The 121,896-nt window shown below is 35.9% G+C and overlaps 1 protein-coding gene across 1 annotated transcript; it reads left to right on the plus strand.

The window, feature by feature from the left end:
• Positions 1–31,639: 31,639 nt before the first annotated feature.
• GLDN (gliomedin) lies at positions 31,640–113,277 on the plus strand. The gene is made up of 10 exons (XM_003755935.3): positions 31,640–32,142; positions 68,185–68,236; positions 77,692–77,709; positions 78,074–78,181; positions 93,493–93,648; positions 96,908–97,045; positions 99,946–100,029; positions 100,123–100,248; positions 104,785–104,935; positions 112,781–113,277. The coding sequence occupies exons 1-10, from the start codon at positions 31,771–31,773 to the stop codon at positions 113,238–113,240; spliced, it is 1,665 nt and encodes a 554-aa protein (XP_003755983.2). The 5' UTR covers positions 31,640–31,770; the 3' UTR covers positions 113,241–113,277.
• The last annotated feature ends 8,619 nt before the right edge of the window (positions 113,278–121,896 follow it).

Below are 121,896 nucleotides of genomic sequence, written 5' to 3' on the forward strand. Positions count from 1 at the left end.
ACTGTCAATATCTAGCCCAGGCTGCAGAAGAAATACCAGGCCAGGAGTCTACTCTTACTCAGACACAAACCCAGATCAAGAAAATGTGGAACTCAGGCCAGGGTGCAAAAATTAGACTTTGTCCTGGATCAGACAGGCTGATCCCCAGCCTGTCCCTGAGATTTTGAAATAATATAATACTCATTACCCCAAGCAAGCAATTACAGGACCAGTCTAGACATTCCTTCCAGAAGCAATACAGAACTCATCCCTAACAAGAAGTCTGATGTCAGGAAATAAGCTGGAAAAATAGGCAAAGAGAAAAAAAGAACCTCACCACAATGAGCTCTTATGGTAACAGGGATGCTCAATACACAAATACAGAAGAGGATGACTTCAAAATGTTTACAAGTATTGCCTCAGAGAAAAAGAGCTTGGGCACAAACTCAGCTAAAATTCCTGGAAGAGATGAAGGAAAAGTTTTTTAATACAATCAAAAATTTTTTTATAAATGGAATGAGACCATTTGAGGAAGAAAACTAGAAAAGGCATGAAAAGAATAAAGAATTGGAGAGAAAATTAATGACTTGGCACAAGAGGTACAGATCTTGCCCAAATAACAAACTCACGGATAATTTGAATGGATCACATAGAAACCAATGAGTTCATAAGTCAAGAAAAGATTTTTAAAAGTCAAAAGATAAAAAAGAAGAAAGTTTAATGTATCTCATAGCAAAAACAACTAACCCAGAAAACAGATTGAAGAGAGAAAAATTAAGGCTACCTGAAAGCCATAAACAAAATGGGCCTGGATCATCTTTTAAGATATCTTAAAAAACAATGCTAAAGGTTTCCTAGAACCAGAAAACAAAGTAGAAATAGAAGTAATCCACCATTAACCTCTTGAAGCAAGATCAAATTAAAATTCCCAGGAACCTCATAAGTAAAATTCAGAGCTTCTGGGTGAAAGAAAAAGAACTGCAAGTAACCAGAAGTAAAGAATTCAAGTACTGAGGAACTACAATCAAGACCATTCATGAATGGCACTCACTATAGCAATCACTATAAAGGAGAAGAGAAATTATAATATGACATTCCAGAATGCAGAAGATAGAGGCATGTAACCAGAGGTAACTTACTCAGCAAAGCAGAGCATAATGGCACAGGGGGAAGCATCATTTAATGAAACAGAGGACTTCCAAACATTCCTGATAAAAAAAAAAAAAAGACCAGAACTACAAGGAAACTTTGAAATAGAAACACAGGAATGAAGAGAAATATCAAAAGGTAAACATGAATGAACAAATGATAAAGACTAAACACTGATAAACTGCTTCCATACAATATGGGAACATGATATTAATGTCCCTTCTGATCCTTATCACCATCAGAGTTCATAGAAGGCATCCAATTAGATGCCAGAGCCTAGAATTAATTGGGTTAACTGATAATCTTAAGAAAAAATTACGAAAAGAGAGGAATACCCTAGGAAATGTAAGGAAAAGAAAGCTTGGGAAAATTTTTCTCATATAATGAAGATACAAAATAGACATCTATTTAAAAAAGAAAGAAAAAGTGAACAGATACATATAGCGGACTCTTAAATGTCACTCTAAACTGGCCAAAAGAAGGAAGGATACATACATACACATACAGTTGTGTACAAAAAATACATTTCATTTGATAGTGAAATAGGAAGGATAAAAGGAGGGAAGGGAGAATTAGAGAGAAGGAAGGTTTAAAAAAGTATTAGTTCTAAGAAAAATAAATTCTAAGGATGCACAAAAATATTTATGGCTCTTTTTGAGACAGCAAAGAATGAGAATCAGAGGTATTCCCCATGAACTGAGGAATCAATGAACAAGTTATAGTATATAAATATAATATTGTGCCAAATTAGTGTATCTTATTAGTGTAATGAGAAGCCAGAATTCCTGAGGATTAATGATGAAGTATGATATCCATTTTCTGAGAGAGAGATTTAGGACTTAGAATGAAAAGGGAGATAAATATTTTTAGGACATGATCAGTGTGGAAATCTGTTTTGATTAGCTATATATATATGTAATGGATTTTATTTTTCTTGTGCTATTGGTGGAGAAGGGGGAGAGCAAAGTTAGGGGTGAGAGAATGAAAAAGCAGATCTTGGCAGATTAAAACAAATTATACTTTTAAATAATGGCATGTTAAGGAATTGAAATTAATATTACTGTAATAGGTAGTAGATGAGTTTCACTTAACCATTTACATGTCTATCATATTAAAAACAATAAAAGGGTCAATTGGTACCATTAAAGAAAAACAACACTTCAAAAATAAGCTCACTCATGTGGATACCACCATGATACAATAGTGGTCTTTGTGAGTGAACTTGTTTTCTTCATCATTTTAACAATTATATTTCAATATAATTAGTTTTCTTTGTAACCCTATATATTTTATTTTATGCACTTTAAAACATTATTCTGAGAAGGGATCAATAAGCCGCACCAGACTACCAAAGGAATCCTAGACTTACAAAAAAAGGTTAAGAACCTCTATTCTAAAGAAACTAAAAGAGGACCATTTGTACAATAGGTGTTTGATAACTATTTTGATTATATGGTTTTGACCCAGGTCTTGCTTTCTTTGCTTGCATAGCAGGGACTATTTTCTAATATTTTGATTTTATTTTATTTTTTGCTTTAGGATTTATTGCTCTTTGAATTATATTCATAGAGACCCAAATAAATAAGACCTGGACCAAGTATTGACTTATCATTGATTTAATAACATAAGAAGACCCAGGTCCCTCCCTCACATGTGAATGTCATGTAGCTATTAATTAAAATGAGGTAGGGCAATAACACAGATTACAAGGGGACTAGTTAGTTATGGGAAGCCTTGTTGTCTTGGAAGATTCCTATTTCTTCCAAATAACCAGTTATATGACAATTTGCTAAAGATCCTAGGAAGGATCACAAAGCTAAAAGAACACTAGATTGGTAATGGATAGAAATGGGCTCACAAATTCTATGTGAACAGTGCAATATAGTGGAAAGACACTTGTACTAGACTACAAGAGGCCAAGATTCAATGCCCTATGTTGGGTAAATTACTTAACTTTACTGAGTCTTGTTTTCTTCATCTATAAAATGTATTAAATTCATATATCTAAATAAGTTTCTCTAAGATTTTACTGTCATCTTTAAATTTAGAAGGCTAGACTAGATAAGGGGTTCTTAACCTGTAATCTGCAGCTCTGGAAAACAGATCAAGAGAAAAAAATAATAATAATTAGACTATCTGAAAACTGTAACCAAAAAAAAGAATCTTAACACAATATTATAAGAAATAATTAAAGAAAATTGTCCTGAGGTGATAAAGTACAGGAGGAAAGTAGAAATAGAAAAAAAAAAAAAAAAAACATTGATCTCCACTTCAAAGAGATCCTACAAGGAGAATACATAGGAATGTTACTGTTAAATTTCTAAATCCTCAGATCAAAGAAAAAGTTTTACAAGATACCAAAAACATTTAAATATGCTGGAGCTACAATTAGAATTGTATAGGATTTATCAGTAACTAGAAATAAAAGACCACAAGTCCTGGAATATTATATATCACCAATCAAAATAATTAGGCTTGCAGCCAAAAATATCATATCCAGCAAAACTAACCATAATATTGAATGGAAAAAAAAAAGTTCAGTCAACAAACTTGCAGATTTTCAAGATTTTGTCTCAACCAAATCTGAACTCAATAGAAAATTTAAAATATAAGAGCCAACATCAAAGATTAATTTTAACAAGGACAAATTGTTTATATTTTTTACATGGAAATGTATGCCATATGAATAAGATTAACATCAGTAATTGGGTAACTCAAAAGAAAGATTGGGACAGAGTTGAGCATGATCTGACTCTAAAAAGCAAAGCTGTCTAGGAAAAGGAAAAACAGTAATTATACAACATGAATGAAGTGCAGAGAAAAGAACCATCACATAGACATTAAAGGGGAGTAGAGGGCTGGTAGTTCTGAAAACTTTCATTAGAGTTGGCTTAAATAGGGAACAAGACACACACACACACACACACACACACACACACACCATGAAGGGTATAACACTTTCCAAAATCTATAAAGAAATAAGTGGGAAAGGAATAGGATAAGGTAGGATATAGAAAGAAGGGTATGTAGATTTATGATAGTGGAATTAAGTGTATAGATTAATGGGGAAGGTACAAAAAGGGAGGGAATGGGTGGCAAAGGATAAGGGGGTTACAGAGTGTTTAGATTAATCAGAATGGAATAAACTGTATAGATTGGATGGCAATGGGATAAAGAGGGAGGGGGAAAGGGTAGGGGGAGAAGATAAGGGAGGGATCCATGGGTGTGGGGGAAAGTTAAATAATAGCAAGACAAGTCAAGAAATAGAACTAAAGTAGAAAAGTTAGCTAGGATAGAAAATAAAATATATACACAAACACAATAACAAGGATTAGGAATAGAATTTATTAGGGAGGAAAAAGCAGGAGTGGTAATCAATGCTCCTTAGACAAAGAAACTAACAGATTCAATCAGGAGGGAAATCTATATTATATGTCAACCATATTAATAATACCATAATAATATTGTTTTAGATGTATGTCTATGTGTGTATAAAGCCATGTGCCTATATATATGCATGTGTATGCATGTGTGCAGATGTATGCATGTGTGTCTATATATGTGGAGGAGTGAATATATGTGTTTGTGCATGTATATGTATAAATACATTCCTGCTTAAATATAACCTGCTTGGGGGAGGTAGGAGGGAAAAGAATAAAGTAAAAAGTGCACATCAGAGAACAAAAGAATAACCTACAAGGAAACAAAGAAAAGATAGACAGTCATGAATATAATGTCTTCTATTATTTCATATGCTTTCTTGAAATGGAAATTCATCATTATATATTTTGAATGGACCCTAATGATCTGCTGGGCACATAACAATATTCTATTTTTTTTTGTTTTGTTTTCCTTTATTTTTCTTTTTGTTTTTTTCTTATTTTGTATTTAGTTTTAAGTAAATATGTTTAAAAGAAAGTAATGGAGAAATGTTAATAATGCAGATTAAACTTAAAGATATGTTGTGGATACATGTATCAGCACATCACTAGTCCTTCGTTAGACTTCAGGGCAGCCCTGAAATTGAATGAATTAAAAGAAAAATCTTGATTTTCACTCATCTTTAACTGAAATTTAATATTTCTTTTGATTATGAATTTAGGCAATAAACATTATTCTCAGAAGGGGTCTGTACGTCTGCCAAAGGAAAAGATTAACACATAAAAAGTTCAGAACATTCAAACTAGATGAGCTCTAAAGTACACTCTAGTTTTGAGATTCTGTAGTTTATTCTTCTCTATGATAAAATCTTGCTTTTGAACTGCTAAATCTCCATCAAGCCAAAAATCAGGATGCTTGTATCTTATGCCATAGAGTAAATGTGTGTGTGTGTGTGTGTGTGTGTGTGTGTATTTTAGCCAGGGTCCAAAAAGGAAGGAATGTTGTGTTGGATTGGTTATTTAATACTTTGACAGGATGTGGCATAGGAACTGTTGAGTAGCTTAGAAAAATATTGAGGCAGTTGTCAAAAGCTTCCAGGTTTGCACATCTTCACTCTATCCCAAGAGTGGTTACCCATAACAACAATCTGCAGCCTAAAGACCTTTAATGCAAACCTAGAAAACCTCTAATATCAGCAGCCAATCTAAAGTCTCCAAAACCTGTTAGAAAATAAAGCACCCTCCTTCTCCATAACTTCATTTAAAGTACTATAGGTGCTGGTGATTTCCTTCCTTTTACATTAGCATCTATTTAGGTTCTGCTTACATTCTCCACCACTCTTCAAAATTGTTTGTTTTTTTTTCTTATAAATATTGATATTAAAATATAAATTGATCTCCTGGTTCTGCACACTTCATATTTCATCAGTTCATACATGTCTTTCCACAAGTCTTTTAAATCATCTATTTCCTCATTTCTTATTGTTCAATTGTATTCCATTATTCTATCACAATAGTATTTCATCTATGATTCTAATACATATCATAATTTGTTCATCAGGGTATCTCCTTAGTTTCCAGGTATTTTTTCACTATAAGAACTTATAAATAATTATAAATACTCATGTACTTATGTATGTATTTACATATGGTATCTTTTCCTCTTTCTTTGATCTTTTTAGGGCAAGGCTTAGCAGTGCTATGATTAACTCAAAGAGCATGTAGTATTTATAATTTTTTTTATATACAGTTCCGAATTTCTTTCCAGAATGTATTCATACAGAACTTCACCAACTGTGCAACAATGGCCCATTTTCCAAAACAACATTTTTCATTTTCTTTTTTAGTCATCTTTGCCATTCTTATGGGTGTGAGGTAAAACCTCAGAATTAATTTAATTTGCATTCTCTAATTATTAGTAATCTGTTAAATTAGTAATTTATATAATTATTGAAAATTTGTGCTTTTTCTCCTTGAGAAATTACTATTAATATTTTTGGACCATGTAGCAATTGGAAAATGGCTCTTATTCTTAGAACTTTAAATCTATTTCTCACTTATCTCGGAAATGAGACCTTTATGGATGAAACTTACTATAAAGATTTTCCCCATTACTCGTTTCTCTTTTAATTTTAGCTTTGTTGGATTTGTGTGTGCAAAAACTTTTACATTTTATGTAGCCAAATTTATCCACAATTTAATGGAATAACATTGTACAGACAATTTTGAAAGTATAAGAATTCATCAATAAAATAACTATCTATGACTCTGGAGGATTAATGATGAAACATAGTGTCTACCTCCTGACAGAGAGGTGAAAAATTCAGGGTATAGAATGATACATACACACACACACACACACACACAGTCTTTTATATATATATATATATACGTATATTATATATATAATGTATATACACACATATGCTATATATAAGGATATACATAGACATATATAATATATAATATACATATTTACATATATAATGTATATATAAATACACACATATATAATTTGTTATGATACTTTATATTATTTGTTCACACAAATAATTTGTTATGATATCTTATATATTATATTTTTTCTGGACATGGTCAATGAATTTGTTTTGATTGATTATACATATTTGCTATGAGATATTCAGTTTTCTTCTTCCCCCAATAGCATGAGGTATTGAGGAAGAAAATAGATCTATTAATTTTAAATTAATAAATTAATTTGGTATAAGTAATAAAGCTTTGATATTTCAATTGAGGTAGCAGCTTCCTATCTGAAGAATTTGCTACACATTACTCCCCTGCACATGGTATGAAATCAATGGCCTTCCAAAGAGGAATGGATTCCAATTTTTAGCATGTACATGTCACTATGACTACTTTAGCTGAAGCATTCTGATGGATATGTTCTTTGGGTAATTTGGGGGCATCCTATTGGGTTTGAAGTTTTCTAGTGTTCCCAAAGTTAGATTTAGAGTTCACTGACTCCAGAAGTTTCATGGATTGGGGACACTCTTTTCTTTGTTTTCTTCCCATTTTTGAAGTGGTTGGAATGCATTTATTATGTCTCTAATGCACATTCTTTGAACAAATTAATTCCTTATTGTTGCCAATGATAGGAATGTAGTGTTCTAATATGTGGTTCATCCAAAATAAGCTTTTTTCTACTAAAGTAATGAGTTCTCTGAGAACTCCATATCCCTTTAAATTGCCCACAACAATTTCATTTCTCTCATTTTCATGGGAGAAAGAGAGACACAGACAAGAGAGACAGAGAGAAAAACAGAGACAAACACAGAGGCAGAGAGAGACAGAGACAGACAGAGAAAAAGTGAGAGAGAGACAGAGAGACAGAGACAGAGACAGAGAGGGAGAGAAGGAGAGAGAGAAAGAGAGAAAGAGAGAGAGAGAGAGAGAGAGAGAGAGAGAGAGAGAGAGAGAAAGTGTGTGAGAGAGACACAGACAGACAGAGACACAGAGTGAGAGTGAGAGAGAAAGAGAAAGAGACAGAGACAGAGAGAGACAAAAAGAGAGAGAGAGACAGAGACAAAGACAGAGAGACAGAGACACAGAAACATAGAGACAGAGAGAGGGAGAGGGAGAAGGAGGGAGAGAGGGGATGAGGAAGAGAGGGGAAAGAAAGAGAAAGGAAGGGAGAGAGAGGGAATACCATAGCATCTAGTTGGTAAAGTTTGTTTTTCCGAAGCTCAAAGGCCACCTAATCTAAATCTCTCATTTAATAGATAAGCAAAATGAAGCCTATGGAAGTTATTATTTGCTTAAGTTCACTCAACTATGAAATATCAGAAGTGGCCTTTGAACCCAAGTCAATTGGAAAGATAGATGTCCTCTCCATTGGCCAAACTCTTCCATTTTCAAAATTTAGTTTCAAGTTTATTATAATACTGGGAAAGGGATTCCAAGAGGAGAAATGCTTTGCAAAAGTCCAAAAATGAGATTTTAAAAATAATTTTCAAAGAAGTGAGGGTATGGAAGTTTTTTTATTGTTGTTGTTGAGTCATGTCTGACTTTTCATGACCTCAGGGTTTTCTTGGCAATAATACTACAATGATTTGCCATTTCCTCCAGCTCATTTTACAGGTGAGGAAACTGTGTACACACACATAAAGCAACATGCATATATAACTATATATATTCAGACACACACACATATAAATACACACACACACACATTTACCCATATGTAAACATGCATCTAAAACATTATTACTATGGGGGCCACAATCTTTAAATGCTATTGAGAGTGGTGTAGGGAAAAATGGAGATGTCTGAAAGGGTCAATCTGTTCTTAGATTTCTTTTTGAAGCAGCTGGATGCTGTAGTAGAGAGTCCACTGGACTTGGGCTCCAGAAGACTGGAATTCCAGTTAGGAGAGGGTAGACTTCAAAGGCCTCTAAAGTGTCTTCCAGCTCTAAATCTATGATACTAATTTGGTAAGGCTGGTTCTTCTTATCTTCCCAGTTAAAGAATCTTCTTTAATCTATTTTGGTGGCAAGAGACTTTCTTGTTTTTTTCTCTCTGACAATGGAAGTCTTAGAACTTAAAGTTGGGAGTGTAGGTGAGGATGTGTTGGCAGTATTGAAAAAAGAACACATTCCTGGAGCATGTTAACATTCAAATAATCCCTGGGCATAGAAGGCAGGAGGAAAGGGGGTTACAGCATTTCATTGTGGCTTCCTGAGGTCATCCATCTGCACAAGTCCCACATTAAATCTTCTTGGACTAGGAATAAAAAAGTGCTTGTCCCCACTTGTCTTAAGCACATCAGAGCCTACTACCACCCTTACTCACAACAGTAGTTTGTACCTCAATAGCATCAAATAATTTAATCCTTTACTTCCACTTGGTCATTCATTTCCCCCTTCCTGTGAATCTGCACTGAGTCACCTCAGAGAGGGTAAACACCACTGAGGCTTTTACTGATTAGAAGGTGACTGAGTCAGCCTAACTGAAGTCAATTCATCAGTTAACAAAATCATCCTTGTTCATCAGGAGTTTACAGAGAAGAATGAGATAGTCTCTTGCCTTGAGGAGGATCTATTTGAGAAGACAAGATAAACACAATATTTGGGGAAGGAAAATCCACATTGGATTTCTTGTCATCTAGGGGAGGGGGTGGGAGGAAGGAGAGGGAAAATCTGAAACATAAAGCTATGCAAGGTTCACTGTTGAAAAATTATCCTTGCATATATTTTGAAAATAAAAAGCTTTTTTTTAAAAAAAGAAGCATTTATCAAGCATTATCCGTTGTGACATGTCCAGGGTTTTGCACTTCTTACATCTCTGAGGGGGAGCTTGAACACACCCTTTTTGCTCAGAGGAGATGGAACATGTAGATAGAAATAGCCAACCAATTGATAAGACAACAAATCTGTGATTACATTCCCTGACATCAAAGAAGTTCTGGCAAGAAAAGTTCCAAAAGGATAAATTACATGGATATAAAAGGTTAAATCATTTTAAAAATTGGTACAACTAGAAAGAGATTTCCTTTCATATCTATAAATAGAGGAAGAATCCATGACCAAACAAGGAATAGAGAGGCTCATAGTAAACAAAATGGACAATTTTTGCTATATAAAATTAAAAGGTTTTTTTGTATAAATACAATGAACCTCATTAAAATTATAAGGGGAAATAGATTTTTAAAAAAATTTATTTGTTAGAGAAAAAATTCTTTGTATCAAATTTCTGTGATAAAAGTTTAATTTCTCACAAGCAGAAGGAATTTACTCAAATTTATAAAAGTGATAGCTATTTCTCAATTGATAAATGGTTAAAGAATTTGAACATGCAATTTTCAAAGGAAGAAATCCAATCAACAACTATACAAAAAAGTGCTCCAAATAATTAATAGAGAAACGCAAATTAAAGCAGCTTTAGGATTACAAAATCATTCTCATAAAAATTGGTAAAGAAAACAAAAAAGAGAAATGATAAATATTGGAGAGGTTGTGGAGAAAAGGCACATTGATCAACTGTTGGTAGAACTTTGAATTGATCCAGTCATTCTGGAAAGTTTGGAACTCTGCTTCAAAACTCATTACCCTTTGAGCCAGCAATACTACTACTCACTTTGTACCTAGTAAAGATCAAGAGATAAAAGAAAGAGGAAAGGCATATTGTTACAAAATATTTATAGGAATTTTTTTTGAAGTGGAAAAGAACTTGATAAAAAAGGGGGAGGAGATGTTCATCAATTGGGAAATGGTTGAACAAATTATGGCACATGATTGAAATAGAATACAATATTGCCATTCAAAAAATGAAAGCAATAGTTTTGGAGAAAGCTGGTAAGACTCATATGAACTAATACAGAATAAAGCGAGCAGAAACAGGAAAACAATTCATACAGTAGCAGTAACAGTGTAAAGACAACTTTAAAACACTCTGATCAATGCCATGATCAAGTATGATCACAGAAGAATGATAATGAAGCATGCTACTTACTCACCTACTGAGAAAAAAGGCTATAGACCCAAGATGAAGAAAGGAAAATATATTTTTGAATGTGATAATTGTGAGAATTTGTTTTACTTGACTATGCAGATTTGTTAGGAAGGCTTTCTTTTTTTTTAAGGGAAAGATTAGAGGAGAAAATGTTTGATAATTTAAAAATCAGAGAGAGGAATAAAGGAGCAAGGGAGAGAGTGTACATCCAAAGGCCTAAGAAGAGAACTCAGAGGAAGATTGACTTAATCACAGCTTTGTGGAAAGCTCCATAGTCGAGAGCAGTTAATAAGCTTTTATTAAGTGTTCACTTTGTGCCCTGCACTGTGCAAAGCACTAGGAATAAAAATACAAGCAAAAAGACAATCTCTGACCTCAAGGAGCTTAAATTCTAATGGGGAAATATAACACATAAAAAGAAGCTAAAAAGGGAAACAAGGAAAATGCCTTTTTTATACCCAGCACAGGCATGATGGAGAAGTCCAGACAGCAGTTCAGAATGAAAAATAAAGAAATGGTGGGCTTAAATACCTTTCTTTCTTTCTTCCTTTTTTTAAAATAGTATTTTATTTTTCCAAATAAAAGCAAAGATGATTTTCAAAGTTCACCTCTGCAAAACCTTGCGCTCCAAATTTTTCTCCTTCCTTCCTCAAGACAGCAAACAACTTCTAAATATATTTCCATATTTGTCATGCTAAGCAAGAAAATTCAGATCAAAAGGGGAAAACTGCAAAGAAAGGGGGAAAAAACAATCAAACAAACAACAACAACCAAAAAGTTGAAAACACTATGCTTTAATGCACACTCAGTCTCCTTAGTTCTCTCTCTAAATGCAGGTGCTGCTTTTCTTCCCACGTCTATTGGAATTGCCTTGAATCGCTTCACTTCAATGTCCATCACAATTGATCACTGGATACCTTTTTTTAAATGAAGGTATAGGGAGGAATCTGTCTAATCAATGAGAGAGGTATGGAGAGTACTTCTGGTGTGTGAATTCTAAGACCGAATGGGTTTTCCAAAATAAAAATGTTTTTGAAGCAAGATAGACCTGTTCAGAGTGCAGGTTGGTGAAAAATGATAGGACTTAAGGAGTCCCTTAGCTCCCTAAAGGGAGCAAAAGAAGGCAAAAGTTAGCAGGAAGAGCTACTATGGCTATGGTAAGTGAAAGTGGAACCCAGATTCATGAGTGAAATGTAATATTTCTTAGACTCTCAGCCGACAGCTCAGAAAGTTGAATTTCTAACCTATGAACCCATTTTCCCTCTGTCAAAGGGGCTTGGGGAAAATGCTTTACTCTGGTGTCCTGACCTCCTCAGAGTTACTTTGTGTGAGGTGTTATTATGTTCTTCTACAGTCTCCCACTTAAATGGATGATCAGAATAGCAAGTGGATAATTTTTTTCTACTCAACTGTGGGGCACCTTTACTTAAATTGAAAGCACAAAGAAAAATTAATAGATGGCCACTTTATGTAAATGCCTCTCTCTTTTATATCTTAATGTATTTCAAGGAAAGAAACAGCTTTGACATTTAGAGAATAGAGAGTTTTTCAAAGGAAATTTGTTAGAATCTGCTTGGAAGTAATGGTTTTCCTTTGTTAAGAGTTTTCTGGGATTCTGTGAGTGCGTGTGATTTTGAAGACCATCAACTCAGGGTTAAATGAATGAATCTTTGAGGAGCATGAGCCTGGAAGGGGACATTTGCCAGCCTTCAGGAACATCTGTTCCTAAATCATCATTTAAAAGGGGCTCCAAAAATGTGGTTTCCTGAAATTCTAATTATTCCCCCTCACTTAAAACTGGCTCCTGGATTACAAAATTAGGCATAATGCAAATGAATTTAGCTTAGTGTTTAGTAAAACAAGACTCCAGCTACCAGAATAAAAATATACTATTTGATGAAAACTATTGGGAAAATTAGAAAGTGGTTTGGAAGGAATTAGGTTTAGACCAAGACTTTACTATTAAATCTAACCACCTGCCTAAACACAACAGGTTCTAGATATATGGATATGCTGCAGCCAACTCCAATCACCTCAAGAGCCTACTACTGTTAAATTTTTAGTGTAAGCATTTTCACTTTATAAATTGGAAAATAGACAAGCACTACAAATCAGGGCTTGACTTATTGTTTTTGAACGTCTAGACTTAAGAAAATGATAGATAAAATGTAAATAATGTAGATTAAACTTAAAAGCATATCATATATACATATATTTGTGTATATATGTATGTAGGTTTCATGGTGAGTCAGAGTTCTCACTTTGTTTTTTAATTCTCCTCAAGCTGACTGTCTTCATACTCCCCCAGACCTATAATCTTCTGTGTACACACATATATGTATACATCTGCATACAATATAGATATAAATCTATGTTTATGTGTGTACATGTAATTTATATGTGTATATATGTATATACCCATATGCAACATTCTCCCTAAAACCGAGCTGTTTCCAGTTCTAACTTAGAAAAGAGATGATGAATTCATTTTTGGTACAGTTCTAATAGCTAGTGAGAAATTAAATAAACATCAAAGAAGTAATATTTTAAGACTAAATAACCCAAATGACTGCAACTCTATGGATAAAATACTTTGGGGCAGGGAATGTCTTCCCAGCATGTCACATGTTTTTTTGTCACTCATTTTTGAAGAGGACCAATGACTTCATGGGGTGATGTCTTAACTTGCAAATGAATTGCATATAAATGAGGCAGAATTGCACAGGCATTCTTTTTTCCAGAGTCATCAAAGTCCAGTGGCAAGGCAATTGGTCATGTCTTGGGATTCAATGAATGACCGCGGTGTCTCTGATGACTGACCAAATTCTAAGCATTCCACAGAGCCTGCTTCCATCTCCTTCATAGCTGTTGGAGTGCATTGTTTTTTTTCCGCCCAGTCTGGTGGGGAAAATCTATACCCATTTGGAGAATTCTCCTAACTCATCATGAGTTTGAAGTCTGTCACTTACCCTCAATCTGGTACAGCACATCTGCCAAGGTGGGCTGTGGTCACTGCATATGCTGTATAGCTTCCTGGAGCCACAGAGGAGAGTAGAATGACAGGTGGACATCAAAGGTGGATAATTAACCCTGAAACAGATCATTAAGTCCTCACACCAGAGACCCTAGTCCTTGGAGACCTCAGTCAACTAGTTCAACCTCCTCATTTCACATCTTTCATTTTATAGAGAAGACAGAGAAAGAGAAGAAGCATTCATATAGTATCCATTGTGTACTATTGTGTTAAGCACTTTTTACAAATATCATATTTGATCTTCACAACTGAAGAGACTGAGGTAAACTGAGTTTAAGTGACTTGCCAAGGGTTATCTAGCTAATATCTAAGTTAGATCTGAATTCAAGTCTTCCTGACTACAGTGTCCACTCCACCATATAATTGCCTTGTTCAAGGAGTTTGAACAGCTTAAGCAGTCTCCCATCTATTAAGCATTAGAATGCACACGCTTTGATTCCCATGTCAGTGTTCTTGCCACTAACTTGTGCAGCCTTACTACCCTGTCCCCTTTCTCTCTTTCTCTCTCCTTCCTTTCTTTTTCTTTTCCCTTTGTTTCTTTTCTTTATTTATTTAAGACAAATACAAAAGAAAAAAGAAGAAAAAAATTTCTATATGCACAGCAGATCCATGAGAGAATTCAAAAAATAAAACAACAAATTTCAAGAAAGCATATATAATAAATACTACACCTTGTGTTCAGAGCTATCCACCTTTTTGTTTCCTTGTAGGGTTTTTTTTAATTTTCTATTATTCATTTTTTACTTTATTCTTTTTTTCTCCCTTCCTTGCCACTCCAAGGGTACAATTAAGTATTGATATATTTATATATACATACATACACATAGATAACTATTGTATATGCATATATAACATAAATTCATATACATCTATATAAGACCATAGCATGCTTATTTGTCCTCTGTTTCTCTGAAGATGGATATCGTCCTTTCTAAGTTCAATTCCTTATATTATTTTTAACTATACCAATTTGTCATTTCCTGTATCATAGCAATATTCCAACCTTATTCTGTCTAGTTATTTTAAAGTCTAAAATAATATTAATAGTGTTGATATATAGTATAGTTTCCCAATTTTTATTTTTTTGATTAAATCTATTTTAGCTTTAACTTTGTCTGTGATCATGATTACTACTCTTGCTTATTTTATCTAATAATTTATACTCCTGATCTTTAGTTATGTTTATGTGCATTCCACTGAGAAGTTTTCCAGAACTACCTTCTTCCCCCATCTAATTCCTCAATATCAGTTCTTCCTCTTGTACCTCATTTATGTTAAGTTAATTACTCTTAACCTTTTCCTTCATGGTTTTCTTTTTCTAGAATCACATCATATTCAACTCTAACCTAATCTTTCTTTTGAATTACCCAATTACTAATGACAGTCTTAGACATACAGTTTACATTTCCACTTTAAAATAGTAAACATTTTCTTATTAAGTCCTTTGTAATTAATCTTTGATGTTTACTTTATGTTTCTCTTTGTTCTTGAATGTAAAAATTTCTATTCAGTTTGTATCTTTTTGCAACAAAATCCTGAAAGTCTGGCAACATCCATTTCCATATCCATTCAGGATTATGCTTAACTTTGCCAGGTATGATATTTTCATCTGAACGGGGTCACAAACCCCATTCTTTTGCTCTTCAATATGTAGTGTCCCAAGACCTGTGGTCTTTTAGTATGGCCACTGGTAGATTTTGTGTGATTCTAATTGTGGCTCTGCCATATGGGAATGATTTTTTTCTTGTGCTTGTAATATTTTCTCCTTGTGCTGTGGGTTTGGAAATTTGGCTATGATATCCCTCTAGGAAAATTGGCTATGATTTTCCTCATAGGATCTCTTTCAGGTGGCAATCAATGGATTTTTTTCTATCCCTACTTCCCCCCTTGTGCTAATATTTCAGGATAATTTTCTTTAATTATTTCCTGTGTTATTGTATAAAGATCCTCTTTTTATCATAACTTTCAGGTTCAATTGTTCTTATGTTTTCTCTTTTTTTTTTTTTGTTCTCCTGATCAGTTGTTTTTCTTTTTGTGTATTTGTTTGTTTATTTGTTCATTTTAACACACATTGCTTTATGAGTCATGTTGGGATAGAAAAACCATAACAAAAAGGAAAAACCATAGGGGAGACAAAAAAAAAAAAAGAAAGAAGAAATCAACATAGATTTGTTATAGATTTATATTCAGTTTCCTTAGTTCTTTTTTTCAATGCAGATGGCATTGATGGGATTGCTTTGAATCACTGAACTACTAAGAAGAATCAACTATTTCATAATTGATCATTGCACATTCTTGTGTTATACTGTACAGTGTATTCCTGATTCTCTTTGTTTCACTCAACATCAGTTCATGTAAATCTTTCCAGCCTTTCTAAAATCAGCTTGTTCACTCCTTTTCTATAGAACAATAACATTCCATTACCTTCATATAACACAACTTATTCACCCATTCCCCAATTGATGGACATCTACTCATTTTTCAATTCTTTGCTACCACAGAAAAGAGCTGCTACAAACATTTTTGCACATATGGGTCCTTTCCCTTCCTTTATGATTTCCTTGGGATACAAACCTAGTAAAGGCACTGTTGGATCAAAGGGTATGTACAGTTTGATAGCCCTTTGGGCATAGTTTCAGATTGCTTTCCAGAACGATTGGATCATTTCACAACTCCACCAACAATGCATTAGTGTTCCAGTTTTCCAACAGCTCCTCTAACACCTATCATTATCTTTTTTTGTCATCTTAGCCAAAATGAGGGGTATGAGGTGGTATCTTAATTTGCATTTCTGCAATCAATAGTGATTTAGAGCATTTTTCATATAACTATAGATGGCTTTAATTTCATCATCTGAAAATTGTCTGTTCATATCCTTTGACCACTTATCAATTGGGGAATGACTTGTAGTCTTATAAATTTGACACAGTTCCTAATATATTTTAGAAATGAGACCTTTATCAGAAACACTAGCTGTAAAGATTTTTTCCCAGCTTTGCACTTTCCCTTTAATCTTGTTTCTGTTGGTCTTATTTGTGCAAAAACTTTTTAATCTAATGTAATCAAAGTTGTCCATTTTGCCTTTTATAATGTTCTCTAATTCTTCTTTGATCATAAAGTCCTCCCTTCTCCAAAGATCTGATAGGTAAATTATCCCTTGTTCTTCTAATTTGTTTATGGTATTATCCTTTATGCCTAAATAATGTACCAGTTTTGACCTTATTTTGGTGTGGAGTATGAGATGTAGGTCTATGCTGAGTTTTCTGACATATTATTTTCCAATTTTCCAACAATTTTTGTCAAATAGTGAGTTCAGTTGTTTTTCTTATGAGATATTTCTTCTTCCATTTTTAAATTCTTTATATTGTATTATTTCTGTGTGTGTTATAACTTCACTGATTTTTCCTTGCCCAATCTGATTTTCAAGGAACCATTTTCTTCCTTAAGATTCTGGATCTCTTTCTCCAACTGGTTGACTTTTTTTTCATAACTTTTGTTTTTCTTAGATTGTCCTCCCCCAATCTCTCTCACTTGATTTTTTTTTTTGACTGAGACAGTTGGGTCAAGTGACTTGCCCAGGGTCACACAGCTAGGAAGAGTTAAGTGTCTGAGGTCAAATTTGAACTCGGGTCCTTCTGACTTCAAGGCTGGTGCTCCATACACTATGCCACCTAGCTGCTTCTCTCATTTGATTTTTAAAGTTCTTCTGTGACTTCTTTTTGGCAAGTGACCATTTGACATTTACTCTTTCAGGTAAGGGAGGCTTTTTTTAAAAATTTCAATATCCTCTGAAGATGAACCCTAGTCTTGTCTATTGTCATAGTAACTTTCTATTGTTGAGTTCTTTCTTTTTCCTGCTTATTTTTTTAAAAGGAGTTTATTATTGTAATACCCTCTAGTCCTGGGATGTGGGGATTGGGGCCTTTGGCCTCAAGTTTTCCTTCAGTTCTCCTCTCTGGCCTGGAACCAAAACTAAGAACTCTGCCCTACTATAATAGTGCCCAAAGCTAGCAGCACTTGCTCCACTTTGTGCTGTTTTCTACTTGTCCGGAAGCATTTCTCAACAGCACATCTATGCCTGGCTTTTCTTATCAGCAGAAGTTTCTTCAATCTTCCCTGCTCAGACCTTCTCTCCCATCTTCCCCAAACTTCCTAAGAGGTGAAAATTCCTGGGACTGGGCCTGGGCCTGGGGCTGGAGCTACCTCCAAACCCGGCTAACTCCTGGGCTCACTGGTTGCTGTTTCAGTGGAACTAGCCTGGAGTTGTTTACACTTCACGTGGGCCAAACCTCTGTCTTGAGATTTTTCTTCAGATAGTCTCCAATTGTCCCAGGAGGACCACTATTCTACTCTAAGTTTTGTTTTGCTCAACATTTGCTCTGAGGCACTATTTTGTCTTGTTTGTGGGGGAAAGCTGGAGAATTTGGAATTTTCTGACCCCTCCCACCATCTTCCCAGATTTGTTTCGTTTCTTTCTTGCTTGCTTTCTTCCTTCCTTCCTTTCTTCCTTCCTTCCTTCCTTCCTTTCTTCCTTTCTTCCTCCCTTCCTCCCTTCCTCCCTCCCTTTCTCCCTTCCTCCCTTCCTCCCTTCCTCCCTTCCTTCTTTCCTTCCTTTCTTTCTTTCTTTCTTTCTTTCTTTCTTTCTTTCTTTCTTTCTTTCTTTCTTTCTCTCTTTCTTTCTTTCTCTTTCTTTCTTTTTTCTTTCTCTCTTTCTCTCTTTCTTTCTTTCTTTCTTTCTCTTTTTCTTTCTTACTTTCTTTCTTTCTCCTCTGTGTGTTTGTCTCTATCTTTCTTGCTTTTTTACATTCAATATTGTTGAAAAAGAGAAGATACAGGAAAAAAATAGATGTTCTATTCTTCTTTCCAATCTTCATCTCTTTCCCTCTGTCCCTTTTCCTCCACCCCCACCTCACCACAGGCGATCTGGATGTTTTTAGCTGAATGTTTATTCAGCATCTCTTAAAAATCCCATGCTGAACTTTAAGTCACAGTTTTGATGTACTCCTGGTATCTGGTGGAAGCAGCTTCCAACAGATGGAAAACTATCACTTCATAGCTTTCAAGAGAAGACTAATCTACATAAAATTTTGTTAATGATTAAAATAAAGAAACAGAATCTTTGATAGTAGATATTCAAGCTTTGATTTTAATACAGAGACAAATATCCTATCATTCCTAGCCAAATCTCAAGAGCAATCAAATAATCAATAATCATTTAAGTGCCTATTATATTCTAGGAGCTGTGCTAGGTACTTGGTAGACAAAGAAAAAAATAAACAGTTCCTGTTCTCAAAGAGTTTACAATTTATTGGGGCAAATATGTCATATCCTCTCAGTCCCTTTAAAAAGTACTGCAGCAAATTGTAGATTCTGCGTATTTTATGCAAAAGCAAGATGCTTATTCTCTTATAGTTAACAGGAAGGGTTTCTTTAGTGAGATTTAGGTGGGAATCAGAGAACCTGGGTTCAAATTCTCCTGATACTTACATTTTACATAATAATCACTTAATCCCCCTGGATCTCAGTTTCCTCTTCTTAAAAATGGGAGAGGTTGTACTAGATAAGTCTGTGAGACATCTTCTAGCTATAAAGTCAGAATCCTCTAAACTTCTAATAGTTTAAAACTGTCAGAAAAAAAGGAATGGATTGCCTTCATGATTGGTGAGGAAGTGACTTCTCCTCCAAGAGAAATAGGTATTCAAAAAGAGAGTAGTTGATAATCTGATGATGATACTGTACTGAGTATGTGACTCATATTTCAAGTATTGATAGGACTAAATGATCTTTAAGTGATTTATATCTCTAATTTTGTGACTGACTTTATGAAACAAAGTCATATGATCTTTCCAGCTCTACACTCTATAGTTCACCCTCTGAAAACAGCATTCATATCAGAAGTGAAAGTCAAATTCATGGCTAGAGCCACTGCATAGAAAAAACTAAGGACAGGGTTGAAATAATAGCAGCCAATTTTTAATTGTAAATATGAAGGAGAGTTGCTATCCCATAATCACCAATTCACATTGCCAAAAAAAGAAACCAAACAATCCAATTACATTTTAAATGAGTATAGATACATGAAGCACTTTAGGAAATTGCTGAACCCAAATCATGTTTCTAATTGTGATGGAAAAGCAGATGACCACAGAAGTTTGCTAGGGAAAATTCTTAAAAATCTTTGCTGTTATGAAAATCAGACTGAATACAGTCTCTGAATCCAATACAACAAGCATTCAATAAAAAGCTACTATGTTCCAAGCATTGATGATATAAAGACAAAGAAACCCACTTCTCAAAAAAAAAAAAAAAAAGTTACCACCCTGAAGTTACTGCAGAATTTTATGTTCTACTGGAAGAATGTAATAGGTACCTCTGTGAGTGTATAACCCATTCTTTGAGGAGGGAGCACTAACAATTAGGAAGATCAGAATAAGTTTCCCATAGAAAGTACTATATGAATTGAATCTTGAAGGAAATCAGGGATTCTAAGAAGTGTTGGTGATAAATACTGTGTTTGGGGAACAGTGAAAGAACATAGGGTGCATGTAAGAATACAAGCCAAATAAGCATGCAAGAATACAGACTCTGAAGAGCTTTAAATGCTAAGAAGAGAGATTTGTATTTTATTCTGAAAACAGCAGAGAGGCATTGAAATTTTTTGAGCAAGGGAGTGATAAGGCATTCAGTGACTGAATGGAGTAGATAGAGTAGAGGGGAGACATTACTGGACATCCTTCAGCTGCTCTGCCTGATTTCAACTCCAGGGAATAAGATGCACCTCCAGGTTAAACTTAACCCATCTAATTTTATCACTATGTTGCTAACTGAACCCTTAATTGACACTACCTCCCTCAGTTTCATGTCCCTTCTGACTAGAGGGGTGGAAGTGCTCTCTTTTTGAATACCTATTTCTACATAGAATTCTACATAGAATAGTACATAGTCCTTAGAAAATTACAAATTAATATTATATCAAGTGGCAGAACTGGAATCCCAATCTAAGGTCCTTGACTCTAAATCTAGTGCTTTCCCTTTTCTTAAAAACTGCATCACAGTAGATCATTTAAAGATTTAGATCATCAATCACCCTTTGCCTGGACTATTGTCATTCTTATTTTATAGATGAGGAAACTGAAACTCAGAATTCAAAAGTAATGGAATAGATCAGAAATGTCAAATTCACTGTCCAAAATACTCTCTGATGGGACTATAACAAGATCAAAACATATTTAGGAAATTAATACAACATCATCAGCATTTTTATATATTACCAAGAAAGTCTAGTAGCAAGAGATACAAAGAGAAATCCCATAAAAATAACTGAAGATAACATAAAATATTTAGGAGTCTACCTGCCAAGGCAAAGTCAGGAACTATATGAGCACAATTACAAAATGCTTTCCATACCAATAAAGTCAGATTTAAGCAATTAGAAAAATATCAAGTGCTCATGGGTAGGCTGAGTGAATATAATGAAAATGACAATGCTACCTAAATTAATGTATTTATTCAGTGCCATACCAATCAAACTCTCAAGAAATTATTTTATAGATCTAAAAAAATAATAACAAAGTTAATCTGGAAGAATAAAAGGGTGAGAATTTTAAGAGAATAATTTTTAAAATACAAATTAAGGTGACCAGCTATATCAGACCTAAAATTATATTATAAAGCAGCAGTCATCAGAACCATTTGGTACTTGCTAAGAAATAAGAGTAGTCAATTAGTGAGATAGGTCAGGTTCACAGACAAAATAGTCAATGACTATAGTAATCTAGTGTTTGACAAACCCAAAGACGCCAGTTTTGGAGATAAGAACTCATTATTTGACAAAAACTATTTGGAAAAGTGGAAATTAGTATGGCAGAAACTAGGCATTGAATCACACTCTATACCAATATGAGATCGAAATGGGTTCATGATTTAGACATAAAGAGTGATATAAGCAAATTAGAAGAACAAGGGATAGTTCTCAGATCTGTGGAGAAGGAAGGAATTTGTGGTCAAAGAAGAACTGGATTACATTATTGAAAACAAAATAGATAACTTTGATTATATTAAGCTAAAATATAAAAGTTTTCTATAAGCAAAACCAATGTAGACAAGATTAGAAGAAAAGCAATAAACTGATCAAATATGAGTCTTCCTGATTCCAAGCTCTATCCACTATGCCACCAACATGTCCCTGAATATTGACTTAGAAAATCACAAATTAACATTATTTATGTTGCATTTATTTCTTTTTTTAATTAAAGCTTTTTATTTTCAAAACATATGCATGGATAATTTTTCAACATTGACCCTTCCAAAACCTTGTGTTCCAAATTTCCCCTCCCTTCTCCATACCTCTTCCCCTAGAAGGCAAGTAATCCAAGAATGGTATAGTGGATGGAATTTGGAATCAGGAAGACTCATGTTCATGAGTTCAAATTCAAATAGAAGGTGCTCTAAATCATTATTGATCAGAGAAATGCAAATTAAGACAACTCTGATGTACCACTATACACCTGTCAGATTGGCTTTTTTGGTTTTTTTAGTTTGACCCCCCTGGACCAGACAACTCCCAACATTTCTTTCAGTACCAACTCTATCATTTTAATATCTCAGTAAAATCCTCCCTCCAGAACTTTTAACACTCCATGAATGCCACGGTAGCATTTTGGCCATATGCCTATTACAAAACAATTACAAGATTCTTTTCCAATCATACATTTCCTTGATTGATATGCTTTATACAATTTGCTATATGCTGAAATCATAGTTGGTGATATGCTACAGATTATTTAAATCCACTATTAACCTCTTCATGACCATTTTTAATAACATGCAATTTTAATTCTTTGCAGATTAATAGGTTTCCATGACTCATATTTCCACCTAGCATCACTAGAGGAATAATGATGTTAAAGATATATTATTATCTCATCAAAAGAAGGTTAGCTCTATTATATTTTAACCAATATAATAGTTCTGAGGGAGGCTTGAATTTCAGTATTGTAGGCACAGTCCCCTGTCCTCCCAGGTCCCTTCAAAATGGAACTTAGTATAACTGTGAAATATATAAGCCTCCCTGAGAAAGCTTTTTAAAAGCTTAAGAACAACAAATCAGGAAGTAACAAAGAGATGTTTTTAAGACACCTTAAAACCAGAGCCAGGAAATCAAGTCATATTGTCTAGTTGATGAAGTCTTCAATGTTAGGTGTAATTAGCAGAGGAATTGAGAAAAATTAATCTCTTTAGTTAAACAGGAAAAGGTTCTGATAATGGAAATCAGTTTAGTTCCTTGGTTCCATCCTCTGAAGATAATCCAGTCAGAAATCCAAATTATGTCAAGACCCTGAGGCTAAATTTTCTCTATAAAACAATGTATAGCCCATGGTTTTGCTGTTACTTTCCTTTGGGTCAGCCCACCATGATACCTTGTGATATCTTTCCCTTCTCCCTTTTCCTATGCCATGTGGTATCTCCCCAATGTTTCCCAATCCCATTTCTCTTCCTTACAGCTAACTAACTCTTATAAGTGTGTTAAGTCCCTTTCAGGATTTAACCTGCAAGTCAAAGGCATGGCCTTTGGCTTCATGGGATGCTCCCTTTCTACTAGGTAATTGTGAATTCCACTGTGAGAAACTTGTCTTTCATATGTCCTCCCACTCTGTTCCATATACACCACTCCTAGTGTCTATTGTATCCCTTCATTTTGGCTGTAGCTTATTCCCTTAAATCTACCTTTTGCCAAAAGAGAATAACCATTGTTAATTCTTCACATGACTGAACCCCAACTTTTGATGTCTGCCATCAATTGGTGATCACATCATAGTGAACCACTACTCCTATTTCACAAGCAAATAGATTGAGTTTCAGGAAGACTTAGCATTTCCCCGACAGATACAAAGTCATCAGGTAGAAGACCTGAACCTAGAATCCCTTTCTCTTAACTCCATCATTTGCTGTCTCAAGTTCAGCTCTGTCTACTTACAAAATTGCAAAGCTTCATCCATAGTGACAACAAAAATCACTAGTATTTGAATTTTACCTTCATTGTTGTTGTTTGGTGGTTTTTAAATCATGTCTGACTCTTCATGATCCCATTTGGGGTTTTCTTGGTAAAGATACTAGAATGGTTTGTCTTTTCCCTCTCCAGCTCATTTAATAGATGAGGATATTGAAGCAGAGTTAAGTGATTTGTCCAGGGTCATGCAGCTAGTAAGTTTGAATGGGAAGATTAATTTTCCTGACTTCAGCACCTGCACTCTATTCACTGCCCAACTAAGCTGCTCCTGACTCAAATATTAATCATTAAGGAAATGATTATTCAGGAAGTAGGGGCTCTTTCTGAGTTCAAATCTGGCTTCAGACATGTACTGGATGTGTGACCCTGGTCAAGTCACTTCACCCTGCTTGTCTCAGTTTCCTCATCTGTAAAATGAACTGGAGAAGAAAATGGCAAACCATTCCAGTATCTTTGCTAAGAAAACTCCAAAATCAGGTCACAAAAAGTAGGACACAACTGAAAAATGACTTAACAACAAGTATTCAGGGGAAGGCTACAGCTTCTTCAGTCTTAAAGGTGAAAGGAAACAGATCATAACAATGACTTTGATTTTGTAGCAATGGATATTGAAGGAAGAAAGGTTAGAAATTTAGGAGCTGTGGTAGAAGAAAAAATATTTTAGCAAATGACAGAGGGATTTTTCCACCCACCACTTAAAAAGAGGAATGAGTGACAGACAGATGCAAGGAGGCTATATTTCCAAGGCCCATAGCTATTCAACACTTGTTTGCTCATCTCAGAACAAAATACTGACCTTAAAGGGACCTTAAAGGGCCAGACCTTAAAGGGAATAAAAATTACTCAATTCACAAACAAATGAAAATGCTATGGGCTCAAAGCCAGAGAATGTTCTTGAATTGGACTTTTTTTTAATGTCCTAAATTTAACCAGCTGGATTTATTTTTAAGTAGCATTCTATTTAACCTTTTGAAATGAAGCATCTGCCTTTTAATGGGGAATCTACATTTCATTGTAAAGAAAGAACACAAAGTTTTTTTGCTTTATTACTTTAAAGAAAAGTAAATTCAGACACTTCCTCCTGCCTTCTTTGTATCTTGAAGCTACCATAACAGTGAATGGCAACCACTGTATAGGGAAGAAGGAAGAAAGAGAGAACAAGGATAGTTGATTCTGACAATTACCAGACCAGGTGACATGTATAGATATAGCTACTATCTACAATAGTTTCTACAAGACTCACAAGTCTAGAAACTGTATTGAGTAAACAATTTAAAGCCACAGTCATACAGTCTAGCTTCAGTCTGTCCTTATTCTATTCTTTAGGAGGTGGGTTGCAGTTTGGGGATGACTTCCAATTCAATGACTTTGTTGATTCATTTCTGAGTAATATTAGAAAATGAGGGGTAGAGAGAAGAGAGATAGGGGAGAAGAAGGAAAATGGAGAGGGAGAATGGAGAGAGGAAAATATTGGGAGAGGGAGACAGAGAGGTGGAGAGAGAAGGAGAAGAAGAGGGAAGGAAGGAGAGAGAGAGAGAGAGAGAGAGAGAGAGAGAGAGAGAAAGTTCCGACTTGGTACAAACTATAATATTCCTCATGAGGGAATAAGGTCCCTTTAAGGTTATTACATTCTAATTACATGATAATAACAACAATAATAATGATAACAGCATTTTCACCAGACTTTAAGGTTTTTAATAGCATTTTACATATATTAACTCATTAAGTCCTTACAATAACCTCTGAGATAGATTCTATTATTATCTCTATTTTATACATGAAGAAACTGAGACTAAGAGAGATTCCATGATTTGCCTAGGATCATACTACTAGGAAGTAACTGAGACAGGATTCAATCAGTCAATAAAGATCTATTAACTACCTTACAGGTTTCAGGTACTGTGCTAAGCCCTGGAAATACAGGAAAGGCAAAAGACAAACTCCTGCTCTTTAGGAGTTCACAACATATAAGCAATTATGTACAAACAAGCAATATACAGAATAAATTGAACATAATCAAGAGGGAAGACATTAGAACTAAAGGGGATAAGAAAAAGCTTCCTATAGAAAATAAAATTGTAGCTCAGACTTAAAGCCAGCCAGGGAAGACAGGAAGTGAATATGAGGAGGGAGAATATCCCAAGCATGAAGTACAGTTATTGAAAATCTCCAGGCAGGAGATGAAATTTCCTGTTTGGGGAATAGCAAGGAGGCCAATGCCATTGGAGGAGGCAGAGGTGAACCACAAGGTGCAAGAAGACTGGAAAGGTAAGGGAAGAGAAGGTTATAAAGGACTGTGAATGTCAAACAGAGGATTTTCTAGGGAGCCACTGGAATTTATTGATTAGATATATGACATGGTTAGCTCTATATTTTAAGAAGATGAATTTGACAGCTGAGTAGAAGATGGACTGAAAGAGACTTAAAGTAGGGAGACCAATCATCAGGCCATTATAATAGCTTAGGTATGAATGAGGACATGCACCAGGAGGGTGGCAATGTCAGAATGGAGGAGAGGTACATGCAAAAGATGTTATAGGAGTAACTGAGTAATTACTGAGTAATGGTATGTATGGTTATGGGGAGTGAAAAAGTATGAGGAGTTATAGATGACCCCTTGGTGGTGAGCCTGGGCAACTGGGAAGATGGTGGTACCCTCCAAGAAATATAAAGAAGTTAGGAATCTAACTCAGGCTTTCTTGATTCTAACACTCTACCTTCTATATGACTTTCCAAGGGAGCCTGCTAAAATGTCTGGTAGGCAAATGAGCCAACCTAAAGTAGCTTGGAAAAGACACTGGGCCTCCTGCATCTTTGACCTATAAAAATCCCCCTTTTCAACTCTCAACCCAATTCTGGCATACTGAAGCCTGCACCTTGCACATTATCCTCATGAATGGTCCTATGTGACTGATATCCTGAGTGTACTTCCTCCTTCTCCTTCCCCTCTGCTAATCCCATTTCACTTCTATACTTTTTGTTTATAGTGCCAAATAGTAATAAAGTGAGTTGCATTTGAATCCTGAAAAATGCATTTTTCTGGAATCCTTGAACCCCAAGTGGGCTTCTTCTTGAGCTCAAGACATGAAATCTTGGTCCCAGTGCTCTAACTTTGAGAACTCTTTGATTCATTTGCAATTCAGAAGGAGTTGTGATTTTAATAGAAGACAAAAGGAGGAACACACTCTAAGAATAGAGAAGAAGAATGGAGGGAAGCATAAAGGGAAACAGGCAAGTAGACTGTGAGATAGAAAATATGGAGAGTCTATAATCAAGAAAACCCAAGTTCAAATTGAGTTTCAAATACTTTGTGACCCTTGGAAATCATTTAACACTGTTGTCTTGGTTTCCTCATCTGTAAAATGAACTGAAGAATGAAATGCTCTCTAGTATCAAGGAAATACAAACCATTTGCATGTATCTAACATATTTGTCAAGAAAACCCCATTAAGAGTCATTAAGAGTCAGATGTAACTGACATGACTGAACAGCAATAAAGGAAAACAAGTAGAATGAATAGCAAAATGGAGAAGTGAAGAGAAAGGTAGAAATATAAAAAAAAAGAAGATAGATTATTATGTTCTCATTGGCTGCCCCCATAGTAATCCTAAAGAACCCCTCCTCTCTTGTCCTTCTTAACCTTGTATTCTCCCAAACTACCTTAGAGTCATCTATCCTATGTCCATTTCTAGGTCAGAGGCTTATTCAATGTGTTTTGGAGATCCATGACTCTCTGGTCCTTGTTAAGAATGTTGGACCCCCAAATCCTGAGACTGCTTGAATTTTTGCTCTAATGCATGCTAGGGAGATGGCAGAATCATTGAATTTCTTCTGCCACCATTCTTTCTCCTTTTGATGGATTCGAGAGTAAACTCCCTGAGGAAATGATCCTAAAGGAAGAAGAGTCAAAATCTATTTTACTTGACTATACCTGTCCCTTTATTCTGTTCTCCTGAATATGGGCCCCAGTCAGGGAATCACTGCTATACCTTTAGTTTGGGAATTCATGTACCAAGTTCGACACAAGGGTTTTCTTCTTAAAACATACTAACCAGGTATGTTGGGAGAGAGGCACACTCTCCCATATTTCCAGGCATGGCAAAACATCTTTGGGCAACCATCATATGTTCATGTTTGATGTGTATATGCTTAAAGTTAAAGGAGCTTACATAGGGAAAAATTTTAATAAATGTTGTTGATGATATTTTCAGATCAAATAATATGTTTTTGAAAAAGTATTCTTTTTTGTTCTGGGAGCCAAGTCAAGGTATAACTGAGATTATAGATGGGACATCATTAAATCAAGATACCACATTAGATCAATTTTATGTGTCCAAAACACCAAATAGCAACCAAATGACCATTCTAAATGTTTGCATAAAGAAAAACTCTCTTCCCTGAGAAATCAGCCCCCCCAAAAACATCTGTAACAATTATAACCCCCAAAATGATGAATTTTTTTCTCAGACCTATTCTCTGTGTCTCAAAGCAGCAGTCATGCAAATTAGTATGTATCCACTTAATAAGTGTGTCTAAAATTAGCCTCTGAGAAAGGAGACAAGGAAGAGCTTACCTCTGCCAAAGCTGGGACATTTTAGCCTAATTAAACTACAATGGTGGCCCAGAAATAAAACAGAAGAGTTATTGTCCTAGTCATTTTTTCTTTTCCTGTTATTCACATTGTAGCCCATTGGTAGAATGTAGCCACAGACATAATAGAATTATGATAATAGAATAGAATTATCACCTTCTATCCCAATAAAAATAAGTGTTAGCTCTGCCTTATATTCAATATTCTATCTCCTTCCTCTGTAATAGTCTCTCTCCTCTGGAGTGCACTCCCTCCTTGACTTGGTTTCATAGCACAGTTCTAGTACTGCCTTTTCCATGATGCCTTCCTAATCCTTCCAGTTGTTAGCTTTTACTTCTTCTTGACATTTCTTTTTATTTACTTTACTGCAGATATGCTCTACTGTTCTTTTCCCACCTCAACCCCAGTAGAATGCAAGCTACTTTTATGTAAAATAGTCTTTGTCTCTACCATATACAGCAAAAGTCCTTAACTCTAATAGATTCTTTGTTGTTGTTGTTGCTGCTGCTGCTGCTTGTGTTTTGTTTTCAAAGAGTTTTAATGATGTCACAGGGTGATGCCCTGACTTGCCTATGAACTAGATTTAAGTAAGGCAGAGTTGTTCAAAATTAGCATGTATCCACTTATTAAGAGTATCTTAAATTACCCCCTAGGAAAGAAGACAAGGTAGAGGTTATCTCTGCCAGAACTGGGACATTTTAGCTTAATTAAACTATCATGGTGGCCTCAGAAACAAAACAGAGCTATTGTCCTATTCATTTGCTTCTTTTCCTTTTAATCAAGTTGCACCCTTCTAGAGTCATCAAAGTCCAGTGGTAAAATAAATGTGGTGATGGCCAGGGATGCAATGGACATTCTTGGCATCTTTGATGTCTGACCAAGCTCTAGGCACTTCACAGCACCTGCTTCAGTCTTCTTCTTGGTCATTGGAACAAACTGTTCACCTCTGCCCATTCTCTGGGGAAAGTCTTCACATGCTTGAATTAGAAATCCCTCAAACTCATCAATGGATTTGAAGTCTTCAGTAACCCTCAGCCTGGTTTAGCTTATCTACTGAGACAGTTTTAACAGATTGTGCCTGTGCATGCTGTAGCTTCTTGGAGTCACAGATAAGATAATTGAAAGAATTTAATTTATGAGTCATCTAGTTCATTAAATACAGGAATGTATTCTATTTCATGATTTATCCTCTACTTGAAAATCTCCAATTGCAGTTAGCTTATTGCTTCATAGATTGATTTATGATTAGACAGCTCTGATTGTTAGAATAGTTTTCTATATATGTTTTAATTTTACTCTCTGGAACAAAAGGAGAGATGAGAGGGAAGGAGAGAGAAGAAAAAATAAGCATTTATTAAGTGCCTAATATGTATTAGGCATGGTTCAAAGAGCTTCACCACTTTTATCTAATTAGATCCTCACAACAACACTAGAAGATAGATATCATTAGAAGATAGATATCATTATTATCCCTATTTTACAGTTGAAGAAACTGAGCCAGATAAAGATGAAATGACTAGCTTAGGGTCACACAGGTAGGAACTGTCTGAAGTTGGATTTGATCTTAGATCTTCCTAACTCCAAATCTCATACTCTATCCACTGAGTCATTAACTGCCTCTAGTCTCTAGATACATCATTCACACACTTGAAGAAGTTGAGAATTCTGAATAGTAGTAGATTTAAAGCCAATTAGAAATCCATACTGAGTCCAGCACCAATGTGATAAGCCCCTGAGGGGCAGGGGAATAACTACAGAAGGCTGACTGCCTAAGGAAGGGTAAACCACTCCAAATAAGGAACAGAACAAATTGAAGCTTCCATGTCAATCAGCACTGGGATCAGACTCTTGAGTAGCCTGTCCACTTCCAACCTGAAGCCTGTCCACTTCTATTCTGGAGAAGATTGCATCAACAAGAGAAACTGAGAGTTTGAGTGGGAGAAGGTAGGTATCTGAATGAGGCTTCCACCTCAAGTACCATGGATAGTGCCTAGTGCTGAAGGCAGAATCTTCAGATATTTTAAAGCACGCTTTTAGAGATCATTCAATCCAATCTTTTTATTGTCTTTATTGAGCGGGGAAAGGTGAAAATAAGTGCCAAAAGTCACACAAGTAAGTAATGGAGTCAGAACTGAAATCTAGGCTCCCAGTTCCCAGTTCTTTCCACTAAATCAGATTGCACAAATAGAACATTTTTTTTTCCAACCTGATGAATTCTGGATGTCTATCCATACAAGGCTACTCTATTCAACTCTGTATTGGCTTTCACCTTCGCTTTTCTGACTTCGATGGGCTTTGTCTTTAAGTCCCCACCTTCTTATCTCTAGTCCTTGATTTTTATTAATATTAAGATAGAAATAGATATCTATTCGGTGACCCTGGGAAAATAGAAGAATGGATTAGTGAGAAACTGACAGCAACATAATCCTAGGTCTTGCCATCCCCACGAGCATGTAAATTAGTTAAAAGCCCCGGAAGAACCCAACATTAACAATATGTGAATTGTGAGCAATTAACTCTTATGAGTGAGCCTCCTTTATGGACCACCTATTAAATGAAAGCTAATGGATTTTTTTTCCGCCAAACTCCCTTTCCTTTCTGACTGGTTTTCCTCAACTATGTCTTATCATGTCTTCTTATCCCTTTCTCATCTTTTCCCTCCTCAATCTCTAGTTTTCTCCATCTCTACTATGTCGCTCTCAAGAGTGTTCAAAGATCGGGAAAGGAGGGGGACTCCATATACTAAGGAGATAGGCTAAAAGTGGAAAGGGAGAGGAGGGGGGCATATGAAAAGGTTTGCTTTGGTATCAGGAACTTCTGGTATCACAGTTCTTCAACTAACGACTCCACTTTGGCTCTGCCCCTTGACCCTTCCCACTGGTCCTTTTTCCTCTTCTTGTCACCCATCCGTGGGGGTTCTCTCTCTCTCGCCAGGGCTGCTCATCTCCAATTCGCCCTGCTCCCTTGGCCAAAGGGCAATGTGACTCACAGAGCTGCCACCAGCCCACGGCTTTCTAGAAGCTTATAAACCCGACAAGGGGAAAACTGGCTGAGCTTCCCCGCGGCCTGCCCTGCCCCCGCCCTATTCTCAGAGCTCTGCGCACTTGGCCTCCAGCCGTCAGCCTCGCAGTCGCATCCTGAGGCCCGGTCGGGGTTCTAAATGGAGAGAATGACCAAAACAGAGAAGGGGAGCGGGGAAACCAGTTGGGCTCTGCGTGGTGCCCTGGCCGCGGTGGCTCTGCTTTCCGCGCTCAATGCGGTGGGCACGGTCTTCGCGCTGTGCCAGTGGCGCAGACTGAGCGAGGCGCTGCGGGCGCTGGAGACGGAGAGGGTTCAGCAGGCGAGGGAGGACAGCGCCCTCCGCACCTTCCTTCAGGAGCTAAGCAGGGCGCCTCGCAACGTTCCGGGCAACCCCGAGCCAGATCTCCCCGGGGCGGCGCGGAACAAACGCAGTCACACTGGGGAGTCCCAGCCGCATATCCGGGCGGAGAACCAGGACATGCTGATGATGATGACTTACTCCATGGTGCCGGTAGGCGTAGGCGCTGCTCCCCTCTCCCCCCTCATCCTTGCTCTGGGTGGGCGGGAAGGAGGAAGGTTTGAGAGGGAGGACACGCTAAATTTGCAAGTTGTGGGACAAAGCTTTAGGCCTCTGGGAGCCCACGCTATCCCGACGTAGATGCCATTTGGACGCCCCTCCCCAGATACATGTTTTAGTTTTAGGACTAAGAGGCAAGGACATTAATGTGGAAGCATATTCTCGAGTGCCTACTTCTCTTCCTAAAAGTTTTCGAAACTTCATCTCTCTGCAGAGAACCTGCGTGGGCATGTAAAGTTGCTTACATATTTATAACTTGTTTAGATATTCGAGTTTTGTTTGTTTTTTTGTTTTAGACACAAGAAGAGTGTTCTGGATTTTTCTTTTTAAGTAAAAGATTTCCTAAGATTTAAAAATAAAAAAAAAAATTGTGAACCCCATCTCTCTCCTAACTAAAAGGAAAGAAGCATTCTGTTTGCCTGAGCTAGTTGGTGACTTCCATTTAGGTGGGAAAAAAAAAAAAAAAAAAAAAAAAAAGTTCGTTGCTCTCAATATTGCCCTTGAAAAAAGGGCAGGGCCTAGTTGCCCACAACTGTTGGGGGAAGTGGATTGGTTGGTCACTTATTCTAATTCTTGAGATTACACTAATTCTAATATCTTGAGAGTCAAATTTGAACTTTGGATTGGGAAAGGAAAATAAAATTTAAGAAGACTAGATTCTAGTTTTATATATTGCTTTGGAAAGGGATAAAAGAACCAGAGAAAATTCATTTAGATTTCAGAATTATTGATTTAGACCTGGAAGAGACTTCAGAAATCATCTAGTCTACTCTCCACACAGATTCCCTCACTTTATTTCTGCAGAAATAGGGTGAAGTGACTTACCAAAGGTCACACAGGAAATAACAGCGTGGAAATTTGAATTCAAGTCTTTTGACTCTAAAACAATTGCTTTTTCCACAGCAAACACATAGAACAATTCCTTAAAATATACCTTTCAGAATTTAGAAATTTATTTAGCCTTTAGAAATGCATTATTTTGGCAATTTTAAGTTACTGGGCTTCTTTACTGAATTTAATTTGGTAATTACCCAGCAATTACTTGTAGATTGCATTGCCCTTTCCTATTTCATTTTATTATTAATTATAATTACTGTAGGTTTATTTCACTTTATAATTAGAAAGTATTCAGTTTCTGTCAACTGAAGTCAAGGGGTGTAGGAGGTACTTTTGAGTACAAGATTTGTGTCGATGTTACCACTTAAAGTTCTATTATTTTACAGAATTTTAATATCTAACACAAATTAAAATAGTTTCAAGATTATGAGGAAGCAAAATTCATATGTGGATGATCTTTTTAGGTAGATGATTTCCAATGTCCATCTTGCTTTCAACTAATATCATATATTTAAATTCTGAGCCCTTACCCCAGATAAAAATTACAGAAGTGATCCTCTTGCTCTTTACTATAAAATTAGTGCCTCTAGAAGAATCTTTTGTCTACCTTGCTTTCAACCTTAAAAATAGATCAATAGAGGAAGAAAGCTAGTGGAAGTTTTTAAATAAATAAATCAAAACTATCTCTTTACATTATAATCCATTTTTGAACCAAAGCACCATATAAGCCAATTTTCCTAATTTTTTTTTTCCTTTGTCAATCTAAAGTTCAAATTTGACTCTGAAGAAGATTTCAGACCAGTGGCACTCTAACATAGTAACTTGTCTAGAAAGAATTCTGCTAGCAAAAATAGTAAGCTTGTTAATTAGTCTGCAATAATCTATTTTAAATACTTCTAAAGCCATTACTTTACTTCCTATAATATGCTGAGCATCAATCTCTAGTAGAGCATGAAGAAACTTCCCTGAATACAGAAGATGCTAGTGACACTCATAAAGTCAGAATTGGCATTTTCATACAGGAGTAATCAGTTATGCCATGCCAGTTACACTTGCCTCTTTGATAATACACATCAAAATGTAAGATGGGAAGAGAGGAGGGATACCTGAATACCAAGGGGGCCATGCATGGCATGTTTTCATGAAATATTGTATTTACTTTTGGGCCTGCTCCTAATTCTTCTCACTTTGACCCTACTATTCCCAGAACAGAAAAGAAGACTGTGCACTCTCTCTCTCTCTCTCTCTCTCTCTCTCTCTCTCTCTCTCTCTCCCTCTCCCTCTCTTTTTTCCCTCTCCCTCTCCCTCTCCCTCTCCCTCTCTCTCTCTCTCTCTCTCTATCTCTCTCTCTCTCACTCCCCATCACTGCCTTCCTTCTTCTCTCCTCTCTCCTCACTTCTTCCTTTACTCCCTCTCTCCCTTTTATTTTCTGTGTGAATGTGTGCGAAAGAGACAGAGAAAAAGAGAAAGAGAAGGAAAGAGAAAAGAAGAAGAGAGGGGGGAAGGAAAAGGAAGGAGAAAAAGAAGAAAGGGAGAAGGAGAAAGGAGAAAGAGACATAACAAAGACACAGAGAGAGAGAGAGAGAAAGAGAGAGAGAGAGAGAGAAACAGAGACAGAGAGATACAGAGAGACAGAGACCATGACAGAGAGAGATAGACAGACAGACAGTAAGAGAGACAAAGAGAGACAGAGAGAAATACACAGAGAGAAAAAGAGAGAGAAAGAGAGAGACAGAGAGACAGAGAAAGGCAGAGAGACAAAGAAGCAGAGAGACAGAGAGATGGAGAGAGGGAGAAAGATAGAGAGACATAGAGACACAGAGAGAGAAGTCTTTTCTTGGTACTACCCCTAGCAACATAAGAAATAAAAGAATATTAATCTAAGTAGTGGTGGAGGTGTTAAAGATATTCTGATGGAATCAACAACTTCCACTCTGGATCTTTCAATCAACAGTAGTGAGACCTTTGGTAGAGGTTATGCCAGTTATGTTTCAGTTCCTGAAACAAGGAAGAGGACTAGAAATAGGATTTTCTCCTGAGAGAGATGCCTGCTACTTCTCTTTGGCCTCCTTTTCTCCCTTTGAGTTCTCTCTACCTTTCTCTTTCTTTTCCTTGCTTAGTGCTCTCTACCTTTCTCTTTCTTTTCCTTGTTTTGACCTCATCTATTTATTGACTCATACATGTTTAATCCAACCTTTCCTCTTCTCTGTAGCACCTAGCACAACAAAGGGCTCAGAATAAGCACTCAACACTTTTATCAAGTCAACTATATATTAAATATACATGCTGAAATGCTAAAATAGTGATGCAAATTTCATAACATAAATCTGACAATACCTTAATTCTAGACCAGGATTCATACAACCAAGTCAGTGTGTTGAAACCAAAAGGGCATTAGATCTGGAGTAAGATTATTTAGATGTGAATCTCGTCTTTACTTAAATAAGATTCCCTTACCTGTGTGACCTTGGGCAGGTCAATAAACCTCTCAGGTTCTCAATTTCCTCATCTGAAAATAAGAGTGCTGTCCTTTGTCAAACTTGTGTTGACCATAGTCAAGAGATTCATTAGAGTGATGATCATCATATTTTCTTGGGTAAAAAAAAATTGGCTATTTTTCCTATCTCTGAATTAATTTATTTCAAAGTTATATTAAAAACCATTTTTCCAAAATTGCGTTGGTGGTTAAAAAATGAAAGTAAAGAAAATTAGGTTGCCCTGGAGGGCCTCTAAATTTCTTCCCAGCTATAAATTTATAAAATGTTTGCTTCCCACTTCAAAGGAATAACATGGGAAATTATAAAAGCTAGGCCATTAGCAGCACAAGTAGTGAAGTTGAAAAACTAGGTCTTTCTCCTTTAATTTAGTGCTGCCATAGTTTAAATTTTTTTTTTTACCTCTTTTATTGGAATTAACTTCAAAACTAGTTTCTAGTTCTAGACATACCAGACAAATCAGTCTCCTCACTTTGTAATCACATCTCATTTTTGACCAAAAAGAATATAACCCAGATTAATCTCCTACTCATTGCCACAGTCTTAGATACTAAACTCAGACTAAGGCAGTGGGAGGAGCTTCCTCTAGCTTTCTCCCTGTTCTCTCTCCTACATTGATTGATGGGAAATGGCAATAGAAATATTCTGATTCTGCTACTTAAATCACCCTATCTAGAGATAGTAGTACATATATTTGTATTTTATTAATTCCTATGGAAAGAAGATCTTTAAAATTAGGAAACCAACTTAGACCAACTTGGCATAAATTTGATATAGTTTCTCTTTAAAATCAAACAAAATGACTGCTTTCCTTGTTCCTCAGTCCTGATCCCCTCCCCCCAAATCTATGGCCAAATTCATTTGACATTAAAACTTGATTTGCATGCATTTTATCTACAGACTAAAGGTCATGTCATTCTAAACAAGACAAGCTTTTAGATTGAGATTAAGCTACAAAGGGAGTATTTTTCAGGCCACCAGAGACTTTTATGTAACTCTTTAGGGGTATAATAACTCTATTTTAAATAAATGTAATATGGGAAAGTATTTGGTTATTTCCTAAATAAAGTTCCAGTCATGATTTTCTTTCCTTAAAAGAGGAAAAGCAAAAAGGTCAAATAAAATTTTTTAAAAAGTATTTTGTGGGGCTTATGTATTTTAGCACTATAACAGATTATATGCCCAGCACCATATGCTGTGGTGGATACAATCAAGTTTAAGGCATGATACCTAACTCAGGGAATTTACATATAGTTTGGAAGACAAGACATGTATATGAAATAATTATACAAAATAGTATATATGGCTTATGACCAAGTTGCAAATAGTATGGTATGGATGGAAAAGGTAATAGATTGTCAGAAAAGGAAAGTTCCTTATCAACTGGTATAAATAAAAAGAATGCATAGAGAAACTAAAACTGGAGATGTTTCTTGAAAGTCACATATAATTGGAGAAGTAGAAAAGGAGGAAGAAGGCTACATTTTTAAAAATCTGCTAAGATACATTTTATAATAGCAATGAAGAAAACTGAATAAAAACAGTTCATATCACAGAAATCTATCTTAAGGCAAATAAAGTAGACTTCATGACAAAATTAACAGAAAAAAAAATTAGTGTGACTGAAATTTAAAGCAGTTAATTAATGGATATGTGCCTAAACAACATAATGTGAATAGTATGTCCAGATTCATAGCTGGTGGAATAATGGATGTAGCACTAAATCTGGAGTCAAGAAGACTTGAGTTTGAATGTGGTCTCAGACAATTACAGGCCATGTGATCCTGGAAAAGTCACTTCATTGCTGTTTGCCTTAATTTCTTTAATTGTAAAATGGAGATAATAATACCTATATTCCAGGGTTATTATAAGTATCAAATGAGATAATATTTGTAATTGTGTAATAGCACAGTGTCTTGCATACAGTATGCACTATCTAAATGTTTATTCCTTTCCTTAGTGAAGTGATATACTTGTCTGGAATGAGAGATTCATGCTTAATTCTACATTAAAATAAGTGTCTATGATATGCAAGGAAATGATGAGAAATAGTGCTGAATAATATGGGAGAACAAGATTATAGGAAACCATGACTACCTAGATGACGTTTGAAATTGATGTAAATATCAATTGGAAACTGTAGGTTTTAGAGAAAAGGAAACATAAAAAACTCAATGTTGGTGACAACTGAACATTTGACATAAGGAGAGGATGGATATACAAAGTTTAATTATAAGTTTATTATTTAAAAAAAAAACCAAACAAACCCAAACTGATGAAGTTTATTGCACTTATCCAAATGAAAATATTGGAGTCTTAACTAAGATGCTGCTGCTTGATAGACCTGAATGAAGAGGATACATTTTAGAAATGGACTCGACCCAAGATCCTTTTTTAAAATTTTTAAAAAATATTTTGATAACTATGTCAGTATACTAATTGTTTTCCTCTCTACATTTTATTTTTATGTATTTAAAAACATTCTAATAAGGGATTCATGGACTTCATAAGACTTTCAAATGGCTCCATGTCACATGTCCTAGAGATATTTGGAAAGAAAAATCAACAAGGCTCCATATATAATGCCTATAACTTAACTTTCTTTGCAAAGTTGTTGTGAGGATCAAATGAAGCTGTAGGTTAAGTATTTCCCAAATGTCAACTAGCTTTCTTAATTTTACCTTTTCAAGCTCTTTTTCTTTTCTTTGTTTCCAACTGTATTGGTGATTTCAGTTCATTCTGATCCTGTTAGTTGGTGAGATTGCAAGTGACCAGGCCTCATCTTATGGACACTAAAAAAAAAAATTGTTTCCAAAAGATGTTTTGCTACTTAATTAAGTCAAAAGAAATTTTTTCAGTCCCAATGACTGAAATAATAATTTTGCAAACAATGTGGTGATGTGGAGAGCACATTATATTTAAAGTCAAAAGACCTGGATCCAAATCTAGATTTTCATTCTTATTAGTGGGAACTTAGGCAAACTATTTCATTTTTCTCATTTATAAAATAAGGGATTTGAACTAGATTAATCTCTCAGGTCTACTCTAGCTTTAAAACTCATAAACCTACAATTTGAAAACATTGTCTATCAAAAAATACCCATTAAAATTTAAACAAAATGTTAATTGGGAGGAAGTGTGGTATTCGTATTAAGACTTCGTCAATTGGAGAGCAAATGAACTTGGAAGGAGGAAAACCTGGGTTTGAATCTTACCCAAGACATTTTATTAGGTCCCTGGAAAAGTCACAGAATTTCTCAAAGCTTGATTTTCCTCATCTGAAAAATGGGAGTTAGGATATAGCATTTAACCTCATAAGACTGATATGAGGGTCAAATGAGACAAACTATATTAAATACTTTATAAACACTGTGTTTGTAAAAAGTGTAATTAATCTATATTTCTATATCTATTGTTTCTCTCTCTCTCTCTCTCTCTCTCTCTCTCTATATATATATATATATATATATATATACATTTTATATACATGTAAAAAATTTAACTGCAATAAACTTGCAGATATATTATGTATTTGGAAATAATGCAAGCTGAACTGATGATGCTTTGGAGAGTAGAGTTTTACCTTGTACTTTCTGCAGGATATTATCAGACATATGATTAAACGGTGCTTTACTTAAACTTTCATTTAAAGATCCTTGTTGAAATGCACTATGTGGACATAAAATGTTATTCTTAACTTCCTGAAAGGTTCCTCCAGCAGCTTTCCATCTTCCAACCACTCTACTACTGGCCTTCAGTTGACAAGTGATCCTTTAAATGGGTTAATAATACAGGATTGAAAGCTGTCCAAGATACATTAATTCTTTTCAAAACACTTGGGAACTGAAATGAGATAGTGAAGCAATGGAAATAAGTTCTCTTTGTTTTAACATCTTTTTTGCTTCTTTCAGTGCTACGTAATTAATATACATACACATGCATGTGTACAAATATGCATACACATATATGTGCACATGTAAGTCTCTCTCTCTGTGTCTTTCTATCTGTCATTATATATAGACGTGGATAGATATTGTCTTTGTCCTCAGTGAGATGGGCTACTTGATATACAGGATAGAATGCTGGACTAGGAGTCTAGCTCTGTGTTTGACAGTCATCTCTGACAGTTACTAGGCCTGAGAAAAATCAACTAACCTTTTTTGAGCCTCAGTTTTCTTCATTCATCAATAGAAATGATTATAATCATAACAGTTACTCATTTCATTATTGTGCAGCTTAAATGAAATAATTGCAAATCCTGGTGAAGTATATAATTACTGGATGTTATTCTCTTATTTGTCTCTGTGTTAACATTGTCTACTCAATGATATTGTTAGCTTCTTATGAGAATAGACTACATCTTATAACCTCAAGTCCCTTAGCCCAGAGTTGAGATGCTCAATAACTCCACATACACAGTGCTAAGATCCTCTGTGAATATATCTTAGTTGATTGAATGCAGATTGATTATAGACCTGGTAATCAAAATTAAATTCAATCCTTTGAATAACACATCAACTTCTTAATCTTTTTTTGAAACTTAACTAGAGATCTTGATGTGTGAATCAAGTCCTAGTAACTTTTTAATTGCTTCCTAAGAAACTGGAAGTTCCTTTCAGCTCTTGTCCATAATCCTTTGAAGTGATTTAAAAGATAATCATTGTGTCAGCAAGCATTTATTATGGGCTATCTATGTATTAGGCACTTGTTAAATACTGGGAATACTCTTGTTCATTTGTTTCCAATAGTGTCCAACTTTTTGTGGCCCTATTTGGAGTTTCCTGGCCAAAATACTATAGTGGTTTGCCATTTCCTTTGCCAGCTCATTTCACAGTTTAGGGAATTGAGACAAATGTGATTAAACGACTTGCCCAGGATCACACAGCTAGTAAGTGTATGAGACCAGAAGTAAACTTAAGATGAATCTTCCCGATTTCAGGGCTGGCCTCCTATGTATTGTACCTATGTACCTCCTATGTATTGTACAGAAAGATAAATGACAGTTCCTGCCCTCAAAGGAACTCACAATCTAAAGGGAAGAAAGAATATACATTATAACAAAAATTATTAAAATTTTTGTAATTATCAATATGATGTGTGTAATGAATAAACTAAGACTTTAAATTCTTAGAGCTGCCTTTTCTGGCATGGGAGTCAGAATCTTAAAATGCATCTTTAAATAATCAATTCTTGATAGTGCTTTCCTGTGTATATAAAGTGAAATGAATCAAAAATTGTAAAACCTATTCCCAATACAGAACTTTGGGTCTGTTCCCCCCAACAAAGTAATGACCTCCATGGTTTGAAACAATCACAACCTAGATTGGAGAACACCCATATTGTCCTGGATTCATGGGAAACCACTCAGACCCTGAAAATGATTGTATTGTAATCCACCTTCTCCCTCTCTTCCTTCTCATGATTTGTGTATAAAATCTCTACTTTCCTGCAACAGGAGAAGTCTACTAATCAGGAGAATTTCCAGTTTCTAAACTGTATTCCTCACTCTGAAAGTGATGAATTAAACTGCCACTTAATCTCTAAAACTTGCTTCTGCTTTATGTGACTCCTGCTATCCATGGTTTAGAGACCAAGACAATAAAATTTGCTATACAACTATATATACAAACAAAATATACGCAAGATCCACAGAGGCAAGGAACTAAAATTGAAAAAATTTTTAAAAGATTTCTTAAAAGATTTTAGCTCAGACGTGAAGGAAGCTAAGAAGCAGAGATGGAGGAGGGAAAAGCACATCAGACATGGGGGACATGAAAATGTCCTGAATTGGAAGATGGAACGTCTTGTTCAATAAACATTATGGAGGCAGGTGTCTAGGTCCAAAAATGGTACCAAGCATTGATTATGTTGGTCTTATAAGACCACTCATGAACTATTCCTGAATTACAACAGTGGTGGACTAGATGAAAATTGTACCCAATAGATAAACATAGAGGGTCTATGATCAGATCACAGATAACAAAGTATTAGAGATGATGAAAACAGAAATCTCTGAAGCATATCAGTCACATCTCAGTCAATGGACTAATAGTTGTTTAATTTTTAAAATGTGAAACCTATGTTATAAAACACTAAAATCGTATTCCAGTATTTCATCAAAGCGTGGTTATGACCCATAGAAGGGAATGGCATTGGGGCACAATTTCCGGTAGACTCTTGGAGCTGGTTCTATAGAGCTAGTTTTTCAAGGATCAGACAGACCATCTAAGTCCATACAGGCTCATCACCACAAGGTTGTCCCCAGCTCTGTCTATGTATAATTAGCTATACCAACTCACAAGGACCGGATTTTTTTGTTTGTTTGTTTTTTGCTGAGGCAATTGGGGTTAAGTGACTTACCCAGGGTCACACAGCTAGGAAGTGTTGAGGGTCTGACTAGATTTGAACTCAGGTCCTTCTGATTTTAGGGGGCTGGTGCTCTAACCACTGCGCCATCTAACTGCCCCTAAGGTTGTTTATTAAGTGCTAGGTTGATTAAGATTTGTGTCAATGGATGCATGTGATGGTATCACTTCCCACTTCCCTGTAGTCATGGTCCTCTCTGAGAATGAAGGAACAAACTACAATGAATTTATTGTAATTTATTGAAAACAATTTCAGAGTAATTGGAGCAAAGAAATTATGGATCCCTGAAGTACTGAAAATATATGCAACTAAAAAAATTAACTATATTACTCAGTCCAAAAATTCTCCTCAACAATTAAGTACTTTCTATATTCAAAACATTGTGCTAGGTATCAATAATGAGCAACAATGTAATTGTTTTCCATTAGAAGCCAACAATCTATGAGAGATGATGAAACATATTCTCAAATTGGATACAAGCTATAACATGGTAAGAGCAAAGAAGGTCTAGACAAAGTGCTACAAGAATCAAGAAGAAGGAGGGAACATTTTCAAATGAGAGAATGAGAGAAGGCTTCATAGAAGAGGTAGCATCTGAGCTGAGATTTGAAGGGGAAAGATATGGAGAGTCTGCATAGGCTGATTCTCATTAGCACTGACGAGATATCCAAAAGCCACTTTTTTTAGGAGCTTCTTGTGGGTAACTAGGTAGAAAAATGAAAAGGGTGCTGGATAGGGAATCAGGAAGACTCATCTTCCTAAGTTCAAGTCTGGCCTTGAATATTTACTGGATGTGTGACCTTAGATAATTCACTTAATCTTGTTTGCCTCAGTTTTCTCATCTGTAAAATGAGCCTAAGAAGACAATGACAAACCATTCCAGTACCTTTGCCAAGAAAACACCAAATGAAGTCGCAAAGAATAGGACACAACTGAAAAATGACTGAACAACAAAAAAATTGTGGTGAATATGGTGATGTTGGACTAACAAATTTCCTCATCACTTTCTTAGTTATCTATTGTTCTAAACCTTTCACCTCTAACATTCTGTTTTGGATCATAGCCATTTTTGATTAGCAGGCCAGGAGCTTTGAGAAAGCCAAAGAATTGGATAACAATCCTGGTTTTAAAAGATTTCAATAGGAGACCAATTCTTGTGTTTGTATGTCATACAGGTAGGTCCTACCTCCTATACAGTCTTCAGAATTCTGTACAAGAATAATTTTCATCTTTTTCAGTACTCATTACAAAGTAAAGGGGAATTTCCATAGTGGCAAGGAACTGGAAATTGAGTAGATGTACCATCAGTTGGGGAAATGGCTGAATGGATCATGGTATATGAATGTAATGGAATAGCATTGTTCTATAAGAAATGACAAATAAGCTGATTTCAGAAAGGCATAGAAAGACTTGTATGAATTGATGCTAAGGGAAGTAAATAGAATCAAAAGAACATTGTATACAGTAACAACAGGATTATTTGATCAACTTTGGACTTGGCGCTTTTCTACAATGAGATGATTCAAGACAATTTCAATAGACTTGTAAAAAGTGCCATCCATATCCAGAGAGAGAACTATGGAGATTGAATGTGGACAAAAGCATAGTATTTTCACCTTTTGTTGTTCTTTTTTTCATTTTTTTTTCCTTTTGATCTGATTTTTTTTTTTTTTGCACAGCATGAAAAATATGAAAATATGTCTAGAAGAATCACACGTTTAACCTATTTCAGATTGCTTTCTGTCTTAGGGAGAGAGAAAAGGGAGAAGGAAGAGAAAAATCTGTAATACAAGGTTTTGCAAAGTCGAATTTGAAAACTATCTTTGCACATATTTGGGAAAATAAAAAAACTATTAAAAATTAAAGAAAAACCAAAGTAAAGGGTTATAACCATTGTCCTCTAGCTGCACATCTGTTAATAGCTCTAACATTCTGTTTCTCTTAAGTAGTTACACATCTATTTTCTTCTTTCACACATACAAAGCACAATAAAATTCAAACAAAATTGAATTTTGCTATACCTAAGTGACAGATTAACATGCTTCATTTAATTAAACATTCCAGAGAGTTTAGTTCCCTTTGGAGGCTTATCTTCTTTTGGCAAAACTCTTTTTCACTGATCCACAGAATCACAGAATTATAGAATAGGAAGGAATTTCAAAGGTCACCTAATCTTTGTTTCTACCTGAAACATGAAATACTCTGCACTATTATATATATATATATATATATATATATATATATATATATATATATATGTATATATGTATATACACACATATAATAGCTTTCTATTTACAAGATATATGCATGGGTAATTTTTCAGCATTGACAATTGAAAAACTTTTTGTTCCACTTTTTCCCCTCCTTCTCCCACCCCCTCCCCCAGATGGCAGGTATACTAATACATGTTAAATATGCACTATTTCTTTTTAAAATAGTCATCTAGTACTTGGAGATCTTTAGTAATGAGAAGCTCAGTTCTTCCCAAAGGTGCCCAGTTTGGGATATCTTTAATCTTTGGAAAACTTCTTCTTACATTGGACTGAATTTGTCTCCTTAAGTATACTTTTGTGACCAAATAACCATTGTATCTTTCTTAAAGCTTCCTCCCATGTAGGTTAAACATTCCTTATTTCTTTGATTGATTTTTGGATGATGTGACATCAAAGCCATTTAAAATCCTGGTTACCATGTATTAGCTTGTTTATATTCTGGTGCCCAAAATTGAACACATTACTCTAAAGGTGACCTGACCCATTTCAAAATATTTTGATATTATTGTTATTTAGTCAATTCAATTGTGTCTGACTCTGTGATCTTTTGGTGTTTTCTTGGCAAAGATTCTAAAGTGGTTTGCCATTTTCTTCTCCAACTAATTTTACAAATGAGGAAACTGAGGCAAACAAGGTAAAGTGAGTTGCCTGGGTCACGCAGCTAATGTGTGAAGCTGGATTTGAACTCAGGGAGATGAGTCCTCCTGACTCCAAGACCAGCACTCTATCCACTTCAGCTTCAAAGACTAGCTGCGTGACCCAGGCAACTCACTTTACCCTGTTTGCCTCAGTTTCTTCATCTGTAAAGTGAACTGCAGAAGGCAATTGCAAGCCATTATAATAAGATCATTGCCAAGAAAACTCCAAATGGAGTCATGAAGACTCAGACAGGATTGAAATGACTGAACAAGAAAATGCTTTTTTTAAAGCAGCTTTTAATGGGATTAACTTTTTTGGATTCCATATCACACTTTTAACTTATTTGAGCTTACAGTCTACTGAAATTCCTAGGTCATTTTCCATTCAAACTATCCGTTAGTTCTTTCACCCTACCCCACTCCACCTCTCCAGTGGTACTTACAATGTTGATTTCTTGAATGAAAGTATGGAAACTTTTATCCCTATTAAATTTTAATCTTATTCTATTCAGCTCAAAATTCCAGCCTGATGAGATATTCTTGGATCTTGACCCTGTCATTGAACTTATTCTCTCCCAGTTTGATGAGCTTGACTGTGCTTGCATTGACTTTCTTTGGTGGTCACTCAAAGGTTTTTCTGAATAGTGATTCCAGAGTCTACAGAAGTTAAATTAGCTAAATGTTCAAATGAAAAGAGGCAGGGAAAAGCTGGTGATATTCAAGTACCTGACAATGCCTTTCTGATTCTATTTGGTAACATTTCAGTCATTCAGAGGGAAAAAATGTGGCTTAAAATTCCACAGAAATCAAGCCCCATTTTTTTTCAGTAAAGTACTACCATATTTTTAAAGTATTGCCATGTTTACCAAGCTTGTACTATGTACAAACAATTGAAGTGGGCCACAGAAATAGAAAGAAAAAACTTAAAGAAGAGGAAAGAAAGAATTATTAAACTAGTGGCTTTGGAAGGAGATATGTGCAAGACACATTAGTCCTCACTCTCACTCTGTTTGATAACCCAAAGCAAATACCTTGATTTCTAGTTGCCTCAGTTTCTACTTCTGTAAAAGGGACGTACTAATAGCACCTACCTTCCAGACATTTCGTAAGGATCAAGTGAAATAATATTTATTAAAAAGTGCTTAGCACAGTTCCGGGCACATAGTAGATGCTTTATGAATTTTAATTCTCTTCTTCCTTCCTATGGTAGAAATTTGGACATTTTTTGTTTCAGTTTCAGGAATATGAAGATGGGATTATGCATGTACATTTTTTCTTTGTATGTTCTGGATTTATTCTCACAATCCCCATTGGCCCTGGGAAGCTGGGCTACTAAAGGACAATTAAATACACCCCTCCACTCCAGATTCTAGTAGGAACCTGAGTAGTTGGTATTCCAAGGACTATCATAAACGCCTATCTAATATATATCCTCCAATATCAATTAACTAATTAACATTTTCCCAATATCTGTGGGATCAAGAATATCAATCAGCTTTTACAAATGGTATAAGATAGTCAGCAAAGTATAATATCCTCTTCCCTCCCTCCCCCCCTTCCTCCTCCTTCCCCCCTTCCTTACCAAGAGCCATATTTTCTAATCTGCACATCCATGTGGTCCCTGAGGAAAGTGAACATAAATTGTAAATAGTTGCCCTGAAACATTTCCCCCATGTCATTTTCTTCCTTTAAAGAATTCCCAGCAATTTCACTTCAGGGTGTGGCTTAGCCCCTATGTCAATTCATTCTCTTGCTCATCTAGGCTTACTTTTTATACCATGGACATGGCCTAGTAGGTGTACCCTCAGGGATGATTCTTTTCCAGTTTTGGCTGCTGCAATCACTGACAAATTGTAATTAACCCCAATCATTGGAAATCTAATAGCTCAGTTGTCCTTTCCAAGCTCATAAGATTGTAAATCAGTGCAGTTTGTCTCTAGATATTCATCCACCTAGTATCATCAAAACAGTAAACACAGAGACAAAAGAAATAGGGCTCCATGCATTCAAATCCACCTGGAGCCTATAGAGAGATAAGATAGCTCTGAGTTACCATTGCTGCCTCTTTCCCTTACTTGGTGACCCACAGAATTTCTTCTTCCTCACTTAAAAGCTGCCAGAGTAAGAAACTCTCTTTACTTTTTCTATCTATACGCAGTTCAGGCTCAGGAGCCAATTATAAAACTATTCCTCATTATGTAGGAAGCATAACTATGACAGGAAGCACCCTTGGAGGAAGGACTCCTTCATTGTACGTGCCCAGAAGCAGGCTACATAAGACAACTTAGTCCAGGCTCAAGAATGTTAAACATGTTAATGGGATTGGACCTTCATTGACTAGTTTCCCTTTATAATAACAGCCAACATAATTATGTTAGCATGCTGAAAAATTCTAGTGAAGGTTGGAAGATCACATTATCTAGCACATTATAGAGAAGATACTTATTCAATATGTGAATGAGATGATCTCTGAGTTCTTAAAATTCTATCACTATGATTTTCCTGGAATGAAATCAACTTTGAAGAAATTACTATATAACTTTGCCTTAAAAATTCTATGATCAAACATATTTGAAATGTTTGGGGTAGGGTTGTGGGGTGTTTTTCCTTTAAGAAAAAGGTTGTTTTGCAAAAATTATACAACTTCAGAATTTAGCTTAATTTACATATTTGTCATTTTGTGGAAGAAAAGAAAGAAAAAAGGGAAAGACAGGAAACAGAGGGAGAAGGGAGGGAGGAGGAAGGAAAGAAGGAAGGAAGGAAGGAAGGAAGGAAGGAAGGAAGGAAGGAAGGAAGGAAGGAAGGAAGGAAGGAAGGAAGGAAGGAAGGAAGGAAGGAAGGAAGGAAAAAAAAGAGGGAAGGAAAGAGGAAGAAGAGAAAAAGGGAAGGAGAGAGAGAAGAAAGAAAGGAGGAAGGGAAAAGAAGGAAAGAAGAGGAAAATAGTGTGTTAGTATGTTTCAGTCTATATTCAAATATCATTAGTTCTTTCTCTGGAGGCAGATAGCATTTTTTACCATGAGTCTTTTGGGACTGTATATTCTTTTATATCTAGATTTATTAAAGAACACACTTCCTGAAGCTAGCATGGTCCCCTGTTTCTCGCCAGGCTCTAGCATCCATGATCCTAGCTTCTGTCATGGTCTTCCTTTATCCTGGAGATAGAGATCTATGGGATCTACCTCTATTTGTCTTATCTCTTTATCACTGGCTACAATCTGTGAGGGGTCCTGAACTGAGCCTTTGCCTTCTGCTACTGTCTCATGTCCCACCATCTTTGGACAGGTAGTCCCTTTATAAGATTCAATGTCAAAATTTAAATCTTTAATCATTTCTTTTCACTTATACCAGTGGGAGTTTTCTTGCCCAAAAAGAATTTTAAAAGTATATATATTGTTGTCCAGAAGTGTGCGATAAGTTTTTAAATATGTTAGATAAGAAAGTAGAAACTTGCCATTGCTTGTTATTCTGTTTCCATTGTTAAGTAGAGATGGGAAGACTGTTTGGGTTACATGAGATGGGATGCTTTACTTTGATAGGGTCACCATGGAATCTAGGATCTAGTTCTTTAGTCCCGATGTAGAACTTCAATTGTCCACTTTTCCAGAGGATGCTTAGACTCCCTTTGTTTGAAAAAGCTGACTTGTATCACTCAATTTTGCATAAGAACCCCATGGAAATATTGAATTGGGAGTCTCCCTAGAAATAGAACCTATGCCAATCATAGTTTTGGCAGGCTATGTGTATAAGAATAATGAGGGGAAGGTGAGTTCATAGCACCATAGGTTTAAGTTCTGAAACATTAAAGGCCGTCTAGAATAATACTGGCATTTTACAGATGAGAAGACTGAGGCTAGATAGGTTAAATTCACACAGATGGTAAATTAGGAGATAAATAATTGGTAGGACTATCTCTGAGTGGCAGTTTCCTCATCTATAAAATGAGATGATTAGACCAGAGAAAGACCAGTTCTTTCCTATTCAATTCTAGATTAGGGTGATAGAAGTAGGATTAGAGAAGGGACAGTTAAAAGAAATATTTCCAAGAAAGAACCACAAGTGACTTACTCTAAGATTTCTGGCAAATGGCTTGGAAGAATAATGGTAAGACATCCTGGAAGAAACACAGAACTGTACTAACAAGGTCCACCAAATGTTTTTTGTTATCTAACCAAAACTCAATCAAACTGAACTAAATTGGACCCTCAATAATATATTAAAATTCTTTTTTTCTTTTTTCCTTTCTTCCTTTTCCTTCCTTCCTTCCTTTCTAATTTCCTGATGAGCCCTTATTTCTCAGTCCTTATCCTCCTTTGCCTTCCTTTTTCTTTTAATTTATATTGAATATTTTTGTTTGTTTTCACATCTCCATTTCCATATATAACCTTCTCCCATCCTTTATCAAGTGAGGCATCTCTCATTAAGATAGAGACTGGGCTCTTATACAAATTATTTCATTTGTATAAGAAATTCTCAAATGAACAAATTCCCTCTCTGAAGCTTTACAGTCTCAGGCATTAAGCCTGAAACATTAAGAGGTTTAGTGTCTTGCCTAGGTTTCACATAGTTAATATATATCAAGTACTGGTTTTAAACCCAGGTCTTCCTGGCTTTGTGACCAGCTCTCTGAATAGACACTTTCACACATTGTCTCTTTAAACAAGAAAAACAAAACAAAACAAAAGGAAAGGAAGGAAAAGAAAAAGAAAAGAAAAGAAAAGGTAGTTCATCAAATTAAACCAACTCATCAAGCACATTTGACAGTATATGCAATATTCCATACCCAATTACTCACTCCTGCAAAGAAAGGAGTGGGATGCATTTTCTCAACTCTTCTCTGGGATGAAATTTGATCATTATAATTACATGATCTTTGGTTTCACTTTTTTTGTTGTTGTTCTTTTCTTGGGTCTTTCTGCATCATTTTACACTATTTACTCCAGATACTTTTTCCTCTTTTAACCTCAATGGCTCTTTTTTCTCCTAGTTCTCCTCCTACTCATCTGATCACTCCTTTTCAAATAAATCCCCAACCCTAAATGTCAGTGTCCCACAGACTCTGTCCTTGTCCTTCTTCTAAGCCAGAAGAATTTATTAAGTATTTCTTGTATATAAAGCATCATGCTAGGCACTAGAGATAAAAAGAAAAGATAAATACAGTACCTGCCCTCAAGGACTTTATGGAAAGTATATATATAAATTGAATATGCAAATTGAAAAATATAGACATGATCATTTGCCAAAAGACAAGAAATTAACAATTGTCCATATTTGCCATATTGTGGATTTTAATAATGATTTGAATACAGAGAAGGAAAAACTTTTATATAGCTATACATGCTCTCATTTCTACTATATGACAATAAACTGTACATTTTCCAAATAACACATGTCTATGATTTCACATGAATATATATAAAAATGTGTAATAAAAAGAATTATGTCCTCAAAAGAAGTGCTTTCATTGGCTCCTTATACTAAGGAATGGCCAAAATCTACAATAGAGAAAGAACTTATCCTCTAAATGCAACCAATATATCTTTCAATATTTGATGTCATCAGAGGAATGAATAACTAGAGGAAAAAGTAAATGTCACATAACAAGAACAAAGGATAATCATTAAGTCATCCACTCAATGGATTGTCCCACTGGTTCCCATTCTTTGTCAAGAAATCTAGAGAAAAGCTCCCAACATATTGGGTGGAGTTCTATGGGAATTTGGTAGGAAGATATGAACAAGCATTGCCCAGAATAGAGTAACATAAATGGTTTACAGACTACATTTATTGAAGAGAGTACTTCTACCAATTCAATCACAGATCCACTGACATATCAAAGTGTTAAAAATGCAGAATTTCTTAGAATTTTTATTTTTTTTCTATCAGTCATCCTTAGCTTCTAAGAAGCAGTACAATACGACAGAAAGAGCATCAGTTCTGCAGTTAGAATTTTATTTATTGTTAATGTTATATAACAATTGTATATTGTTAATTACCCTACATTTAGGTATATGAAGAATCACAACCTCGATTCCTACTACTTATGTGATTTCCCAGGTCCACTCTAACTCTAAGATTCAATTAATCTAAGCATTGTGAAAGCTGACCTGAATAACACAGCTGAAACCTGAAATCCTTGAAAATAGTCTCATAAATAACTCTTTTAGAACAAGTGACAATTCTTGTTAGGCAGGTTTTTGGGAATTCTGTGGAAATAAATTTCATTAGCTTTCCCCCTTCTTTGGAATCTCTTAGGAGAATCATGAAGGTCTTCTCTTTTGATTCTGTTGTCTCTCCTAGATTTCACCCCTTCCCATGATGCCAATTGTCTCCTCTATACAGGTGATACTATATCTGTATATTCAACTACAATCTCTGAGTTCCAGCTCATATCTCCAGCTAGGTACCTCCATGTGGATGTCCTATGGATACCTCAAAAACAGTATGTCTAACATGAACTTAATTTTGCCACCTCCACTCTCTTCACCAAAGCCTACTGCTCCTTCCAGTTTCTCCATTTCTATTAATGGCATCACCATCACCTTAGTACCCTGACTCAAAATCGTGGATTCCTTGATCTTTCAGACCCCATAGTCCAATCAGTTGCCAAATGCTATTAATTCTATTCCCCCTACAACATCTTTTCAAAATATATATTTATTTTCTATTTTATTTTCCCATTATGTATAAAAATAATTCTTAATATTCATTTTAAAAATTTTTTGAGTTCCAAATTCTCTCTCTCTCTCCTCTTCCTTTCCAATGAGAAGAGAAGCAATTTGATCTAAGTAATGCATGCCCAGCAGCATCTGTTGCATCTATCTCCTCTCTTATCTAAACTATTGTAATATTCTACTGATGATGCTCCTTGTTACCAACCCCTGTCTACTTCAATATACATCCTTCACAGAAAAGTCAAAGTAATTTCCTTAAGTAGTGAAAAAATAAATTTCATTCTCTTCCTTGTAAAGTTGTGGACAATTAGTATGGAATATTGTATTCAACCAACCATCAGATTCAGTTGATTTGTTATTGACTTTTATAGAGCCATTTTTAAAATTCTTTTTTATTCTTTCTTAATAAAAGAAAGCTTACTGGGTAGGGAAATGTGTGTGGAGGATGTAGAGACAATAAATTAATAATTTTTAAAATTCCAAATGCATAAGTCTAATCATGCTGCTCACTTGCTCAAAGAGACTGCTTATTGCCTTCAAGCAAGTAAAATAAAATTCCTTTTCCTGGCATTTAAAGCTCCCCAACTTACCTTTCCAACCTTCCTCTTGACTTACTCTCCATTCTAGCCAGATTTAACTACTATCTGATCTGTACATTTATAACACCAAACATTAGTGCACTCCATTCTCATGCCTGGAATACATACTCTCCACCTCTGCCTGCTGAAATTTTCCTTTATCTTTAAGATAAAATGCAGCACAATGTATAGCATGCTTTATCTGGAATCAGGTAGCCTTATCCTTCTGAGTTCAAATCTGGCCTTACATCCTAGCTGTGTGACTCTAGGCAGGTAACTTCTCTCTGCTTCAGTTTTCTCATTTGTAAAATGACCTGGAAAAGGAAATGGCAAACCACTCCAGTATTTTTGCTAAGAAAACTCCAAATGGGATCACAAAGAAAAGTGACTGAACAATAAAATTGCTTAGCATCTTTGCTTAAAGTGCTGTATAAATAAACGTTTGCAATTATTAGTAGAGACACATTAAAACTGAAGTAAAATCTCAGGCTGAATTGAAGACAGTACAGTTGGAAGATTTTGAACAGCCAAAAACCACATAACCAACTACAAAACAGGAAGTCCTGTAGACCAGACTTCAAGGATTTAAGATGCAAAAAAGATCTTTAATTTGCTCAGCCAAAATGACTGCTATTCAGTCCCTAACTTTGTCTCCTCCAAATTCAGCGTTACCAGGAAAAGGTGTGTCCAATTTCTTTGTTCCTATGCCACTGGATGTCATAATTTTCATCACAAAGCAAGCTTTTAAAGCAGAAATTGCCTAGAAGAATTTTTCCTTGGATGTGGTTAACTCTTACCTTACTGAAATAGCAAAAATTTGTAATATGAAGCACATATAAGAAATTGAAAGATCAAATAATGAAAGCTCATTTTTGTTGTTTGATATTATTTTTCATTTTTCAGGTATAAAAGGAATTCCTTCAACCCATGCAATTTAGTATCTATGCAGTGAATAGAATTAGAGTTACTTGGACATGGGGAAGTAAGTGAATTATTCAGGATAATACAGCCAATATGTACCTGAGGGAGGTTTTGAATCCATGTCTTCCTGACACTAAGGCTGGGTTTTTATCCATTGCTCTACCCTGCCTATATAATACCCTGCTCTGCCACTATAGCATGAGGAAACTTTTTCTTCTCTAGAAGGTATTCTCCCAATTATTTCTGAACATAAGATTAAAAGGTTAATCAAGGTTTATTTTCTTTTTATGTATTTTTTGTTGTTTCATTTTCTGCATCCTGCCCCTTGCCTTGAAGTTTGGCTGAATGTAATCTAGCATCATTGGCTTGAATTACTGAAGGGGAAGTGAGGGAGAAAGAGGAAGAATCAATATCTTCATAGCCAATTATTGAATTTTGTTCAAAATTGATAGAATCTGTAGCACAGATACATAGTTGATTCTTAAGATGACTGAAAATATTGAATTAGTCTTTTTTCTACAGAGGATTTAATTTTTTTCTATCATTCTACTTGTCATTCAGTCACGTCTCACTCTTCGTGGCCCCATTATTAGGGGTTTTCTTGGTAAAGATACTGAGGTAGTTTGCCATTTTCTTCTCTAGATCATTTTATAGATGAGGAAACTGAGGCAAATAGAGTCAAGTGACTTGTCACATAGCTAGTAAGTGTCTGAGGCCACAGTTGAATTCAGATCTTCCTGACTCTGGCCTTATGCTTTATCCACTGCACTAAGCTATTCTAAATGTTATTTTGCAGGTTCCACCAGAATTTAACTATTACACCATGGAGTGGCCAGATCATTCCATAATTTCATAATTTGTACTCTGCTTCTTCTTTTTTTACCAAAAACAGCACTAGTCAAAAAGATATAACCAGAAATGTTTTACCTGGGACAAAAGCAGTTGAGCTGGGGCTGGAGGCAAGGACTGTAATAAAGACTACATAATCTAACCAAAGGGCAGTCATACAGGGAGACGTGCTGGTCTAGTTCCCACCTCCATGGGAAGTGTATGTAGCAGGTCAGGGCTCAGGGCAGGGGTGGTCATCACCAGTGAAAGGAAGTTTCCTCCCTGCATGTTGGTGTCCTAGAACAAGCCCTGACTTGTTCAATACTAATTACGCTTCTAACATCAATTTGCTCTTCAATATTACTAAAAGCTGACAGTTTTCAGTACCTGGTTAACAAGTTTCTTATGGAAAAACACTGCTGCACTCTTGTGCAGTCACATGTTACAGGACTGAAGGGGGAAAGGAAGAGCAATCCTGTTCAAAACAACTAATTTTCCTCATCTGGAAAAAGGAGGTAGAACTAAATTTAAGATCTCTAAGAACTTTTCCATCTCCAGACTTGTGATCTAATTTACTTACTTATCAGATGCTGATAATGACAAATAAAATTAACAATATTCTTTTTTTAAACAATAAATGTGGTCATGGGAACCACTTTTAGGAAATTTGATAGACTGATATTTGATAGCCCAAAGGGTAGAGGCTGATGTCATAGCCTCTGGCTAGAGAACTGACAGTATTTGATTGCTTGGCTATGGATTCTGTGGCAAGCAAGTACTCAATTTACCTGTGCATCTATCGTTTTCAATTTCTATTTTGAATGAACTCAATTCACCCCTTGGAAACTGAAGGATGCTACACTTGTGCTTTAAAACAAAGAAGAGCAATCTGGGCACATGATTTCAGAGTCCTTAGTATTTGTCCTGTTTTGGAGAGAATTTCTCCCCAGGGATCAGAGTTGGAATTACCCAGCTATATGCAGTTGCTATATTCACCAAAAGGAAATTCCCTCCCTGCATGTTGTTGCCCTTACACTTTTTTTCCCTCCATTTAACAATATTTCATTTTTCCAGTTATATGCAAACACAGTTTTGGAGGCAGCTAGATGGCATAGTGGATAGAGCATCAGCCCTGAAGTCAGGGGGACATGAGTTCAAATCCAGCTTCAGACACTTAGCACTTTTTCTAGCTGTGTGACCCTTAGGCAAGTTATTTAACCCCAACTACCTCACCAAAAAAAAGTAGATAAAATTTTCAACATTCTTTTTTTCCCTATTTAATGATCTTTTTGGAATACAGACATGATTGTGTCACAGCTGAATCAAAGAGTATATACAGTTTTATAGCTTTGTTGGGCATAGTTCCAAATTGCCCTACAGAATGGCTGGATCATTTCACAATTCCACCAAGAATGCATTAGTGTTCCAGTTTTCCCACATACTCTCCAATATTTTTCATTATCTTTTCCTGTCATCTTAGTCAATCTGATAAGTATAAGATCACAGTTGCTTTAATTTGCTTTATCTAATCAATAGTGATTTAGAGCATTTTTTCATATGGCTATAATTGAGTATCCTTACTCTTTATAACCTAACAAGAAATTAGCCAGTGGTTTAGCAAGTAACACATCAACTTTTTTCCCTAATCTCAGATTTTAACTTTCTCTATTGAATATTTTACTCATGCACTATAATGGATCTGTGATGTCATCAATTTGGAGGTTTCCTTCAATGATGCAGATAGCAATACATCCATACTTACCCATTCCATGTCACTCTTCTCCACATCTTCCTCTAAGTTCATCATAGATGCCCATCCAATATGTTGAAGATCTTCCTCTTGTTCTCTAATGGAAAAATTTTTAGAGTTCATCCAGTATAATTAGTACTCAGTTTTCTCATGTCATGTTCATGTCGTAGTCTGTTCTCACCCACCCTGTACCTCTCCATTTTTAATTAAAGAAAATGAGTGATGCTCATTTATAATTCTTCAAAAACTTAGAGACCATATTTTTATCATATTCTGAGGTTCCCATAAAAGTAAAAGCAAATATTTTGTAACATCAACATCGGCCAAAGAAGGTACTGATAGATATCCACTGATAAAAAGCATCTTCATCCAGGAATTCCCTATGCTGAACTTCAGTCCTTATCTATTTTTATTGGGCACTTTATCTCCTAAAGTGAAACAAATATATTATTTTTCTCTCTAAGCAATACCAAATGAGGGAGAAGTTCTGGGGGATTTTCTCTGTTGAAAGATAGGTTACCTTTTTTATTTCACTGGAAAATTCTTTCCTTTGAGGAATAGTCCATTCAGAGGAAATCCATGCATATCTATATAAAATGAAAAGTCATGTTAAAAAATGAAGGTCCTCCAGAATTTGTGAATTAAGTGGATGTTTTATTATTAAACTATACCTTTCCTCCCCAGAGAAACTTTAGTGGGGAGCCTTCTTGAAGGTTGAGATCAAAGAGTAGAGACTATTTAAGAATGTATATGAGGAAAAGACTAGAAGAGAATGGAAAGAGGTGCCTTTTCCCACCATGGATAGGGGAAGAATTCATGACCAAATAAAGGATAAAGAGAATCACAAGAAATAGGATAGATACTTTTGATTGCATAAAATTGAAAATTTTGCACAAAATTAGTGCAGTTGAACTTAGAGGAAAGTAGTTAACAGAAAAAAAAGCTTTTAGAAAATTTCTTTGATAAAGGTCATCTATACATACACATATTTGTACAAATATATAAGAGTGAGAGAATGTCCTTAATAGATAAACAAAAAAAGATATGAATGAGTAGTTCTCAAGAGAAGACATCTAAGTTGTCAACAACCAAAACAAAAAGTGTTCCAAATGACCACTCATAAGAAAAATTCAATCAAAAACAACACTGAGATTTCATCTCAGCTCCATCAGATTGTCAACAAATTGTTGAAGATGCTATGAGAAGATTGGTACATTAATGCATAGAGCAGGAAGAAGTTCAGAAAGAGATACAGATTAGCAAAGCATTCTTACCACATTCTATTAAAAATTTATTTTTTAAAAAACAAATAATATAATAAAACTCATGATTCATATATAATTATCTTTTTCTGGCCATATATACTATATAACCTGAATATGAAAATGTTTATGCGGGTTAGTGATTTTTCTAGTTCGTGATTATTTTTTAAAGATATGTAAGAGTGAGGAAGTTTTGGGAAAACTTAAGAGCTACTTTGTACTTCATTGAGATCAGAGTTGTACTTTTGGCCTTAGTGGCAAAGATATAACTAGATCCCCAGCATGCTGAATTTCTGTGTATACTGCGAGTATGTGTATTTCTTCAACCTCAAGAAGACAATTTAGCTTACTCTAGTGACAAGAAATGTCTTTTTAAATAAGACCTGAGATTTCATTGAGATAGAGAACTCCCAGTGAGGAAAGTTCCTCTGACAATGAAGATTAGCATCTGTCCTGCAATTTATAGTTTATTTATTGAGTTGCCTGACACACTAAAAGGGAAGGGTCTTACCCAGAGCCAGCCAGTCAGCTTGTGTCAGAGGTAGGATTTTAACAGAACTTTCTTTTTTTTTTTCTTTTTTTTTTAAATTTAATAGCCTTTTATTTACAGGATATATGCATGGGTAACTTTACAGCATTAACAATTGCCAAACCTCTTGTTCCAATTTTTCACCTCTTATCCCACCCCTCCCTAGATGGCAGGATGACCAGTAGATGTTAAATATATTAAAATATAAATTAGATACACAATAAGTATACATGACCAAAACATTATTTTGCTGTACAAAAAGAATCAGACTCTGAAATATTGTACAATTAGCTTGTGAAGGAAATCAAAAATGCAGGTGGGCATAAATATAGGGATTGGGAATTCAATGTAATGGTTTTTGGTCATCTCCCAGAGTTCTTTCTCTGGGCGTAGCTGGTTCAGTTCATTACTGCTCCATTGGAAATGATTTGGTTGATCTCGTTGCTGAGGATGGCCTGGTCCATCAGAACTGGTCATCATATAGTATTGTTGTTGAAGTATATAATGATCTCCTGGTCCTGCTCATTTCACTCAGCATCAGTTCGTGTAAGTCTCTCCAGGCCTTTCTGAAATTATCCTGTTGGTCATTTCTTACAGAACAGTAATATTCCATAATATTCATATACCACAATTTATTCAGCCATTCTCCAACTGACGGACATCTATTCAGTTTCCAGTTTTTAGCCACTACAAAAAGGGCTGCCACAAACATTCGTGCACACACAGGTCCCTTTCCCTTCTTTATAATCTCTTTGGGATATAAGCCCAGTAGTAACACTGCTGGATCAAAGGGTATGCACAGTTTGATAACTTTTTGAGCATAGTTCCAAACTACTCTCCAAAATGGTTGGATTCGTTCACAACTCCACCAACAATGCATCAATGTCCCAGTTTTCCTGCATCCCCCAACAATCATCATTATTTTTCCTGTCATTTTAGCCAATCTGACAGGTGTGTAGTGGTATCTTAGAGTTGTCTTAATTTGCATTTCTCTGATTAATAATGACTTGGAGCATCTTTTCATATGACTAGAAATAGTTTCAATTTCTTCATCTGAGAATTGTCTGTTCATATCCTTTGACCATTTTTCAATTGAGAATGGCTTGATTTTTATAAATTAGAGTTAATTCTCATATATTTTGGAAATGAGGCCTTTATCAGAACCTTTGACTGTAAAAATATTTTCCCAGTTTATTGCTTCCTTCTAATCTTGTCTGCATTAGTTTTGTTTGTACAAAAACTTTTCAGTTTGGTATAATCGAAATTTTCTATTTTGTGATCACTAATGATCTCTAGTTCTGCTTTGGTCATAAAGACCTTCCCCTTCCACAGGTCTGAGAGGTAAACTATCCTGTGTTCCTCTAATTTATTAATAATTTCATTCTTTATGCCTAGGTCATGAACCCATTTTGACCTTATCTTGGTGTACGGCGTTAAGTATGGATCAATGCCTAGTTTCTGCCATATTAGTTTCCAATTTTCCCAGCAATTTTTATCAAACAGTAAGTTCTTATCCCAAAAGCTGGGATCTTTGGGTTTGTCAAAGACTAGGTTGCTATATTTGTTGACTGTTTTATCCCTTGAACCTAATCTATTCCACTGATCAACTCCCAACAGCTACCAGCAGCAGCAGCTGCACCCAGGAGACCTTCTCTCTGGTCCAGGCAGGTCCTGTCTCTTAGCCCCTCCTCCACTTCTCTCCAACTCTGTAGGGGTATATGGCAATCTACCCACATAAGTCAATGTTGCAGAATTTTTGTGTCCCTCTGATAATGCCTTGTGTGCTTAAGTCTTTTACCCCTTCCAGTGAAATTGGTTTGGAAAAGAATTTCCTCTTGTTCAGACTCATTTTGCTTTCCTTGCCCTGAGTGCCCCAGTTGCCTGTTTATAGTTCTGTTCACCTGGCACACTATCTGCAGCAAAATGTTTAACATGGAAAGGAAGGGCATATGAGGATGGAGTGGGCCTGGGGAATGAGTAGTGTGTTAGAAGATAATTTAGGGCTTGGAATTTACGCTGATAGCAATGCATAAACTGTTGTAGATTTGAAAGGGGGGGGGGGGGAATGACAGGAGTTAACAATAAGATCATAGATTTAGAGCTTAAGAGAAATTTTTTTTTGACATCTTAAAGGACCTACAGGACAGCTCCCTCGGTTTTTTCAGATGAGTTTGTTGTTGTTGATATTATTGATCCTTGCTGAGGCAATTGGGGTTAAATGACTTGCCCAGGATCACACAAGCCAAGAAGTATTAAGTGTCTGAGATCATATTTGAACTCAGGTCCTTCTGACTTCAGGGGTGGTGCTCTATCCACTGCGTCACCTAGCTTCCCCTTAATCTTTCATTCTTGAGGAGGATCAATGACATTAGGAGGATGACTTGCAAGTGTATTGGATTTAAGTGAAGCAGAGCTTTGCAAAGTCATCAGCCTCACATTTTCCTCCAAATGAGTTTCCTGAGACTCAGAAAAGTTAAATGTTTTGTGCAAGGTTGTACAAGTAGTAACTGAAGTACCAAGTATCAAACCTGACTTCAAATTTCCTTGGCACTTTCCTTGGCACTTTGCTACCTACCGTGTATTCAGGTTGTTTTGGGTTTTGTTGTTATTTTCTAGAAAAATGAATATGAAAGCAGCAATGTGAGTTAGAAGGGGAAGAAAAGGAAAGGGGAGTCTTATAATGTCACGGTATTCAGACGTCTTGAAAAGCTCTAGGTGACATTGGAAAGAGCTACACCAGGGTCATAATGTGAGTTTTATGCTTGTGCAATTGTCCTAGCTTGGGTTTCGGCCTTGAGGTGAAGACTGAAGACCCTGCGGGCATCTCACCAAAGAGTGCAGGAGCAGAACTGGAGGAAAGCGTCTTCCACTATACAAATCTTCCAAACCTATTCTAGTTCTGCTCTTGCATGAACTTCTCTGAGATCTGGGAAGAAAAAGAAACAACTCCCAAGGTCTTTAGTCATTTAATCCCCTCCACAGAGTTACATAATTTGTGGATGGTATCTGCAGGATGGGCTCAACATAAGACTGCATGAAATGGTTGATATATTGAAATCAACTAAACAGTTACCTTACAGAGCATCTGACATATGCCTAACACTAATGCCTGGAGAATGCATGAGTTAATAAGATAGTCATTCCCTGGGGCAGTCAGGTAGTATAGTGGATCCAGGATCGGGCACAGAGTCTAGAAGACTTTTTGAGTTTAACTCTAGTATCAGACACTTCCTAGCTCTGTGATCCTGGACCCCTAATTGCCTCAGTTTCCTCATCTATAAAATAAACTGAAGAAGAACATGACAGATCATTCCAGTATCTCGGCCAAGAAAGCCCCAAATAGGGCCATGAAGAGTTGGAAACAACAGAAAAATGACTGAATAAAAAATCCTTGATCTTGAATATGGCAGGTTACTTCCCCTGTCTTAGCCTCAGTTTCCTCATCAATAAAATGGAAGTTTGAACTACATGATCTAAAAATCCTGAGAGCTGTATTTTTTCCAGCCTCCTGAAGAATCAGGAGCAGAACTGGAGGGAGAAGTTTTCCACTATTAAAAATCTTGCTAAAGAAAATGCCCCCGCTCTCAGATCCTTAGATCTGATTCCTTCTATATTGAATTGAGGAAGACCTGGGTTGGAGTCCTGCCCCAAATATTGTATGACCCTGGGAAAGTAGACCCTCAGTATTTTTGTCTATAAATTGAGGAGATTGGATTGAAAGATCTCTAAGGTCCTTTCCAGATTTAATAACTCTATGGTTCTATGACCACCTACAATAGAAGAAGAAGCAGAATGTAGTTGAAAAAAATCACTGGATTTTGTGCGAGAAGACCTGAGTTTGAATCCTGTCTCCAGAGCTCCCTATGACTGAACAATTCACTTTCCTCGTTTGGCTAATAATACGTTATTCATTCCATAGGTTGATATATTAAGAAAGCAATGTTAATTGTTACAGTAAAATAGGATTTTATAGAATTTGGAGAATTAAGAATGAATGATCTAACCCAACACTCTCATTTTGCTGATGAGGAAACTGAGATTCAGAAGCATTAACTGATCTATCCCATAGTTGCATACATGGGGAGGAATTTGAACCCAGATCTTCCAAATAATAATAACTAATATCTATGGAATAGTTTCAATATAATATTTGTATAATATAAATAAATTTATATTAAACATAATAAAGTATTTGATTTGATTCTCACAAACCTGGAAAGTAGGTGCTATTTAATATTCCCATTTTATGGGTTAGAAAACTGAGGCTGAAAGTTTATTTGCTTGGGTGACATAGGCAGGATTTGAACTTAATTTTCCTGATTCTAAATCCAACAATCCATATGCTGTACTGACTTTCCATTTGAGACCCTTTTCTTATAGTATGCTGCTATAGTATCACCACAATACACTGTTTGACATAAAATTAGTGAACCCTAACCTAATGTTTGTATCAGTCAGAGAAGATGGGAGAAAAGTAATCCATTGTTTTTTATTAATCAGAGAACAAGTGTTTTCATAATGGACTATTTTCATCATTAACTGAAAACTCCAGGGAATGGAATGTTCAGGTTACCTGAAATGACTACTTAACTAATGATGAATAAAAAACTCTTAAGGACAATGATTTCTATAATCTTATCCATCCTTCTAAAAATGAAAAGACCTAGAGGAATTTTAGTCCCTTTACTATGATAGACTGCTCCCTTGAGCTTTTTTAGAGTTTTGTTGATTTGTGAATTAGTTTAATCATATTACAAGATAATTTGGAATTAGGCCAAGAAAGTGAATAAAATAGCCATTTTTTTAATTAAAGCTTTTTATTTTTCAAAACATATGCATGGACAATTCTTCAATATTAGCCCTTGCAAATTCCTGTGTTCCAATTTTCCCCTCCTGTCCCCATGCCCTCTCTTAGATGGCAAGTAGTCCAATATATGTTAAACATGGTAGAAATATATGTTAAATCCAATATATGTATACATATTTGTACAATTATCATGCCACACAAGAAAAAACGAGAAGCATAATAAAATGCAAGCAAACAACAAGAAAAAGAGTGAACATGAATAGCAATTATTCTTAATATGGAGACCCTCCTGGTAGAATTTCTACTCTAAAGAGGTCAATGATAAAAAGAAATGCTTCATTTACAAGAAGACATTTATAGAAGTAGCACTTTCTACCAGAAAAACTAGAAACAAAGCAAATGCCCTATAATTGGAGAATGGTTAAACAAATGATACCCAAATATAATAGAATATTACTGCACTCTAAAAAAATAATGAACAGGGAAGCAAAAAAGATGTAAATGAACAGATGCAAAAAATAACATAGACAAGAACTATAGCAACAAAGATGGGGGGAAATACATAAACAGAACTGTCAAAATTGAACATTGTGAAATTCTAAGAAGAAATATGAGAATGCATCTTCCTCCTTTAAAGAAGACAAGAGATGAAAAATATAGAACATAATATCAGACTTTGTTGACATGGTGATTAGTTTGTTAAACTATTTTTCCTCTCTCCCCATCTTTATTCTTTGTTATTAAGAAAGGTTCTCTGAGAGTAAAAGAGATGGTAGAATATATTTGGAAATGAAAATTATGTAAAAACTAACAAAAATCAGCATTTTACCAGCCATGAATATTCTATCCAAGCAGGATGAATACAGAGAGGCTTGGAGAGACTTACATGAACTGATGCTAAGTGAAATGAGCAGAACCAAGAGATCATTATATACGTCAACAACGATACTGTATGAAGATGTATTCTGATGGAAGTGGATTTCTTTGACAAAGAGACCTAATTCAGTTTCAATTGATCAATGATGGACAGAAGCAGCTACACCCAAAGAAAAAACACTGGGAAATGAATGTAAACTGTTTGCATTTTTGTTTTTCTTCCCGGGTTATTTTTACCTTCTGAATCCAATTCACCCTGTGCAACAAGAAAACTGTTTGGTTCTGCACATATATATTGTATCTAGGATATACTACAACATATTCAACATATATAGGACTACTTGCCATCTGGGGGAGGGGGTGGAGGGTGGGAGGGAAAAATCAGAACAGAAGCGAGTGCAAGGGATAATATTGTAAAAAAAAAATTACCCTGGCATGGGTTCTGTCAATAAAAAGTTAATATAATAAAAAAAAATTTAAATAAATAAATAATGAATATTCTATCCAGTAACCAGATTATGGAAGCCATCTCAGTTTACTTTGAGAGAGATGAAATTAAAAATAGGAAATAGACACTAATAATTTTAAGCAGAAGTGAAAAGTTAAATCTGTCTGCTAAACTTTACACAGATTAAAAACATTGTTTTTGAAATCCATGAAAAGTAATTAGTTCATTTTTCCTAAATAAAATCCAAGTAGAAATATAACTAACATTGTTATACATAACTGGCCATCATTAGAAAGTACTTCTCAAAAATAATTATGTTGATAGAAACTGTGAGGAGCTTAATACATATCTGCTGATTTAAAGCAAATATGAAATTTCTCTGCATTTTCCAGCTACCATTTGAATCCTAGTCCAAAGACACAGTTCTGTTTTCCTAAAAAGCAAAATTGTAATTTCCAAAGGTTGAAAGCAGAAATGTTAAACACTTTTGAAGTTCTTATGAAATAACTTATGACTTAGTGAAATTCAATAATTTAATTTGTTAACAAGCCCTGCATTAACAAGTCATCATGACAGACTCCTTGAAGATTCTAGGATACCTAAGTAAGTGAGAGAATTGAGGGAGAAAAATAAAGATATAATTTTAATGAAGGTAGAATTGATTAGTGGACAAAGGTTTCTTGGCAGAGATGAATTCTCCTACACAAAAGTTAGTTAACCTAATTTGAATTCATCATTCATCTCCACCCTCTTACAATATATTTCACTGATTTTGCCCTGGAATTAAGCAGCAGGTAGATTCCATTACCTTTTGTTATTATCCTCAATAGCTATAGATAATATATGAAGAATCTTTTTTTAAATAATCTTTTCCCTAGTTACATGTCAAGAAAATTTTTAGCATTCGTTTTCACAAGATTTTGGGTTCCAAATTTTTCTCCTTTCCTTCTTCCCCTCCCCTCTTCTGAAAATGGTACAGTTTGGCAGTTTATACATGTGCTATTATGTAAAACATATTATCATATTAGTCACAGTTGTAAAAGAAGAAATGGATCAAAAGGAAAAAAACATCAGAAAGAATAAAACAAGTGAAAATTATAGCTTTTTATTGACAAAACATATGCATGGGTAATTTTTCAACATTGACTCTTGCAAAAACTTCTGTTCCAACTTTTCCCCTCCTTCCCTCCACCCCCTCCCCTAGATGGCAGGTAGTCCCATACATGTTAAATATGTTAAAGTATATGTTAAATACAATATATGTATATATATTTATACAATTGTCTTGATAGACAAGAAAAATCAGATTTAGAAAGGAGGTAAAAATAGCCCGATAAGAAAAACAAAAATGCAAGCAAACAATAACAGAAAGAGTGTAAATGCTATGTTGTGGTCCACACTCGTTTCTCAGTGTTCTTTCGTTGGGTGTAGCTGGCTCTGTTCATTACTGATCAATTGGAATTGATTTGGATCCTTTCATTGTTGAAGAGGGCCACTTCCATCAGAATTGATCACCATATAGTATTGTTGTTGAAGTAAATAATGATCTCCTGGTTCTGCTCATTTCACTTAGCATCAATTCATGTAAGTCTCTCCAGGCCTTTCTGAAATCATCCTGTTGGTCATTTTTTATAGAACAGTAATATTCCATAATATTCATATACCACAATTTATTCAGCCATTCTCCAATTGATGGGCATCCACTCAGTTTCCAGTTTCTGGCCACTACAAAGAGGGCTGCCACAAACATTCTTGCATTCTTCTTTAAGATCTCTTTGGGATATAACCCCAGTTGTAACACTGCTGGGTCAAAGAGCATGCACAGTTTGATAACTTTTTGAGCATAGTTCCAAATTGCTCTCCAAAATGGTTGGATCTATTCACAATTCTACTAACAATGCATCAGTGTCCCAGTTTCCCCACATCCCTTCCAACATTCATCATTATCTTTTCCTGTCATCTTAGCCAATCTGAGAGGTATGTAGTGGTATCTCAGAATTGTCTTAATTTGCATTTCTCTGATCAATAATGATTTGGAGCATCTTTTCATATGGGTAGAAATAATTTCAATTTCATCATCTGAAAATTGTCTGTTCATATCCTTTGACCATTTATCAATTGGAGAATGGCTTGATTTCTTATAAATTTGAGTCAGTTCTCTATATATTTTGGAAATGAGGTCTTTATCAGAACATTTGACAGTAAAGATGTTTTCCCAGTTTATTGCTTCCCTTCTAATCTTGTCTGCATTAGTTTTGTTTGCACAAAAGCTTTTTAACTTGATACAATCAAAACTTTCTATTTTGTGATCAATAATGATCTCTAGTTCTTCTTTGGTCACAAATTCCTTTCTCCTCCACAGATCTGAGAAGTAAACTATCCTGCGTTCTTCTAATTTGTTTATAATCTCATTCTTTATGCCTAAATCATGAATCCATTTTGACCTTATCTTGGTGTACGGTGTTAAGTGTGGGTCAGTGCCTAGTTTCTGCCATACTAATTTCCAATTTTCCCAAAAGTTTTTGTCAAATAGTGAGTTCTTATCCCAAAAGTTGGGGTCTTTGGGTTTTTCAAACACTAGATTGCTATAATTATTGACTATTTAAAAAAATATGCTTCACTCTATATTCAGATTCCACCAGTTCTTTATCTAAAAATGGAGAGAATTGTCCTTCAGGAGTCATGTGTACTTGTCTTGATTCATTGTGTTGCTGAGAAGAGCTGTGTCATTCATAATTGATCATCACACAATGCTGCTGAGACTGTGTACAATGTTTTCCTGGTTCTGCTTATTTCACTTTGCATCAGTTCATGTAAGTCTTTCCAAGTTTTTAGGAAATCCTGCCTGCTCATCATTTCTATAGCACAATAGTAATTCATTACATTCATATACCACAGCTTGTTCAGCCATTCCCCATTGATGGGCATCCTCTTAATTTCTCATATTTTGCCACCACAGCAAGCATTGCTATAAATATTTTTACACATGTACGTTCTTTTCCCTTTTTAAATTATCTTTTTGGGAAACTTTGTAGCAGAATTGCTGAACCAAAGGTTTATACAGTTTGGTCACCCTGAAGAATCTTTTAAAGTGACATCTGACTTTTCTGTGGTAGTTTTAGGCAGGTAACTTTTTGTTGTTTTTGAGTCATTTCTGTCATGTTCAACGTCCCATGACCCCATGTAGGGTTTTCTTAGCTAAGATACTGGAGTGATTTGCCATTTCTTTTTCTAGCTCATTTTATAAATGAGAAATTGAGGCAAACAAGATTAAGTGACTTGCCCAGGGTCCCACAGCTTATTAAGTGTCTAAGGCAAAATTTTAACTCAGTTCCTATTGACTCTAGGCTTAGCATTCTAATCACTGGGCCACCTCGCTGCCCTAAAGTAGTTAACTAATTGGAGGGGGAGGGGGAGACCTAAGCTACACTAGTTGGGTTTAGGCTCTTCTTAGCTTCTCCCTTGCATTTGTATGTTCATCTTCTCATGCTGTCTTGAGGAATCAAAGTTACACAAGTATTCAAGAAAATTCAGGAAAGGGGGAGAGAGACAGACAGAGAGAGAATCTTAATGAAGATGAAACTGAGCTAATCAGCAAAGGTTTCTTGGCATAGGTAAATTCTCATCTCACATAAAAGGCACAATAGTCATGGAGTAGCAGAAAGGAAGGCAGTTCATGAATAGTCTGAATAACATGAGCTAATACACATAGGATTATGGATTGAGAGCTAGAAAGGACCTTAGTCATCATCTACTGGAACCCACTCATTCTGCAGATAAGAAAACTAACCTCAAACAGAGTAAATGACTTGGTCAAGGTCACACAAGTGGCAAATTCAATATTTAAATCCAAGTTCTCTGATTCCATTTTCATTGTTCTTTCCATGGCACCATTACTCCATAAGCCTCAGAACTGGGGATAGAATATTATTCTTGTTAGATTCAGTTCAACTAAGTTATGTACGATCCTTATCTAAGCATGTCACAAATAGAATTCCTTTCTTCCCGTGTATGAGCATCCAAGCCTGTTGATGAATCTTACAAATATAAAATCTTATTCTTTCTTAACCTACTATAATCCTTCACTAATATACACAGTTTAAGTGTTAACCCTTTCTGATCCAACATGTACCACTGAAAGTTGACTTAACCATTTACAAGCCACTCTGTTAACAGAAGTACGGTGTCTTTGAAGGCTGCAGCTGGATTTTATGACTATGGGATCAGTGATTCCAGCACCAGCTGATTATATAATATGCAATAAAATATTTTCCATCTCCAGAGTCAGTTTCCTCAGTTGTAAAATGGAGGGACTGAATCACATAACCTCCAAGTTCTCTTCCAACTATAATAAACCATGTTTCTTTGTCAATGACAAGTCCAGATTTAATAAGATTTCAGGCAGCATTCTTTATTCCAAGAGAGTGCAGTAGAAATTTAAAAGCAAAAGTTGATTGTTTCTTCAGCTCCATAACAAATCTTTCCTGCCTGCTATTTTAAGGATTTTTAAAAGTTCACACATTTTGCCCAGTGTTTAGCTTTGCAAATTCCACTGACATTGCCAGATATGTTCTCTAATATCTTTCTGCTTGTTAGTCTCTTTAAAATAAAAAGAGAACCTGTAATCTGTTTTTCCAGTCCCATGTTCATTCTATTGTGTTTAGTGATTAATTTCACTCTTTTTATACTTTTAGGTTCGGGTGATGTTGGATTTATGTAATAGCACCAAAGGGATCTGCTTAACAGGTATGTTTGCAAATTCAGTACACTGTTCTGTCTTACATGTTAAAAATACATCCTAGTAGAATTTGTCAGAATTATTACTAGAAAAAAAGAAAGAATCATTCTGAAAAATTACACTTTGGTTTACTTTAAGAGATATTGTCTAATTGGGAGGGATTCTAATATGGGTAGTCACTATAAAATATTGATATTGAAATGTATACTTCAAGGGAATTTAGAGATCACTAAGGAATTAAGAGATCACTAAGTCTAATAATAAATGAGAAACTTGCAATAATTTGACCAAAGCCAGGGATTTTTGCTTTGGAGTTTACCCACTCAGGAAGAAGAATGCCTTTTAAGCTATTAAAGTGCACATCATTTGTGTACACACAGTGTATAAAACAATAGTAAAAGTATAAGGTTGATGTTACAAGATTGAAACAGGTCAATAAAAAAATACCCCAAAACCCAGTTATTAATAGCCTGCCATGTGGTCAGGCCTGTGCCAGGACTAAGGCATCCCTTCATATAACTGGAACGACTTAAACTCTAGATTAGCTCCCCTTCATTTTTGCACAAATTAGGCTTAAATATATACATGAAGAAAAGTGTCAAATAGGAAGAGAGATCATAAAGAGGCAACACGAGCTTGGGAGAAGGGAGATGGAAGAGTCATAGGGGTTATAGCTGATGACATTCCATTCTTATGGACTTTTTTGTATTCCTTTGTCCTCTCTTCTGTTCCTTAAATACAGAATTCTCCCTTTATAACCTCATTCATTCTCATAGCTTCAGTAGTACCTCTTTAAAGATGAATACCAGTAGTCAAGGGAGTGCTGGAATTGGGGTGAGGGAGACTGGGTTTAAGTCCTGCTTCAGATACTATCTGGGCAAGTCTTCAGGATTCAGTTTCTTCACCTATAAAATGGATATAATGATACCTGCATTACCCATTACACAAGAAAACATTAGGAACTTTAAAGCACTATAAAAATGTAAGATAGAGTTATATAATGATTAGATAATATCTAATGTGAATAATGTGATTATCTATTCAGTTATCAAATCCTCCTGCTTCTACCCCCCAAATATCTCTTGCATCTATTCTGTCTATCCCCTTTCCACTGCTACCATGTAGGACAAACCCTCTTTTATTACATCTCATCTGAACCACTATAAGGGCCTCCTATCTGGACTCTTTCACTCCAGTCTATCTCAGTTCCAATCCTTCGATCAACCATTGCCAGGTTAGTTGTCCTGAAGTTAATTCCTTTTATTCCATAATTGCCAGCGAATACAAAATAAAGCCTAAACTTCCTAGTCTGTCATTCAAGGCCTTGAATAGCCTGGCTCCAAAGCCATCCTCCCTTATCTCCCAAAGCACCCTTTCACAAACCCTATGTTCTATCCCTGGAGAAGCCAGGTAGCACAGTAGATAGAATGCTGGATCTAGAGTCAGGAAAACCTGATTTCAAATCCAGATACTTGCTAGCTGTATGACTATGGGAAATGCATTTAACTCTGTTAACTTCAGTTTTCTCATCTGTAAAATGAGCTGGAGAAGGAAACAGTAAATCATTGCAATATCTTTGGCAAGAAATCAAAAAAAAAAAAAAAAGGGTCACAAAGAGTCACATGTGATTAAAAAAGAAAAATACTAAGCAACGACAAATGCTCCATCCAAACTCAAACTATTTGTTCTTCCAAACTCAATCTGTACTTTTCTGCCTCTAAAGCCTTTGCCACTATATGGAATAATTATCCCTTCTCCTTCCTCTATCTTTACTTCTCCCCACAATAGTCAGATTCTACTCATCCTTCAAGGTTCAATTCAAACCCTAGATTTTTCTCTATGTGGGCCTAACTGATCTCTACAGCAAAAGTACCTTATTCTTTCTCTGAACTCCCAGGACACTGTATATACTTCTCTCTTAGCATTAATCATATTCTCCTTGCATAATATGTTTTGTACATTATCTTATTTTTGTTTCTTCTTTCCCCCAGCCTGACTGTGAATTTCTTTTTTTTAAATAGTATTTTATTTTTCCAAATGCATACAGAGATAATTTTCACCATTCACCTTTGCAAAACCTTATGCTCCAAATTTTTCTCCCTCCCTCCTCTGGTCCCCTCAGTCCAAGACAGCAAGCAAACTGACGTAAATTAAACACGGGAAATCCTTCTAAACATATGTCCATATTCGTCACGCTGCACACACAAAAAAGGACAGATCAAAAGGGAAAAAACTCAAGAGAGAAAAAAAAACAAATAAACAAAACAACAAGAATAAAGGTAAAAATACTATGATTTGATCCACATTCAGTCTCCATAGTTCTCTCTCTGGATATGGATGGCATTTTCCATCCCAAGTCTATTGGAATTGCCTTGGATCACTGCATTGCTGAGAAGAGCCAAGCCCATCAGAGCTGATCATCACATAATCTTGTTATTACTGGGTACAAGGTTTTCTTGGTTCTTCTCACTTCACTTAGCATCATAAACTGTGAATTTCTTAAGGACAGAGACTCTATATTAACATTTTTATAATCCCTTTTAGAGTCTAGAACAAGAGTTCTTAACCAGGCATCCATAAATCAACCCCACCCCCCCAGGGTCTATGGATGGATTTTAGAGGGATTTTAGATGATTATTTGGATGGGAAAAAATACTTTCTTTTCTTTCTATCTACCCCTTTCTTTACCTTCACTAAACTCTAAGTGGAATTTACCATTTCTTTCAATTGCAGATTTTTGAAAAAATGTCTAATTCTGAAAGAGAACTATAGACTTCATTTGACTTTCAAAGGAATTCACCACATACAAAATGTTATATACACCTACAATACTAGAAAAATGTTAATGTTTAGTGGCTGAAGTAATGTCTGTATGTACATGTGCCTTAGGGTTTTTGTGGAAGGGAAAGGATAATTTTTACCTGCTGATGATAGCTACTTCTTTCTGCTCATCAGGCTGCCATCTTGACCCAATGTACCTACAGTGATACAGCAGATAGATCACTGGAATCAGGAAGACCTGAGTTCAAATTCTGTCTGAAATATTTAGTGACTGTGTGACTCTAGCCTGAGTTCCCTAATCTTTAAAATAAAGGGATTGAACTCTGAGAACCTGTGAGGTCATTTCCAATTCTTATTATCTATCATCCTATAAACCTATAAATTGGTAGTGGATAAGGGAATAGAAATTGCAAAGCCTTGGTTTGATTACATTAGGGGTACAAAAGAAGCCCTTTTCTTTTAGGACTTACTTTGGAGTTAAGATCATCTTTAAGTGACAGAAATACCACTAACAGCACTCGTGAGCTTAAGTATGGTTACTATTATTGTTTACATGATAAATCTGCCTTACCCTGAAAATACTCAGGGTTTGGCAGGCTGATAAACAGGTAAAAAAAATATTCAATTTATCAATAAGCTTTCTTTTTTAAGGCATTTAAAGTTACTTACCTAGGGTCACACTAATCACATTTGAATTCAGGTCTTCCTGATTCCAGGACCAGTGCTCTCCCCACTTTTATTAAGGGCTTAGAATCATACATTTAGAGCTTTAAAAGTTTGACCTTAAAAATAAAATAAATAAACTTAAAAAAGAAGAAAGTTTGACCTTAAAAGTCAATCAGGTTAAGCCTTCTCAGCTTATATTTGAAGAAATTGAGGCTCAGGAAGGTGATTTTGTTTAAATAGATAATAGATATATCACAGCTAATAAGCAATCAAACTAGGGCTTATCAGTTCCTCTGACTCCCAGTCCAACACTTTGGGTATAACTGCTTTAAGAATACAAAAGAGATTTTTTTAAAAAATACAAAAGAGAAGGGGGGAGGGCAGAGGAAAGGAGAAAAATTTGGAACACAAGGTTTTGCAAAGGTTAATGTTGAAAACTATCCTTGCATGTATTTGGAAAGATAAAATACTATTTAAAAATAAAAGAATGCAAAAAGATAGTCAGGAAGCTTACATTCCACTTTGACAGGGTAGTTGATTCACTGAGCAGGATCAGAAACTAGTATTTTTACCATTTAATTTATTCTGCCCTACTAATTGTTGGCACATAGTAGACATTTAATAACTGTTTCCTGATTATAGATTGATTGATCGTGGAGGCTACTCAATAAATATTAATTGATCAAAACAATGGAATTTTAGGCAGCACAATAAACATCTTTGGGGGGAAAATATCTGTTTTTCCTTTTTGTTTCTTGATTCTGTGGTTTGAATAGTCTCCATTTCTGCCTTGGCATGTGACCATGATGGGTACTAAAGAAATGAGTGGATAAGTGAAATTACAAGCATAAAATCGCTGCTAAAAGAGAAAAGCAGTTTCTTTCACCCTTTCCCAATTTATTTTATGATGATAAAATGGCTTCTGCGCTAAGCAGTGAATGCTGTGTGATGAGGCTATTGAGAACACTTAGAGATGAATTGTGATTGTGCAAGGGGGTGGGGAAGAGGAATCATATCTTTGCTGGAAATTGGTTGAGGTTGTTAATACTTGGCACCTCAATGCTGTTAAAAAGCCAGCTCTTTCTTGAAAATGGGCCTGATTTTCCTTGGAACACTCTATAATTAAAACTTAGCTAGGCAAAGTACAAATTTGAGAGATGTGTGGGTGCTGGATATCTCAGAACTGACCGAGGTTCTGCAGTTTCAGAGGGGGGGAGTCTGACAGCCAGGTGTGTTATGGACATGGATTCGATTAACCGGAGTTGTGGGTTGTGGCCCTGAGCAGGTTCACCTGGGTCAGGCCACAAACGCAGAAGGAAAAATCAATTACCCAGGAGAGAGACCGTTGAGCCCAATCTCTTCATTTTCAGACCAAGTTAAGGAGTTGCCTAAATTAACACTGGGAGTCATTCTCCGAGCAGACATTCAAATTCAGATTCTCTGAATACACATCCAACATTCATTTGTTAGGTTACTGATGATGAGCAAAGAAATGGCCAAATCTGGGGACAAGAGTTAGGGAAGGAGAGTAAGTCCAAACTTTGAACCAAAAATTACCTTTCCCAAGGCAGGTCTTTGTAACTTAGATGTGTCCCAGTAGCTGTGAATGCAGATCCTGCTCTTTTCCCTTCCCTTGGGTCTCTATCAGTGGTTGCTATGGAGATGAGATAATACTTAAGTTAGTATGACGTCCACCTCAAGGCAAATACATGTGTCTAGTCTATGGCACAGGCTCCAGTTACATGAATGCATGAAGTGTCTAGAAATGCAAGGGGCGAGAGTTCTGCTGGGTTCTGCCCAGGTCAGACAACAGCTGGACTAAGAGATGCAGTTCTGAATGCCACACTCCAGTAAGGACGTCAGCACGCTGGAGAGCTTCCAGGGTAACCCAGATAGAAAGGAGACTTGAAACTATGCCATACGATGTTAAGTTGAAAGAATTGGGATGTTTAGCCTAAGGAAGAGAAGACCAGATAGTTGACTTTAGCCTTTGGAGGGCTGCCAAGCAGACAATTAAGCTCTCCTGCAAAGGGCCAGAGGGCAGCCTGAGTAACAAAAAGTAGAAGCTGCAAAAAGAAACTTGAAAAAACTACCCAAGAATCAGGAATTAGGGCTAGATAGAGTCTTGGGAGGTACTACACAAATCATAAGATCATTGTGCATTTAGAGCTAAAAGAGGTCTCAGATCTCATCTAATGCAATCTGCTCACTTTATAGGTGAAGAAACTAAGGTTCACAGCAGAAAAAAAGCCTGGCCCAAAATCACAGAGCTATGACATAGTAGTGGGGCTCATCTCTGAGGACTTCTGAGAAAGAACGGATGCCCTTTTAATGGAAGATTCCACAGAAGAATCTGAGATTCTATGATTTTATCAAGTGCTATTAAATAGTTGAATTTAACAGAAGCAGGTAACATTAAGAAAGAGATTATTGGGCTCTTTAGTCTAGAATATCGAGGTTCAGATGCTGCTTTTGATGCTCACTAGGTTTGTGACCCAGCACAAATAACAACTTAGATGTGTTTTAGGCAGTTCCTTAGGACTTATCTACTAAATTACAGACGTATTTTATAATCCCTATAATTTCCCTTGCTAGATTAGTAGGGATTCATGAAGAATTTAGCAGACAGAATTTCCACCTTAATAGATGTAAAGTCTATAGATATAAATCTATGTAAATTCTATAATTTACAATAGCTAATTGTGTTCAAAGTTGGCGCTAGGTAACCAATTCCTCTTTGGTCTATTCCTAGAGTGAACTTTTCAAAATCTTGTGCATGACCAAGACCTAATCTCCTATATTTATTTTCTTGACTGTTTCTGATTGTCTGCTAACACAAATTTTCCTGTGCTCCCAGAAGCTTAACATATGGGCTGATTTAGAAGAAGGAGGATGGACTTTTTAAGTCAGGCTCATGGGTTCACCTATCCTTTAGGTGGACATGGAATAAAATGGACTTAATTTTCAGATGCCTTAGCTAATGAAGAGAGAATATACCCAGACCTTTCTCTCCTCCCCATCTCTGACTCTTATCTATATAATGGCAATAAAGGAACATGAAAGTTAAAATGAAATAAAATGGTTTGAGATGGATTGTCATTCACAGGGTTTCTATGAGAATCAAATGAGATAATGAACATTAATAGATAGAAGATCTGTGATTTAACTGATACAGTAAACATCCAGGTGAGAAACTCCCTTGATAAATGCTGGGCAATACCTTCTGTACAATTCATAGCTTTCAGAGAACTGAGCAGAAGTTAAGATACTTCTGCACAACCCATATATGCCACTGGCAGGATTTGGACCCAGATTTAGAAAGAGAGTCTCTACCATACTACTGCACAGTGTTTATATCAAACTTCTAGCTGTAGGGAGGAGGGAAAGTTTAATGATAGATAATAAGTGATCCTTACTTTTATTTAGCATTTTAAAAAATAAAGTTTTCCAGGCTACAGACATCATCTCCTTTGAGCTTCACACTAACCACAAGAAGTTGGTATTTTATACACACACACACACACACACACACACACACAATTTACAGAGGAAGAAACTAAGACCAAAAACAAACAAACAAACAACTAAGATTCAAACAGGAAGAAAAAGTTCTGTACTCTAGCCACTCTGCAACAGTAGATGCAAACATCATCTTTAAGTTAGAGATGTGTCTCCATGAGGTTAGAGCATCTTGATCAGTGCATTCAACAGTCAAGTCATTAAAACACTGATTTGTTGGGTTTCTCCCCATTGTTCAGCTATTTGCCTAGAATGACTGAATTAACCTTTTGTCTTAGTGTTTGGTAGATTTAACCTCAGAATCTATGGGAGGTTTGAGTTGGTGGCAAGGAGTTAAGTGGATGTGATATCTGTGTGAAAGTGAAGACTTCATTTCTGCTGCTAATGGCTCTATCCACAGATAGAGCTTTGTACCCACAGGTACAAAGAGAGCATCTGCTGTCCTCTCTGTTCCAGGTTGCATTAATGTAGGCAGGAACCCTGAAGGAATCAATTCAGGAGAATAGGGCATATTGATTTCTGCAACATAGAGCTCTGCAGAATGAAGTTTGTGACTTCTTGTCTTTCCCCTGCTCTAGAATACCCAGTCTGAGCTGGATACAGAATCAACCTATAAATCCTTGCTATGGGAGAAGGCTAAGATCAAGAGTGGCTTGAGCTTAAGAGTGATAAGCTGCAGAGAAATGATGACGTCAAACAGATGTCTGCATTAAGTTTGGCTCCATATGATGTGTGTGAGAGGGTGGGTGTTGGGGGACCAGGCTACCACAGTAGGTAAGTTCTATTATCATCCCCATTTTACATATGAGAAAACTGAGGACTGACCAGGGTTAAATGATTTGCTTAAGGTCAAATAACTAGTAAGTGTCTGAGACAGAATTTAAATTCAGATCTTCCTGACTTCAGAATAGTTGGGTAGTGAAATGGATTGAGTTCAGGAAGTCAGGAAGCCCTGAGTTCAAACAGACACTAACTAGCTATGTGACCGTGGGCAAGTTACTTAACTCTGCTTCCGTTTCCTCATCTGTAAAATGAGCCAGAGATAGAAATGGTAAACAACTCTAGTATTTCTGACCCCAAGGAGTCAGACACAGCTGACAAAGGACTGAACAGCAACAACTTCCTGAGTCCAAGTTGAGAACACTTAGCTAAAATACCAATTGCCTCAAGAAACTTCATCTGACCTTATCATATGCAGACCACTCTTTGCCTTTGTAATGGTTACTCCCCATTACTGATGTGTGGAATTTATTTTATTTGCATTTCATGGATCTTCAAAACCAAAAATATTCATTATCGAAGGCCAATCTTTTGAGGATGAGCCTTGTCCATGTTTAACGAGGCTGATCCTTGGCTGAAACCCGTATTTCCTGTCCTGGTTTTCCGTGGATTACTCTTGTCTGCTCGATTTGACTTTAAGCTTCTTAAAGGAAGAGACTTAACACTTCTCCATCATCTGTGTCCTTTGATATTCTGGCTGAAGAACTACTCTTAAAGTAAGAAGGACCTAGATTTAAATCTCTGACAAATATTGGCTTTGTGTATTGAGCTCTCAGTGTATTGGGAAACTCTCTAACACACCAAAATGCAGAGAATGTGCCAACTTGCATTGAGAAGGAATTTTGTCATCCAAAAGTTTCCTATTCTATTCCTCCCGTACCTGTGGTAGAACACATGCTCAATAAATGCTCATTATATGAATAAAATAAGTGAATACATACATGGATGAATTTATGAAAAAAAACTTTCCACCCTCAGGGTTATTTTTATCATACACACTCTTTGGGGGAAAAAAGGAGTATTTATTTTTGTTTCTCATGTTTCAATCTCATTAACTTGCCTGAGCACCCAAGAAGAATGATTTACAATAAGACATACCTATTTGTGACAGGAAGAACTTGTTTGTTAAAATATTTGTAAATGACTCATCTGAACCCCTGAAATCCCTTTCCAATTATGCACCAAAGAAGCTATTTGTTATCTGATACTGATCTTAACTGTTCCCATACAACTTAAAAGAATTTTTTAAAATGAAATCCCTGGAGAACTGGGTTATGCTACTATTAGCTTGACTATTTGTGTAAAGAAAGACTCTTGATAGGGCACTAAAAATTTAAGGAGAATAATTCTTGGCTTACTTAGGTCTATGTTTATTAAAGATGAAACACTTTTGTGACAGAAACTTCATTAATTTGTCATGAAAAGAGAATAGACAAAAATTGTTTGTCAAATGAAACAAAGATTGATTTCTATTGACAAGGGGGTCATGGTTGAATTGTTCATAGGGTTCTCTCGAGGCATTTATTTAACGAGTTCTAAACAAAAGCTATGGTTTCATTTTGTTCATTGTAATCAAATATTTATCAAAATCTTAGAAGGAATGGGATGGGAGTTATTAAGGGGAAGGAGTAAAATGTTCTGCTGTTCACTGATTTTTTAATAATAATTTTACTTTTTCTATCAATCTTCTTTTTAATATATTTTTTTCCTGTTTTAGGACCACCTGGACTACCAGGTAAGATACCATTAAATTTCCAGTAACATGGGAAGGGGGACTGGACATTCCTCCATCAGTTTTAAGGAAAAGGGAAAGGAGCTGGAATAATTCCCTATCTCATCTTCCTTCCCCAGTCCATAAGTCTGACAATCTTTTTTCCTGTCTATTGCATGGGAAGAAAAGGAGAGGGAAGGAGAAGGAGCTAGTTCCTATTCTCAAATTGTCTTTGACAGCCTTAATTCAACCTACCAGCCCTGTGGCTTTAGGACTTTTACCCTACTTTTTATATAATGCATATAAGAAGATTGCTTTAATTCAAGCTCATTCTAAAGCTAGTGCTGAATATTCTGCAAATATTCACTAATTTTCTGTTTTGGTTTAGGACCTCCAGGAATGAATGGGTTACCAGGACACAATGGATCAGATGGACTGCCAGGCATTCAAGGACCAAGGGGAGAAAAAGGAGCAAATGGGAAAAAAGGAAAAATGGGTATTTTGTCAAAACTTATAAGTAATCCTCTTATCTCATATCTTTGTGACTATATTTGGAAAAAAATGAAAAGTGGTGATTGAGAAATTAGGAAATTTTTGATTCAGTGATATCCTGCAAGTCTTCATGATCCAGTCTGAGGGCTCTTTCCCTCTCTGCCCCAATTCCTAACCAAACCTCAATATATTCTCATTTAATACTTGGGAAGAAATGATCTCTCCAATTGGTTTCTGAATCCCAAAAGTTATCTTGCTTCCTGGGATAATAACATGAATCAGATTGGCCTTCCCCACCAGTTTTTTCTCAGTTTAGTCCTAGTAGTGTCCTCTCTGCTCTCTTAATCTCCACTATCTTTTCCCCTGTGCAATTTGTTCATTTCAATTCAACATACATTTATTAAGCCTCTCTTAGGTATAGGATACACCCAGGTCTAGGAATACAAAGGCAAAAATGAAAAAGTCCCAAGGAGTTTACATTCTATTGGGCAATGTGATATGCACTCAGACAATTACATAGAAAAGACACAGAAAGCTTTCAAAGTCATTTCAGGAGAGAAAGAACTCTAACAACTCTAGCAGGAAAAGTCTTGTGTAGTAGGTGGAACTCCTGAGCTGAGGAACGAGAAGAGAGCTACAAGGTAGAGATAAAGACAGATTGCCTTGGACATAAGACCATCTGTACAAGGATCTGACAGTGGAACTATTTGGGAAAAAAAGCTAGAAGTCCATTTCAACCAAAACATAAAGCATGAAGGAAAATAATATTAAATATTAACATTAAATGTGGCTCTAAAAGTAGGTAGGAGATATACTGTAGAGGTCTTTGAATTTCAAAATGAGGATTTGGTCCTTTATACATAGGCAATAGGAAGTAATTGAAATAGTTGAGTGACATATTCAAATTCTGTGTTTTAAGAATTAAAATTTGGCAGCCATGTGAAAAGTCAAATGAAGAAAGAGGAAACCAGAAACTGGGAACCTAATGAGGAGGCTAATTAGGAGAGGCAAGGAAGATTTGAATTTTAGTAAAGATTATGTGAGTAAAGAGAAGATAAATACATACACACACATACACACACATATATACATTCTTATATGTATTTATATTTGTTATGGTTGTAGTTCTAGTCAATATATATGTATATATGTCAGTTCTAGTTATAGACAATGTCTACAAATATGTATATATTATATACATATATTTTGCTATAGTTATGTTGTTCAGTCATTTCAGTTGTGTCTGATTTTTCATAATCCTATTCGAGGTTTTTTTGGCAAAGATATTGGAGTAGTTTGTCATTTCCTTCTCCAGCTCATTTTACAGATGAGGAAACTGAGGTAAACAGGGTGAAGTGACTTATGCAGGGTCACACAGCTACTATCTGTTGTAGTCATTGCATGTGCTGATTCTAGCTTTATCACTGTGCCTCTCTTCATGTTTTTCTATATTTTTTGTATTTGTTGTGTTTCCAGCAGCATAGCATTCCATGCCATAACTTTTTTTTTTTAAATAAGACTTGTGATTTCATCAATACAGGGAGCTCCTGGTGAGGGCTGTCCTCTTCCCCATTGCACCTTCTCCTCGTCTTATGGAGAGGCTTCCCTGCAGGCTTAGTGGATTGACATGCCAGGTCACACGGCCAGTCTGGGACAGAACCAGCAGTAGGACCCAGATCCTCCAAGGCCAGGTCCCTCTCCACGCTGCCATACTGCATCTGCCCTAATTTATTCATCTGTTTTACAATGACTAGCCCGAGGATTGTTTCCAGTTTGTGGTTTTTCACACTAGATTCTTAAGCTACCCTCTGAATCTGATCTCAGAGAATCTGAGTTCAGATCCCTGGCTCTGGCAGTTCCTTACCTGCCCGACCTTGATCAGTCAGTCAGCTGCTTCATCTCTCTGGATCTCAGTTTATTTATCTGAAAAATAAAGGAGTTGTGCTAGACTACTCCCAAAGTCCCTTTCAGCTCTAAATTTAAAATCTTAAGATATGATTAAAATATGTTTTAAGGAAGATTAGTGAGAAGTAGCAGTGGATAGAAGGTTGATCTAATAGCCAGAAAGACCTGGATTCAAGTCCTGTCCCTGACATGCATTGATTTGGGAATGGTGAGCAAGTCACTTAACTCTCTGTAACCTTGGTAATTCTTGAGGATTACAAATCACAAAGCAGTTGCCCGTCTGTGTGACAGAAGGAAGGCATTTAAATACTGGAAGTTTCCTTTTGTGGATTCATAAGCTTGGAACTCTTCTCCCATCTTCCTGCCAAAAAAGGAAGGAAGGAAGGAGAAAGGGAGGGAGAGAGGAAGAGAGACAAAAAGAAGAAGTAAGTTGTTGGCACACCAGATCTGTTGAAGAGAGGTAATATAAGAATAAGAGCCAGCTTGACAGGTCAGCAAAGATCCAGACATGAGATGGCAGTGAAAAGGAAAAAATTATTGGCCTTGGTGATTACATAGATGTAAATAGAGGATAAAGGAAGAGAGACAAGGACGGCCATAATAGTTCTAGAATAGAAAATAAGTAAAATGTGAAATCATGATGAAAAATGGGGAGTTAGTGGAGGGTTCAGTTAGGAACATGTTGAATTTGAGAATATGGACTGGTATATCCAAGTGGGAGCGTTCTACAAACAGCTGGAAGTACTGGTCTAGAGTACAGGTCAGGGTCACAGATAGGGATTTGTCAGTCACCTTCATCAGAAGTGATAATTAAAACCATGGGAGGGGATGCGTGCATTGAGGAAGTTACCAGTCCAAAAATAGCAGGGAGCTGAGGACAAGACTTTGGAACTATAGTTGGGAAGCAGAGGGAAGAAGAGTCAGCAAAAAAGATCAAAAGAAAAAAGGGGAAAATGGTAAAAATATTTTTAGAAGGCAAAAAGGAATATGAGTAATGTCAAATCTCACAGAGATAGTCAAGGGGAGTGAAAGATAGCTGAAGAGAAGACCATTTACTTTGTCAGCAAGGGTTTTATTAGTCACCATTTAGAGAATGACTTTAGAAGAGTCTCAGAAGTTGAGTTGCAAGGAATTCCAAAAGGAATAGATGGTTAGGAAGTGGAGGCAAAGTGGACCGTGAATTTGAGAAGTTTGGCAGAAAAAGAAAATGGTATCTGAAACGTTGCAAGGCCGATTAAAGGACTATTTGGTTTGTGGGGGTGTTTTTGTTTTATTTTCTTTTTTTTTAAGATAAAGGAGACACATAACTTTGAATTTTGAACCAGATTTTGAAAGGCGCATATGAGTAAAAACAGACAGGAAGAGATAATAAAGTGGCATGTGTCTATTGTGATCTGCTCATGTTAAGTTCTTTCTTTAATAGAAAAAAATTTGCCTGTGTGTGAGAGAGATTCAGAGAAAGAGATAAAAAGAGACACACAGAAACAGAGAGACACACAGAGAGAGACAGAAACAGAGAGAGGAAAAAAAAAGAGACAGAGACAGACACAGAGAGACAGAAAGATAGAGAGAAACACACACAGGGAGAGAAACAGAGAGACAGACAGACAGACAAAGAGAGAGAGAGAGAGACAGATAGACAGACAGACAGAAAGAGAGAGAGAGAGAGACAGACAGACAGACAGACAGAGAGACACACAGGGAGAGAAACAGAGACAGAGAGAGAGAGACAGAGAGCGAGAGAGAGACAGACAGACAGAGAGACAGACAGAAAGAGAGAGAAAGAGAGATAGATAGACAGAAAGAGAGAGGGAGAGAGAGACAGAGAGACAAAGAGAGATGAGATATATGTCATTGTTATAGTTAATTAGCCTCTGCCTGATTATAGAGTTATAACTAGGGAAAAACAAATGACTAAGCACTGACATAGAGGGAGACGTTGTTTCTCCCTGTTATCCTGTAGCTAATCTTCTGTTGCTTTTATCTCCATAGGGAGTGAGGGTAAAAGGCAAACCCAAGAGTAAATGAGACTGCAGAAGCAGATAGACAGTGAAGGTTAGGAGAAGGGAATTAACCACTCCCTTTCTAAGCACGAATGCACCTGTGATTGAATTACGTTGTCCAGAGCTTGCCTGCTTCCCTCCCCAACTGAATTTGCCCCAGTTCCAGGATTACAATTCTCTCCTCTCCTTTCTTCCCTTCCATCTCTCCTTCTCTCCTTCCATCTTTCATTCCCTCTCTCTCTGTCTCTCTCTCTCTCTCTTTCTCTGTCTTTTCTTCCTTACTTTTCTCCTTCCCCTGTCTCTTTCGTTCTCCTGCTTCCCTTCCATCCCTGTCTCTGTCTCTCTCCCTGTTCTTTCTCTGTCTTTATCCCTCTGCCTTTCCCTTCTCCCTCTTTCTTCCATTCTCCCTCTCCCCCTTTCCCTCCTTTCTTTGTCTCTCTTTTTCAATGTCTTTCTCAATCTCTCTCTCTCTCTCTCTCTCTCTCTCTCTCTCTTTCTCTCTCTCTCTCTCTCTCTCTCTCTCTCTCTCCCTCTCTGTCTCCGTCTATGTAATGTCTCTCTATGTTTTATTGTATTTTATTTATTATGCTATTTAATATTTACCAATAATAATGTCTCTCTCTCTGTGTCTCTGTGTCTCTCTGTCTCTCTCTCTATCTCTCTATCTCTCTCTCTCTCTCTCTCTCTGTCACACACACACACACACACACACACACACAGAATCAGTTCGGAAGAACACAGACTTCCAGAGCAAATATAGAATTTTCTAGGCAATTTCATCAGCTCTTGCATAGAATAAAAACTTTCAACAAATATACTTTAATTCCCCCCAAATTAACAATATGACTATTTAACTACAAGTCTTTGAACACAAACCAATGGCTATTTTAATTCTAATTTGATGAGCCAACATTTAAACTACCTTTTTCACTTTTTTAAGTAAAAAGAAAATCACAGATCACAGGTGATTAGTAGATACATTTTGTTCAAAAATGAACTCTGAGAATGAGAGAAAAACAACCACATGCAAAAAAATAAAATAAAATAACACCCTGTGGCAGAATTATTGGATCTCATTACCAATTGGCAGGTTGTCCTTCCCTGCATTGCTTAGCGGGAGCCCTCTGTGAAAACGTGGTGTACAGAAATAAGGCAGAGTTCCCAGGTCAGTTCAGTCCAAGAAATTACAACCACAAATTATTCCAGATTAACTGATACTTATGTTTATTATAATAATTATCAAAGAATATCATCACAGAATAATGATGACTATGTCTCTATAGACCATTTGGTTTATCCCAAGAAACCACTAGAAATTTAAATCAGATTACTCCCATAGATAGGTGAGACTTCATTATACAGCAATCAATCAATCAGTATTTGATCAGTGTGTTCTCTATGCCTAACCTTGTGTTAGGTGAGAGGAGGGAAAACAAAAGAAGTATGAGCTGTGTCCTTGCCTTGAGAACACTATAACAAAAACTGGTAAATAAATCTGGCCAAAAGTAAAATAATAGAATACATCTGTGGATCCCTTTACATCTGAGGTAGACACTCTTCCTAGAGTTCTAGATTTACATCAATCCTTTAGTTTCCTGGTGATATGAAAGAAATAGGAAAATCATTAAGCAGTCAGGAAACTGTCATTAGAATTCTTACCTATATGAACTTTCCATCTCAGGGAAGAGAGAGACACTATAGGAAAAGGGAAATATTTGGAGCTAGATAGAAAGATGACAGAACTTTAAAAAAACCATAAAATGTTGGAGCCAAAAGGGAGCTAATCCAATGATATCAAACACAAATAGAAACAAGAACTACTAAACTCTATATAAGGATCCTTATGGACCATATAGTGACATAATTTTAAAATGTAAAATGTATGTTTTATTGTATTTTATTTATTATGCTATTTAATATTTACCAATAATGATTTTATTTAAAAGGAATTATTTCTATTATCATTAATGTAAATGATATTATTATGTGTAATATTTGTAAAGTACCTGCTTAAGTGCTATATAAATTAAATTATTTTCCATTATTAAAATAATCACTCTTAATAGTTATTAAATATATATTCATTTGCTATACATGTATTAATTACACTTTAATCTGGCACAGGGAAATGCAGTCCTATGTTTGACATCTCTGACCTAATCCAAACTCCTTCATTTTCCACATGAGGAAATGGAGGCCCAGACAAGTGAAGTTACTTGTCCAAGATCACTGAGCTAATTAATAAAGAGACCATTCATAATTGTATGTCCCAACATCAATACAATTTTAAAGTTGAAAAATCATTTTTAATTAAATGACCAAAGTCATGTCAATCACCAGTTTTAAAGAGGGAGGTTTTTAGAAACTTTTAAAATGTCTACAGATGTTCTAACCTAAGCTGAGTTCCTGTCCTTGTCGCATTAAAAACAGAATCCCAGAGAATCAAACTGTCCAAAAAGAAAGGAAAAAAACACTTGTAACTAAATTTTCAAACTCCTGAGATCCAGAGAAATTGACTTGCCTAAGGCCCCAAGGTAATAGTAATAGCATTTATAGAGCACCTATTATGTTCCAAATACTTTACAAATATTATCTCATTTGATCTTAACAACCATGCCCACTTTACAACTGAGAAAACAGAGGCAAACAGAAATTAAGTGACTTTACATAAAAACATGAAGCTAGAAAATATCTGAGGTTGAACTTGAATTTCAGATCTTCCTGACTCTGGACCCACTGCCTTATCTACCGTACTATCTGTCTGTTAAGTGATTAAGCAAAGAAAGTCTAAACCCAAATTCTCTGCCTCAAAATCTAGCAACTTTTCCATTATAACTAACTACTAATGTCCTCAATCATCTTGCCTGTGTAAATGAGAACACTGGAATGATTGAACAGTCCTATGATGTGAGACATGATCTTAGAATGTTGATTTATATAGAGTAAACGATTAAATTGACCTAATGCAAATTATCAAACTTTATTGTGATCAATAGGGGACAGTAAAGTGAATAGTGTTAGAGATATTAGGGACAACATCCCATTCTTTATCTACCTTGCAATCCAAGAACTTACTTGTTTTTAATTAACAGCTAACACAAGGGGAAGGGATATGTTAAAGTTCGGGGGGAAGGAGAAAAATGGCAGAGGTTGAAGTCATATCCCTTGGTGCTAATATAGTTAAAAGGGTTGCCCAGAGGAAATAAAACTTCTGAAGTCAGAAATCTGCTTCTGTGGCCAAGCAGAGTTGGAAAGGTACTAAGTCCTGAAGTTTTTCAAGGTTCAAGAATGCTTTTAGGGGAAGACCAGATTTTGGAGAGTCTTGAAAGCAACTTATACTTAATGAATGCAGTGGATAACAGGAAGCTTTTGTAGGTTCTTTATTTATAGGATTATAAATTTAGAGCTAGAATGGCTCTCAGAGAATACATAGTCTAAACTTCTGATTTCACAAATAAAGAAACTGAAGCCCAGAGAGTGAAGTCATTTGACTAAGATTATAGAATCACAGACTTTCCAAGGAGAAAGAGACTTCAAAGGTCATTTAGCCTGCCTTCACCCTGTACAATTAAATAACAAACATCTCTGAGGCTCACTTTCCTAATACGTGAGATAAGGAAGTTGGGCTCAATGGCTGCTAAAGTTCCTTCTAGCTCTACATTATGATTTTAATTATTTAACATTTCCCTAGGTATCTATTCCCTTTAGAATATCAGAACATCATTCCATCCTCTAATTCCTGTTTATCTGAGATTGACTTATAGGAATTTTCTGGATAAGAATAGTAACTGATATTTAGTTAATGTTTTCAAGTTTATCATATCATTTAATCACTTCATTGACAGTCTATTTATCCATATTTCAATGCTAGATTCAGTCTCAGATCAGCTAGTTGGCTCAATGGATAGACAAGACTGGAGTCAGGAATACAAATCTTCCTGAGTTCAAATCTGACCTCAGACATTTACTGGGCAAATCACTTAAAACTGTTCATCTCAGTTTCTTCATCTGCAAAATGACCTGGAGAAGGAAATGGCAAAACACTTCAGGATCTTTGCCAGGAAAACCCCAAATGGTATCAGGAAGAATAGGACACGAAATGAAAAATGACTGAACAGATTTTTGTTTTAGCCAATTAAGAAACCCCTTGCTCTATATTTTGTCCTTATATGATAAGAACAAAGGAAAGAATGGGCTAAAAGAAGGAGACACTGGGAACAAAAAGCTCTCATCTTGGAGGCAGATTTAATAATTCAGGCATTAATAAATGAGGGAAATCAGTCAGAAATAAAGAGTACAAAGGATCTGTAATCAAGACCACACAAGACTTGACAGTTATCACCCTAAAGGAGTGGGGAGCTTCATCTTAGATAATTTCAAAAAATAAAGCATTTCTAGAGTAAAGAAATGGAATTGTCCCCAAGCCCAGAAAATTATAGAACTCTCCCAATTCAACTTTAAAAAAAAACCAACAACCTGCGTGGAAATATCCTCCATGAATTCAGATCACAGGCAACTCATGTGTAAGGCACTGAGATAAGTGAACTGCCCAGGATCACATAGCCAAAATGAATCAGAAGCAAGACTGGAACTAGGGTTTCCTTAACTCTAAAATCAGCCCTCTCTCCACTATGTCACACTGCCTTTCTTCCCAAACACTCAAGCTAATCAACTACGCAAGTGGGCAGACAAGAAAGAAAACCAAAGTTCCAGCACTTGCATCAGGCAAACAAAACTCGTGGCTTTCTTTTCCCTTAAAAACATGTTCACTACAGTAGCTACAAGTCACAAGGCTAAACAAAGCAGGGCATTCATTAGTGAGCATTGTCCAAACTTGCAGACCTCACTTTCTCTAAAGCAGTGTGGAGGCAAAATAATTGAACCACAATAAGAAATTTTACTGGGAAATGAAGACTAGACTTTGTTGTACTTCTAACACTCTATTCTTCTAGTTTTGTGACAAATAAACATTTTCCCAAGAAACAAGAGGGGATGTTTTGGTAAGACTTGCTTAAGGAAAGATTTTTCTTGCATTTCATCATCTAATAATTGAATTCCACACAAAAATACAAATAGACAAAATCCTTAGCCCATGCTTTCAGGACTGGGTTTTCTAAGTAACCATTCCATAAGCAGCAATTTTCTGCTCCATAAAATCAGGATAATAATAATAACATTTTCCTTATAAGCTTGTGAGATCAAATGAGAAGATACATGTAAAGGACTTTACAAATCTTAAATCAATACATAAACGATGGTTCTTATGTAATTATTATACAATACATAATTATACTATATATTGCATGACTATAATTACATAATATATATAATCATGTAATAACAATTGTTCCCTTCTCCCACCATAGACTATTTCAGAAAAAGATTTCAGACCTTTTATAAGATGGCAGAATCCTTTCACTCTTATAAAACTTTTAAAATGACAGTCCCTGACATAGTATACATACACACACATTTTTAAAAACCGTGTTTTTTCTATTTTAACATAATAATTTAAATTTAACATAATAAAATAATGACATTTGAGGTATACATCCAACCCAATCACTTTGGCCACTGGTAACAAAAATAAAAAAAATTCAGTAAGACTAATGGACATGTCTGACAGTGTATGTAGTCAACATCCCCTACCCACAACCCCTACCTTTATCAAAAGGAGATGCTTTTTTATCATTTGTTCTCTCAGGGTTTCTCAGTAGGTATAGAGTTATTACTATGTAGGGTCTTTAAAAAAATTTAGGGGTTTTTTCATCATCATTCTGTATCAGTTTATTCAAGTCTTCCTACCTACTAATGATGATATATACTGAAATAAATCAATAAAAAGAGTTTTTAATCCTAGATAACTTAGCTTCTTAGGTTCAAAAATTTTTGATTTAAGAAAGTAATCAACTTTTAATAGCTGAATTCAAATGTGAAAGCTTTGCAGTTATATATATGAACTTTTTAAAAAAAGAAACAATAAAAGAATGAAAAAATATAATTAGAAATAAGGCATTGAGGAGAAAAAGGTCTTTGTGAAGCCAATAAATATCTTGAGAATAATATAATAAAGTAAGTACCAGATAATTTTCCCAAGCTTTGTCACATCTAGATCTTATAAAATCTTCAGATAGTATTAGTGACATTCTTGGGTCAGTGTGCTTGGATTCTATGGCAACAGTTCTCATTTTTTGTCCCCAGTATAATGTGCCTAAATTTATATGTAAAATGCAGACAAAAGAATGCTGTATCATCCAGAGTTATCCTTCCTCATTATACATCTGGATATAATGGTCTTTACCAAACAAGTGATCCACTGCATAGATTGAACTAATCATCTCCAACGTCCCTCCCAGCTCTAACATCATGAGTCCATTCCTGATTCTCTAGCTATACTGTATATGAGGCAGCTAAGTTGAATAGTAGGTAAACATTAGGCCTAGAGTAAGGAAGACCTAAATTCAGATCTTGCCTCAGGTGTTTACTAGCTGTGTGACCCTGACCAGGGCATGGTCTAGCCTTACTTCCTAAATTCCTCAGCCTCAGTTTCCTGATCTGTAAAAATGAAGATAATACCTCACAGGATCAATAAGATAATATGTATAAAAAGTTTTGCAAACCTTGAAACTCCTAATAAATGCTAGACATTACCTTATTATGACCCCTTTATAACATATAACAGGGAACGAGAGTAACTCCTTTCCAAATTGTACGAGTTTGAAGGCAAATACAAGTTGAGAGGACTCTGGGCTTGTTGTCCAAGGACTAGTCTAGCTATGGTCCCACAGAATAATACAATTTTGGATGAAAGGTGATGAACTTTTTCACTACAACAACTATCTGCTAAGTTATATAGTTGTTACACTTATGCTACCTAAAAGATTACAATCATTTGAAGTACCAAAATAACTATGCGTTAGGGATTGGTTGTATTTTTAATGCAATATAAATTATTTGAATGAAGTTTGCCAAATCCTCTCAAATTAATGGTGGCACCGAAAGTATTCACAGGCTAATTAATCAGTTTTAGAAATAGAAAGGGACCGAGAGATCATTTAATCAAGTCCCCTAATTTTATAGATGAAGAAACTGAAGCTCAGAAAAATTGAGGGTCTATTTTAAAATAATAGCTATTTGGTATATATCTTTAATCCAGTCACTGACCACTTGTGACAAAGAAAGAAAGATTCAGTATAGTCAGCTGAGACAGTGGCCATGTCCCTTGACCAGGGTTATCCAGCCAGCCAGTGTTCAAGCCATGATTTAAAGGTATGATATCCAGATTCTTTTCTGATTATGTCTTTCAAGTAAACTAATGGTTCTTAAATTTTTTTTCTCCTGTAATTGTCTTCTAGGTCAATTTTTAAAATATTAGATATCTTCCATTTTCTTATGTCTTAGTCTTTTGAATTTGTTTTAATATTTCTTTTTGTCTCATGAAATCATTAACTTCTATTTGGTCCATTTCAGTTTTGTTGTTTGGTAAAATTTTGTACTCCTTATGTTAAACAGTTAATTCTCTTTCCAAGTCTTTCAACACTCTCATTTCTTTTCTAATCTTTTTCTCTAGCATTCTAATTTCACTAGTCCCCATGATTTTGAGAACCATTTCTGATAGGGTCCAAGAAAGCAGGGAGGCCAGAATTTGCTGCTTCCCAATGATTCTCCCTTCTAAGTTTTTTTTTTCTTTTTTAAAAATAGATTTGTATGGATCCATTTTATTTTTACATGGCCTACATTCTCCTTTCTATTCCTCCATCCCAGAGAGGCATACCTTGGAATAAATAACATTTTTAAAAGAAGAGAAAAACCAGCAAAATCACTTCACTTACAAATTTTTTTTAATTCTCTTAAAAGTTCTAGCTTCAATTTTTTTCAGGAATTCTAGGTGAACTTGTGTCAAACCTATATTTTTCTCTGAGACTTTGTAGATGTTTTGAAGTCATTCTCTTCTGAGGGTTTTGTGTCTTGGCTATCACCGTATAATGGCTCTTTGTTGGGAGAGCTATATTTTACTCATTCTTCTAGCCTTACTACCTGAATTAAGCACTCCTGGAATGTCTGGACCTCCTCTGACTTTATTTTATATCTTCTTGGTCCTTTCTATTTATCCAAATGTTCCTCCTTAGTCTCCCTTCCTGGATCTTTATCAAAGAAAAGCAGATGTCCCACAGGGTTCTGTGCTGGGTTCTCTCCTCTTCCTCATTTATTCTATGTCAAGTAATGATCTCCTCAGAGTTTAATTATTATCTCTATGCTGATGATTTTCAGATCTACCTATCCAGCCCTAGATATTCTCCTAACTTCCAAATAAATATCTGCATTTGCCTATTAGACATCTCAAACTAGATGTTATGTAGACATCTTAAACTCTTCATATTCAAAACTGGACTCACTATCTTTCCCCCTAACATCATCCCCACATCCAAACTTCCCTATTACTGCCAAGGACATCACCATCCTCCTAGTTACCCAGGCTTACAATTTATGTGTCATTCTCAATGAGTCATCCTCCTTCACCCCCTATATCCAGCCTATTGCCAAGTCCTGTCAATTTTACGTTCACAATAATTCTCTGACATTCTCTTATGTTCTTTTCTTGAAGACTTTCACCACCCTGGTGCAGGCCCTTATCACTTTAGAACTAAACTATTTCAGTAGATTGCTGATTGATTTCCTACTTCAAGTCTTTACTCACTTAAGTGCATTTTCCACTCAGCTATGAAATTAATCTTTCTAAAGCACAAAGAAAGGCAGAGGGGAAAAGACTAAAAACTTATTTCTTGAGATAACTGAGTTTACACTTATCTAGCAAAGAAGCCTAGAAAAAACTTATAAAAGAGACTAATATCCTAAGAGAAGTGAATGATAGAACTGTGTTTCCAGAATTTAAAAGTCATTTCAGGGGTCCTCAAACTTTTTAAATAGGAGCCAGTTCACTGTCCCTCAGACTGTTGGAGGGCCAAACCATAGTAAAAACAAAAACTTTGTTTTGTGGGCCTTTAAATAAAGAAATTTCATAGCCCTGGGTGAGGGGGATAAATGTCCTCAGCTGCTGTATCTGGCCCACAGGCTGTAGTTTGAGAATCCCTGTTTTAGTGATGGTTAGAAGAAGATCTAGGATATGATCTTTCTCTCAATTGATATGTTGATTGTAAATCATGTGTGTTTTTGTTATATTATTGGTTATTCTATTAATAAATATCTAGTTGCATAGATATCTCCAGAAAGATATATACAGAGGGAAAGAGAGACAGAGACAGAAATAAAAACTCAGGGAAAAATTCCCTCATTTAATTAATTATATAATATTTAATAAACTGGGGTGAAGGCTTAAAGATAATTGATTAATGAGATGTAATTTTAATAATTAATAAGAAAAAATCAAAAGATGCCTTTTGATTGTCTTTGAATATAGAAAGATAAGAACGAATAAGTAAAATGAGCTAGTCCCCATGATTTTGAGAACCATTTCTGATAGGGTCCAAGAAAGCAGGGAGGCCAGAATTTGCTGCTTCCCAATGATTCTCCCTTCTAAGTTTTTTTTTTCTTTTTTAAAAATAGATTTGTATGGATCCATTTTATTTTTACATGGCCTACATTCTCCTTTCTATTCCTCCATCCCAGAGAGGCATACCTTGGAATAAATAACATTTTTAAAAGAAGAGAAAAACCAGCAAAATCAATGAATATACAAAAAAAAAAAAAAAAGATGACAGTATGTGCAAAATTCCATTAACTATTATTTCTGCAAAGAAGTAGGTAAAGGCATCACTAATATCTATTCTTTAGGCCCAATTTAAGTCTATAATTTTGCAACATTCAATTTCAAATGTTTTGTGATTGTTGCTCTTTCTATGAACATTTTATTAATCATTGTGTAGATTGTTTTCTTGACTGTGTCCTTTACCTTGCAGTAGTTCATATAATTTTTTCATGCCTCTCTGTATTTATTGTTTATATTTCTTACAGATCAGCAATATTACATTAATAATAATAGGTAAAATTTGTGTAGTGTTTATTATATGCCAGAAATTATGCTAAGCACTTTACAATTATCATCTCATTTGATCCTCACAAGAAAGCTAGAAGGTAAATGCTATCATTATCTCCATTTTACAGATGAGGAAATAAGTGATTGTCTAAGATCACATCACTTATACACATTTGTGACCAGATTTGAACTCAGATTTTCTAAAATCTAGACCTAATTTCTCTCCATTGTGCCACCTAGCTGCCCATTACATTCCTCCACCATAATTTGTTTAACCATTTTCCAGTAAATGAGCATCTATCTTATTTTCTGTGCCTTCCTAATACAAAAAGTGAAATATTTAGACTATCTGGAGCCTTTCTTTTTGGGAGATAGACCTTGTAATGGAATCTCTTTTTCACTAGTAGCTCTTCTTTGGTTCATGTTGCCACTGATGATGCTTCACCATTTCCTCTAAACATTTTAGATTTCCTTGTCTTTTGGGCAGCTAGGTGGAATGGTGGATAGAATGGCAAGCCTGAAGTCAGTTCTTGAGTTCAAATCCAGCCTTAGATACTTATTGGCTGTGTGATCCTGAGCAAATCACTTAACTCTGTTTGCCTCAGCTTTCTCATCTGTAAAATGACCTGGAGAAGGAAATGGCAGACCACTCCAGTGTCTCTGTCAAGAAAACTCCAAATGTAGTCAAGAAGCCCCCTAGGACAGGACTGGGGAAAAATGACTAAATAACAAATTTCTTGACTATAGATCCTGCACTCCATCCAATGCTCCACCTTGCTACTTAACCTTGTTTAATGGTCACAAGTATTTTGCAAACCTATTGTATTTAATCTTGCAGTTACTGTGTTACCTTGTCTACTTCCTCTTTTTTCCCAGATTGCCTAAATGTCACATCTATTTGACTTTTCCAACCTACTTTTTACTCTGGCCTGTCCTATTCTCTAAGACCTCCTCAGATGATACTTAAGCTTCTTCTTCTTTTTTTTTTTTTTTTTTTTTTTTTTTTTTAGTAAACAATTTCATTTTGATAAACACCATTAAACCTTTTCTCAAAGGAGATCCATTTTAGTTGCAAATTCAATGTCACACTTACATGTGACAATATAGTCTCTGTTGAAACAACTGATTCAGTTGTTTGTTTATTTTTTGTCTACTTCTGTCATGTAGGTTCAATCAGAATATTGTAAGGTAACTGAGGCAATTAGAAACCTAATAGAAATCAATTTTTTTTCAAGAAAAAACTTTGTTAGCCCTGATAGAGGAGTATATTTCTAATACTTAGAATTTCTCTGTATCATAATCTGTTGGAGGAGGAGGATTTCTCAAAGAAAGTTGTATTTTTTTTCTTTAGGGTGAGCGGGAGTTTTTTGACGATCTTTTACATTATATGGCTAAAATATCATTTATTCTTAGGGTTGCCTGGGCCCATGGGACATCAAGGGGAGAAAGGAGAAAAGGGAGACCCTGGTGAATTGGGCTTGCCTGGAAATGATGGTCTCCCAGGAGAAAAAGGTGAAAGAGGAGAGAAAGGAGACAAAGGAGACCCATCCAATGATGTGCTTCCTACAGGTAAGGATACAGCCTCTTATGCTCATGAAATTATGATAATTTCTATTCAAATAAAAGACAGCCATAGCATAGCAAATAAAGAGCTGGCCTCCATATTGTGTCAAGAAAGTAAGGTGTGCAAGTTTGCTGCAGTGATCACTAGTCAACTATTCAATGACCAGCACTTGATCTCATGACTTGTTGACTATTGTAAACAGTTTTTTGAGAAAAGAAAGCATGAGTTTTTGTTTTGTTTTGTTTTGCCAAGTGGACACCAAAATCATCCACCACATCCCAAGCCATTGCCAATCATCCTAACTTTTGTTATATCACTAGACTTTAATAACTCTGGAAGAGAGAATGAGATTGATGATTTTGTAGAACTCTGCCTCACTTAAATTCAATTCACAAGCAAGTCAAGACATTATCATTGATGTATAGGTCCTCTTCAAAACAAAAGATGAGCAACAATTTTTTTTGGGGGGGGAGGTTAGTCTACGTGCTAGAACTTTGGTTTATCCATATCCACTCAGGGTAGAAAATTTTATTCACAGAAGACTTTGGGAAGTAAAACAGTATGATATAAAGAGCTGGCCTTAGAATTGGGAAAACTTTGGTTTAAGGCCTGCCTTTGATCCATACTGGCCAGGGGACCCTAGAAAAATCACCTAAGCTCTCAGAGTTCTAGGAAACTCTCTAAGACTATAAATGGTGGCCAAGGCTCCAGCCTGAATGGATAGACAGAGTTCCTTCATTCTTCAGTTCCCTTGATTAATAAAATCAAGACTCCAGTTGTTGTTGTCTATATTTGAATGGTTAAAGTTTTATAATTATAATTCACATAAAAATCCTACTAGTCAATCTGCGAAGTGGATAATGGGGGTGTGCTATTGTACCACAGTCATACAATAAGGGATAAAAGCCAGGATTTGAATCCAATCCAGATCTCTTAAATCCAAGCCTGGTGCCTTTTTTTTTCCTTTATAATACTACAATAACTACAAATACAGTGTGAACAAGAAAAACTGCTCTAAACATTCAATTATGTGATTTAATCAACAAGTCACATCAATGAGCATTTATTTATTAAGAACCTACTATGTGCCAGGCACTAGGCTAAGGGCAGGGTATACAAAGAAAGGTTAAAAATACGCTTTTCTTTCAAGGAACTCACAATCTAATGGAGAATTCAACATGTAAACAATGATATACAAACAGGATACAGACAGGATAAATTGGAGGAAATCTTGAATGGAAGGAACTACCACCAAGGGAAATGAGGAAAGGCTTCTTGCAGAAAATGGGATTTTATTTGAGATTTGAAGGAAATCAAGGAAATCAAGAGGGCATCTAGGTGGTACTATAATGCACAGAGCACTGAGCCTGGAACCTCAGATATTTACTAGCTTTGGGACCCTGGGAAAATCATTTAATCCTCTTTGCCTCAGTTTCTTCATCTATAAAATGAGCTGGAAAAGGAAATGCAAATCATTTCAGTATCTCTGCTAAGAAAACCCCAAATGAGGTTATGAAAAATTGAACATGACTGGAACAAATGAAAAATAAAATAAAATAAAAAGTTGGTTAGGTATTATCTCCATTTTGCAGAGGAGAAAATTGATTATTTGAATTTCCTGCCTGGCTCAGAAGCACAGATTAGGTGAGATGAAATACTAGACACAGATAGGGGAAGAGAGAAAAAAAAAATAGACATCTCTATAAAAAAATCACAGCCACTATATCTTGTATAGGAGTGTGAAACCCTATAATGTCTCAGGTAATTTGAGTTATAGCATAGTACAATACCTGGTGCTAATAATGATAACCCTGAGTCATCATAAAAATGTTACAATACTGTTTTGGAAAGCAGAAAGTATGTAGCACATTTTAGAAAGATTTTTTATCTAAAATACCTTAAGTAAGGTTTAGGAGAATAAAGTAGTCCACTGAAAAGGATGAAGCAATATTTAAATATGGAATTTTGGAGAGAATGTGTGGTACAGTAGGAGAGTAATGGGTTTGAAGGTAGAGGACCTGTATTCAAATCTCAATCCTACAACTTACTACCTTGGTGGTCTCAGGAAAATAAACGTAACTTTGGAATGTGTCAGGTTCCTCATATATATATATATAAGAGATTAGACTTATCAGCCTCTATAGTCTCTTACAGCTCTGTGTATGATCCTATGAGTCCTGGCTTTGCTATTAGCCATATTACCTTAGGCAGGAGAGGAGGAAGGATGGGAAGGAGGGAGGTAGGAAGGAATGAAGAAAAAAAGGAAGGTAAGAATGAAAAGGAAAGAGGAAGGAAGGGAGAAAGGGAAGAAAATAAGAATAAGAACAGGCAGAAAGGAACAAGAGAAGGAAGGATGGATGAAAAGAATGATGGAAGGAAAGAAGGAAAGCAGGAAAGAGGGAGGAATTTAGAAAGGAGAGAGGGAAGGAAGGAATAAAAGAAGGAAATAAGCATTTACATTGCATCTACAATATGCTAGACACTGTGCTATGCACTTTACAAATATTATCTATATGATCTTCACAACAACCTTAAAGAGAGATGTCCTTATTATACTCATTTTACTGAGGCACAGAAGAATTAAGTGACTTGTCCAAGCTCACCCAGCTAGTCAATGAAAAAGCCATGATATAAATATATTTTTTACCTCAAAGCCAGTGCTCTTTTTCACTATACCATTGTAGTTTCAAAAGAGATTTCAATAATTAGATGACTAACAGACATCCTTTAGAATGCACTTCCATAATCCAGAAAAAAAAAGATATTGGAAGTCCAGTGCCTAATCAGTAGCTATTAGTTTAGTCTTTAAAGGGAATATTGTTTTGAATTGATCCTCTACTTTATGCCCTATGTCAGTGTCTCATCATGAACAAGATGTGGCCCAGAATTTTTAAAAGTATTGAAAAAGTAGCAGCTAGGAGAGTCTCCCCTAAAAGGCAGAATGGAGGATGGGGCTTGGAATCAGGAAGACCTCAGTTCTGACCCTACCTCAGACACTTAGTAACTGTATGTTTGCAGAAAACACCAGGATTCATAGAAGACCATAGAGGCTTCCTAGTCCAACCCCTTTTAATCATTTAAACTTTCTGGGTGTCAGTTTCCTTAGCCATAAAGGGGACAGAGTCATTAGCATCTCAAGTTTCTTCCTGATCTAGGTCTATAATCCACTGAGAAAAAAACCAACATCCTTCTACTATGTGGAATGAAAACTCTATCTATGAAAATAATGTCACTCACTCGCTTTCTTTCTTTGTTTCTCCCTAGGTGCCAAAGGTGACCAAGGTCCCCCAGGCCTCCCTGGCCCTCCTGGACCCCCTGGCCCTCAAGGTCCACCTGGCCCACCTGGAAGTAGAAGAGCCAAAGCCCAACGCCAGCCAAATATGTTTAATGGCCAATGCACAGGTCACTAAAGCCCCCAGCCTTATCTTGCCCTTCTCTGTTTCTTGGTACTTCAGTACCTTTTATTACATGTGCATTATTAACCCCATTTTGCAGATGGGAAAACTGAGGTACACAAGGATTAAGTGACTTGCCTAAATTTGCCCAGATTATTAATGAAAGATTCAAGATATAAACTCAAGTCTCCTCAACCTAAAGTTAATTATCTTTCCAAAGCACTACATTGCTTCTTGATGAGCAATAGCAGTACTTGGAGGGTTAAGACATATTATTTAGAATAGACTCCCCACCACATTACCCCCCAAAAGCCTATCTAATGCCCAGTAGATATTAGTTTCGCTTACTCCCAGATTTTTTAGTTAAATTCAGGGGAAAAAATCAAACTGAAAAAAGATTCTTGTCCAAAGGTAGCTTCTTTATCATAAACAAAGATGTCAATCAGAGACTGAAGCAGTAATATCCAGGGACAAATATCAATTCAATTCAAATTTGTACCTAAACCTACATCCTTCTTGACTGGATCCTTCAGACTGCTTCTTTCTTTGGCCACATATACCACTCACTGCCAGTCTCCCCCCTCAATCACCAATCCCTCCAAATCTTTCTATGTACCCTTAGAAACTTTGTGCTTTCAAAGGAAGGAAAGAGTCTGACAGTAAGACTGGTTGCATCTGTTATCTCTCATTTATGTATATTATTGTTAACAAAGATATTAGTATTGGAGACATAAGTTCATATTTAGAGATAGAAAACCATTAATATCAAGGATATACTACAAACTCATTCAGATCAAGGGGACAGGTTTGTTGCCCAACTTGAAAAGCAAGTATTTTAAATTAGTTAAGAAAAAGCTACTTTGATTTAAAAAATAAAAACTCTTAAGGAAGATAAGGAGATTTTCTACAACATGAGATGATGTAGAAATGCAAGGAATCATCCTAGATAAAGCTAGGTAGATAAAGTTTATTAGCGTGTGTACATTGAATATTCATTGGGATATCTAAAAAGGATCAACACACTGAAAAAATAAGTATCCTAGAAACATAGAACCCTATGGTTGGATCCCAGACAGACAGACCCACAGAATGTCTGATCTCTTTCTTTGACTCCATATTGCAGATATTTCAGAATCTACCTATGGAGTTATTTGACCCAGTGTGCAATTCTGGTACTTAGAGAGCTATACTTCCCTCTTCTTTCTGGAAGACACATTAAGGGAACACTCAGCTGCTGGTGAATGTATGTTTTAAAAGATGCTCTCCCCCCATTGAAGCTGAATTACAATGCTCATCACCAGTTGGGAATTATTTTCTCTCACTGTATAACTACACCTTTTCTGATATTCAGCACCATTCTCTCCATTAACATTGTTCCCCTTTGTCAAGGCTTCTTTCAGAGAATGAACTACAGCAATCAACTCTGGGGGAATAAGAGGGACTTTGCCAAAGCATTCATGGAGTTTTAATTTGCCAAATGCATTGCTAGCCAGTAACGGGTGGTTCCTGGAGGAGCTCTTTATGCCACTTAGCATCTCAACAAAGAGGCAGGATCAGTTGTGTCGGCACAAGTATTGGGGGGAGGAACTACATTCAGTGAGATGCTATTATCTCCCCTTCATCTTTGAGATAAATGCATTTTATTCTTCTCACCAAGACCCCTTCATTTGAAAAAAAAAACTCTTTCTTTCTCACTCTTTGTCTCTCTCTCTCTCTGTCTCTCTGTCTCTCTCTCTTCTGTCTCTGTCTCTCTTTTCTGTCTTTCCTCTCTGTCTCTGTCTCTCTGTCTCTCTCTGTCTCTGTCTCTGTCTGTCTCTGTCTCTCTCTCTCTCTTTCTCTGTCTCTCTGTCTCTCTGTCTGTCTCTGTCTCTGTCTCTCTGTCTCTGTGTCTGTCTGTCTGTCTCTCTCTCTTTGTGTGTGTGTGTGTATGTGTGTGTGTGTGTCTCAATCTGTCTCTATTTTAAATCTTGGAGATCAGGGTCCTACCAGCTTCTCCAGTAATGCACTAAGCAGTATTAAACAACAGAAATCTGACTGATTCATTAGATGGCCCTACTTGTCAGGATACTGGGCAAACCCAGAAAATATTTTCCTTCCTTTGAGCAATAATTTATGAAACTGTGGGTGAGGCAATCTGCTAAGTGCTGGGGATACAAAAATTAATGCAACTCATGCTTTGTCCTCAAGAAGTCTAAAATCTGATAGAAAGGGGAACAAGGACAAGACTATAGCTTTGAAAGTAGGAAGAATGAGAGTAGGAGGAGTACTCTGGGAAATTTTAGGGGTGAGTTCAGTAAACATGTAAATTGAATTGAAGGAGAAATTATTTTTCCTTGGTTGCAAGGAAGAAGGTAAAGAGGTGGCTTCCTGTAGGACATAACATGCTTTTACGATCAGAGACTAAGACCTTTCCCCTTATTTAACTAAAAATAGGACAGCTTATGCTCCACAAAAAACCTCTTAGTATTATAGGATTTTAGAGTTCAAAAGACATTAGACACCATTTAATTCGACCCCCTCCTTTTACAGATGAGGAAATCAAAACCCGGAGAAGTGACAAGATTTCTCCAAAGTCCCAGTGGGAGTGAGCGGCAGAGCCAGGCTTGGAATTTTAGGTCTTCTGACTGCAATCTGGAGCTTTTCTCTGCATTAAAAGTTAGTTATTTCCTGGAAGTCAGTATCTTAAAGAAATAGAACTAAATCTCAATGGCTCATTACCCAGATTTATATCCCACCAATCAAATCAGGCTCCTATAATACAGTCTTATAACTCCATTCTTTTAGAGGCCCAGAGTATTGCAGTTAACCTAGAAGTGAGATGCTAGTCTGATTCCCCAAAGACTATATTATAATAGAATCTATTATATTAGCTGTGTTTGTTTCATTTGTTTTTTTTAAACTCTTTAGGTGACGCCTGTGCAGTACCAAATGATGACACACTGGCAGGAAAACCAGATGAGAAAGCAAATGAACACCATTCTCCACAAGCTGGTAACAGATTCTATGCTCCCTATTCGAAAATTTAGAAAAATGATACATCGAGGTCATAGAAAATGATAATTCTCCGTTTTGCTCTTTTGGCAGAATGCATCATTGCATCTATTGGAAGTCCAACCGAGGTGATAAAAGTTAAGGACACATTTGGAACTTGGATGAAAGAATCAGTGAATAAGAGTGATGAACGAATTTGGGTGACTGAACATTTCTCAGGTATTAATGCCTGCCAGTTATATAAAACATCTGTCTTCCAATTATAGTTAAATCACTTTCTCTCTCTGTTTAAAACCCTTATTGGGTTTTATCTAACAGCTATTTAATAAAAAGGAATTAGTTTTTAAAGGCATATGTGACTAGAAAAGAAGGTTAGTTTTTGTTTTCAGTGGCTACTTCAGAGGATTACTGGAAAGTATTTTGTAATCCCTGAAGCACTACATAGATATGAGTTTTTATAGTTTTTCTCCATGGAGGTATTATTGAACAAGAATCCTACAGCTGGAAAAAAGCAAGGATTAGTAGCAATCTGCAACTGAAGGGAGACTTAATTCCCGAGATGGCAGATCTATCTCAATCAACAAATTAATCAATTAAGAAGTATTAAATATCTGTAATATGCCCTAGTATACCATACTATTAGATTGTAAGTTTTTTGAGGGCAAAAACTGTCTTTTTCTTCTATTTGTACCCCTCCCACTTAGCACAGTGTCTGGCATGTTGTTAAATGCTTAATAAATGTTTATTGGTTGATTGATTGATTGTCTGTGCTAGCCACTAGGGATTCAAATTAAGAAACAATCCTTGCCTTCAAGGAGCTACATTCTATTGTAGGAGTTAATATGTATGGAGTTAGACTGGATTTACTCTCCCAAGGCCCATATGCACTAGCAGGTCAGGTCCTCAGAACAAGGCTGTTTTACATCTTCTCATTAACATTGTAGCAGTTCACCTGAGAGGCAATGGGATTTTTCTAATGCTATGTGTTCAAGTCCCCATGTGGTATATTCCCCCACTATTACTGCCAGTGATTAGCTCTCCAATATCATTTAGGGTGTTACTCATCTCCTTGACATCACTGATAGTCAAATAACATCAATTAACATTTACAAAAGTATATCTACTAAAAAGACATAAGAAATATAAATGTATTCTCCCAATCCAGGGATGCTCCTCAATCTTTAGGGAGAGTAGTCTCACATTTAAAGTAACTGCTACAAATATTTCTTCCTTCATCAGGATCATTTCCAGATACAATAGATGAATGACTCTCTTGTTTGCAGAACATGGCATCTTGGCCACTAGGTTTACCTACTACTAGATTGGGCTAAAATCATGGCTGGCAAGCTCCATTGACACTTCCAATATTGAAAGTACACAAGATCATTCTGTCTTTAATACTTCTTCACCTAAGTTCAGGAAAGAATAAACACAATCTAAAAAAAGAGAAGGGAATAAATATACATAGAGGATCTACTATATTCCAAGAACCATGCTAAGTGCTTTTTACAAATATTATCCCATTTTATCCTCATAATGGCATAGGTAGTATTATTACTCCCATTTTACTGTGGAGGAAACTGAGATAAACCGAGACATTAAGTGACATCTCTAGGATCACACAGCCAGTAAAAGAGACCAGATTTAAATTCAGGTCTTCCTGACTCCAGACCCAGCACTCTATCCCCTGGTCCACCATGTATCTTACAGAAGAAACAGTAGAGTTATGGCTGCATGGACCATGTAGCAGCCCAAATGCAGAGATACAAGTCAAAGGCCTCTCTAGAGCTTTACAGTATTTCTTGACTTGGTTGCCACCAGGAAATAGAGAATTCCTTCACTAGAGCCTTTCATGTGAACATTCAGTTCTTATTCCACAAGCAATTAGAAATTATTATTATTACACAGTAAACAGACAGGAAAGTAACAGAATACCTACTCATGTTCTGAAATAGAGGTCAGGGCCCTTCTTCACATGCTATCATAAATTTCTAGAGGTAGGCACTCCAAACAACCACATGGATTCACCAGGCAGAACAGATTATACAAGCTCAAAAGACTGGACCAACATTGGTCAGCCTACCAACACTGTGTGCATATAAGCATGTAGAGAATAATTATAAAATAAATATAAGATAATTTTCAACTAGTTAGGGAAAGAAGACATTAGGAATTGGGGAATTAGGAAAAGCTTTAAGTAGAAGATAGCACCTGAGTTTTGTCTTATAGGGAGTGATGATATGGGGCAGAAATAAGGAGGTATTACATTCCAGGGATGGGGAATGTTTAATCAAAAACAAAGAAATGGAAGGAGTGCACTATGTGAGAAACAAAGAGAAGGTCAATCTGACTGGATCATAGAGTATGGGGAAAGGAGTAATATATATCATGAGGTTGAATGGTTAAGTTAGAGACAAATTCTGAAAGCCTTTAAAATGGTGAAATTCAAATTTTGTCCTCAGAACAATACAGATATTTGGGGGTTTATTCGTAGAAAAATAACAAAGTTATCTCTGTACTTAAGAGAAATCACTTTGGGAGCTATAGGAAGGACCAATTGGAGTGTGGAGAGACTTATGACAAGAAGACCAATTAGGAAATTGTTGCAGTAATTTAAGTAAGAAGTTAGATTAAAGTAGTGGTTGTGTGAGTGGCTAGAAGGAGTCAGATGCAAAGTTGCTGTGGCTGTAGAAACAGAAAAATTTGTTCATTAATTGATTATGTGGAGTGAAATATGAGGAGTCAGAGGTTATGCATTTAGGGGATTGGAAGAATGGCAGTGCCCTAGACAGAATTAAAGAAATCTGGTAGATACTGAATTCTCTTTGAATATGCTGAGATGGAGATATCTTTGGAACATCTACTTTGAAATGTAGTAAGCAATTGGTGATACTGGGTTGGAGCTCCAGAGAAACTAGGACCAGGTATGTTCTTCTGTGAGCCATCTGAATAGAGATGATAGATCATCCCATCTAAATATCAAACAACTCCCCTAAGTCAATTTTTAATCTCTAAAAGTATGACCTTATCTTCTTTGTACCACACAGAACCAATTGGCAAGGTGTAGATTTGTGCTCTAAACAAAGTAAGAATTCAACAAATTGTTGAATGGATGAATGAGTGAATGGAAGTCCTGTTGGTTCTTCATTTGTAAAGTCTTTTAAATTTTTCCCTTTCTTTTCATTTCCACTATTAACATCCCAGTTGAGACCCACAGACTTAGAACTTAAAGAAATTTCAGTATAACCAGGTCTTTCATTTTACATATGAAGAATTGAATCCCAAAGATCCCAAAGATGTAAAGATATTCGTCTATCATCACACAAATTGTAAGTAGCAAGAGCCAACATCAGACTAAGGTTCTTTGATTCCAAGCCCAGAGTTCTTTTCTTGGCACTATGCCTTTGTCTCTATGTGTCATGCAGTAGTTTCCTAGCTGATCTTCCTATTTATAATTTTGCCTCATTTCAGTTCAAACCACAGGCTGTTACCAGATTAATCTTCTTTAAATATTCTTTCATTATATCACTTAACTTTCTTAAAATAAGTCAGAGGTCACTCATTCATGGTTGATGGAATTGTAATTGTGTACAATAATTTTGGAAAAAAATTTGGAAAGTAAAAGTTACAAAAATAATCATATTCTTTATCCAACAATGGAATCATGGGGAATATGCCCTGAAAGAAAATAGAAAAAGAGCTACCTAGTAAAGATTTTCATGATTAAATAAACTGTGGTTCATTAACATAATAGAATACAAAGATGCTATAACACTTTTATGAAAAAAATGAAAAATGAAAAAAAAAACACATATCTTTTCCTTCTGCTGCTGCTGTTGTCATTGAGATCTATAATTTCATTGTTGCAGTGAATTTCTGGTGAGAAAAATTTCTCACTACCAATGAAGGTCAGTAACTTCTACAAGTTGTAGTAGATTAAAGAATTGCTTGAGAAGTTAAGTGACTTACTTAGGGTCGCCCAGTAAGTTCCAGGAATCAGGCTCAACTCACATCTTTCTGATTGTGAAGAGAACCATCTCCCCACTATGGCATTTAGGAAGAAAAAGAAGTAAGAATGAATAAACAAAGAATCTTGATGGGATAAAATGAGAGAAAGTCCTTTGCACACTAGTGTTAGCTAGCTAATGGAAACTTGCAGGGAGTGACCAAAAAGTCTTTATCATCTTTTTTGTACACTGAAATTTATAATGCCAAGTTACTAAGCAAGTTTAGCTGTTTGAAGTGCCATACTGTTTTAATAAAATGCTTAATTTTTTAAAAAATAGAATAAAATAAATCTCATGCCTTCAGAGTGGGAAGGACTCTCAGAGGCAACTGATTGGTCAATCCATTCAAAATTTACATTGGAATTGGAAAAGAGGTCCCCTAATGCAATTCCCTCATTTAACAAAAATATGAAACTGAGGTACATAGTGGTTTTAGAGGTTATAGAGTAGTCACACTAACTATGTGACTGATCAAGTCACTTAACCTCTGACTCAATTTATTCCTCTGTTAAATAGACATAATAACACTGTCTGCCTCTCAGGGTTGTTGTGAGGATAAAATGAGACAACTATAGAGCATTTAGTACTGCATATGGTATAGTATGGAATATAATAAGCACTGCATAAATATTAGCTATTATCATACATTGGTTTTCTTCATCAATCTAAATTTTCCAATTGAACAGCTCATGTAGTCACTGCAGAGAATGTGGGCAAACACCTTGATTTCCTTTTTGTGCATTCACAGGCCACATTGTGAAAGAATTTAAGGATCAAGTCTCCCTTCAGAACAGCAGTTACAAGCCCATTCACCTCAGGTACTTATTCTACGGCTGTGGGCATGCTGTCTATAACAACTACCTCTACTATCAGAAAGGAGGCTCCAATATCATTGTGAGGTAAGTGAAATTTAATCATGAAATGATGAAATTTGAGAGCTATGAGGGTCCTCACAGGCCATCTAGCCCAGTAGTTCCCAGCACCTTTTGTTCTTGTTATCTCATGATCCTCTTTCAGTAGTAACAATTTAATATATTCCTCATACTATTCCTTATAATTATTTATTGCTTAAGGCACCATTTTAAAATTTTACTATTAGCCCCTTTGGACTTTGTCTAAAACCTCCAAAAGGTTAATAGATCATAAAATGGGAGCCACTGATCTAGCCTATCCCCCTTTTAAAAATAAGAAAATTATGCCAAAGAGAAGTGAATAAGAAATCTAATATTTAACATTCATTTAGATCTTTTAGACTTACATTTATTCTTGCCTTTGACCTTTGAGGTAAGCATTGCAAGGATTATTAGCTCCATTTTATTGATAAAGAATCTGAATCTAAATAAAGTTTAAGTGACTTGTCCAGTGTCACATAGATACTAGGCAACAGAAGTAGTAATAGAAACCATATCTTTCTGACTCTACATCCAGTATTCTAGCCCCTTGCAGAAGCTAGTTATAGCTTTGCTACCATTAAGGGTTTGACTTATTGCTTTGTTGATTGTACAGACTTAAGATAATGATGAGGGAAAATAATAATGCAGATTAAATTTATAAGTGAATCATGGGTACATGGTTGGGGAGTCAATTGTTAAACATTTACCAGCAAACTGCTGATCTATTTACACTGCTTCTCGGTGACTTACCTATGGTCATTCAACAACTGAGAGACAGAACCAGAACCAGTCCCAATCCTGTGCTTTTTCCACTAACATGCTCTAAGCTCATGAGAATTAACGTACTTTAAAAGTACAGAATCCCCAGGGGATGCTTCAGCTTACAGGACTAATATCCCTAGCTTGAGTACCCAAAAAAAGAGAACAATAGTTGATAAGAGAAGCTAGAGGGTCACTAGTCTTTGAGAGAGGAAACATTTCCTGGTATTAGAAAGAAACAATTTCTTCTCCATTTTGTTTTTATTGAATTCCTAATACCCCCTGAAGTCACTGGAGATCAAAAGCTGCAACACCACAATCTGTTTTAAGATCAGTCCTTTTCTTTGACCTGATACTCATTCAATCACTATAGCCAAAAGAGTGTAACTGAGGGGAAGGAATGGGAAATTAGTGTGGAAAGACAGGATAGAATCATATTGTATTTAAATGCTAGACAGTTATTCAGTCAATTATTAAAGGGATGATAGAAAGCCATTAAAATTGCCTAATTAATAGAGTTAGGGATTAGGGTAGGGGATGAGGTTGTTGCTATAGATATAGAATGTCATATGAACTTTCAGATGAAGTCACAGTATTAATTTTATTTAGCTGCTTTGTTACAGGAGATTTCTCACGAAGTGAGAATAATTTGTAAATGTTTGTAATGTAAAAACAAAACAATAAATAATTTTAAAAGCCTGAAAAAAAGTTTGATCAGGGAATAATGTGATAATATCTGTGTTTTTAGGAGTATCGATTTGTTGTTGTTTGTCCTTCGATAGCTATGTGAAAGTTATATTGGAGAAGAGAGAGTCTTGATGCAGAGATACCAACTAAGAGATTTTTAAATGATTCAGGTAAAAGGTGAGGAGGATGTGAAATCAGATGATGGCCCTATGAATGGGGAGAAAAAGATGTTTTTGATAGATGCTTTGGAGTATAATCCATAAGATTTGAGAGTGAAGAATTGAAGATGATCCAAAATTATAAATTCAGGTGGCTTAGAAGGTAATGGTACTCTTAACAGATATAGGAATGTTAAGAAAAAAGCTGGATTTGGGTGAAAAAATAGTAAGTTCCATTATGGACATGTGGAGTTTGAGAAGCATTTGGAGCCTCCAGAGGGAGATGAAAACAACTAAGAAGTTGGTGATGTAGGACTAAAGCTTGGGAGAAAAATGAGGGCAGAATATATAGTTTTAGAAGTCTTCTCCTTTGAGATGATATTTGAACCCATAGGAATTGATGAGATTATCAATAGAGTATAAAAAGAAGTGGTCCTAGAATAGAGCTGTGTACATAGAGAGGAAGATAGCAGTGATGATCCAGTCAAAGACAGCAAGGAAGGGTCAAACACCAGAGAAGCACCATCACCAAAACCCAAGAAGTAGTTAGTTCCTAGGATGAGCAAGTAGTCAAGATGCAGAGAAGTCAAAAAGAATGAGGGTTGTGTGAGAGTCATCGGATTTAGTGGCTAGATTAGTGATAATCTTGGAGAGAGCAATCTCAGTCAAGTAGTGGGGATGAAATGCAGAATGCAACAGATGAGAAAAGAATAGGAAATAAAGAGGTAGAGCAAAATATAAAGGATTTTTTTCTAGGAAGTTGGCTTTGAAAGTGGGGAGGGGTATCAGATCATAAATGGCATATGCTAAAGCAAAAGGAACAGATCATGAAATTTGGGAAAGTAAATAAACTGAGAGGCCAGTAAATAAACTATCCAATCAATAAGTCTACTGAAGTTCCTTGGCATGAGGAAGAGTTTGGAGGTGGGAAAGAAGACATAAGCCAAGAACTTGAGAAAAGAAGAGAGAATGATGTGGAAGAAAGTATTTATAGCAATTGGAACCTGGGAAGGGGTGATTGATAGAAATGGTTGGAGTGAACTTCAAAGGAGGAAAGTGGCTGAGTAATGTTGGTCTAGAACTAGTGGTGAGGAACGAGTATGTCTGGGCAAGTTGGGAACACAAGGGAAGATGCATCTAATACTGGAGAGAACATAGGTGGATTTTATTCAGTCTGCCCTGACTTTCCATGTCCCAGGTGTCATTAGAGCTCACTGCTGTGATCTGGTAAAAGTCCAATTTAGTGGCTCTGCCTAAATCCCTCAAAACTCTGGATTTCACTAGAAAATCAAAGATGTCTCTTTGGGCAGGAACAAGGTCATCAGGCAGCCACTCTTGGTTCAACTCAAAAATCAAACCTGATTAGGGCTCAAAGAGCTCTTGCCTTTACTTTTCAGTATCAGAGGCAATCTGCTGATTGTGTATGCAGCTAACAGAGAGACAAAGAGGCAGAGGCAGAGGGACAGAGAGAGATGAAAATAATAGACATTTACATAGTGATTGAAAATTTGCAAAATGCTTTATCTACACTATCCCATTTGAGTATCACAACAGTCCTGTGAGATAAAGAGTATAGTTATTATTTATAATACCTATTTTCAGGATGAGGAAATTGAGACTCAGATAAGTTAAATAACCGGACCATTGTCACATAGGGTGTCAGTGTCAGAGGAAGATTCAAACCCTACTTCAGGTTCAGCATCCTAATGTTGAAACCCTCATATACTCCTTGAATGGAGGCAGCTAGATTATAAATGGGTTCTGCTTGGCACATAGCAGTTAATAAATACTGATTGATTGATTGATTGAGGGGAGATTTTTACACACACACACACACACCTTTTTTGGGGACAACCTCCTTGGAATCATCAAGTCATGCAAATCTAAAGATGAAAGGGACTTCACAGAGCATCTAGTATAATTTATTTGTGTTAGTAAAGGAACAGCCTCAGGGAAAGACTGGTCAAAAGGGAAAAAGATGGAGCCCCTTTCTGCACTCTGTCTCTCTTTCTCTGTGTGAGTCTGTCTTTCTGTCTCTGTTTCTGTGTCTGTTTCTCTCTGGCTAGCTTTCCCCAAATATGCAGCCAACACCTTTTTTGCTCCTTGTAGGTCTCTGCCATTATTCCAACAAGGGCTGCTGTATATAAGAACAGCAGTAAGGATAGAGGAGAGTTCCATTACGGACAATTGTCTCTGGAGGAGACTAGAACCTTCAAGAAATTCGTAATAATTAAATGAACCAGCATTCAAATCTAGGTTTTTTTGTAAAGTCCATAAAAAGTGTAGGGGAAAAGCAAAAAAGAAATCATGGAAATTTGTGTATGTATTTTTTTTTTGTTTTAAGGAAACTGTACTATGAAATGTGATTAAACAAATTTATTAAATAACTACTGTATGCAGGATAGTTCCTATTCTCAAAGAGTTGGAGGAGAAAGACACACCATGAAAAGATCAATCAACTTATTCAGCTTGATATGGGATAAGGACACAGGCGGGAATCATAAAGTCAGCAATCCAGAGCTAAAAGGGAACTTAGAAATCATTTAACCCCTCATTTTACAGATGAGGAACCTGAGGTCCAGACAGATTTCATGACTTGCCCAGGATCTTCCTGACTTCAAGTTCTGCCCTCTCTCAATTATATTACATAGAAAGGACCTCAGAGGTAGAAGAACTCACCTCGGGCTGAGCCAAAGAAAGCTTCAGAAAGGCAATCCTTTCATCTTCTGGCCTTTCCCTACAATCTTTCAAGGATTCATTCTCAGCTTTAAAACAGCCAGTTTCCAAATACAAGGAAAGTCATTGTGGCATATGGAAATGACCCCTGGGCTTGGAGTCAGAGACCTAGTTTCCTGTGCCATCTGTCCCTAATGCTTACTAGTAGTATGACCATGGACAAATCATAATATCCTAGGATTAGAGCAGAGGCTCTCTAGCCAACACCTTCGTTTTCTAGATGAGGAACTGAACTCCAAAGAGATAAAGATGACTTTCCCAAAACTTATATAACTGTCTGAGGCAAGATTTGAAACCAGGACTTGTCTCCAAGTCCAGCACCAAATCCATTATCCCAGAGGTGTCAAACTCTGTCTCAATCCTCCTGCAAAATTCCTGAATGCGGCCACATCAGATTAAAATGTAATTGGGAAATATTTAACAAAATAAATAAAAAATAATATAAAATAAAATAATATAATATAAAACAGTAAAATTGAATACTGTCAATCTGTGGCTTTCAAGCTAATGCCTCCTTTTCCCAATAATTTTGACGCCAGCATCTTGCCATCTTGCTTCTGCACATGAGCTCTCTTTAAGCTTCGTTTCCTCATCTGCAAAATGGGGATACTATTATTTGCAGTGTCTGCATTGCAGGATTGTTATGAGGGAAAGAGCTTTGTAAATCATAAAGCCCAGACAATTTTCTCAGATTTAACAAGTAATTTGTGAAAGTTTCTTTTGCTGCTCAATGCCTCCCTCTGGTGTTCATATTATGATTACAGCCTTTAACGGAATTCCTCCGAGTGTTTTCTCCAGCTACACACAAGCTGTTCACTATAACTCACCTTCACCAACACTACTTACAGATGAATTCCTCCAGGAACGTGGATGGTGGCTCAGACGGCCTCTAGATTCTAAAAGGGGAAAGAGACAGAGCATTTATGTAGCACCTACTATGTGCCAGGCCCATTGTTAAGTGTTCTACAAACATTATCTCATTTGAACCTCATAACAAGCCTGGGGGGAGGTGTTATAATATTGCCCCCATTTTATAGTTGAGGAAACTGAGGTAGATAGAAATGTCACACACTTAGGAAGTGTCTGAGGTTGGATTTGAATGGAGGTCCTCCTGACTCTAGGCCCAGCACTCTATCCACCATACTGCTAGCTGCCTTTTTTCTGATCAAATAACTCTTAGTGTCATAGGGGTCTGATGGAGAACTACCTAATGAAGACTTGGGTCCAACTCCCATCTATGACAGACCTTAGGCAGGTAACTCCAAGTCCTCCTAGACTATAAATGCAGAACAGCGGCTGATCTGAATCAGTAGAGGGAGTTCCCTTCCCTATTGAAATCAGAGATCTGGATTTATTTTTAAGATAACAACTCTTCACGAACTGTGAACCTTAGCAAGAATACTGGAGTAATTTGCCATTTCTTTCTGTAGTGGATTAAAGGAAAGGTAAAATGAGCTGCCCAGGATCACACAACTTTTAAGTGTCTGAGGCTGGATTTGAACTCAGTTTCTTTGTGACTCCAGGACCGGCACTCTATCTAGTGAGCCACCTAGTTATCTCTTTATTAGGACAGAGTGGTAGAAAAAGCATTGGATTGAGTCTAACCTGTTTCTCCTCCCAATTCAAAATTACTCTTTTATTCCTTTGAGATTGCCTCTTTATATTCATATCAATATTCTCTTAGAAATGTCACAATAACAACAATAATAATACTTTAAGCTAACAGTGTTTTATATATACTGTCTCATTTCTCATAACAACCCTCTGAGGGAAGGTTTTTTATTTTACAGATAAGGCCAACAGAAGATCATCTATCTTGTCAAGGTTATTCAAGGTTATCTGAGGTAGCTTTAGTATCTGAGCCAGTCTTTGAACTCAGATCTTCTTTTCTGAAATCTACCACTGTACCTAGCTATACCTGTTTGGCTTGCCTTGCTCTATTTCTACAAATAAGCCTCAAGCACTAACGCATGTAGCCATAATGATATATTCTCCAGGTTGCCAATGATTTTATGCTGTTGTTGCCCTTCTCTTCCCCAGCCACTTTCTATTAAGTAACAAAAGCATTCTCTGAACAGAGAAGGACCAGGAGATATTTTAAGGAAACCTGGGTCTGGAGCTAGAGAATCAGGGTTTGAGCCCATTTCTGCCCCAGCTTGCTGTCATCTTGAGTGTATTATTTAATTTCTCTTGTCCACATTTTCTTCATCTGTAAAAGGAGAGATTTGGGCCAGACGTTCCCTTTGGGTTCCTTTCAGATCAGTAGTCATGACCTTACCCATTCTCTTCCCCTGTCAATCTCCTGACCAGTATCTCAAAAGGCCTGATATCATTCTGGGGCTATGGACAGCAGGGTCACAGTGCCAGCACACATCCCCACGAGAGATCTTCTCCCACCATGGACTATACCTCATAAATTGTGGGTCATCGGCTGCCAAACTTTGGCCCTTCACTATAATACTTGTGATTTGTGGTATTACAAAATAATGGAGAATGGAATCTTCTCAAAATATATGCTTTTACAAAAAAATTATATTGAAAACATCCTTCATTGTTTTCCCACCCATGGTTACATACCACATTGTACTCTAGGTGACTAAATGCCTAGCCAAGCCCAAATCATAGCACTGATTTCAACCAGAACTTAATAAAAATTGTGTTCATGGATCCCAATTGCAGCTAGATAGTACTATAGTGCAAATAATGCTCTGGGCCTGGAATCAAGAAGACTCATCTTCCTGAGTTCAAATCTGACTTCAAACACTTAATAGCCATCTGACCCTGGACAAATAACTTTATCTCATTTGCCTCAGTTTCCTCATCTGTAAAATGTACTGGAGAAGAAAATGGCAAATCACTCTAATATCTTTGCCAAGAAGACCCCAAATGGGATCTTGAAGACTCAGACACAAGTGAAAGAACTAACAATAATACACAGCTAATAACAGTGTTAATTTAGATGTGAACCCAAGTCTTCTGGCACTAATATTGTACTTTCAGATTTATAAAGCATTTCACCAATTATATCACATTTGATCCTGACAACAACCTTGGGAGGCAAGTGCTACTATAATCCCCATTTTAAAGAGGATTTAAACTTAGGTCCTCCTAACTCTAGGCTTACTGAAGCATATGTGTAATAAATAGTCACAGATCATGGGTGAGAATGGGCCTGTGCCAGGGCCATTTTTGATGTGAGGACCAGTAAAGGAGACTGCACATGTGTACACAAAAAAGAAAAAAAAAGAAATACAGAGGCTTTACCCTGCCCAAATAGGGTCTGCCCTCAAGGAGCTTAAATCCTATTTCGCAAAGAGATGAGACATGTTATAGATTCTTGAGAAAGAGCATTTTTCAGTCAAAGTGATATGATCCAAACTGCTTCAGAATATTTCTGTATCAGTCAGTTTTTCTACATGCTCTGTCAGAAAAATGGAAATCCACATTTCACAGGGGATTCTCCCTCTCTGCAAGAAAATACTGACTTTTCTTTTTAAATATTTTTTTTCAGATTTGAATTTGCAACAGAAACATCTGAGACACTGAAGATTGAAAATGCCTTGCACTCGGGTCGAAATTATCTCTTTGTAAACTCAAAAACATACTTCAATTTCGCAGTTGATGAAAAGGGCCTTTGGATTATCTATGCTTCAAGTTTGGATGGGTCCAGTATCTTTGTGGCCCAACTAGAGCAAAGTACCTTCTCGGTCATTCAACATATCAACACCACGTACCCCAAATCCAAAGCAGGCAATGCTTTTGTAGCCTGTGGCGTCCTCTATGTCACGGACACCAAAGACATGAAGATAACCTTTGCTTTTGATTTGTTAAAGGGGAAACAGATCAATGTGAGTTTTGACCTAAGAACTTCACAGTCTGTTCTTGCCATGTTAGCTTACAACTTGAGAGATCAGCATCTATATACATGGGAAGATGGCTATTTAATGCTATATCCTGTTCAGTTTTTGTAAGCCATGGGAAATAAATGATGATTCTTTCAGAATGGTCTAGGATCTCTTGGTCTCAGTAAGTTTTAACCTTGATATGAATATTTCCATCTTAACCTAAAATGTGTCATTTAGCTGGGTAAATAGAAAATAATCCAGTGATTTATACATATGTGTATATGTATAATAAAAATCCAGTAATGTGTATATATATGTGTGTGTATATATATATATATATATATAAATGTATAGTAAGAGTTTAATAATTACTTGTTGATTGATAGATTTCCCAATTATTATTTATATAAGGAGATCTACATATTTATATAGAGATCTCTTACTCTTTATATATTAATTACTATGCTTTGTTGATTGGGAAATCAAGCAGTTATTAAATTCTTATTATTTTCCAGATACTATGAACTTTAGGAATACAAAGACAAATGTGGAAAAGTGTCTGCCCTCAAAGAGTTTATATTCTACTTAACAAATGAATCAATCTCCTTTAAAATTGGATTCCTTAGTGGTAGAACCTTGTACTGAGTCAAAAGACCAAGATTGTTGTCCCAGATCTGATTCTTCACTATCTGTGATCTTGGACAGATTACTTCACCATTCTCACCCTTGGCTTTCTCATCTTATCCACTGAGGGGGTTGGACTAGGTGGTTTTTGCATGGGGTCCCTTCCAGCTCTGACAATCTATGATTTTTCAATTGCCTATAGGGAACAACAAGGATTGTTCCCTACATTCTCCACAAATTTGCCAAATCCCATATGAAATAATTAAAATTGATTAAAATTTCAGATGAATTAATGAAAGTGATTGCTTTGAATGAATTTGGTTAAGAATTGACTACCTTTGGAAGTCAGCTTTACTCTTTGAGGTTGGTAAAGTCTACCCTAGAGCTGATTTAGTATTCAGTGTGGAATTTGTGCAGGCAGAAGAGAAGCCAAATCACTTGTACTTTTTTGTCATGCTTAATTTACTCACCTCCATGAACAGCAGAAACCCAGAAGAAATAACATTTGCTTCTTGCTCAGCTGTCAATTCAGCAGACAGATGTTTCTACCAGTTTGGGGATTCTGTAGTTTTGTGGTAACAAATCATTTGTAACTAAGATATTGGGTCATTGTAGTTCTGTGACCATATCATTGGTCCATCCTTAGAGTTTCTAAAATGGGACCTCCGTGGGCTAAAATCTAGTTCATGAAAAGCATTTTTGTACACTTCAGCAGAAAGGTATTCAGTATTGTAAGTAAGCCTGATTCTCTGATTTACTAATCAGCCTAGGATTTTGTAAACCTAAGGAGATTAGTTATCTGAAGATTTTGTAGTACATTTTTTTATTGGGGGGGGGGGAGGGAAAAGTAAGGGAGAGTGCAGGATAGGTAAAAAAGCACTTGCCTTACTCTATAACAAGAGTAGTCAATGGAAGTGATTTTCTCCCTTTTTCTTCCTTTTTGGGAAGATATAGTGCTGTGGCCTACAGAAATGGAAAAAAAAAATAATTAGACTAAAGGGTATTGTCATCATTGCTATCTTCTGCTACTCAGATAAACTTTCTTTAAATTCTCTAGATGATTTGCACTGTAATATACCTAAAGGAAAGAAAAAAAAAGATAACTTCAAATCAACATAATTTCTTTATATTTTTTGGCATAGAGAAATCTAAAAATCATTTGTTCTAACAAGCCAAAAGGCCAGGCTTTAAGCTCTGAATAATTTGAATATTCTACCATTTAGGTGACTATGTCATGTTTCTTTGCCTAGACTCAACATCCAAGCAATCAAATGATTTTCTGAAAAAGCCAATCAGATTACTTGTAAGGGATGCTGTGTTGATAGAACATTCAGTTGGATTAGCTGTATTTTTTTTTCACTTTACAATCAGTTATGTTGATGTCGTGTTGACACAGCTCAAACACATTTTTTTTCAGCAATATATTATGTAACCTTGAACAATACTGTCCTGTGTCCAAGGTCACTGTATCTAGTATTTAAATTTTCATATCATGGTATTTTTTCTCAGTCTTAGTTTCATTTAATATTGTTATTTTAAAATATTTTAAGAGATTCCTTGTGGTTAAAATTCTTATATGGAAACATGAATTCTGCATATTAATGGAAGTTATTTCTATTTTAATGCATATGACATAAATCAAAGGAATTAGTTTCATGAACACAAATTCAGTTTTGAAAAAAAAAAAAAAAAGCCTAGATTGTATTTCTCAAACATGAACCATCTTCCAATCCAACAAACATATATTAAGCATTTGCTGCAAGGCATTGCTCTAAGCAATGGAGATAAATGACCAAACATAAAATCCATTCTAATTCCCAAGGGATTGGTGTTCTGCTGGGGCAATGAAACACATATGCAAATAATATAATTACATGATAATCTGAGGTAAAGGGAAACACAATGAGGCTTTCTGTATGTGAACCGAATGTTGAAAGTAACAGGAATTCTAAAAAACAAATATGAGAAAGATCATTATAAGTAAAAGAACAAGAACAACAAATACATCAGTACTGTCCCTTTAGCTATGGATAAAGTATCTACTTTCCTTTCTGTTAGAGTTGATCATTTTATAATTTAGTTGATTAAGAAAGCTTATATTTTCACACATGAGGTGAGGGAAGAGTGATTATATTCTTATTTTCCTGCATTAGTTTAAATCCTCAGGTTTCCAATTAAGGGGGAAAAAAAATAAGCAGTCTTAATTTTGAAAATTCAAGGAAGAACTTTAATACTGTTTCAAATGATTTCCATCAGGGACTAACCTTTTCTGTCAACCTCTTTGAAAGCCCAGTAAAATCTATAGGTCCCTTCTCAAAATAATGTTTTTTAAAATGCATTAAAAAAAACAAACAAACAAAAAAAAAAAAACACCTCACATTGCAAAGGAAACCAGTTATATTGAAATGCAGTTGTTGTATATTTCTTAAAAACAAGTTCACACAGAAGCAGCTACACCCAAAGAAAGAACACTAGGAAATGAATGTAAACTGCTTCCATTTTTGTTTTTCCTCCCGGGTCATTTATATCTTCTGAATCCAATTCTCTCTGAGCAAGAGAAGTGTTTGGTTCTGCACACATATATTGTATCCAAGATCTACTGTAATCTATTTAATATGTATAGGACTGCTTGCCATCTGGGGGAGGGGGTGGAGGGAGGGAAGGGAAAAATCGGAACAGAAGTGAGTGCAAGGGATAATGTTGTAAAAAATTACTTTGGCATGGGTTCTGTCAATAAAAAGTTATTTAAAAAAATAAATTTAAAAAAATTTAGCAGAAAAAAAAAAAACAAGTTCACAGGCCCTACTCCCTTAAGAACTCTTGACTCAGAGATGTGATTAGTTTTGAGACACATCTGAAACTTAGAGGTTTCTTAATACAACAGAACCAAGTCAAAGAATCCCCCACTACTAGATTAATCAAAAGCAGATAGTCACATTTAAAAATAATTAAAACATTCCTTCAACACCTAAAAACTATATAAGGTTCAATCTTCAAAAGACATTTCTCTTTATATATGAACAGCCTCCTACTCAAGACAGGTGGCTTTGCTATCTACTTATCCACTGAGTACCAGGTGATTGTAGCTACAAAGAGCTTTTGGGCCCAAACAACCCATGGAGAAGGTTATGTATGTACTACAACCACCTGCAGTCTTGTTACCTTCACAAAAATGTCTGGGGAGGGGGCAACAGGGAACTTTTTTTGGCTGTATCTCTGTGATGACAAAATATCCGAGGGAAAGGTGATTGATGGGATTCTCACTTCTCAGCCAGATGTCCCACTCCTGTGTATCATGCAAAGCCATAGACTTCCCATTATTGTTATGCATAACAAGATGAGTAATGGTGAATGACTTGCTCTGGCTGTACATTTCATGTTAACATTAATCAAATTATTCAATAAAATTTTGATAAATGGGCACAGTCTTAAAATAATTATTTGTCGTTTTTGCCTTTTGACCTTTTAATACATAACTTTCAGAATCTGAAGCTCATTTCCTATTGTAGTTTTTTGGGAACATTTTCTCCATAAGGTCCTAGATTTAGGGTTGAAAAGTTCGATCCTCTCCATTAATAGATAAGGCAGCTGAGTTCCAGAAAGGTAAAGACTTGACAGGTTCTCACAACTGGAAATTGCCTGAGTGGAATTTTATGTCAAGTCTTCCTGACCCCCTCCCCCCCATCCTGATCTTATCCACTACACCACAGTGGTTGTAAAAGAGTTCTCTAAGGACTGTTACATCCCTTCCAACAGTGAGAAAGCTTTGTTATATAAAGTGTTTCCTTTGGCCTCAAAGGAGAAAAAAATCACGATACCGGGCTTTGCTGGTTTCCCCCTTCATTTTATATTGGGTTGACAATCAGTGTAGACAGCTGTCCTTTTTGGCCATTGGATCACTCTATCTACTCTAATGATAGTTTGAACTATAGAAATGGCCAATTGTTACCTAATTAATCAATTTCATTGGATGAAAAAAAATCAAAGAGTTTAGACTTGAAAGAAACCCTTAGAGGTCACATCATTCAACAATTTCATTTACAGATGAAGTCACTAAGGCCAACAGAGATAGTTCTTGGAAGAGAGAATTATGTCACCCAAAGTAATGTAGACAATAAGTAGCAGAAAGTTAATTTAGGTCATAGAGATGATTGAAGCAACTAGTCTCTTTACCCCAAAAACAAAGCAAAATATAACAAACAAAAATTGTCTTGACCTGTCCAAGGGGCACCAAGAATGAAGAAACAAAATGAAGAAAGTGGTCCCTCATAGATTCTATGATTTACTGTGTATTCCCTACTATCCCACCTGACAAACTCCTAAGTCACATTCACAGTCCTGCTAATGTCATTTGTATTTGTAATATTTTAAAATATCAAGGAAAAAGTGTCAAAGAAAGTAAATGGAGGGAATGAATGATCCTTTAGTTAAATTTGACCATTACTCATCCCACATGTTTATTTTAAGACATCCAACATCAGCACAGTAGAAAAAGAAATCTACTATGATCCTCCTCTGGGGCAGGAACAATTTAATAATGGGTGAGTAAAATTTAAATATGACAGCACTGGTTTTCAAAAACCAGTTTACTTACAGTCTCCTTGATGTAGTAACCTACTTGACTCTGAATTGTGGCCATATCCTAAATATTTCTTCCTTAGTCCATGAATTCTGAATCATAGAACTGAAAAAAACCTAGTCCATTATAATTTTGTAGATGAGGAATCTGAGGTCCAAGTCAAGTGACTTGGACAAAGGCACAGTTAGTGGCAAAGCTGGAACTAGAAGTTTCCCCTTTTTACCACCAATTTCCTCCGTCTGGGTACAACTTCATAAATGGAAACTCTTCACTTGAGAAGACAGCAGAAAGGAAAATCTTTTTTATTTTTCCAAATATATAGTTTTCAACATTCATTTTTGTAAGATTTTGACAAGTTCCAGATTTTTCTCCATCCCTCCAATATAGTTTAAATATGTGCAATTCTTTTAAATACACCTTCATATTTGTCATGTTGTTCCAAAAGGTAAAAAGTCACAAGAAAAAAAAAACAAAAAGTGAAAATACTAAGTTTTGATCCACATTCAGTCTTCATAGTTCTCTCTCTTGATGCAGATGGTATTTTCCATCCTGATTCTATTGGAAATGCCTTGAATCAACACATTGTTGAAAAGAGCCAAGTCCATCACAACTGATCATCCCATATTCTTGTTGCACTGCACAATGTTCTCTTGCTTCTACTCACTTCACTCAACATCAGTTCATGTATATCTTTTTTTTTTTTCTTTTTTAGCTGAGGCAATTGGGATTAAGTGAGTTGCTCAGGGTCACACAGCTAAGAAGTATAAAGTATCTGAGGTCAGATTTGAACTCAGGTTCTCCTGACGTCAGGGCTGGTAGATACTGCACCACCTAGCTGCCCCTCGTGTACGTCTTTTTAGGCTTTCTTGAAATCAGCCTGCTCATCATTTTTTATAAAACAATAATATTCCATTAAATTTATATACTATAACTCTTCCAGCCTTTTCCCATTGCTACTACAAAAAGGGCTGCTACAGATATTTTTTTGCACATGTGGGTCCTTTTCCCTCTTTTCTGGTCTCTTTGGGATTCAGACTCAGTAGTGTCACTGCTGTATCAAAGGGAATGAACAGTTTTATAGTTCTTTGGGTATAGTTTCAAATGCAAAAGAGAAATTCTGGCAAAATCAGAAAATCTTCCTTCACTTTATCTAGTAGTAATTAGCAGGCAGGCAGGGAGATTTAATCCTAAACTCTAATGCTCTCTTTTCACTTACAACAGCATAGGTTAATCAATTTTCAATCCTGTTATTATCTATTTGCATATATTCAGTTCAATCAATGAAGGATCTTAAATGGTGCCCATATAAATTGAAAATATAACATTCAAAATCTCTGGCCTCTTAACAAAATTAGCTCACATGTTAACAATTATAAGAAATTAATTGATTATATAGGTGCCTCCTCTGTTACGTTTAAAGTGTTTGACAAGGCTCATTGTGTTGTAGCAAATACCTTTACAAAGAATAATTCTGCATAATTATTTTCATGTCTCTGGAATTCTTAAAAACAATGTTTTGTCAATCCAGTTACAGTAAATTGTTTAGATCAAATAATCTTGTACAATAAAATCTTATAAACTCATCTAGTTTATGCTAAGCTTCTTGTGATCGTGTCTTACTCATATTTATATTCCTTATAAGATTTAGCATAATACTCTATGCATGGTAGGAACTATATAAACATTTACTGAATCAATATTTAACCATATATAAGAAAATATTTGATAATACACCTTTTTGATAGGTACAGCAATAAACAATAATTATCCTTTTAAGTCTTCTCACTACCTTCCTATACAAACATCCCAACCCAGGGTTGTGTTGGTAAATATTTAACAATCAGTTCTCCAGAGGGGGAAAAAAGTGCTCCCAATACACTTCTAAATTTAATCTGCATTATTAACATTTTCTCAATCACTTTCCAGGAATGGCTAGATGGCCCAGTAGATAGAGTACCAGACCTGGGTTTAGGATGACTCATCTTTGTGAGATCAAATCTAACCTCAGAGACTTAGTAGCTGTGTGATCCTAGATAAATCACTTAATCCCATTTGCCTCAGTTTTCTCATCTATAAAATGAGCTGGAGAAGGAAATAACAAACCTCTCCAATATCTCTTCTAAGAAAATCCCAAATGAATTCATGAAGGGCAGAGCATGACTTTACAGCAACCATCACTTTCTTAGGTCTACACAATCAACAAAAAATTTGTCATTTCCCACGTGTATATGCTTTCATGAAGCTTCCAAAATATTCTTGCAAGCACCTAAATAAAACAACTTCCTAACACCTCTCTGAAACACACCATCTCCCTCATTAATTAAGAGCTCCTTGAGAATAGATTGTCTTTTTTCCTTTTTCTGTATCTTTAGAACTTAACAGTCTATACAGGAAGGTGTTCCATGAAAGCATGTCAACTGATTACCAAAAAAGGTTTAAGACAGATCAAAGGAGAAAGGGGTACAGGTTGTATTTGCTTCCCTTCTTTACTGTTTTCAAAACACTTCTTACTGATCCAGTAAAAGCAGCTCATCAAAGCTGTCCCATCTCAAGTCCTGGACTTGAACTTTGATCATGATGTTCACTTAAGGTTTTGATGATATTTTTTGTCCTTATATGCATTCATTTGTTTCTGACCACATCTCACCCTTATCTTTATAATTAAAAAAAAGTTCAGCAAAACTAAGCAACTCACTGAGAATCTGACAGTAAATGCAATGTTCCACAGTGAAAGCTCCCACCTGTATAACAGGAAGGAGGTATGTCTATTCTCAGGGACCAGATTAATCATTATAATTACATTGTATTCAGTTTCACTTTTCCCCCCATCCATTTTTTTTAGTCAGTGTTACTCTGCAGTAATTCATGATTTCCCATGTTTCTTTGAATTCTAATCAGTACTTTTAAGGAGGCTGAACAACTTTTAGGTATCAGAATGTTTAACTATTCCCCAGTCAATAGGCATCTACTTTACTTCCAATTCTTTCTCACCACAACCAGCATCATAATCAATGCTTTGGTGCATAGGGACTCTACTGCAGAGAGCACAACTCCGTTGTCCTGGCACATCGTTCAAATGCCAAATTTACACTTGCCAAAAAAAAAAAAAAAATGATTTTATGGAGAACTTACACAGGGAAAGAGATCACAAGGTGGTCAGAAAAGTGATACAAGGACACTCTCAAGGTCTCTTTTAAGAACTTTAGAATTGGTTACATGATGTGGGGGATCCTGGCCCAGGACCACCCAGCATGCAGGCCCTCATCAGGGAAAGTGCCGTGCTCTAGAAGCAGAGCCGAAGTGAATTAGCCCAAAGGAAACACGAAATAGACAAAATTAGAGAAGCTACCCCAATGTTCATGTGGATTATTTGTGTCCAACTTGTGGCAGAGCATTCCGAGCTTGTATTGGTCTCATCAACCAAAATCAGACATACTCTAAGTCAATTCTAGCATAGTGATGTCATTTTGGTCATCTTTGAAAATGAAGGACAGCAAAAAACAAACAAATATGGAAACTTTTTGCTATCTCTGACTTCCCTGGGGTACATGTCTAGCAGGAAGATATCTGTGTCAAATG

The sequence above is a fragment of the Sarcophilus harrisii genome, chromosome 2 (assembly GCF_902635505.1).
Source record: "Sarcophilus harrisii chromosome 2, mSarHar1.11, whole genome shotgun sequence".
Taxonomy (NCBI): Eukaryota; Metazoa; Chordata; class Mammalia; order Dasyuromorphia; family Dasyuridae; genus Sarcophilus; species Sarcophilus harrisii.

Excerpts from the sequence above, each read along its gene's own strand:
- GLDN (XM_003755935.3), top strand. The coding sequence starts at position 31,771 with ATGGAGAGAATGACCAAAACAGAGAAGGGGAGCGGGGAAACCAGTTGG. Across the intron at positions 97,046-99,945 it reads GTTTAATGGCCAATGCACAG|GTGACGCCTGTGCAGTACCA; the intron begins GTCACTAAAGCC and ends TAAACTCTTTAG. Across the intron at positions 100,249-104,784 it reads GGTGACTGAACATTTCTCAG|GCCACATTGTGAAAGAATTT; the intron begins GTATTAATGCCT and ends GTGCATTCACAG.